Source organism: Amphiura filiformis, chromosome 18, assembly GCF_039555335.1.
Source record: "Amphiura filiformis chromosome 18, Afil_fr2py, whole genome shotgun sequence".
NCBI lineage: Eukaryota > Metazoa > Echinodermata > Ophiuroidea > Amphilepidida > Amphiuridae > Amphiura > Amphiura filiformis.
Window position 1 is genome coordinate 31,228,763 of NC_092645.1, and position 120,447 is coordinate 31,349,209.

Below are 120,447 nucleotides of genomic sequence, written 5' to 3' on the forward strand. Positions count from 1 at the left end.
CTATTGTTATATAACATTACTCGATAGATTTTGCGGATCCTTATATTGCATTTCGATGTGTCAGTCATGTCCATAATCACTGGAAACTGATGGGTACCAATCATTTTGATACACCCTGTATTTATGTATTGTATCGTTATGACCGAGACGTAATACCGTAAACAGAGAGGGCGAAGTTACTGATTTTGCGGTGAGAGGTTTATTTTTGGATTCTATTTGGCAATATGTCATGAATACGACGATATACATTTGAAGGAACACTCTGTCAATCACAACATTATGCCTATCTGTTAGCAAGCACTAATCAGGTGGTTTTATTTAAAACAAACTCATATTGACCATAAAAGGGAATAAAAACAGCCGGCTCTCAACACGCGATATTCAAAACTCCCCTGCCGAAATTGTCTAGGGCAATGAGGTCATCGTTACTTGTGCTCAGTTGTTGTCAGCCTTTCATTGTATTACTGGGACGTCATTGCAGAGACGGCTGTTTTTATTTGTATAAAAGGTCAATATTAGTTTGTTTTAAATAAATCCTCATGATTCGTGCTTGATAATTAGTTTTGTAACATTAAGGCATAATGTTGTGATTACCGGAGTGTTCCTTCCTTTAATTAATCTTATTTTATATAAATTAATCAATTACATTTACTTGCTATTGTTGCAAAAATATGAAAGGGATTTAACCTGGATATCTTTGTTACCCCTTGAAAGGTGTGTTAAAATCCGTTATTAACGCCTTCATGGATACCCTACCTTCCTTGTTATTCGCATATTTATTCGTATATAATTATGTTATTCGTATATTCCTATCCACATTCAAAAAGGTTGAATCGAGGCAATCTACAAGTCTATGCCGACATTGAAAATAATGCCATTGGTGACGGTGCAATACCGCCTAAGATAATTGCCACATCCCAAAAACCAGACATTGTTTTATTTTGGCGTACAGACAAGCGAGTTATTAGAGAGCTTGCGAAATGACGTTACTTTAACTTTAACTTTAACGTCTAGAGGATTATAGAGGATTATGTATTCAAAACCACCTTGGATTATAGAGGATTATGTATTCAAAACCACCTTGGTTTTGAATACATAATCCTCTATAATCCTCTAGACGTTAAAGTTAAAGTTAAAGTAACGTCATTTCGCAAGCTCTCTATTCTCTTTGAAATATCGGTACCGTTTGAGCCTACCGTAGGTAAAGCCCATGGTATCAAACATGACCGATACGTTTCCGACATTACCGACGCCGAGGATGATTGCTTGCTAATTGTCGTCTAAGTCGGGTCTAGAGGCTTGATTGACACCGACAATAAAAATAGGCTGACCCGTTTGTCAAAACAACTTTCTCATGTCATCCTATTCAATATTTAACTCCAGACATGAGCCAAAACGGAATATCCAAGAAGTCATTGAACTGTATTCTTCCCGTCATGATGTATTTATCCATTGTTTTTTGTATTTTGCTGTTTGTAGTTGTGTTTTCCCTTGCCTGGGATTGGTATAGATCTCAGTTAATCTTGCGGTTGTATGTTTCTCTTCTTTTAAAGATAATTGAATACAATGTGGAAGAATTACTTAAAGATCAACAATGGGACTGGTCGATTCTAAAACCTGGGTAATTCCTTGTAAAATGTATGCTTTAAATTGATTAAAATTGGTATACTTATGATTAATTTATTTATTATCGATCGGTCGATCAAATTATTTGTTTCATTTATTTATAATGTTGTAATATATAATGGTAAAGTAGATATAAAAACAAATAAAATGTGTTTTTTTTGGGTCGACTCAAGGAGTATGGTCAGTCGGTCGCAGAAAACCAAACCATTTTGTCTTTGGTACAACTTGGAGTAGTGGATATACTGAAGTTCTGACTCACTTTGCTGGGTGCACACCAGTTAATAGTCCCACTGACTTTCTGTACAAACAAGGTCCGTAAAAACTTCATTTTCTTGACACGATAGCGACTCGTCTATTCAAAACTTACACTTTCTGCAAGTAATGTAACACATTTTGAAAACTTAGCCAAATCTTCATAAAAAGTCAGATCCTGCTTATATTTCATAGAAAATCTAAACCTAGGCCTAAATGAGGATTCAATATGAATCTGGGCCTAATATGTATGTATTACATTAAGTGCCATGCCACTTTCTCATGTTTCGAAACATTGACCTCCAAAAGGGTATAAGAGAATTTCTATTTACTGGTGTGCACTCTAAATGTTAGTGTAGTGCGCTTACCACATGCACCATTAACAATTCAACACAAGCCATATCTGTAGTTACCCTCTATTTCGGGTTTACACAGACGTATGCACACTCCTGACCAATAATGATCATATCGTTAGGAATAGAATCTGTATAATATTTACACATGTCTAAAACTTAAACACCTTACATAAACTAAGCTGCTCTTTACATGAGCCTGGTGCATAGTAAAGCCATAATGTACGATCTTTTAAATTGAGTTTGGTCAATTCAAACCTGATTGTTTGGCATATTTGTAACGTTTACACGTGTCTCAACTTATACCTATTTGGATTCAGCTAAATTCGTGTTTGTAGGACTAAAAGGACCAAAATCGTTAATCAAGGGTAACAAAATACAATTCATAATTTTTAAGGCGAAGACTTTGCCTCTCCTACGCGCTGGATGACCAATGGGGACCAATACTGCGTTCACGCTAGTACGTATACTATAATTGAACACCGAAATAAAAAGACTAGTTTGCGTATGGCGTCCTGTCAACTGGACCAAAAAAGCAACCAATCACGTTGCGCCTTTGCCCTGACATTACTTTCAACAAAGGAAAATTAACTTTAGTGAATATCCTTTATACATATTAACACATCATCTATATTTAAAATACACCTTCTGCCACTGATCTGACCACTTCAATGTCTTGCATGCAAAAACTTGACAACAGATAAAAGCTGATTAAGCTCTCAAATCATTTTGATGATCTATACCAATACTGATATTATTTTCTTCAAGGTAAATAATTCATATCATTTACACAACAGCTATATATTACACGAATGCTGCTCTTTCACAGATCATGGTCATGGCATATTCCAATACTCATGTTATTTTCTTCAGGGTAAATAGTCCATGTTCTTTATATTTACAAAGCAGCCATTAAACCAATACACGGTTTGCCACTGATTGGACATTTCAGCATTCGATCCAATTACCTTTGTTACCTTACATATCCAGTTTTATATAACTCATACAAAGATTCTTATCATTTGATTAAGTATATTCTTGCTATTTATAGAAAAAGACTAATGCACTCCGCGCCCGGGCAATAGTCTTTTTTCCATTGCACTCACTCGCAGCTACCATGGCAACGCTGACAGACGCGTGCGTATATCGCGCACGAAGACTACCCCGACTCGCCAATTATAGGTATGGGTGTCGCTTCTAAAGTTTGTAATATTTGTTTTAATTTATTTTTAAAAGAATTTTTTTATCGGTTATATAAAACGGAAAGTAAAATGGAAAGAATATTTTCATTCGGTGAAATATGCACTGTTCCATTCAATATTTCACCTCGTGAAAATATTCTTACCATTGTACTTATAAATATTCAATATTTGTATACTATATCTAGAGTTGACTGCAGCCAAGTATTTTAAAAAAAAAATGATCCCGATTGACCCTTGTGTACTATTTAACCCAAAATTGTCACTGGCTCTCCTGATTCACCGTTGGTGGTCATATCACTAATTTAGGGTAGATTTGCAAGATTGCAGCAAAATGGCCTGGAATAACATCCGCGTACAATGTAGAAGGATTTTGGCCTTTGGGTCAGTGCTTCATGTGGTCAAGTGTGGTCGAGCTTAACGCAAACGTCTAGCACTATAATTTTTATAGTAGCATTTTAAAGAAAGGACAAACAGGTAAGAACAGCACGAAGACAGAATATCAGACGGCTAAAGCCGACTGATATAACGCAAGAAGACCCTTAGCCATGCGAAACTAGAGCTGCTGTTCGTCAAGAGGCACAAATTATACCAGGCGGCAATTCAAACAGCAATTCAAATTCTCTTTTTTATCAGCTATAAAGCGACTGTTTGATTCAAATGTTTGATTCAAATGTCAAGTTTTAGTCATAAAAGAAAAATTACAATCCATATATTATTGTTTAAATCTGTGTCTCTAAAAAGCTCAAATAGTCCTATAATAGGCCCTTGTTTATGATTTTGCAACTAGCACCATTTTATTTGCATCGTTTGCTAGGTAACTTCATTTAATGGTGTAGACGCCAATGGTTTTCTATCCAAATCTTGGAAGCCAAAGAGGGTAATTTAGCCATATGACCTCTGTATGACTTTTGAATCATGGTCAATATAAACAATGCATTTACATTAATCCAGCAATTCTTTTGACCAATGTTGGTAACCATATTGACTGAATAAGCCCTACTGAAACGTGCTTAACTTTTGACTCTAATCTGTGTGCCATCTAATATAAACAAGAAAGAAAGAAGAAACTGCGCAAAAACAAAACACAGCCGTCCCGTAGGCATCGACTGTGTAGGAAACTGCCCAAACACACAACAGAGCCGCGCCACTGTCACCCGCTTTGTTTGAAAGAAAGACGAAAGTGTGCAAAACCAAAGCACAACCGTGCCGTAGGCACCGTTTTCCTGTTGGTAATAACTCCGCGAAGAATTGCCTAAACTCACCACTCGACCCACTCTCGTAGTTGCAGAGTAAACTTGTTTTTACAACTTCTTGAACACGGTTTGCTTTGAAGGGATCTCCCGGTGGATTGGCCTTGGTTGCCTTGAGACTACTGTCACGTGCAAACCTTAGTACCATCTGTACACCAAGACATTTCTGAGCTGAATCAAACTTTTGAAGCTTTCTTGCCATTTCATCGGGGTTTATGTCCGCTAAATGAGACAGGTATTCACCGGCACACTTTTCTTGAGCTGATTTGTTTCCTTCCTTCCAAACGCGGCAACACAGCTGAGCAATGAGTGGGGTCGATGTAATCTGAAACAAGTTATTGTTTTTGATATAATCACACAGCCTTTTTCCGGACTCTGGGGATTCTTGAAAAGTGTTCATGATGTATTCTCTCACGTGGTTTTTGTAGAAACCTTCAACGTCAAATTTGGCATAAACGTTAGTCAAATACCTGTTTCCTAATGTGTCAACAACATTACCACCACCAGCCTGATTACTACCAAGAATCTTTCCGCGACTGAACTCGTCATAAGAATCCAACAAGATCATGGCGCTATCCGGATTTTGTTCCAAGAAATACCTTATAGATTCTTTGGATAGTTTGGTGTCTATTGGCAGTAATTGGTGACGAATGGCTTCTTCCAGACTTGAAGTATACTGCATCAGCCTCATATCCAATGCAAAGAGAAGAGGAAGATCTTTCAGTGGAGAGTCCCTACTCTCCAATGCCCAATCATAAGCAATCTTTGCCAAAAGGGTACTTTTTCCAGAACCTCCTCTTCCGAGAAGCAACATCCTCCTTGGTAACATACCATTGACCTGTCTGGTAAATATGTCGTGGTGGGAGTTCAGTGGCATTTTAATAAACGCACAAGGCTTTGCCATCGTGTAGAAAATGGATAAATTGACGTAAGTCTCATCCATATCCAAACATGTTTCTGAGTCTCCCGGATGCTTGGGAATCTTGCACATAACTTGAAGGTAATGTTCTTTGAGCTGACGCTTACATACCCCGATGTCGAAACTAGCTGGTTGATTTGTACCTGCAAACAAATAGTCATTTAATTAATGTATTATTTTTATCCGAAAGGATCCATCGTTTAATAATATGAATTATTTTCTGTTTTTGTATGAGAGTCAAAGGAGTGCAAGCGTTTCTTATAGATTTCTAATTCTCTAAAGCCGTTAAAATCAGAGTAATTAAAACAAAAGTGAATGCTCATTTTACTTGATTCTTTGAATTGCATGCAAAATTATATATCTGAAGAAAATAGAAATCTTACCACGAATGTCCTCAGCGTTCCTCTCTTGCTCCTTCAACTTTTCCTCGATTAACTCTAGCAACAGCTCTTTTATAGCTTTGCCGAGGAGCGGACTTAAGGCTTGTTGCTTCATACTTGCACTAACTGGCGATGTCTGAATCTGTGTAATGTAAATAAAAGTGTTGATGTAAGTACTTACGAGAGTGGAAGTGATTTGCACAAACCTTCTTTTTATGAATGGTCAAGGTTACAACTCCAGGCAATTGAGTGAACACACTTAATGTTTTCGCTCATTTTCTCATTCTTATAGAGTTTAACATTTTGGTGAAGTTTATCGATTCTAAGCTCTGAACATGTCTAGGTGCCAGTATAATTATAGTCTGCGTTTTTTGGTCGCGACAAACATTCTGTTGTCATTTTGTCGGGAAAACATACTTGTTTCAAACACACGCAAAACGTAGAAGTACAGGTTGTATCAAAATGATTGGTACCCATCAAATTTGATGTTTATTGCAAAGACCGCCTCTTCAACATTGCCTCTGCAACATTGGATACTCTTGAAATATAAAGAATGTATAGTTTATGATTTGTTATACAATTTATCTACAAATTATTTAGATCTTGTTGAATTTGATGTGACAGACTCATCCATTATCAATGAAATTGATGGGTATCAATCATTTTGATACAGATTGTACACTGCCTTTACGACATGACACGATCGGTGTAACTTAGGAATAGTACACGCAACCCACACCATAATTTGAACCTTACTCACAGCACCTAATCCTCATCCATCTACCCTAATGGCACTTCCCTGATCTATCCACTTATTATTCCAATGCTATAAAGGCAACTGTAAATCTAAATCCTGATTCTTAACCCTAACTCAACTAGACTGGCCCCAGTCTGGGTTCGGTTCCATCTCTGGATAATGTAACAATAAATAATTACATAATGCTCTATGAAAAAAAAAAGTCCTGTAACCCCCCCCACCCTTATTTTCCTCAATGCCAAAAACCCATTCCTCTTCATCCACAAATCGACGCCACTGATTACACACACAATCAACCATGCAGCAATATAGAAATATAGTCGTATTATAAGTGAACGCGAAAGTCCATTGAGCGCTGATTCCTCGACTGGTCCAATCTGTTGGAGATCTCCCTTCCAAATAATCGTTCAACGAAGCACGGTGATTCCGATGTCAATTACGAAAGCCCCGCCCCAGTTTCAATTCAAATATGTTAGCACAAAGCTATGCCGCGGGATGTGACGCAAGATCGGATGGGACACTTGTCAACAACTGAGAGGTATTGAGCTCAACTGGCACGCGTCTGTTATACCCATGGTACGCGCAATAATAAAAGGCAATCACTCGACTCGGACTTAGGCCTATTGTCCATATTGCGTATATTATCGCGTGCGGTTTGCAAATGTTTGCACATGGGAAGCCTCTTCAAATATCCCCGCGCTGCCAAGCTGCGTTGATTGGTCGGATACAATATCGTTGTTTTAGTCGCTTACACAAACGTTAATGTAGTGAGAACACGGACGTGTTATGTAGAAAGTGCGCCTGACCCAGGATCGGTAAAAGTGAACTCCCACAAAATGCTCGGAGCTGGAAGGCAAATTGCTTACAGACTGGGAGGGTCCATGTATTGGGTTGATTTTTAATGCTATGTAATCTCCATTACCAGTCGTTCTCCATGGACCCGAGGGGGTGTCTATAACTCAACTAAATACCACAAAATACCACGAGGATAACCACTGCGTGCATGCATGATTCCCAGGTGATGCGATGACGCAATCACCCTAAGTGCTATATGCATTACCAACCTCCTCCAGAGCCATCCTATTGTATCCACCATACAATATTTAAGACGAAATGAGGAAAAACCAGCTCAATGAACTAACAAACTCATGCGAGTGTGCCTCACGTACCTTTTTTATATCGAGTTGCATCAGATCTATTATATCTTGCGTGAAATAGCGAGGAGCGAAACAAGCAATAAGGGCATGGATGTCACCAAAGTATTGCGCAGTGTCAGTATCATCTAATTCCATATTGTCCTTGATTTGTGTGTGACAAAGTTCATTTCGTACCTTGAAAACCTATAACATAAAATAAATATTTAAAATTGAGTTAGATGCTACACCTCACAAATATTCATTAGCTAGCTAGCTATCAGAAACGACATGGACTGTTGCCCACGTAATAGTTTTGAGCATGGTGAAGTTGGCCGGAGATTGGAAATTTGACATTCGTTATTCTACTGAATATCAACATTTAAACAATTTTGTGCATAAATCTCGAATGTAAAACATGGTGTAAAGTTACTCTAGGACTGGCAGGACACATGATCGATACAGAAAAATAATTTTAAGAACAAACTTCAGCCTAATATTGAGGGCTTGGACAGCAACGTGTGCATAATATTTTACTGGGACATCAGACATATCAAATTGCATTCTGAATACGAAGAATGTCCTGCTGATATCAAATAATTTTGATTTTTTTTTCAGATATATTCGATAATAATACAAATTTTATGGCAAATTTTTAAAATTTTAATTGATATTTTTTATTTTTGATATTTAACAGTCCTCGATGTAAACTTAATTAATCTAATGATATGTAATTATTTCTGTATCTAGGCTATTCACATGACTTCACATGACATGAAGAAAAGTATTTAAAGTCAAAATGTGCCAACATTTACGTACTTTCCTCTGTTGAAACCCACCAATTATTAAAAAACGGACCCCAACAAGTTATTGGCCACATACCCGTTTACCACTAAATAAGGAGGACCCTCTGGCGAGATTAACAGTTAATTTAGTTTGGCCTTAATATTTATTGCTCGGTCCGAATATTTTATGTTAACATTGCCATACCTTTTGAAGTTGATCATAGAATTGTTGGTTCCCTTGATGAAGCGGTGTAAAGTGCATTGCCAACATTAGTAAGCATGCAGCATCCAGGTCATCTAAACAGCCGTATACTTGACTATAAGGTAGCCTAAGTACGAAAGGTTTGGCGACCTCCATTGGATCCTTACAGAATAACGTCGGATTAACGTTATTCCACTTCATAGACACGATGTTGGATTGTGGGAAATACGCATTCTCTATTGCTGTTTTCCAAGCTACACAACTCTGGCAGAACCCCTTCTTTGGGTTTTCCCTTGTGAGGACATGACTGTGTACATGTACCCAGGTTCTGTAGATTTCTTTGATGCCAGTCTTCTAGTACTGTCTTGAGGGTGGTCAGAAGGACAGCAGAACAGACCATCTGGACAGCTCGATGTAATCTTATTAAATTATCCATGATTTATGTTACTTGGCATCCACGTGTTCTGCAATATAGAAAGGGGTACAACTTTCAGTTCAGGAATGACCTAAAGCAACAAAACGCCACGCCATTGATATCAGTGGGTAGTCGCTTGATACACTGCACGATTTAGGGAATGGAAAAAGTGATGTGTTTCCAAACACAGCACGAAAACACAGCAGAATAATAGAAAACACAGCACTATAATAGAAAACATAAGAATGAAAAAAATTCCGTGCGTTGTTTGCAAACACAGCACCCAAACACAGCACTACAACAGAAAACATAAATCTCTAAGTTCTCATGTTTTATATTACAGTGCTGTGTTTGAGTGCTGTGTTTGCAAACACAGCATGGAAGGGAACACAGCAGGGAATCAGCACTCAAACAGCACTATAATATAAAACATAAGAATGAAAAAAATTCCATGCTGTGTTAGGAAACACAGCACTCAAACACAGCACTATAATATAAAACATAAGAATGAAATAATTCCGTGCTTTGTTTGCAAACACAGCACTCAAACACAGCACTATAATAGAAAACATAAGAATGAAAAAAATGCCTGCTGTGTTTGGAAACACAGAACTCAAACACAGCATTGTAGGGTCAGAGCCGAAAATGTTCATCACTCAACCTAAAATTTAGGAATAATTGTCAGAGGAGTGAATTTCTCTTCTGGTTTAATAGACTACTTACCAAAGGTTATGAATCGGCAAAAAAATTATAAAATTTGCCTGTCAATTTCGGACTGCAAGCAATAAAATACACACGTAGCGCACTCTCGGTGTGGCGGGACGGAATTGTTAAATTTGATGTTACTACGTATCTAAAAAAGATAGGATTTTTTGTTTATGGTATTATAAAGGTCTTCTGTATAGACAATTTCAGCACTAAAAAAAATGTCACTGGACTTAAAAATAAAGAATTAAATTAAAATATGTGTAAAATTCCGTCCCGCCACATTTTGAGGTGAATTTTTTACGTTCCGGAAGGGACGAAAAACAAAATTTTAGTCAAAACTTTCCAAAATATCAACTATTATGGTAATAAACATTCCCGAGTACACAAAAATTGAATTCATCAACTCTCCTAGACTCAGAACCATTCTTACTTATTCTTTTTCAGGCCTTTTGTAGTAGGATGCCAGCAATAATTCTATTTTCAGGGTCTATGGTGTAAAACACGGCCCGCCACATTTTGAGATGATTTTTCTGGCCCTATAATATAGGCCTAAAACATAAGAATGAAAAATCCATGCTGTGTTTGCAAACACAGCACTCCAACACAGCACTCTAATAGAAAACATAAAAATGAAAAAAAAATTGCCTGCTGTGTTTGCATACACAGCACTGAAACACAGCACTATAATATAAAACATAAATCTCTAAATTCTTGTGTTTTATATTACAGTGCTATGTTTGAGTGCTGTGTTTCCAAACACAACAGGGAAACAGCACTCAAACAGCACTATAATAAAAAAAAAAACATAAGAATGAAAAAAAATCCCTGCTGTATTAGGAAACACAGCACTCAAACACAGCACTATAATAAAAAACATAAGAATGAAAAAATCTGTGCTTTGTTTGGAAACACAGCACTCAAACACAGCACTATAATAAAAAACATAAGAATGAAAAAAATGCCTGCTGTGTTTGCAAACACAGCAGTATAAAAATAAAACATAAGAATGCCAAATCCATGCTATGTTTGCAAACATAGCACAGCACAGCACTATAATAGAAAACATAACTCTCTAAATTCTAATGTTTTATATTACAGTGCTGTGTTTGAGTGCTGTGTTTGTAAACAAAGCACAGCATTTGTTCATTCTTATGTTTTATATTATAGTGCTGTGTTTGAGTGTTGTGTTTCCAAACACAGCAGGGAATCAGTACTCAAACAGCACTATAATATAATACTAAAGAATGAAAAAAAAATTCCCTGCTTTGCAAACACAGCATTCAAACAGAGTACTATAATAACATAAGATTGAAAAAATGCCTGTTGTGTTTGGAAACACAGCACTCAAACACAGCACTATGATATAACATAAAACATAAAAATGAAAAAATCCATGCTGTGTTTGCAAACACAGCACTCAAACACAGCACTACACCAGGCACAAAAAGAAACTCGTCAGTTATATTCATCCTTGCTGTTCAATAACTTGATAGTTATTGAACAGCAAGGATGAATATAACTGACGAGTTTCTTTTTGTGCCTGGTGTATAATAGAAAACATACATCTCTACATTCTTATGTTTTATATTATAGTGCTGTGTTTAAGTGCTGTGTTTGCAAACAAAGCACGGAATTTCTTCATTCTTATGTTTTATATTATAGTGCTGTTGAATGTTGTTTTTAAAAACGCAGCAGGGAATCAGCACTCAAACACAGCACTATAATATAAAACATAAGAATGAAAAAAATCCATGCTGTGTTTGAAAACACAGCACTCAAACACATCACTATAATATAAAACATACGAACGAAAAGGACGAGATTTGCTGTGTTTTAGTGATGTGTTCGTAAACACAGCAAATATTTCTGTCCCTAAATCGTGCAGCACATGAGTCGCTTTGTGCTCCTTCGCTTTAGTGACTTCTACGCGTATGTACAACATACACCAAAGTGCATTCAGGGTTGCAGATTGCACGGATAAAAATATCTGAGAGCAGTCGCTACGTGGACACTACAGTTATCTCTGGCGTCTGAGGTATGTGATTCTAACCATGGTGGTGTGACCAACACTTAAATAGAGAGCTTGCGATGTGCAGTTCAAAAGCACAAACTTCAACTTCTCAAGGATTATAGAGGATTATCGATTCAAAACCACTATGCCACGAAAGTCTCTAGAAATCGAAGTAAACGCGAAAATCTACAGTGAGCAGTAAATTATGCACGAAAATAGGTCAATGTAAGAACAATAGTTTTAATATTTCCTCATGCAGAAGACCAACTAGAGATAATTTGCGCTCACAGAGCGCAGACAATCACAAGGCATGTAACCCTTTAATGGCCGTTTGACCTGACCTTTGACCTTAATGTTTTCTGGGTCACGAGGTTTGTTGTCACCGAAATTAAGTCCCCATATCCCTTACAGACAATGAAATTACGGTATAAGATTTGACCCCAGATAACCTTTGACCTGACCCTGCAAAGTGTTTAACATATTCCCCCTGGTCATTAAGTTTGTTGTCACCGAGTTTGAACCTCGTACCCCTTACAGATGTCCAAAAATGCATTTCTAAAATTTGACCTTTGACCTGACCCCTACAAAATGTTCCCCTGGTCATGAGATTTGTTGTCACTGAGTTTGAGCCCCATATCCCTTACAGATGTCCAGAAAAGGAAATTGTAAGATTTGACCCAAGATAACCTTTGACCTGACCCCTGCAAAGTGTTCCAAAATATTCCCCTGGTCATTAAGTTTGTTGTCACAGAGTTTGAGTCCCGTACCCATTACAGATGTACAGATGACCTTTGACCTGACCCCTGTAAAATGTTCCCCTGGTCATGAGATTTGTTGTCATTGAGTTTGAGCCCCATACCCCTTACGGATGTTGAGATAATGCAATTGTAAGATTTTACCCCCTTAATGACCTTTGACCCTAATTCTTTGTACAACTTTTAGACACTGGCTAAAGGCGATGCAGGTATGCAAGTGACGACATTGTGTTATGTAATTTGTGGAAGAAGAAGCATTTTTAGTGAAAATCACATTTTGGTCATAATGACCTTTGGATGACCTTTGACCCCTGAGTTGGTCATGTAACATTTGTGCCCCACCTAATGGTCCTTGTGACCAAATATGGTCACATTGGCTTAAAGCATATGGCTACGATGGCTCGTTAAAAGTTTGACAGAAAGAAAGAAAGAAAGAAAGAAAGAAAGAAAGAAAGAAAGAAAGAAAGAAAGAAAGAAAGAAAGAAAGAAAGAAAGAAAGAAAGAAAAAGAAAGAAAGAAAGAAAAAGAAAGAAAGAAAGAAAGAAAGAAAGAAAGAAAGAAAGAAAGAAAGAAAAAGAAAGAAGAAGAACTGACCAAAAACAGAACACTCGCGATTGTAATAATTATTTAGAAATCTCCTTTGGTTTGGGTACAAAACACGCCATATAATTGTTGAATATTAGTGGTTGAATTAGGTTAAAATATTTTTTGTTCCAAACGTCAAGCTTGGTATATACTTTTGTGTGTGATCATGACGTAAAGAAAAAAGTTTACGTAATGAAGTTTTATGAAAACTTTAACGGCAAGGGGATTTAAGTTCACGTAAAATTGGCTTGTTTTTCTGCAGCTAGCATTGTATGATACTTCTGAGAGATGCTTATATTTTTTCATATGTTGCCTCTCGTAAGAAATGGGTAGAGAGGAGGAGAGGGAAGGCATTGGAAGGTGCAGTGGCGGTAGCCAAGAGGGTGGGCAGCTCCAATATGAGATATATTATCCTCCTGCTTAACCCTCCTCCTGGCCGCAGTGCGGATATTTCTCGTTTTAGGCATTTTTGCCCCGTTTTTACCAATAATGTTTTCCATTGAAAGTCGCCTCCTAAAAGAAAAACACTGACAACGCAATATACATTTTATGTAATGTTTGTAATGAATGGATGAAAAATAAACTGAAACTAGAACTCATAATTACCACAAGGCTGATAACGGTTAACAAACAAGCAGTTTTAAGATCTAAAAGTCAAGGTTCGGTTATGTTTACCTTTGTCGATATATAGAACACCTAGCTATAGCTACAATGCCTAATCGTTAAGACAATACCATTGGTTGATTTTTGCAGGTCAATTGCATTATATCTATTACGTGATATAACATATTACTGAAATGCTACTTTCATTCATCGACCTGTTTTGTCAAGACTTCAAGGTCTTATTGCATGTTCTTGCTACTGATACGATGCAACCCAGTACTACTTGCCACGCAGGGGGAGTGGATGTAAAATAAATGGTATTCGATAATGATAATGGAGTTATACAAATAAAACGGTTATCATACATAATTTGTGATTGCAAGTCAAACATAATTTTTATTTTTAAATATAATACATGTCAGTATATTAATCGTTATAGTCCAAGAGATAGCAAGAATTTCTTTGACAAAAATGACCAGGTGTCTTGTTACAATAGTTTTATGCATACCATTTATTAACAACACCCTCGATTATCACATTTTTGGGGTCTAATGAAAGATATTGAAATTAGCTGTCAAACAAAATCAATACAAATGAGATTTAACAATGTTTCGACCCCAATTTTGAGCCAAAAACGTCATAACATTTTTACCCATATTTTGCAAATTAACCTGACATAAATCTTATAATTTCCTGAAAGGTGTGGGTGTATTACTTATTAATAAACATTCTTACTCAAAAACTGGCCCATTATGTTCACAAAAAGATGACTAAAAACAATGTGTGTGGGTAAAGTCGTTTTGGGGCAAGGACTTTTAAAGTGCAATGACCTCTTAAAGGTATTTTTGGAAACCTTATCTATCGAGGTTTTAAAATCTGCTTGCCTGCACATTGGCCAGTGGTGGGTGAGCCACCGATGGTGCCTTTTTTTCAAAATGGCCGCCAAAATCACAAAAATCACCATAACTTGGTCATTGAAGCTCCTAGCAGCATAATTCTGATGTCTACACCCATGATTTCAGGGTCAATGATTCCAACAGTATCCGTACAATGGCAAAAGGACCTACATTTCCAAGATGACTGCCAAAATTTGAAAATGGCCGACACTGAAAATTAAAATTGTCTATTTCTGTTCTAGAACCTCCTAGAAGCATGGTTTTATTGTCTATACCTATGTTTTCAGTCAGTGTCAAGGTATCCATTATAAATATCCCTGGATCAATTGTAAGATGGCAACACAAATCTTAAAATACACCCATACTTTTCAGGAAATCATAAGTGTAATGTCAGGCCAATTTGGAAAATATGGGTAAAAATGCTAAATTTTGACGCTTTTGCAACATAACTCAAGTACCACAGGACTTTTTGGAGTTTCTGGCATTGGGTATTTTTTACCCGTAACAATAATCTTCCAAAGTAGAAATGGTTCAAAAACTTTGGCGTCGTACTCTTTATAACTACATCAAATTCTCAAAAAGTCAAATGATGACATATTCTAGTTTTTGTGGTAAACGACTGATAAAGAAGAATAAACAGATGCACCGCGGACTATATTTACACGAAACAAAACGCTATTGTTCTGTGATATTTTTCGCTGGGTACAAACTATATTTAAAACCATGCTAAATCTTATTTACTGTCCAAAGTGTAATATTTTAATAACTCATTAATTCAAAAAGTTACACCAATGTTACAGTAAATCCGATTGTTTGACAATAAACAAACATTCTTGTGTTATTTCACGCGGTATTTCATAGCCAAAATTAGTGTAAAATCATAGCTAATCATACTGATATCCAGAATCTTTCGTCACTGCTACAGCCATACATGGCTGTCACTGTCGCACTACTTTTTGTGATTCACTTTCAAAATATACCCTAGCATTTTCCTGGATACCCTACATACAAATTCTGGATCCCATTCGCCAAAAAATCAAGTTTTTCACAATTCTTTTATTCTTTCCGGACCACAGCATACATTCATATTAATAAATACTCCACTTTCACACGTCGTTATATCGGGAACGTCCCCGTGGCGAAGTGGTTAAGGCCACGGACTTCTAATCCACTTATGAAGTTTTGTCCAAGTTCGAAACTTCCCACCATCTTTTTTTAAATGTTTTATTAACCAATTTATTGTCATAAATCAAGAATAACACCATTTCGAACATCCATTGCTATTGTGATATTATATTTTTTTTCATCAAACAAACAGGTTTGATTTTTTTATTCACATTTAGGCCTAGGCCTAGGGCCTACTTTCACCATCCAGATGCTTTCACCATGCCTGACTATCATGATATCTTCGTCATTCAAAACACATTTATCAGTGGCTCTGTTCACAGCTCAGACTGAAAATATATTTGGAATAAATATTATAAATTGTCACAAATTAAAATCACAAACAGCGAAAGATCGCCAACAACTGCCGCTGAATATTGTTATCCAACTAGATTTCCCCACAGGGCTATAAAGAACCACAAACCGCGAAATTTGAATATATACTAGATTGCCCTGCAGGGCTATAAAGAATCACACACCACGAAATATGGATATCCAACAAGCTTAAACTATAAATTAGCTCCCGGATCCCGATAGAGGGCAGGGCTTGATAAGGGAAATTAAAATCACAAACCGCGACAGATCGCCGACAACCGCCGCTTAATAGGGATATCCAACTAGATTGCCCCGCAGGGCTACAAAGAACCACAAACCGCGCAATTTGGATATCCAACCAGATTTCCCACAGGCCTATCGATTATAAAGAACCACAGCGAAATATGGATATCCAACAAATTAAGACCACAAACCGTGAAAGATCAACAACAACTGCCGCTCAATATTGATATCCAACTAGATTGCCCGCAGGGCTATAAAGAACCACAAACCGCGGAATTTCGATATGCAACTATTGCCCCACACGGCTTCAAAGAACCACAAGCCACGAAATATGGATATCCAACAAGCTAGATTATAAAGAACCACAAACCGCGAAATATGGATATCCAACAAATTAAGACCACAAACCGCGAAAGATAACAACAACTGCAGCTCAATATTGATATCCAACTAGATTGCCCCGCAGGGCTATAAAGAACCACAAACAGCAAAATTTGGATATGCAACTAGATTGCCCCACATGGCTACAAAGAACCAGAAACCACGAAATATGGATATCCAACAAGCTTAAACTATAAATTAGCTCCCGATAGAGGGCAGGGCTTGATGAAAACCACAAACCACGAAAGATCGGCGACAACCGCCGCTTAATAGGAATATCGAACTAGGTTGCCCCGCAGGGCTACAAAGAACCACAAACATTAAAACACGATTATATTGCCTACTCGGGGCATTTAGACGCTTCCGTAGTATATGCTTAAATATAATGCGCATTTACCAGTTCCGACTTGAAGTAGGCCTAAATCGGACTTACTCTCTGTGTCTCTCTGGCATTGTCAACATTGGGTGTGTGTTGTTCGTATTTACATTTTTTTACATATTTACGTTGCCTTGAATAACTAAAGTATATTAAAATGTATATTGATCATTGTGTACGCCTCTTAACATTACAGTCACGTGTGACAAGCAAGTTTTAAAAATAAACGACTGATAAAGTTTTGTTTAATTATTTATTGTCATGAATCCAGAATTGCAACTTCAAACATCTATTTTTCGTTTTATTTGTTTTATGGAGCACATCCTAACCTGATGACTTTCCAAGCTTGGAGCTGCTTGGCTACATTCATAAAAAGAAAAGAAATCTACCAAAAAAACGTTGACAACGTAAAGAAATCAGCAAGTTTTAAAAACCCACCTCGGCTCACTTTTTGAAACTTGGTCCCATTTTAAACACCAACAGCAAATCAGTGTTTTTATTTTATTTCAACAGAACACAGCGTTTCCAACAAGATTACAAGCCTACGTGTTATTTGTTTAATTCAATCATTAATCATGATTATTATAAAACAAAACACAATAGGATATTGGCTTACCGTCCAAGAACAAGATAATAACCTTTCAGGTCGTTCCAGAAAGCTTACACATTAATATCGCATCTGCACATTGAAGATACATAACACTTCTGGAAATGTTTTAAATTTATATAAATATGATACAGTTTATATCAGTACCTTTTTACAAATGGGACCAAGTTTCAAAAAAGTGAGCCGAGGTGGGTTTTTTAAACTTGCTGATTTCTTTACGTTGTCAACGTTTTTTTGGTAGATAGGCTTTTACGACGGGAATTCATAACAATTAGTGGGTTTTTAGCGGGTTCGCCGTCGGACAAGTTTAGAACTGTCAAGCTTTCGTCAGGAGTAGCTCTGACTTCTTCAGGACAAAGTACCTAAGAATGAGACATGTAGACCGCCCCTTGTCTACTGATGACTCTGAAAAGAGCCGTTTGCTGAAGACTGCCCCTTGTCAACAGAAACTAGCAGATCTCGCCTATCTGCTGATTTTGTAAGTTTTGGTGGCTCTGAAAAGAGCCGTTCAATGAAGACTGCCCCTTGTCTACAGAGAACTAGCAGATCTCGCCTATCTGCTGAATTTGTAAGTTTTGGTGGCTCTGAAAACAGCCGTTTGCTAATATAAAGGTTTTGGTGGCTCTGAAAAGAGCCATTTGCTGAAGACTGCCCCTTGTCTACAGAAACAAGCAGATCTCGCCTATCTGCTGAATTTGTAAGTTTTGGTGGCTCTGAAAAGAGCCGTTTGCTGAAGACTGCCCCTTTTTAAAATAAAGTTTCTAAAGCAAGTATAGTACTAGTATAGACATGCTCACAGGCTACTACAGAATAACCACAAGCATTCAAAATCCCCGTGTTTTGTATGCTGCATGAATTCCTGCATCATGAGGGCCGATCGTTCGATCGTGCGTGTCTAACAATCCCGAATTTTGAATGCTTGTGGTTATTCTGTAGTAGCCTGTGAGCATGTCTATACTAGTACTATACTTGCTTTAGAAACTTTATTTTAACATGATTGAGAAAGTAATATCAACCTTGATTTGTTTTTCAAGGCAAAAAATTAGATAAAGAAATGGAGCTCAGAAAAACTGGCATTATGATAAAGGAGAGAAAAAATCAGAACCGTTCGGATTCGAACCAGCGCGCACTGATGCTTACATGTCGTTCAGCTCACCACCACACGCCACAACAAACTCATGGCGGATCTGCCGGCGAATTGAACATGTAATGATTTTATTCTCTGGTAAATGTCTCACGGCCACAAAAAATTGGATATAAAATACAGAATTAAACCTTCATATAAATGAGAGCGCACACTCTAAATTTTGCAACGGTTGATGTGTTTGTATACAAATGGCTGAACCAATTAATTTGTGTTTTTAGGTGTAGGCCCTATGTAAACCAAAGGTTCTTCTTCACGGATGCAGGTTTGCAAATGATAACCTTAATATCAGGCACTAAAAACGGTGGATCCGTTCGTATACAAATGGCTAAACCAATTGATAAGAAAAAGGTGTTGGTTGGAGTGTTTCAGGTGTTTGTAAGCAAACGGTTCTTCTTCACGGACAGGTTTGCAACAGATAATCTATATAATCCGTTTGTATACAATGAACCAATTGATTTGAAAAAAGTGTCACGACCCCCGAAGGGGGGAGTGCATTAGACGCATCAACCTCAGCTATCATTGATTTACATGTACATATCTCTTCCCTAGTAAAGTGGCACAATTATGCTTTTACCCTTTCGTTGTTAACTAAACATATCTCGAGATTAAAACAAACAAATTAAACAGAACAAACGGTTTTTTCTAATTGCCACTGAGGGCGTTTTTTACTTGCACAATATTTTGAGACAGGCAGTGTGTATCATTTTAAAGACATGTCTGAAGAAACAATCAAAATCGAAAATAATGCAAAATCTCTCATTTTCACGGCCATTTTCGCGGAAGGCTGCGCGCAATTTTTTCAAAATAAGAAACCCTATATGAAGCAGAAAACGTCATACGACCCATTCCATGTCAACTCCAGGGATGTGCACCGCAGCACCGCTTCATTTTTTTCTGTGTGGTGGTAGATATTGATGAGAAAGTAAAATCCTGAAAATTTGAGCTTCATACTCTATTAAGTTTTCCCGTGGCATCAATTTGAAATTTAGGGGGGTCAGCGTAAAATATGAGTCTCAACGTAAAAGACGACGTTTGGAGGTCCATAAATGTATAAAGGGAACCCTTTACAACTTTGAAAAGTATGTATCCCGGGGTACTTTTTTGTGTAGAATTCAAATCTGGCATCAGATAACTGTCTCCTTTACTTTAAAAGATATAGGGCCCTCAAAATGCAACTTCGTCCATCCAGGACCAACTTTGGGGGGTCAGAACTCCAAAAGTAAAAATAATTTTTTTGCCAGTCAGAGCCCTTTAGTAGGACATTACTCTTATCCAATATTGAGCCTATTAGAATACTTTTAGCTGAGATATTACCCATACCCATGCATTTTGACCCCCCCTGAAAACCAATGTCAGACAATTTGACCCACCATCAACTTCAGGTATGTTGAAAATATGTCCTTGGACAACATTTCTGAGAGATATTGGCTTGGGGTCTCGATGGCTTCAACACATTAGTTAGGTTTGCCTTCTCCATAGAGTTGTACATTAAGTCATTATACATTCGAAATCAAAAATGTGTACAACAAGTTGTAAAGGGTTCCCTTTATACATTTATGGACCTCCAAACGTCGTCTTTCACGTTGAGACTCATATTTTACGCTGACCCCCCTAAATTTCAAATTGATGCCACGGGAAAACTTAATAGAGTATGAAGCTCAAATTTTCAGGATTTTACTTTCTCATCAATATCTACCACCACACAGAAAAAGAAAAAAATTGAAGAGGTGCTGGGGTGCACATCCCTGGAGTTGACATGGAATGGGTCATATATAGTCTCTTTAAAAAAATACCCGGTAAACGTACAGCCTATACACGCAGGGTCCATTATGATGCACACCTGTAACATTCTCATCTTTACCCCCCCTTCCTCCAACACCACCCATCGCCCCCCGCCACCACCAACAAAGCTGACTACTATATGCCCCTGATGTTTTGTGCAACTATAGGCCAAACCAGGAAACATGTTGGTATTAAATAACGTAATAATAGCGTTTTTTTAGTGCTATAGGCCCTATAGTAAACAAAAAAATGACTTGAATCATAAGGTTAAAACCTACCTTTTAAACTAGTGAAAAACCTCGCAACAACGTTGTATAATTATGTTCAAAGCCGAGGTTAAAATATATGTAAGGTAGTATATGTAAAACAATCATGGCGTACTGAAACAGTAAAGCTATCTTTATGCATATAGCGCGATAATGCCCCGAAACACGGGGAATTCCATGCAATATTAGCTGCATGTGACAAATAACATACTTCCGCAATACAGAACCTGACCTATAATGTATCTAAAAAGGTTATAGGCAGGTCCATCCGAGGAAAAAACTACTACTTTTTCCTATCAACAACATACTTTTCATGTATGTTCCTTTTGATGAAAGAAGTAAAATAGGCCCAGGGGCCACCTCAATTTTTTCCTTAAATCCAAGATGGCGGCCAAAAGCCCAAAAATGCGCTAAAATTCCTAAAAACTCATGTATACAGTCTCAGAATGTTATGGAACTATTTCATTTTACCATCAACTTATATACAGATATCGGTTAATATATGTACACAACAAAAATATGTAATTCGCTGCATGGACTCGCCGTTCACCCATCAATATGACTACATTCCGAAAATAAAGGTTGGATTGAGTAATCAGTCTTCTTGATTATAATGTGCTTGTAATTATCAGTAAACTGTACATTGCGAAAAAATATATTTCAAGTAAAATACCATGCTTTTAAGGGATTGCGGGAGTCATATTATTTCAGTTTCAACTATTTAATTAAAAAGCTGTAGTGTAAATATTGGTAAAAGATAAAATACAGAAAAGGTAAAGTTTGGACCTATGAATGAGTCCAGGACCGAATTCTTTTTAAACTTCTGCTTTATGTTTTCAAGTGCTCTAAGGGCCGTGCCCCTAATTATCTTTGTGAACTTCTTTCAGCATATGCTCCCGGATAGAATTGAGATCTTCTTCCGATACGACTCTGCTTAGTCAGCCTAGGGCACATAGAAAATCTGGTCTAAATACCTTCTCTGTCTCTGGCCCGAGGGAATGGAACAAACTCCCTAAAGCCACCAGGAGTCTCCTTCAATTCCATTTTTCAGAAAGAAACTGAAAACTAACCTTTCTTCTTTCTTGTTCCTTCTGTGTTTCTTTTTTATTCCATCCTTTCTCTCCTTGTTCAGCGCTTTGATAAATTTTAAAGGCGCTTTATAAATATCTTTATGTTCTTCCTGTTCATTTTCATGTTGTTTGTAATTTATTCATGTAATGATTTATAATGCCGCTTTGGTGGCCCAAATGTATTTGTTCATTATTGAATAAAAAATTCGTATATGTACTCACATATATGAGTTAAACGAGATTTGCTCAAAACTAGCCATCGAGTTGGTTAAATCAAACAACGAAAACTTTGCATATGCCATAAAGGCAGGTGAAACTATAATGGTTTGTCACAAAGTAATTTATCATTTTATCATAAAGAAACTGACTGAAACTGAACTAAGCAACTGGAAAAATCTTGAATCACAGGGAAGACTTGCGGACCTCGAGAAAGCAGATTATGCATGTTCGATGGAGCATTTAAAGAATTGTGATTTAAGTGTCGACCTGATTAAGTTTATCACCAAAGCTAGACTCCAAATCGCTGAATCAAATTCAGTGCTCCATGTAATGTTTCCTCAGGTCAGCAAGTCGTGCCCTCTTTGCAGAAATCCATATGATACAATTTCACATGTAGCAAACGGCTGCATGCAATTTCGTTACAATTACATTTTCAAGACACAACCGGATCATCAATATCATTGAAAAGGAAATTAAAAAATACAACAGGTGTGATATCTACTGTGAAAAGCTCATCTCGGGTGCCCTGATCACGAATGACGATGATGAAATTGAATTCGCAAACATCTTTCAGGACATTCAAGCAAGAAAACCAGACTTATTTCTCATTGATCACGAAAACATGAAGTGTTTCATTTTGGAAGTAACTTGTCCTTTCGATGCTTTCATTGAGGAAAGTTACAACACAAAGTTCCAAAAGTATACTCCTCTTTGTAACTTGCTCAAATTGTGCGGATTTGATTGCAAAATCCTTGTCTTCGTGATTGGGTCACTCGGCCATATTCATCACCGTTTCCGAAGTGGGTTGAAGAAACTTGGCTTCCCTAAACGTGTTTCCAAGGCAGTTGCCAAGTATGCTTCTGTCAGTTCCATGATTGGAACCAACATCATTTGGAGACTGCGAAATAGGCTCACCAAAATCAATTAATTCTTCCTGTTCATTTTCATGTTGTTTGTAATTTATTCATGTAATGATTTATAATGCCGCTTTGGTGGCCCAAATGTATTTGTTCATTATTGAATAAAAAATTCGTATATGTATGTATGTATATGTAATGAGAAGTTGACAGGAAGTTGAAGGAGTTAGATTGATATGGGCATAGTGGGCGTAAGCGCGAATATGTTGAAGGTTAGGTCAAGGTCATCCGAGGTGAATTGAGTATAGATTGTCAGATTGTGGATCACAATTCCGCGCCAATATTGTTAAAGGTCATTTGAGGTCAACTAAGTATATGTGACCGTCCACCACAAACCAGCCGTAAAGTCGGCCCCGGTCAATTTTGTTTTATTTCGTGTTTAGAAAATATACGTAGACTTTAAAATGGTATATCATTTGACTTCAAACGATATCCAGGGTAATGGTTTGTTGAACTTAACTCCTTCAACAAAATGGTACCTTCGGTTCTACGTGTGTCTCTTTTTCCACAATGCTGGTAATAAATATCAAACAGTCATAATTGGCGGTCCATTTCAAATCATCCCCAAGTCAACGAGGTTCAGGAATGTCCACAGTCCTCTCATTGTTAATTGTTGGTTATACATACCTATACAAAATACAATGCTTTGTAACCCACCACTTGAACAGGATTTAGCCAAATCAAACAAAGGCTAGAGCTATTTAAGAATTCTATAGACAAAAATAAGAAGCAAAATTTTAAATAAATGCCATTACTCTATTGATAACCAACTACAATGGCGGCTGACTTTGGGCTCAGTGGATCATTTATTTTTCTTGATATGATATGGAAAGTAATGCCACCTGCAAGAAAAAAGAATATGGGATATTGTGTTCATTCATTTCATTCTGCTGCGAAGTTGGTGACTAACAATTTTCTCCATGTACTACGATTTGAAGCCAAAGGGGTTATAGCCTCTGGCAGTAAAAAGTTGTTAATGTTCTCCAACAGATTTTGTATATAGTACAAGTAGGATGTTCTAAGCCTTCCAGGTGTTAGGTGTTAGGGTTACACATTAGAATAGGTTTAAGATCAGACTAGAATAATAAGATCAGGGTGGTGATGATGGTATATCAGTTACAGAACAACGCCAAATATGGAAGTAAGACAACATTAAAACGACTAGTTTGCGTCTGACTTTAGGTCAAAGGCATGGCGTGATTGGTTTCAGATCTGCGCAGTACGGCATTTTCGGTCTGGTTGACAGGACGTCATACGCAAACTAGTCTTTTTAATTCGGTTTCGAATTATAGAGTTGGGTTTCCTCTTGAATTTGAATAAAGCTTTAGAAAATTGACATATTCATATGCAATTAAATAATTCAAAAAGTTTATCTGCCACAGTGAAGGATAGAGCTCATACCTTGGTTAACCTTGTGGATTCCTGGTCCAATCAAACTGACCAAATGTGGGATATAAATAAGATTAACTGTGTGAGATTCGTACCTAAAGGCGTGGGGTATGGGCGAACTTGAAGTACAGGTATCTGGAGAGGGAAGAAACGAGTTACCCCAAATCACAGCGGCAGGTAGTGACTGGGCCGCTGAGTGCGAATATGTATTTATTTTGGAAGGTTCGTGTTTGTTTCAAATTTTGGGGCGTTTTTCCAAAATTTGATATTTTTGGTGATATTTCAAAAAAACGACATGCCAAAGACAACTCTTTAGGCACATACTGTTTTTTATTGTTATTGCAGTTATTTTCCACATACCTACGTTACCATTCGCTTTGGTGATTTACCAATATTATATAATATTTTGTGACTGCAATTTTAGTACAGTTCTCTATGTCAGCTATTTGGAGCCCGCTGGATTTGCGTGCCAAATTAGCTACAAGTAAGACCATGGTTTTAATGGAATCCCTGGTATCACAAACATGAGTATTGCCATCATTTTTATTCTCCTAGGTTGCTCAGAAGCTGAGATATGGGACAAATGATAATGAAAAATGGCGGCAATTTTGAAATTCAAGATGGCAGCCAAACCAAATTAGCTACAATTAAGACAATGGTTTTAATGGAATCCCTGGTATCACAAACATGAGTATTGCCATCATTTTTATTCTCCTAGGTTGCTCAGAAGCTGAGATATGGGACAAATGATAATGAAAAATGGCGGCAATTTTGAAATTCAAGATGGCAGCCAAACCAAATTAGCTACAATTAAGACAATGGTTTTAATGGAATCCCTGGTATCACAAACATGGGTATTGCCATCATTTTTATTCTCCTATGTTGCTCAGAAGCTGAGATATGGGACAGATGATAATGAATAATGACGGCCATTTTGAAATTCAAGATGGCAGCCAAACCAAATTAGCTACAAGTAAGACCATGGTTTTAATGGAATCCCTGGTATCACAAACATGGGTATTGCCATCATTTTTATTCTCCTATGTTGCTCAGAAGCTGAGATATGGGACAAATGATAATGAAAAATGGCGGCCATTTTGAAATTCAAGATGACAGCCAAACCAAATTAGCTACAAGTAAGACAATGGTTTTAATGGAATCCCTGGTATCACAAACATGGGTATTGCCACCATTTTTTTCTTCTATGTTGCTCAGAAGGTGAGATATAGGACAAAATATAATGAAAATGGCGGCCATTTTGAAAATCAAAATGGCGACCGAAGACGCCATTGAAAAAATGGTACTTTATTTTTTTGAAATCAGCACCCCAAAATTGACCAAGTTAGCCAATAAAATCCATTTTGGCACGCAAATCCAGCGAGAATACATATGAAACTGTACTATTTGGCGTTTTCAATGCCTTTTAAGCTTATCATGAAATTAAGGCAAATATGTGGTCACGCTCCTTTTAGAATTTTTATTACCTGATCGTCGGCTTTTGCAGGCAACAGAATGCAAATTGGCTCACGATAGATGTCGTATTCCTCTATGTGGGTCACTAGATGATAAAATTACTCTGAATTCATTGTAACATTCTCGGGTTCGATTCCCAGCTCTGCCTGTACTTTTTTTTTAATGTTGAGAAACAAAGGCAATTTCTAAACTGCAAACTTACTTGGCGCGCGATCTGAGCTGGTCCTTTTTTGATGGCTGTGTCTCTTACAGGCACACTCCCTCTGGAATCCAAACCATGTTCCCGCCCATTATACATCCCTTAATTAGATTTACATTATTCATGCTACTAGTAACGAGACAAATATCAAGTACGCCAACACTAAATAACTTGATTCTTTACATTCTTTATTGCACTATACCGCATCTGTATATAAACAAGTTATTTCGTCATGAAGACACATTACAAATCTTACAACTTAAATTATTCAGTATGTACAATATCATTCAGAACTTAAAAATTGTAAAATATTTTACACAATCAACTAACGTCTTTTTACAAGTAATTGCCTTTAAAAAATATTTTCCCCGTTGAATTGCATTTTGATGTATTTTAGAAATGTCGCAGAAAAGTCTCAAAATAACAACACTTAAGTGGCATGTTTGTGCATTATGTTATACTCACGTATATTAACATGATTAAGACGAGTCGGAGAGTATGACCTAGCGGTGTATGCACTCGAATGTTGAGACAGAAAAAGCTGACACACAAAAAGAACGGGTTCTACAAAATAGATTCCAAGGCTTGATTCCGCCCCATGTGCATAATTTTTCTAGGGAGGAACTTTTGATGTATTATTGGTCTTAACTCTAGGCCTATGGAAATATAAATGTAATATTAACTGGGTTCCTAGACACATTTCCTATAATATCAGTGTATAATTATACTAATAGTAAGAAATATATGGCTCATTTCACCCCACTGGCCTTAATAAATCTATTTGTATTGCTTTCTCAAAAACAACCGTACGATCCAGAAAAAAAAGTTCATAGTTCTGGATCATTCATACAGTAGTTACAGGTCTACATTGATATCAAACTTAAATAGATATTTTACAATAACATTTTGACAAAATTTTAAAAATGTTCGTGTAAATTTTTCATATCAAACGACGTTTTCAAGACCTAACATTTAAAATGTTTTAAAAACGTTTTGACCAAAATCAAGCCATGTTTTAACACATTTATAACGTTATTGAAGAGTGTGGGAAGTTGGACGCATTCCGTTATTCCAGTTGAAATCAATACACCCGAGGGGTGAGATTTCAAATGGAGTCACTCACCATGCTCACTCAGGGTAACTCCGTTTGAAATTCGCACTCCCTATGGAAGGTTAAGGGCATGGGTGTATGGATTTCAACTATATTAATGACCACGCTCCGGTGGTAAAACGTACATGCCAATACACTTTGTACTAATTATACTGACCCTTTAGCTCTATATGACTTGCTGCCACAAAATGAGCGTAAAGTCGCAAGTTGGTAGTTTCGAGACGCCTTGGCTGCTGCGTTGGTGTTCTTTGTTTGCCGCGCACCTGTTCAAGCCAGTGGTATGCCTGTATGTCCTCCGTGATCAATGGGCACAATTAACCATTCACGAAAGACATGAATGGGGCACAATGTGGCATTCACGAAGGACATACTACTGGCTTGCTCAGGTGCATGGCAAACAAAGAACATCAACTCAATCAGCCAGGATGTCTCGAAACTACCAACTTGCGACTTTTACGCTCATTTCGTGTTAGCAGTTCGCATATACGTCGTAGTCTATGATACATTCAACAAAATGGTATCTATTATTATTAGGATGGTATAAAACTGAATAATTATATTTTCTCAAGTATACAGAGACCTCTTGGATCTATATTCTGAATACTGTAACCTGATTCTAGTACCAATATATGTGGTCAAATAAACGCTATACATTTGGAATGTACAAGACTACATCTAAAATATGTCAGGAATTCAAGAATCCAAATATTAAAACATAGCACATACTTCATTAATATACATTTAATCAACAATGTCACTGTTGTGAGAGAAGCCTCATAATGAATTAAAATAGTCCCTGTACATATTTAAGAAATATTTTATAATGAAACAGATTATTGTACAATATTTACAAAACAGCTTAATTCCACAAGTTTATCGACACCACAAATTGTGTTATTCCATTTAAAATCCACACTATCCCTGTAAAGATTTTGGAAATAGCTTCCACAGGGGGAGTAGGAATTTCAAATGGAATGAACACATTATGCAGCTCCATTTGAATTTCTTATGCCCTCTGAACAAGATTCAACCTGTATCTTCCACTGACTGAGGATGAGTTTCAAATGGATCTGCAATTATTGCTTCTGAAATACATACTCCTCCTGTGGAAGATATCCTGTCCAAAATCTTTCACAGGGGTAATGTGGATTTTAAATGGAATAGAGCATTACTTCATTCATGTCCCAAAGATCACAATATCTGCCACAATTCCTCAATATTTAAAGCACAATTATAACATATCTATATTATTTTACATAAAATGCAAAAACTTTTAATTTCTAGCTGAACAAATGAGGTAAAACGAGTAAAAATCGCATTTCATTCCAGCGCCAATATTGTCGATGCGTGTCAGTCAGTCGATCGTTAATAAGACCGATCGGCGTAATATGTTTGCTCGCGTGAATCTAGGGGATATTTATAACATCCCGAAGATTCACGCTTGCACATCTATGATTTTGTCACAATACAACACTTAAGGCCCCTATTTTTGCAGGGTAAGTTAGTTCATTAAAGTACATTACAATCATGTAAAAACAGAATTTTGAGACAAAAATTGAGGGCGTCCTCCTCATTAAATAGTATAATATTGCTGCTATTGAATATTGATATTTATGGTGTTACTAGCCGAATTGGTTATTCCATTTAAAATCCACACTAAGATTTTGGTAAATTATCTTCCCTCTGTGTTATGGCTTTACCTTTATCTTAATGAAAGACAAAGATAAAGACAATTTATTGCGTCTGACGTCACCTGTCAATCAAACTCGAGCACGGTTTGTTTACAAGTGTCGTGATGATGACTTGCTGAACGCGGATTTATAACCGGGCGACTTATTGTTAATTTTGCACCTTTCGACATGCAAACCATCTCAAAAGTTAGGTCTTTATAGTAGGAAACTTTCTTTGGTGAAGGCACCATGTCGACAATGCCTAGAAAAGCTGCTTTTTGCCTTGTAAAAGTACGTAATTTTTCGCCATTTACTGCTATTCCTTTTCTCCGATCAGCACCAGATAGATCGGTCTTCCTTTTACGCGCTGATTAACCTGTGTAAACCAATCAAGGATCGTAATTGACAGTGACATCATACGCGATAAATTGTTTTTATCTCTGTCTTTAATTATAGAGTGAGTATTTCAAATGGAAGTTACTCAATTGTCTATTCTACTCGAAACTTATACTCCGTCTGTGGAAGACTTTAGCTAAATCTTCCACAGGGGTAGTGTGGATTTTAAATGGAATAGCCCATTATTGCTTTGCTAAATACTATATTATGACTTAAAAATTGTCGGGACAAACTTGCAAGCCTGAAACAGATATTATTCGTTACAGAAACGATTTGAAGTATTTCATACAAAACCAATCTTTGAAATTTCACAAAAGAATTCAAAGTGTGCAATAATGGATTAACGCTTTATGTGAAGCAAGATGACGTAATCGGTTACTATAGTAACACTAATAAAACATGTTTATTTTTGAATTGGTAAAAATAAAAGATGACATTCTGTTGTAAGAATGTTTTGTTTTCATTGCTTTTGAAACTTCTACAAAACATAAGAAAGGTTTTACAATCAAATTCAACATTAACTAGAACGTGAATAAAAGTATTGTTAAATGTAGATTAGATTTCCCAATAAAAACATCAAAATGTTTTGTGTTCAGTTTTATAGTCGAAAAATAACACATTCGTGTAGCAAAACATCGCTCGAACAGAAATAGAGATTTATAAAAGCTTATGGATATGCTTTATGTTATAGTTATGTCGAAATTAGTACCCGAGACCATTGTGATAATCTACAGTTAATGCTGAAACTCTTTGTCGAGAATCGGTAAATTTACAGAAGCATGAAAAGGTTAATTAATCTTTTACATTTTAGCAATATTCCGACAGTTTCTCCTTGCATTCTCCTTGTAAAAACAGGTGAGCAGAAAGTAGTAAAATTACTCAACCAATGCTCTATCTGTTTTCAATTTGTCATAACCCTTGATCGAGCATTAACCTTGTTTTCTACTGTACTTTGCAGTAATAACATTACAAGCGACACTGAATGAAGATGCCATTCTGTTTAACTCTCGCATTGCAATTAAATTTATCCGTGGCGTTACCTTGTGTTTAACTACACTTCTCTTTAAACATAAAAGAAAAATCACTTGGCTGGAAAACCTTCAATGAGAATTTGACTTTTTAAACAACGACACAAAACGTTTTTTCTATGTTCACATTTGGCAAACCCATTTAAATCCACGCTCTCCCTGTGAACGATTTTTTAAATATCCTTCACAAGCGGAGCATGAATTTCAAATAGAATTAGCACATTAGCAAACTCCAATTGAAACTCATCCTCCCTCTGTGGCAGATTCGGATTTAGGCTAGGTCAATGAAATTCAAATGCAGCTGCCTAATGTGTTTATTTTATTTCTGAAATTCATACTCCCCCTGTGGAAGATATTTTCATAATCTTCTTCGGGGGTAGTGTGGATTTCAACTGGAATAGCCCATAACAGTCAAACGACACAATACCCTATTATGTTTACTTTCAATATCAACAAAAGCATGTATTATAGGGCCGATTGTTATAGAGCCGAATTTACTGAAGCCATCAATTGCATCATAATGTCAATATGTGACCTGCTGCCACGAAATGAGCATAAAGTCGCAAGTTGGTAGTTTCATAACGCCCTGCCTAATGCGTTGGTGTAGTCTCACCATGGGACATTCTCGAAGGACGTACTACTGACTTGCACAGGTGCGCGGCAAACAAAGAACATCAGTCAGCCAGGATGTCTCGAAACTGCCAACTTGCGACATTGTGCTCATTTCATGGTAGTAGTAGCATGTCACATGCGTTAAGATTTGTTGGTTCTATAGAGAGTTTTGGTACTAAATCCAAGTTTGCATAAGTTCACATACAGGACATTGAAGAAAGCATTCTCATTAGGAAATGAATTTGGAGAAAACCTTCTGTTAATAAAATACTATGCTGAGCCACCAGCCTGGGTGACTCACGCTCCAGTAATTTCAGATGATTGAGCTCAGTAATACATCAAATAATACTCAATATTATCCAGAATTTGAAATCAAAATGTCATGTGAATCTGCTTAAGGCACTCTACATTTTTCACTCTTACATTTGACATTTTTTTACCCAGAACCATACATTTTATTATTTCTTTCTTTTCAGAAAGGTGTCATATTCATTGCTTTTTTTTTCGTGTTACGTAGTAGTATGAGCGTCGTTCCATAGAATTGCCGTATTGAAAATAACACAATTTGTTCATCAATGTTTTTAAAATGCTGCCCTCTGGTTCATAGTCACTTCCAATTGATGTGATATTTCTGCCCTCTATAGGCTTAGTTTGTATATGGCAATATTCTTCATAATTCACATACAATATCACGAGAGGGAAGCATAACAAAATCACAATAATTTTGCAGCAACCCTTCTTTGATTCGCTATTATTCTCCCCCAATTAAGTGTCATCTTCACGTTTATATTACGCTCTGATTATAATTATACACATAAACATCCAGCACTAGGCAGTATAGACGAATCCAACGAGCCAAGTCATGGTCAGGATTTGGTCGGCCATATTTGGGACTCCGCATGCACCAAACAGGTGTTGTGAGTGCCCAATTGGGTGGATTAAACCCACTTAAAATTCGATGTTAGATTCTTTTGTGCTGTAAACTGTCACCATTCTTTTGTCTACGTGTAACACGGGTGATAGAATGCAGTTTAAATACCCTTCAAGGCCGCATCATTTCACATTATAGGTGAGATAGTTGGGTCCCCGTCGCGGCTATGGCCGCCATTGAGGTGCAGGAATGCGTGAAATTGGATTCGTCTATATTGCCTACCTGTTAGATAAACCAATTACTAAATTAGTGGACGATTCTTCTCCCGAGGTCCTCCACCAATGATCCAACTTGACGATTGCGCTACACTTGACAGAACAATATCCATAATAAAAAAATACGGAGATAAAATTCAAGGTAGCTTTTACGCGTCCAACGTCGAGTCTTAGGGGCAATTTAGCCCCAGAAAAACCTCAAGATTCACACCAATACCTATCTTCGTCTTCATATTCACGCTAGTGACTTAACCCCGTGAGAACTACCTGCCGATTAATCAAAATGAACATTGTGTCCAATTTTGAACCAATCAAGGAGGGTATTAATAAGATCATCTGTAAATGCAATTTTGACCATAAATATTCATAATTGGCAATTGAAATGAGTATTTCAAGTTATCAACCAATCAGAAATGCTGTTAGATGAGTGTAACAGCTAGTGTCCAGGTGGTTAACAAATATGGCAACACTGGTTCCCAGTTCTTCCTGTTATCATCTATTGGTACTGAATTTCTGAGGCGTGATAGAAATCATCCAAGAATGAGTGGAGGAATTCAAAGGTTGGTCTCTTCTCTGGCATGGCGTCCCAGCATTGTTTCATGATGTCATACAGTTGCTCCGGACATTCTGGTGGTTTCGGCATCCTGTAACCACGTGACACCTGGTCAAGTACCTCCTTGTTGACCATACCTGTAAAAGTGTTTTAAAAAATGTTAGTTTTGTTAGCATTTGATAAAAGTGTGTCGTATCACGTCCTCAGTAAGTAGTGAACCCATCATACAATATGTTCCGCTTATTATCAAAGACAGAGATAAAAAGATTTTATCGCGTCTGACGTCATCTGTCAATCAAACTTGAACACTGTTTGTTTACAAGTGTCGTGATGATGACTTGCTGAACGCGGCGGTATAACCGGGCGCCTTATAGTTAATTGTGCATCTTCAAACATGCAAACCATCTCAAAAGTTAGGTCTTTGTAGTAGGAAACTTTCTTTCGCGAAGGAGAGCGTGAAGGAGAGCGTGAAGGAGAGCAGAGGAGAGCGTGGCCTAGCGGTTAAGGCGTTGGACTGTGAATCCAAGGGTCAAGGGTTCGAATCCCGTGTCCGCCTGAGCTCGGCTGGCTCTGTGTGTCCTTGAGCAAGACACTTCACTCTACTTGCTTAGTGCTTCGGAGGTCACTTTAAGCTGTCGGTCCCGTGTACGTGCATATTGTTTCACATTAATATGTAGTGTGCACGTTAAAGAACGTCACAGGCTATTCGAAAAGAGCAGGGGATCATCCCGGTACTGTTGACTGAACTTCAAAAATACATTCATCTACTAGGTTCCAGAGTAAAAAATAAGTACAGCTTGTCTGTACGCAGTGCGATAATACTCATACATATGAGGGAGGCACTTATAAGGAAGAAGAAGAAGGCACCATGTCAACAAAGCCTAGAAAAGCTGCTTTTTGCCTTGTAAAAGTACGTAATTTTTCACCATTTGCTGCTATTCCTTTTCTCTGATCGGCAGCAGATAAATCGGCCTTCCTTTTACGCGCTATTAACCTGTGTAAACCAATCAAGGATCATAATTGACAGTGAGATCAGACGCAATAATATATTTTTTATATCTGTCTTTGATAATAGTCATCTTAATTTGATTCATTTCTGCTTCTGCATTTCGTTGCATTAAGCCAAAAAAAATATGTTTGTTTCATGTAGCAGGTCAAAAAGTCAAATGCGAAATGCGGGTTTTTTTTTTTTAATACATGTCTTCAAATGACAAAAATACCTTTTTTTGCTGCAAATTGGAATGGGAATTTACAGTGGGTCTCTCCGACACAAAAAAAAAAAAAATATTTATGATCCCCTTTCACCTGCAGATTAAAAACGGTATTTAAAAAAAATGTGTGATGTTTTCTCCAGTAGTTTTTCACTACGCTCGTTTGGTGTGTAATGTGTGAATATAGACTTTAGTAGTGTTTTATATAATCTTTTGCAATTTTTCCGGTTTTGGGGTGTTTTTTTTCTTTGAAAAGTGAAAAAAAAATTCTAATGCGCAAAATAAGCCGTCAAAAACGTAATGCGCGCGCTACAGGAAACAAAACTTTTTTTGGCCTTGCATCTAAGCAATTAAAAGACAGAGTTTCACCTCCACAAATGAGGGCTTCACATTTGTGATGCGATCAAGCAAAATCAGTCGGAACTCGGAAATATTAAATTTTCAGTTTCTTATAGGTTTGTAAAAATCAGTTACAAAGCTGTATTTTGCAGAAAACCCCATTGAAATTGAACAAACAGTTCCAAAGATATGAGCAATTAAAGAGTTTCCAAAACAAGAGGAAACAAAAGGAAATATTTCCTTTGTTAGGCTATATCTCAAAATCAATATTTCCGAGTTCCGACTGATTTAGCTTGATCGCATCACATTTGTACAGGCTAATCAATATGGGAGTTGTACCGACCAAACTTAGCATACAATGGGTTATTCCGTTTAAAACCCACACTACCCCTGTGGAAGATTTTGGAAATATCTTCCACAGGGGGAGTATGAATTTCAAATGGAATAAACACATTGGGCAGCTCCATTTAAAGCTATTTGAATCTCATACACCCTCTGAGAAAGAGTCAACCTGAATCTTCCACTGAGGAAGGGCGAGTTTCAAATGAAGCTGTTAATGCGTTCATTCCATTTGAAATTCATACTCCCCCTGTGAAAGATATTTCCAAAACTTTCAACAGGGGTAGTGTGGAATTTAAATGGAAAACAGGAACTAAAAGTAACTACGAACAACTTAAAGGAATATTGTGTGATTCTGACATCCACTTCTTATGATATGTTTGAGTATATCTACCGAAAAAAGTTTCTTCCCAAAATTGCAGTTGATTCCGATTTTGCGAGTGTTTGCATGACCATTGCTTTATCATGTCCATAAGCCACTCACCGCCACTGTTCTGTAATTCGTTCTGTTACCAGAACATATGCAGATTTAAGATAGACCAAAGGTATATGGCTCTTCAATCAATAACACGCGGTTGTTTGATGTGATTATTTAATAGGTTTTCAAACAAAACATAATACCGTAAACGTTCGCCTAATGGCGCTATGGGCTCCCTTGACATAAGTGGAATTTTAGGCACAACCTAAATGGCCTCCTGCAAAAAATCCCCACCAGTAAATAAGGGCACGGAACCTTAATTCTTGTTGGGATTTCAGAGGAGGGAGCTCTCTATTTGCACATGAAATTTACCCCAAGGAAAGGAGCCCATGTGCGCCATTAGGCGAACGTTTACGGTATGTAACTACATTTTAGGCTTAAACAGCTAAAAGCGGTATCATGCTAATAAAAGGTATGCAGATGCTTCTGAGTCATTTTCAACATTAATTTCCCCTATTTACAAAATTATTCACTTCCACAGCTGTTTAAAAACTTTTTTTATCTTATCAATTTATGACAAGATTGGTGGCGCTATTTAGTTATTTGAAATTACTCTTTCAAGCTTTTAAGGTTATTAATTATTTTAAACTGTTGTGATTTGGTAGTTCACAGCATCTTACGAATGGTAGTGAGCTTTGGCAAAATTGCATTGCTCAATTCATAGCGAGCGTGTAGAAGAATTAAAATATCACAGATATACTTTTATAGGTGCTGCGGTTCTTGAGTTACGTTGTGAATAGGGCTGAAACAACAACACTTTTGTAAAACGTAAATAACTAATTAAAAACAATAAATTAAGCAAGTTTGCAGAGTGCACGATTTGTAGAATGAACTTTTGCAAAACATCAAGGTGTTAATTTTCAATAATATATTGATCTAGATAATGAAAATCCATTTTTAGGTTGCTTCGACCAACAATACCTCGTCTACCCTTAATACAAGCTTTTCCTTTTATTTTTGATGCAATATGATTATACAAATTTCTTTGTTGCTTGTTTCATTTATTCCATCTGTTTTAATGGTAGTATTGTTTACCTACCCTTGCAAATTGGGAAATATGATTTAGGATAAATAGCACCACCTATAGTTTGCATTTAGTTAATAATGGAGCCAATTCGCTGGCGAAGTGACATCATAATCAGATTAACTACCATAGCAATAGATGAATATAATTTTGAATAGATCGCTCTGCACTACAGCAGGTTGCACTCATCACCTGTCTTCAATCATTTAATAGATTGAATACAATACCGCTCTTTTCAAAGAGACTAATCTTACACTACAGGTGCAAGTGATTAGCATTTCTTTGACATCTATGGTTCAATGCATCGGTGCCGCATGAACGTTGTAGTGTGAGGCGATATAGTCAAAATTGTATTCATCTATTGCTATGGTAGTTAATCCAATTAACTACGTCACTTCGCCAGCGTATTCTACATGCATCAAACAACGGTCACTACCTTTCTCCCGCTCAAATGCACTTTCCGTTTTCGGAGTAGATCGATACTATCTATCTATGAATATGTATATTATAATTATTACCTGGATATGGTACACGCCCCTTTGTAATGACTTCATAGATGAGGATTCCAAATGACCACACATCCGATTTGATGGTGAATTTACCAAAGTTGATAGCCTCTGGTGCAGTCCACTTGATTGGCATCTTGGCTCCTTAAAAAAGCAAAGCAAAAATGATAGTTATTGTAGACTTGGCATTTCCTACCGTTGCACTATTGGACACAATATTATGAAGTATCGCGATGTTGGTTATTCTGTCGTACGGAGTATAGCATCTCCATACATTTTAATGTTCTTACTATGCACTGAAACCCCATAGTTGTATACCTGGTCGCACAAAAGGTCATTATTAACCTTGTAGCATTGACTATTGTCTTGCACAGCCTCAAACCAAGTCCGTGTTGTTATAGTGACTGCGCGGTGATGTTAGGTATCAAACAATATACTGCGTCGAAGACCAAGAAATGAAAATGCCAGTAACTTCGAAATATTTCAAAACTAGTGATTGGTATTCTTTCTAAGCCACGAGGACAAAATATCTAGTCAATCGTGATGTATTTATTATCATGGAAGAGGAAAATAATTTATGCATATGGAGAGTTGAGAGTAAAGGCTTTCTGGTTCTCAACACTCGATAATCATGGCTTTCAGTAACACAAAAAATTAAAACTCGTGAATTAAATGATTCTACGAAACATTTATTAAAAACAAGAGATATTTTGCACAGTTTGATACCTTTCGAGACAGTTTGATGCCTTTCAGGGCTGGATTTACCATTGGGCCAGATGGGCCTAGGGCCCCCAAGCGCGCACTGCCCTTATACATAGCAAAATTCACTTTAATTTATAGTTTCATTTTAATTTCTTATTGCAACATCCTCACTGAGCACGTCGAACTACTCAGTAAAACAAACTAACGATGTGCGCATGGGCATACCGTATTAGGGTTGAATCGCAAAGGTCTTGGGATTTTCCGAAATGGGATTTTCCAGTTGAAATCCATACACCCCCTTTGGAAAATATGGCCTTAGGCATAATCATGTTAATCGTCCACACAGGGAGTGCGAATTTCAAATAGAGTTATCTGAATGGGTGATTCCATTTGCAATCTACAATCCCTGTGTGCGAGATTTGGTGTATGGATTTCAACTGAAATAATCCAATGACCTATGGATAAACTTTAGTCGCATACTTTCTTACCTTCTTTCGCGATGTAGATGTCTTCAATTATCCTTGACAGTCCAAAGTCAGCTACTTTACAGTTCCTGTGATCCCCAACTAATATATTTCTGGCTGCTAAATCTCTGTGTACAAACCTCTGTGACTCCAGATATGCCATGCCATCCGCTACCTGAAATATAAAACATAATATGAATATGAATGAAATCACAACAATTGGAAAAGAGCTACATCCGTCCGTATGCTGAAGACTGTGCTCAATGTCCACTTGATGAAACACATTTCAAATGCTAGAGTAGATGAAGATCTTAAAAAAAAACTACCTTACGATCATGAAAAGAAATATCAAGATTTGGGTTTATCCTTAGTGTAAGAGAGCACGAAATACTAAATAGGATTAGGGTTAGGGTTAGGAATTAGGGTTAGGGTAATGGTTAGGGTTGGGGTAGGGTTAGGGTTAGGATTAGAGTTGGGATTTATTTGGTATTCTCTTACATACACGGAGGATACAATAAGATTTGCAGTACTTTGTTCCAGGAGTGAGGACCCAATGTCCAAACTGTACAACAGGATACCTAAGCATGGGAAAATGAAACTTGGAACACCCGCCCTTCCTACATTGACATCCTCACGGAACATACCAGACTGGATGCAGCAGATTTTAAGACAGCGATGCAGAATGCAAACCTTAGGAAACCCATTGTGATTCAGGGAACCACCCGCCATAATCAAGCAGACTAAAATAATAAAACCTGTGGCCGAACTTTTGGAATGACCCACGTAAAGCTAACGAAATGGCGAAAGTAAGACACATTTCAAAATGTCTGGATTTTTTTCTTTTTTACCCGAAAGTGATTTTGCCATTTCTGAGTTGTTTGTGTCAAATCTCAATACCACCATGAAGAACTTGTTTTGCAAATGACCTTCATTCGTAACAATAGACAATTATAAACGGCAATAACAAGAAACCTGTCGTTATTTGTGATGTAATCAAGCAAAAATCAGTCGGAAGTCGAAAATATTGAATTTGAGATATAGTCAAACCAAGGAAATAATTTCTTCTCTTTCCTATTGTTTTGAAAACACTTCAACTGCTCATATCTTTGGAAGAATTTTTCCAATTTCAGTGGGGTTTTCAGCAAAATGTAGCTTTGCAAATGCTTTATACGCCAAAGTAGACAAATTTAAAATTTAATATTCCCGACTTCAGACTGATTTTGTTTGATCACACCACACATTTGGTAACAACATGCAATTAGTGACAAATACAATTAGTGACTAAATCCGAGTTAATCAATTCAATTTATAAATACCTAATTAGCATCAACATGTGTTCTTTAAAATGATGATAGTTTGACTAGTTTAAAAACCCACAGTTCATATTGCAATACAATATTTTATATAGGCCTAATGATTATAAAATTGCCCTATCTGACCAATACTCATACCCCAAAAATGCTAACCTGCGGCAAGTTTACGTTTTCCATTGTTTCCGTACTTTTTACAGAATTCTTTCTTTTTTTATCTAATACGTTTGTTCTCCTTTTTATCTTTACAAAATAACTAGTTTGATAAAATAATATAAATTCTTGTCTGGTTATATTGACACGCCTTTGAAATGTCAATCAAGCACAACAAAGTCTATTTCAAGTGCCTCAATACCGAGATTGGGATGGCTCTGTAAATTGTGTGAATTGAGGGCTAGACCGTAGCACCGAATAGGACCGGTACGTCTGTGGCGTAGCGTCATAGGGGCACGGGGAAAATCGCCGGAAAACGGCTTGTGCCCCCCAATCAGACCCGGTGGCCCCTATCATGGTCGGTGCCCCCATGTGATGACCCACGCTACGCCACTGGGTACTGACAAAATGCATATAATCACATTGTAATGCCGTGCCTTCCGTCGTTTAATACATCTGACCATTGGCGACCACTTCTGCGTACCTCCTTGTACCACTCTGTCTCCACTTCGTCTAGTTTAACAAAAAGGCCCGTGGCCGTACACGTAAGTAAAACCTGGTAATTCTCTCTCTGACGACTTCTTATCCTTTTCCCGTATACTTTAACTTTAACGTACAGAGGGCTCCCACTACCTTTGAAGAATGTGACCCAGTTACACATCGTCAGAGATAACCCTTTCTCAAAAGCTGTCTTGTGATGTTGAGTTCTGTAAGATTATTTTTCCCTTCCTAATGATGTTTAACATTTTCTCCAGAACCACACCTCAGCTGTCATGGTACTGTTTTCATAACAATACGGCAATAATTATGATTCTATAAAAGGAAGCCTGCATTGATCATAGGCAATCCATTGCCAACTAGCTTTGGAAAATTAGAATATTATAGCCTTTAATAAAGAGAAAAGAAAGCAAAATAAAATCTATAATTTAATCCTAGATCCAATTATTAGCAGAAAACTCATTTTTCTAAAACACTACATACAGGAGCTTTATCTCATATTTACAAAATCACCGGGCAAAATCATAATTTCTTTATGTAAAATCAACCATAATCAACCGGGCTGATGCCCTTAAAAGCGTATCATTAATTTTTCGTTTCGTAAACATCTAGAAGAAGGTCACGTGTTGCGACTCAGATGGCAATCAACCGCTCATTAGGAGACTGCAAATACACCTATCACTTGTATATAGGCGCTGCATCTACTGGTATCTTCCTCAGTTGCCAACGGATATTCCATGAAACAAGCAACGCTCGAATTGCTACAATCTATATAATACTTCTACAAGCAGAGTTCTTACATTTCTGTGTTGAACAATGATCAGACCATTGTTCAAGTATTGAGGCAATGAAAAGCCTGCAAAGAACCCGGCTATGTTTCGTTACCAGCAACTCTTGATTATTCAGACATTGTAAGATATTTTAACAGCGTCAGTTCAGGACAATGGAACCCTTCGTCAATTCAACGCTTCCAGTCACCCTTCCTTCCATCGACACTCCACCATCTAAAGATGTTGTCACCAAACTCACTATGATGTGGTATATTACCATCGTTGCCATCGGATTGCCTTGTAACATTCTCACCATTGCCGTCTTCGGAAGCTCAACCCGTACGAAGCCCGCTCAGCTCATCGTCTTCTGTCTCGCTATTGTCGACCTCTTGGGTTGTCTATTTCTACCTTTACGCTTTAAATTGTTCCACTACTCGTACACATTTTCATTCATTGCGTGTCAAATATCCAAAACGGTATGTGATACTTTGCTGTATATGGGTCCCCTGTTTATTACCTTGTCGGCGTATGAGAGGTACCACGCGGTGAAAAACATCAACGATGCAGCGGGCATGACCAAAATCAAAACTTTGAAAATGATCGGCGCCTGTATTGCAAGCAGTGCGATATTATCAATTACCCCCATCATGATACAATATATCGAACACAATGGTACTGACAATCAATGTGAAGTTAGAGCCACCTCTCTTACTCAGAGGTTGATTGTCAAAATACCATTTTGTTTGTGTATTTTTATAATAGTGTTCTTACACGCTAAGATCGTGACGATATTGAAACGACGCACGGGGGTTAATGTCAACGGAACATCGGTGATGCCCTTGCAACAGCGTGGAGAACAGAGAAAAGTGGATGAAACTATACCAACGAGTGTTCATACACCTGCTAAGGCATCCTCCCATCTACCAACTGTAGTTCCCAAACATGGGTGGCAAAATAGCGACGATTTTGCAGATTGCGTAATTCCACAAATCATGACGGAGACACCACATGAGCCACTACATCCCACTACTAGTGCATATCGACCACGAGACAGTCCCATTCCACATACCGATCACTGGTGGGAAAGAGTGCTTGAAGAGATTCGAGAGCAAGACAAGAATGAGACTACGTGCCAAGGGGGTCAATGTAGGTTGTCACTAGCATCGATCAATTTCATGGCAAATGAGGCAACAACAAACACGCCCAGTATTCCGGAAAATGGAATCGAATCTGAAGTCCCCCAGCATCATGGGGCAAACTACTCGAATACCACGAGTACCCTTTGGGCACTCGAAGAAGACGAGAGATTGCAGCTCACTATTAGCTCTCTACGACGAAAAAATAGCTTACTGCACGTCGAGTCTGCACGTGTACCTCATAATAAGAGTGTGATTCAAGCACAAGTGCATCAAGAACGCCAACCTGGGCAGACGTCTCCAGAACTGACACCAGTTCCTCAAGAACAAACTGTGACAGGGCAGACATCTCCAGGACTGACATCAATACCTGAAGAACAAAGTGTACTTCAAAAGCAAGTACAGCAAGGGATAGTGCCTCGAACAAATGAAGATCAGCATTGCAACGAGGACATTGAAATGGTACGTCAAGGACAATCTGCTATCAGAATTCCAACACCTCACAACTATGTAAGCGTTCATCAAGCTCGCAATCTACCAGAAGATAGCTGGCAACAAATACCTGGTGTAGTTATCACTGAAAATGACAAAAAGCTTCACCAGCCAGATTCGGCAGAACCCACAACGCAAGATGCTCCGAAATTGCGCCGCTCAATCTCAAGTATGATGTCGCAACTTAGCCATGAAGATCAGGAAATCGAAAGAAGACAAGTATATGTTAAAGTCAAAACGGTCTTGTGCGTCGCCAGCGTCATGTGTATTCTGACATATTGGATGTACTCCATTTCAGTATTTTTTGGCGATGAATTTGTACACTTTTTTCACGATTTTATAATTATAAACCACGCTTGTAACCCGTTGCTTTATAGTTTAGTGAATGAAGGGTTTAGGGTGGAATGTGCAGTTTTGTTTGGTAAGTTACGTCATTTTGTACGCAGCTTCTGAAACAGTTACTTTAATGAAAGACAGAGATAAAAAGAATTTATCGCGTCTGACATCATCTGTCAATCAAACTCGAGCACGATTTGTTTACAAGTATCGTGATGATGACTTGCTGAACGCGGCGGTATAACCGGGCGCCTTATTGTTAATTTTGCACCTTCAAACTTACAAACCATCTGAAAAGTTAGGTCTTTAGTAGGAAACTTTCTTTCGCGAAGGCACCATGTCAACAATGCCTAGAAAAGTTGCTTTTTGCCTTGTAAAAGTACGTACTTTTTCGCCATTTCTGCTATTCCTTTTCTCCGATTGGCACTAGATAAATCGGCCTTCCTTTTACGCGCTTTTAACCTGTGTAAACCAATCAAGGATCGTAATTGACAGTGACATCTGACGCGATAAATTATATTTATCTCGGTCTTTCATTATAGTGACAGTACAAATCAGTTAGCTTTCTCTTTATAGCCTTTACTGTTATTACAATGCAAGTTGATGTCTTACTGGTGAGTAGAAGAAAGCTAACATCTCCTAAGGGAGGACAGTTTTTATGGTCTACTTAGCTCAGCAATGCTTTGCTGTCTTCGATAATGGTTCATGTACGCTTGAGCGTTCGATAGGAACAAACGAACAGTATACAAGTTTGCTGATATCTATCGGAGCGTTCAGCAGAGCAGCAGGATTATAAACACGGTCGATGGTAAAACCAAAATCAATTTCCTTTGTGTTCAGTAAGTACATAACGACCCACTCATCAACTACTCAAGTGGTCATTAAATATGCATGTCTCGGGTCGTGTCTGTGGTCAATAGAAAGTAAATAATGTGTGTAAGTTTATGTTTACATAAAGTGGTGTAATTAGGTTTCAAGGGGTTGTTAATTCAAGCATGGTCGTAAAATTTATTCGATCGATATTTTGGTCAATGCGTTGTATCGGAGCAGAGTTGTCAATTGAGCGGAGCCTAAAAGAGTTTGCTACAGGCTTTAATGGGTTTGGGCTTTGATAAAAGCCAGGTACCTCTCCGATACAATGCGCTATCGAAGACAGCAAACCATTGCTGAGCTCAGTAGACCATAAAAACTGTCCTCCCTAATGATAACCTACAGCAATGTTACCATACAATGAGCTGCCACAACTTTTGACATCGTACCAGGATATTGCGAAATATAACTATACAGGTTCACAATTAATGGCGATGGTCGCAGCATGAAGACGTTACAGAAACTGTTATGTCGCGTATTCAAATGCAACTTCTAAACTATATCAACTCTTTCTGTCATGCGAGCGGGTGTAACCCTGGCTACAGATTAAGATTTGACTCCTCTCATCGATGAGCTACTTTGCCTTCATGTGAAGGAAAGGATCACACTGGACAAGACTTTTTAACTTGCCTACAAGACACTAAACAGAACTTACACAGCGCACCTACACTTTAGAGCCAGTTGCCTATTAAGATATTCAGACAATTAAAAATAATCCAACAATTCATCTTCATCTACAGTAAGCCAACAAATTAAGGTACCAGTTATGTTCACCCCATGTATATCCTAAACCAATGGCTGCATCTTTTAGCTCGAATTTAAGACCTCATTCGTTGATATTGTTCAAGAAATAAAGACACGACGATCCAAAAAGCCAAGGAAGATGGCCATTTAAAAGTTGCAGTTTTCTCCATTCCATGCCCTATTGATTTGTACAGAAAGCATTCGCAAACAAGAGAACTAGGACCGTGCTTCCATTGATTAGCATGCGAAAACTAGTGCTTTCATTGGTTAGAACACGAAAGTGCAACTTTTGATTTCGTTTCATCATTAGGTTTAGATCACCATTTCTTTAATTCTCAACCAATTTCAACAAATAAGGTCTTAAATCAGAGCTGAAGAGTACAAGTATTGGTTGCTTGTTTTTGCTTTTTTTGACATATTTGTCTTTATTTAGGGTATAATACAGGGGTGAACACAACTGGTACCTTAATTCTTTGGCTTACTGAATTTCGTATGCTCATCTTTGTATAGCTGATTTGCTGTTATAATTCCCATTCTTAATCTTTTATGTAAATTGCTTTATTCAGAAATGCTAAGATGCAATTAGAAATGCTAAAAGATACAATAAGACCATTTAACGGTCAAATATAAAAAAGAAAATGATATTTTCTTTTTTTACTGTGGGTGTTAAATTTTGTTTCTCTTGACTAGCTCGATATTATTTATGTTACTTTAAGCAGTGTTGTGTTTTTCGTGCATTTTTTGTGTGTTAAGGATACAATATATATGATTTACCGACAAATGACTCATTTCGGAATGCAATCATGCATTATGAAAATAAGAATAGTTTCCACGGCTTGGTGGGACTTCATTGCATTATCATGTGAAATTAACAAAAGATGTTTCAAAAGTATATGGCCTCATTCTTTCTCTGGAGTTTTTTGCAACAATGGTTCACTGCACAATCAGCATTGACCTAAAAAGGGGCGAGAGGCGCCATATTTACGGATTCAGGCTAACTGCAAAATTGATATAAAACATTTGTTTTTTGATCGATTACAAAAATTATTTTTGTTATTGATTGAAATAGTGTCTGTCAATCATTACACTACAATTTTTACTCCAAGAATTCTTTGATTTCCTCAAATATTTTTATAACGATAGAGTAAATCCCCTGGCCCACTGTAATTACGCACAAAAGATCGCGCCAACTTACACAGCCGACCTACACTTTAGACCCATTTGCCTATTAAAATACTCAGACAATTAAAAATAATCCAAAATTCATATTCATCTATTTCGTATGCTCATCTTTGTATTATACAATTATTACTGATTTGCTGTCGTCATAATTCCTATTCTTTTAATTCTTTGCTGTAAATTGATTTATTTAGAAGTGCAAAGATTCAATTATAAATGCTAAAAAGATACTATTAGACCTTTTTACGGTCAAATATCAGAAGAAAATAATATTTTCTTTTTTGACTGCGGGTGTTAACTTTGGTTTCCCTTGACTAGCTCGATATGTTGTGTTGTATTTTTCATGCATTTTGTGTGTAATTTTGTTCAGTTTTATGGACAGGATTTTAAGATATGACCTTGTGAAAAATTATAAGTTCCTTTTTAGGCCAGTTTATATTCACTCGTTTTAGAGTGTCTTTTTACTCTTTTCCCACACAATTCCCACTCTTTACTTCACTGCATTGGAATCATCACTGAGAGGCACCATTTTAGAGTGGAATTCTTTCTTTTTCACTCTTTTATATTTATAGAGTACAGCTATCTTATTTCGATATCATACTGATAAATATATAAATGAAAAACAAATTGCAGATTTAATCGTACAGGGTGTCCCATAAAAAATTATCGAGTAAATAAAATTGAACGTAAGTCGAGAAATAGGCATCAGAATCAAACAATTTAAAATGTAGCACATAGCTTATTTTGTTGTGCATCACATACAAACATTTTATTTGATTCGGTTGACTGGTTGCGAAGAAATGAACGATTACATAATGTGTGCATCAATTCAGTTCATCCCAAGTTTGATCAACAGACACTTTTTTCATACTCGCTCACCGCTGCCTAAAGTGTGTGTATCTCATTCAATTTAGTCCATATTTAAATCGGACGGTGTTATGTCATTCATGCTTTCACTGAAGATGAATAACAGTTTATCCGTAAAACTTTGATTTCTGCAATTGGAAGCCTTCCAACTTCAATTCTTTATGTTGTGCAAATATGTTATATTTTAACTTTCCAACCAACATTTGAGACAAGAATAACAATGATCAAGTGCTTACAGCCTTACGTGTGATTTTTGATACCATGCAACATCATTACTGTTTAAGTTTTAAAAGATTTAAACTTTGCATTACAATTTCTTGGAAATATATCTAAAAACATTAATGTGTGTGAGAAATTTTTAAGCCAGCTGGAATTCTTTATGCAATAATTCTTTATGCAACATTAACGAAAAATATATATTTACAAGTACCGAGCATCATCTTATATGCAAGCTTTCATTTTCAATATCATGCAGGTTTTCAAATTTGAACAAAACCTAATTAAATGTTTTGCAAGAAACAGATTGTTTAAAAACCGAGGATTTCACAGAAGAAAATATGGAGTCCATTGACAGTTAACAACTAGTGTGCATTATGCTGAATGATCTTTCTTTCAAACTTGGAATGAAGTGAATTGATACATGCGTTATGTAATCGCTCATTTCTTCGCGATCAGTCAACCGATTCCAACGTAATTGGCGTATAAGATGCAGAATACGATGGGCTACACGATGATGTTTAGATTTTTGGATTCTGATGTCTATTTCTCGACTTACATTCAAATTTGTTCGCCCGGTAATTTTTTTTTTCAGGGACACCCTGTATATAAACTGTGTATATAGTAACATTTAAAAAATATTGTTGCATATCCAAAATCAGCTTAAAATATATCGTTATATTTTTTATACAATACCATTTCTTTCACAAAGTGCATTAAATAGGAAACAATCCCATCTCAATCAATATCCAACCATTATGATGAAAATGTTTCAATAATATTTACTTTGTTTAACTTAGTACTAACCCAGCAAATAACGCACAATGTGTTTTGGGGGTTTTTTTTCAAAAAAGGTATCAATGCCTGGTTATATGAAGGGTTTTATAACACATTCATAAAACATTGTTGAAAACGTAATGCAAAACGCTGCAGAATATTCTTTAAATGTTGACGAAATTTTTTGCAAAAATGTAACATTTTAAAAACGTATTCATGCTCTTTAAGGGGTGGGGTATGAACATATCGAATTGCATTCTGAATACGAAGAACGTCCTTTTTTGAAATTCGCAATGTAATACACATTTTATGGCAAATTATTAAAAATCGATATTTTGATATTTAACAGTACTTGAAGTAAACTTTATAAATCTTATACTTAAAGTGTATGTAGGTGAGATGATGAAAAGCCGACGATCAATTGAAAATTTTGACTTTTCGTATTGAAGATATGTTTTTTTCCCATAACACCAAAAAAAATTAGGTCTTTTGGGGAAAAAAATCTATAACTGCAATATGAAAGGTCAAAATTTTCAATTGATCGTCGGCTTTTCCTCCCAGCTACATACACTTTAAGAATATGTCATTAGATTTATAAAATTTACTTCGAGGACGGTTATATTAATAATTTGTCATAAAATTTGTATTATATCGTAATTTCAAAAATGAAAATTATTTGATATCAGAAAGACATTCTTCGTATTCAGAATGCAATTCGATATGTCTGATGTGCTCTCATGTCCCACAAAAATACTGTCGACACGCTCAAAACGCTCATTCCAGATCCCTTAACTTGACATTTAAATGTTATTAAAATGTTTTCAATAAACGTTTTAAGAACATTCTCGTGTTTGTTGGGAACTTGAGGAATGCCAAAATGCAACCCAATTTCTAGTTTCAACAATCACATTGTTTTTTGAAGAGAAACAAAAGGTCTTGTCTGTTCCAAATTATAATTTATTTTCCATTATATATCGTGAAAGAGTCCAGTCATGTAAAATTACTTTGGATAAATCTGTGTCGTTGTTCCCTTTTATTTTAATTCGGGTAATTAGGAAAAAAGAACGGCATGACATCTGTTTGCCTTATTACCATGGTAACAAGTATGATACATGATTTGTGCACAACTAATTAATTAGTTGTGGAAGCATTAGGCTAAATAGCTCATTATAGATACAAAATTTGACAACATGTCCGTGTAAACATTTTGTAATCAGCTAATCCATCTGATTATTTGTCACAAGCAGTTTTATATTAACACACTATGGAGAAACAGCACATTGAAAATAATAAAAGGTGATTTTTCTTTGCGTGGGTCTTGTTTTGATTCTTGTTCTTTTTGTGTAGGTTTGTATTTGCTTATTGAAGGATATTTATCTTTTTTCAGAAAAAAACATGGATTGACATTGACCTGATACATGTCATAATACTAAATTTTTGGAAAACATACAAGTAAGTTAACCCCTTGAACACTACCTGCCGATCTAACATTGCCTCTGATTGGTCAATTACATGATATCTTCACTTTAATCACCAATCAGAATGGAGCTATGCAAATAATTCACCCCAATTTATTTGCGTGGTGAAATTAATATTCTAACAATGTTGCTGATTGGTCCAATTGATAATGAAAACTTCTTTTTGGCTAATCGGCAGGTAGTTCTCATGGGGTTAAACAAGTTGTAGTTGCTCACGATTTCTATTACCTACAAATATGTTTATCTACACCAATCCGCTATTTCTGCAACACATGTATTGGTCCTACCGTATTGCAACGTCCCTAAAATAGAGGCATCGGCGGCGGAACCGGGGCAGTGGCCCTCCACTTTTTCAACCTGGGTCTGGCCCCTCCACTTTAATCAAATCCATAACATGTCTGGGTGAACATAAATAATCAAATCTCTATTCTAGACCCTTGTCATGCTTTAAAAATGCACCAAATGGCTCCAATTATACCTTTATTTTGAACTTTTTAGAGGTTTTTGTTTATGAAAATAGAAAATATTAATTCGCAGTCTATTCGATTGTACATTTAGTAATTATGATAATAAATGTAGAGTCGATCAGGATCAATTTTCTATATTTTCAAATCGATTAGGCTTTTCCCCTATGACACTACGCCATTGAAGGTGTCTGTAGTTTCTCAATAAAATTGTGTAGGCTCATTATCAAAGACAGAAATAAAAAGATTTTATCGCGTCTGACGTCATCTGTCAATCAAACTCAAGCACGGTTTGTTTACAAATGTCGTGATGATAACTTGCTGAAGCGGTATAACCGGGAGCCTTATTGTTAATTTTGCACCACAGAAAACTTTCTTTCGCAAAGGTGCCATGTCAACAATGCCTAGAAATGTTGCTTTTTGCCTTGTAAAAGTATGTAATTTTTCGCCATTTACTGCTATTCCTTTTCTCCGATCGGCACCACATAAATCAGCCTTCCTTTTACGCGCTATTAACCAATCAAGGATCGTAATCGACAGTTACGTCAGACGCGATAAAAATTTTTTATATCTGTCTTTGCTAATATATAACTCAGATGCTTGTTTGTGTCAGGAGAATCAATTGCAACAATGCCTAATTAGTTTCAGTTGATTAGTCCTTTAATTAGCCTACATTCAGAAATTACAAATTATTCTATCTAAGCCAAAAGAGTGATCTTTTATTGAAAAATTATTAAACTGCATAATTGGTTTCAGTTGATTAGGCCTAGTTCCTTTCATGATTACCCCACATTCATTACAAATTATTCTTCCCACGCTGAAAGAGTGCTCTTCCATTGAAAAATAATTATATTGAATTACAACTCTTAAGTATGCATATTTAGATTGAATAGATGTTGAATAATCTAAATGTAACATCAGATTTATGTAAAAAACCGTTTTGGGGGAAAATCACAGAAAGCGTGATTTTGACCCAACATTATTTGTATAGCAGTAATAGCACAGAAAAAAATATTTCAGTAAAATGTTTGTTTCTTATTAGGTTTTCAAAATTTTCATGTGATGATTTAATAATCCATTTCTTGGAAGAGTTGAATTTGAGCATTTTCAACCATTATATTAATTATTAAAAAGTCAAAATTATTGGTCAAAATTTTAAAAATAATAATAATATATATATAAATGGGTTCATAAATAATGAAGAATTTTTTGTCATGCTGTCGAAACCAATTTGGGTCAAAATTTTGTTTTTATGATTTTCTCCAATACTGAACAGTTGAATTCATCCCCATTCTAAATAATTATGATCAACAATTTAGCAGTAATGAGGCCCAAAAGTGTCCATAATTGCAGTGTTCATAAGTGGTATAATTTTAAAAGACATAATTAAAAAGACTAATTTGCGTCTGACGTCATCTGTCAATCAAACTCGATCACGCTTTGTCATGTTTGTAGTTTACAAGTGCGTACTTTTTAGGCTACAATTGTCCTTAAATTTGGCCCAATTTCAGCATTACAACTGCAACGTCCCGGTAAAGTTGGTTTGGTAGCGGGTTTTTTTTTTATAGCTGGACGACTTTCCAATTTTGCCACTGACCTTGGAAATTTTGTCCACTGATAAACTAGACACTTTAAGTTACAGCGCGCAAACACCAATCTTGTCTGAATTTTACACACTGGCTGGCTTTATTGTGGCATATTATCATATAAGACTCGCACTAGTCACGCTAATCAGTCAAAGCAATATCCCGTCTCTATGTATCCGATTAAGCATCCATCCCTTTCCCCCTCCCCAACCACTTAGGAAATACCCCGCATTTCCCCTTCCTAACCCACAAGCCATACTACATATCTTGCTGATACCCGCGCTTCACAATGCGAACTTGTGCATTAAGGGGAAATAATCCCATTCTGACACTTGGAACATACAAACGGAAGTCGGGTGTAGACTGGTGTGAAAAACGCATGCGTGATGACCTTTCATTGGATTACATTTTGTTTGGTTTGCAAAGTTTGTTTTAAGTTCTGTACAGCTGGCTTGAGGTCAGACTTTACTTAAGATAGCATGTAAGATATAGCTGCTATAGTAGTCTATTTTGCTACTGTTTTTGTTGATCATGGTATAGTTTTGTTAAAGCGAGAGAATAGAATAATAATTTATACGATGAAAATAATTTTAACTTTTCATTTTGATATTAGCTTATTTACATATTCAAATATGATGCAAAAACAAGTTCATTTTATAGTTGTTTGTTTCAAAGTAAGAAGAAACATTCCATCTGATTGGTTAAATCTCAAAATAATTTGCATTTTTGCATCAATGAGTTTTTCATCCCTTAAAGGAGTATTTCGTGATCCTATCATCCTCTTTTTATGACATATCCACGAAAAAAGCATATTCCCAAAATTCCAGTTGATTCCGATATTGCGTTTGCGAGTTATGCATGATTATGTGTATTACAATGCTCCATAGACAATACGTTGTAATTTCGTTCTGGTGCACCAGAACGAAATTCAAATTTCGCGATATCTTTGTTAAACGAATTAATCTGCAAGAAGTATTTTGTACATAAACAGAGGTTTCCAGTGATATAAAAATCTCAACTTTTTTTGAGAAAAGTGGGGGGATGAGGCTGTGGATCACGAAATGCCCTTTTAATACATTCCTCCATCATTTTCAATTATACTTATTTCATTGACCAATGAACTGCATCGTTCTTTACAAAGTAAGAAGACACCGACCATTTAATTGGTCAAATCTCACAGTAATTTGAATATTGCATGCATCTTACCTGTGCAGTGATATCAATAAGTTCTTGTTCCCTTAGATTTCTTCCTTCGCCTTCGTGTAAATAATCTAATAAGCAACCATGTGTCATTAATTCTGTTACTATGTATATAGGCTCCTAGTAAGAAAAAAAAACCGAAATAAAAATAAATGGAATGCTGAAAGAAGTTACATTATAATTGTAGTTATTTATACCGTGTAGATTGATTCGTAAAAGGAATCCAAATAAATTGAACATCAGACAATTTGTGTTCGGTTCGGGGGCACTCCAACTTTGGAGGTGACGCGTATGTAGGGCTGTTAAGCCCCCCTTTTTCGGCATCGCTGTCACCCAAAGACCCCATATTATTTTACGAACACATGCTCTGTCACCCGAAGACCCCTTATTTCTCCATTTGATCTGTCACCCAAAGACCCTTACAAGTTCAATTTGAACAGCAAATTTCATTTATCACTGCACTGATTTTGTTACTTATTTTGAAAAACAAAGAAATTTTAAGCCATTTAGAACTAGAAATTCGATTTTCGAGGTTTCTGTGGCGCTGTTTTGGTTCTCACCCAAAGATTCCATTTAAAAAAAGGTCATGTTCTCACCCAATGACCCCATATTTTTTTACATTTTGCTCTCACCGAATGCCAAAAATCATGCTCTCACCCAATGACCCCATATTTTTTACATTTTGCTCTCACCGAATGCCCCTTAGTGCGAAAGTGCCAGCCCTACACCTATATCCATTTCAAATTGAAGTGCCCCCTCCCGGGTGTTCGGTCAACTCATTCACTTTCTTTTTCTGGTAATTATAATGAACTGTGCTTGTACAGTTGTAAACCTTTGCAGATTGTGTAGGCCCTAATGTGTACCTCAAAACATGTGCCAATTAATCCAGAGCAAAAAATAAAAAAAAATATAAGGGCTCTCTTTATTCATAATAGTGGAAAGCAGAATAATACTGATTAATAATAATGAGTTTTATCCCATCTTATCATCTACATACAGTGATACACTTTTCCCTACAATATGCTAGTAGAAGGCAAAATTATTACCGGTACTGTACAAAAATATCCCAAAATTTTTTTGATTAAAAAAATATTATCCTGTTTTGCCAGATGAAACATTAAATCCTAATCCTTTAGTTATTCCTAGAGTAAAATTTTAATATTTGGTAAATTTTTTTGGAAATAAGGGCCAAAAACATGCATTTTTAGAGCGTTTTTAATCGACCTTTTTCGTATTCTGTGACAATCAAGCTGCATCCTATATCGAGTTCCATCATTTCACATGAAGGATATCAAGGTACATGGAACAGCAAACAACCATGTACCTTGATGCAAGTTTATCAAGTTTACTCACCCCCACTGAACAGCTACTTTTACATTGCTGTTCCATGTACCTTGATACAGGTTTATCAAGTTTACTCACCCCCGCTGAACTCACTGTACTCACCCCTTCAGAGCATACAGCAAGCAGTGCTACTAGTTTAGGATGCCTCATCTTCTTCATAATATTGGCCTCCTGAAGAAAAGCTGTTGGATCCATAGCACCTTCTTTTAACGTTTTAACAGCTACTTTGACCTTACTGTTCCATGTACCTTAAATAAGGGCGTAAAACACAGATAAAACATAAGGTAAATTTAATTATGTTTAATAAGTTCATCCAGATAAACTCAATTTGTTTGAAAGGTCTCCAATAATACTCAAGTACAGAGAGTGCAAAGAATATCAAGTGATATAAACACTTGTGTAAAATAAACATCTCAAAAAAGTACCTAACCCCTTTATTCAAAAAAGGGGTTATTGTATTACAAATCTGTAAAATGCGTTGGATATGATAGCCCAGAAAACAATAAAACACCGGTCAATTTAATGTACAAATTTACATACAAATTTTTACAATACAAAAACAAACAGATATCATTACACATATTTCCTTCCATTACACTGAATACAAAATCAATACAATTTACTGCAACTTTCAAATCTTGGGTTACATTGATTTAAATGTACGCTGTGACGTCAATATTTAGTCAATTGCTGCAAATGAGGTGTCAAAATGTGCAGAAATAAATTCTGCTTCCAAACCATTTAGAGATTTGTAATATATACAATCACCAGTTTTTGAATAATGGTCATTATTTAAGGGGGGTTAGTTACTTTTTTTGAGATGTTTATTAAAACTGTGGGGGATGCAATCCAGTGAATAAATGTACCGGTACTATTTATTTGCACCATGCAAGAAAAATAGCACAATCAATATATAAAACAAGTCAAAAACATCAGCAGGCCTACCCATTCTGTGATCCCAGCGCAAGCGTAAAAATATTTAGAATTATTTATAAATTGCTTAAAAGTAAAGGATAAGTCATTCAAATTGTCATGTGGTATTTTTAAATTATAAATTTGGCAAAAACGAATGAAACAGCAGTATAAAGTTGAGGCCCCCATTCAAATACATGTAGCTAATTTATAATACTGTTAGTATATAAATTATAAATTCATGTAAAATGCCTTATTTTGAATTAAATACAGGGCTATGTTAGCACATCTATGACAATGACAAAGGAACCAAAATATGAATTTTGATGATTTTCAAGATCATCCGGATGAGCAAATCACCGAATATGTATTGGTCATTATCACGTTGAATGGTCAGTCGGTAAGTCAAACGAGTAACAGGAAAGTTACCAAATATTATATTATTGCTATTTACTAATTGTTCGAAAAAGCGGTCTTATACTCATGTAAGCATCACAAAATGTTTATATCCCTAACTCTAACTCTAACTCTAACCCTAACCTTTACTTAAACCCTAACCCTAATCCTAACCCTAAGCTCTAACCCTAAACCCTAAAACCAAATCTTAGAATTCGTGATAATGTTTACCTGAAGGTAGCACCGAAAAAGCTCACACAGAACCCATTTTCCCACCCAAGCTAACCATCAATTAAAATGAACGCACGAGTCTTTTTCCAAGTTGCATTCAGTCAGCACAAGAAGTAGGATAGCCGTGAATGAATCATAACTATATAGGAAAGGTGAGGGTCGGTTTCAAAAATCAAGATGACCACAATGACAGCAAGGATGTTTTCTTTAAGTTTGAGATATTGGTGACGGCATGCAGACTAAGTTATGGGCAGATAGAAGGTACAAAACTTGGATCCCTGTTGGCCCCTATTGGTTTTGTGCACATGATAATATCCTTATTCAATATTTCATCACGGGTGAGTACAGTGAAAATGAGGGCTTTCTTCGGTAAACGTTTATCATTAGAGAAAACCTGATAATTACAAACACTCGCTGAGCAGCAAGACATTCCTTCTAAGCTTTTAATCCGATGAGCTGATTATCTATTTGTTTTCATGAATTGGAAGACATTCTTTGATGTATTACTGAGCTCAATCATCTGAAATTATTGGAGCGTGAGCCACCCAGGCTGGTGGCTCAGCATAGTATTTTATTAACAGAAGGTTTTCTCCAAATTCGTTTCCTAATGTGTTGACGGAAAGTAAAACTTACGATATTGCATGATGTGTACAAATCAATAGTTTGCAAATTTTGAATTTGTACTTTCCATCAGTTTTAGTTTCATAGGTTATTTCTGGCATCATTTGCCGTCACCAATATCTCAAATTAAAGAAAACATCCTTGTGGTCATTATGGTCACCTTGATTTTCGAAATCAACCCTCACTTTGGCTATAGACGAATCCAACGAGCCAAGTGATGGTCAGAATTCAGTCGGCCATTACTGGGTCCCGTCTGCACCAAACTGGTTGTGTTACTGCCCAATTGGGTGGATTTAAAAATCCGCTTAAAAATCGATGTTGAATTGTATTGTGTTGTAAACTTTCATCTTTCTTTTGTCTACGTGTAATACGGGTGATGGAATGCAGTTTAATATCCCTGCCATGCAAGGCCACATCATTTCACATTTCAGGTGGAATAGACCTAAAAGGGGACCCAGTTATGGCTGCCATTGAGATGTAGGAATGCGTGAAAATGGATTCGTCTATAAGGTAATATTTCATGAACTGTTACCCTATTTATTGTGCTGACAGTATAATGAGGCATGTTGTGATATGGGTCGCCATGTTAGTGCCAACAGTATTCGCCCTAGAAGTGACGTAATAATTAGATAATTACCATAGCAATAGACGAATACAATTTTTGACAATCTCGCCCTGTACTACAACGTTCACGAGGTACCTATACATTGAACCATATCATGCTGATCACTCGCACCTGTAAGATTAGTATCTTTGAAAAGAGCAGTATTGTATATAATCCATGATTGCAGACATGCACGGTTGATGAGTACAACTTGCCTGTAGTGCAGGGCGATATAGTCAAAATTGTATTCATATATTGCTATGGTAGTTAATCTGATTTATTACGTCACTTCTACAGCGAATAGACGACAATGAGAACCTTGTATGTTATGAATAAGGAGTTGGAAGTTGAAATTACCACGAAAGCAGAAAGGAAACCCAATACGAATTCGCCCAATTGATGTAAAAAATAACTGAATGTTCTTGAGAATTTTAATCCTTTGACTCCAAATCTGTTTATTTCGATAAAATATCAGTTTCAAATCTGCAAGCATCCTGTTCAATCCAAGGTCTACAATGACGTCGTTAGGCCTTCATTAGTGATTACAAGCAAATAACTTCATGTCATGTTATAAATGAATTACTGTAATTAATGTGGGGAAATTAATAGCCTACTTTCTTCCACAAATGGACTATTCCAGTTAAATTCAGCACTACCCCTGCGGATGATTTAGCTAAAGCTTTCGATAGAGGGAGTATGAGTTTCAAATAGAGTAGCAAATTGAGGTAACTTCTAACTGAAATAATCACTCCACTCGTGGAAAATATATGTAAAGCCATGATAAAGGGGGAGTATTGGTTTCAAAATGATGAATCTTGACCCTGACCAACTACATCTGAAACACATATTCCCCCTGTGGATGATATTTCGAAAATCTTGGATTTCTTTTTAACCTTTGCAAGACACGTGACAATATTTCTGAAGCACACTTTCAAAATGGATTAAGGCACATTACATCAAGAGTTTAGGTGGTAAAGCACAAAATATGAGGGTTCTGGGGCATGTTTAGGGATTAAGATTTCTTGTTTGCCAAAGTTCTGTAAAAAGGCGCGATCATGGGATGTTCATTTTGTGTTTTTTCAAGTAAAATTTACATATTAATTATTTACATTGAATGTATGAAAAATCTTTGAGTGATAGCGTTGTAAATTAACACACAATACAATGAAATGTGTCTTCGTAAAACTGACGTTGAGTATGAAGCTGAAAATTTTTGCGCGCTGCTCGCAAAATGATCCCGACAAAATTTAGCAGAACTAATGCTTGCTGGCAACCCCCCACCCACGCCACTGTTGCATATTGAAGCAAATACAAAGAGGAGGCGGTCAACAAATAATATCATTAATAAAAGGAAAACTTAGCTTATGAAACACGTCGTATAATTATTATATCGTAATCATGGTATTTGTGCTGAAATATCTTGATTAATATAATAAACATAATGCATTAATTAAAACAATATTAATCCATTACCCCACCCAAGTTATCGACGTCATTATAGGAAATTAAAACAGTTTTATGTAAAAGTGCTAGCAACAGCTGTCGCTGATTATTTCTATTGTTTTCTTATTGTTATATATGGAACCTGATTTAAATCCTATGTTGCACAACGTGACAGTAGAAACTGTATAACTGAATCAAACTTATATTTGCCCAAGGTAAACACTCTAGCTTCGATTTATTTTATTTTTAATTTCGCAAATGAAACCGCTCAATAAAACAGGATCTAGTCAGATTCAAAATCTTTAATACAGAAGCACCAAAACATATCCCAAGGTTTGCTCATTGCATCCAATAAGCTATTCCATTTAAAATCCACACTACCACTGTGGAAGGTTTAGCTAAAGTCTTCCACAGAGGGAGTATGAGTTTCAAATAGAATAGACAATTGGGTAACTTCCATTTGAAATACTCACTCCAGCTGTGAAAAATTTATGTAAAGAAAAAAATAAAGAGGGAGTATGAGCTTCAAAATGGTTAACCCTGACCAATTACCATGATTACATTTGAAAAAACATATTCCCCCTGTGGAAGACATTTCCAAAATCGTCCACAGGGGTAGTGTGGATTTTAAATCTTATTGGATGAAATGAGCAAACCAATAGGATGTGTTTTGATGCTTCTGTAGAAAATGATTTCTAATTACTATAACCAGTTTTCATTTGCGAAATTAAAAAAAAGTTTTAAATCGAAGCTAGTGTGTTTTACTTTGGACAAAAGTAAGTTTGATTCAATTATACAGTTTCTACTTTCACGTTGTGCAACATAGAATTTAAATCAGGTTACATATATAACAATAAGTAAACAAACAATACAATAGCACTTTTATATAAAAAGTCTATAAATTAAATTTAGTCATTGAAATGAAATATTTACCATTAAAAATAAAAATGTTGAAAATTAGCTTGGGATGCTAAAGAAACAATGTATGGCATTTCAAATTAATTAATTTATGTCTACGCCTTTCACAAAAAGGATTCAAGAACCCCAGGTCCAAAAACTTTTATTCCAAACATTGGAATGCATGAATGTATCAAATTTATAATTCTACAAATATTGTATTTACGTTTTTGCAACTTCATCCACACCTGACGTAGTTTAGAACCACACCCAAATTTTGAAGTATCACTTAGGAAGACCCTCTCAGGAAAAGATGGATTTTTACTATCATATTATCCCATGGTAATAATAATTGCAGTCGACATGGCGGTATTTTAAGGCGACGCTGAATATATTGTTGTTTTGGTGTGTGGTTTTTTTGTATTAAAGTCATTATTTAGTGATAATTTGGAAAGTTAAGAAATTTATTTTTGATTGAGACACTGTCTCCAAGAGGTATGACTCCTCCAACCCACTGGGGCGGAGTTTACTTGACGTACAGGTCAAACTACTAAATATACATGATACATGTTAAGCACTTGCATCTTGTATATTTCACAGTAAACGTAGATTTAAAGAAAATTTAAAATAATTGTGTTGAATAATGAGAGTAAGTTTAGAATATTGGTTGTCACTCCTGCCATAATTTCTAACCCTAACACAACAATATTAGGAATATATTTTGAATTATTGTCTAATCTCTTAAACTTAACCATAACCATAATACACTGTAATAGAACAGCGTTATAACCCCAACACTGGGGTAAATTGTACCCAACATTGGGGTATTTTCAGTAGTTTACCCAATGTTGGGAAAAATATTACCCAATATAATTTTAAAAAACCTTACCCAATCCACGAGGGTTGTTCACATGGCACCCAGCGGTTGGGTAAAATGGTATTTTTACCCAACTTTGGGTAAAATTTTACCCAAGTTGGGTAGTTTTACCCAACCGCTGCAGGGGTGTCATATGAACAACCCTCATGGGATGGGTAAGGTTTTTTTTATATATTGGGTAATATTTTTCCCAACATTGGGTAAATTACTGAAAATAACCCGATTTTGGGTAACATTTACCCAATGTTGGGTAAAAAAACTTACCAAAACGGCTTCTTACCCAGCGTTCTTAATCCTAACCAACATGACCCAACCACAATCCTTACCCTAACAATTATCTCCTACCCTAACATTACGAGTTATACAATTTATATCACCAAACCTTAATTCCAACCATAATACCTTAACCATAATCATCACTCTAAATCCAAACCCAACACCCAAGGTGGCGGCAGAATTAGGTCGTTCTACATATATAATCTCTCAAGCTATTCCTTTTCCTTTCATCGCCATCTGTCTTAAGGAGATATGTGGGCGTATCTATCCAATCCACACTATGGACCACAATAGCCTCATCCCAATGGCATAGTCCAATAACCTCAATTATATAAATCATAGTCCAAAATTTGACCTCAAGTTGCAGAGTATGAGTTTTTGTACCCAAATTTTCAAAGGTCATTTAATGAATGTACAAATATATATTGGGGTTTAAGAACTGTGCCCCTGATAGATGAGCATGTTGTGGATCCTATCCTAGTGCCACCTGCCATACCATCTTTGGTATTAACGTTTATGGAAACGCCCAAGAAAGGATTACGATTTGACCTCAAAAAGGTCATGATTATCTGTCTTGATTTCCTAATTAAAACACAACTTACCATTGGCCAAGCTACAGAAATGCACATAAATAGTCATATATAGATTCTTATAGTTGTCTTAATTTAAAGCTTCTTTTATTCGTTATTTTATTTGCGACTGTTAAAGAATTTCTGTTTACTATTCAAGTACATCGTCACTCCAAACGCCATTTTAACAGATCTCGGACATTCTTTCAAAAATACAGGTTTTCATGATTTCTGGTCCTCATAAGTTGAAATCTATAATGGAAGAAGCTGGAAGACATGACCTTAATCTCCCACACAAGGGGTATAGATTTTACATAGAGTCACCCAAAGTAAAGTCGCCAAGTTCATTCAATGAATTTGCACCCACACGATTTACACACCGTAAAATATACATCAGGTAGTTTTTGCAGAAATGTGCCAGAGTCAAAAGTGCCATATTCAAAATTTTATACTCTGCTCTTGTGAAATTAAAACACAAAAAAATCGGCGTGCCTCTAATTGTCAAAACAAAAGACGAAATAAGGTTATTATGTCATTTTTTGTTAACCCACAGGCCCACTTATTGTCGATGTCTACTTCGATATCATATTGTGGAGTTGTTTAAGACGTCTTTAAACAAAGTAATCAAGCTTACCTTCCCATACTTCTCCAAACTGCCCATTGCCAAGTTTTCGTTCTAATTTTATGGACCTTCTCGGTATTTCCCAGACATCTTTGCTTATTTCAAACATGGCGGGTTTCTGTCTCGGACATGGATTCATTAGCCGACAAACTAGGCCATCAGCTTGAGCTACAAAATAAAGACACAATTAGACAAGTTTACCACATGAAAATTATTCATCACATTGTAAAGAAAACAACAAGAAAGAGCGAGTGACAGTAAAAGGTTTCACTAAGTAAATTATTAAATTAACAAAAGAAAACCTCTAAATATTTGTGACATAGTCTGATCCAATCAGAGCAATGGTAAAAATTGTATGAGATACGGGCATGGAGCAAATACAATACAATACAGTACAATACAATACAATACAATACAATACAGTACAATACAATACAATACAATACAATACAATGCAATGCAATGCAATACAATACAATACAATACAATAAAATGCAATGCAATGCAATACATTACAATACAATGCAATTCAATACAATACTGATTACAAATCGCAAAATAGTTAATGTACCAGTTATTTTCACACCTGTATATCCTAAACAAAGACATATTACGTCATAATCAGAACCAACAGCAAATAGCCGCATTTTTAGCTCGGATTTAAGACCTCATTCGTTGAAATCGGTCAAGAAATAAAGACACGATGATCCAAAATGCCAAGGATGGTGAAAATTCAAAAGTTGCAGATTCCTCCATTGGATGCCCTATTGATATGTTCACAAAACGTTCTCTAACAATAGAACTATGGCGCTGTGCTCTCAATTGATTAGAACATTAAAGTGCAAGTTTTGATTTTATTCCTTTCTTGAATTTTTGATCACTTTTTCATTAATTATCAACCAATTTCAACAACGAGGTCTTAAATCAGAGGGTAGGGGTAATGACTGCTGGTCTTTATTTTGACATATTTGTCTTTGTTTACGATAACTAAACAGTGGTGAAAATAACTGGTACCTTCATTATTTTGGGTCTGTAGAATAGAATAGAATAGAATAGAATAGAATAGAATAGAATAGAATAGAATAGAATAGAATAGCATAGCATAGCATAGCATAGCATAGCATAGCATAGCATAGCATAGCATAGCATAGCATAGAATAGAATAGAATAGAATAGCATAGTATACAAATATTAACTGTCTATGAGTTTGATGGTCGAACTATAATCACGAGGTGAAAGATGGATTGTTCCATTCCACGAGCCGGAACAATACATCTTTCACCGAGTGATTATATTTCGACCATTACACGAATTTAAGACAGTTAATATTTGTTTTATATCACTCATGCATAAATTCTATTACTAAAATACTATTTAAGGTAGGAAATACATTTTTTCATCAACATAACACCATGTTTTGCCGTGATATACTTCACATTTTGGGGTCCACCCCATAACTAAATCGGCGAGTCTAAGAGTCAGCGCACAGCTTGGCGCAGGCGCACTACGGCAGAGCACATGATGGTAAAGACTATCACACGGAGAGGGTGATAGTAAAAATGATAAATGGTAATCAACCAATGAACTGTCTAGAATTTATGTATGAGTGATATAACATAGCATAGCATAGCATAGAATATAATAGAATAGAATGCAATACAACACAATACAACACAATACAATACAATACAATATATAAGACATATGGCATTGTAAAATCTCACAACTTTGTTATCACGTATGTAAGGCTTACATCATATGTGACGTGTCATGTCAAAAGCAGTTTTCCCCAATGAAATCGGACATTCCTAAGCGAAGATATTTAGTTCGTAAGCTATGGTATTATAAAATTGGAAATTGAGATATCGGCCTTTAAAAATATTATTGACAATGTTGAGAGTAGGAAGTACCTTGAAAAAATTCAAGATGCCAGTTAAATTCCGGTCTGAAACTATCAGACAATATTTTTAACATTAATAACATCACAAATTCGCAACAAACCCAAATTGTTAAAAAATCACCCGGGCAGATTTTTGGCTCTTTCTCCATTTACGATCCTGCCCAAAAGTGTCTGCTTTTGACATGACACGTCACATATTAGCTCATTTTCAAAATTGCTTCTATTATCAATGGTCTAGTTGGATCTGCTCATGCCACATTTGTCAAATTGAAAGAAGCAATATGGAATAATTAAGCAATGGTCATGCTGATTGACCTTACTGTAACATTTTTTGTTGTTGTCTTATAGTGAAAGTATAGTATGCTTAAATACGTAGTAAACAGGTAATAACTTATAATTTATTAATTAATAAAAAAAAAAGTAAATGTTTTGGACGCACTCATAAATACTGAATAGAAGATTGTCTGAAAGGTTAGGTTAACCTTAACGGAGCCCTTGGTTCTTTTGCTATCGGAAGGCAAAGAAGACGTGATAAAGGAGAGAAGAAGAGGTCACTTTGTACCCCCGGGTTCGAATCTCGGATCCCTCCTATGCAAAGCAGAAGATCAGCGACCGGTAGCCACAGGGATTTCGCTGGCCCGGCCAGCGATTTCGTGGGTACATATGACTTTAAAAGCTGATTACGTCATGGCATCACGTGGAATGCGCAGTTGTTTTCTTAGTGAGATTTAATGCGTTTCAGTTGTGCTAGGGTTAACATGTGCCTAAATGTAGGAACATATGTTCATTTTTTTCCAAGGCCATTTCAAGTTCATCAGAGGTCATTTTAAGGCCACGGCTGGATTTCGTAGTCTTTTAGGTCGGCAACACATCTGATTTTTGTTTGCATTATTTTGCTTTGCTTTGCTCTGCTGAAACTTTGTTTTCTTTTGTATTAAATTAGGGAGCCGATTTTCTTCTACAGATTTCTCATTTGGTATTTTGAATTTTAGACTATTGTCAACGTGTTTTAATTACACAGCTTAGTAATTACATTCGTTGAATAAGACAGATAAACATATCTTACATGTATAGTGGTTTACCAGATCCTGTAATGTTTGGAATGTGATCCTTGTGCTGATATAATATCCTCCATTATCTAAGGCTCTGATGCGGTAATGTTTCACATTAAAACCTCTTTGGTCATCGTGGTCCAACACTGATAAAGAATATGCACCTGAAACGTGAAAAAAATGTATATTTTGAATTATTGTCTAATATTTTAGCTAATAAAGGAACATACACTAGGATCCACAACATGCTCATCTATCAAGGCACCGTTCTTTAACCCCAATACATCTGCACATTCATTAAATGAACTTCGAAAATTTGTGTACAAAAACTCATACTCTGAAACTTGAGGTCAAATTTTGCATTATGATTGTTTAATTGAGGTTATTGAATTATGCCATTGGGATGAAGCCACTGTGATCCATAGTGATGGATTCACCCTGTATCTTGTCAGCACACTTCAACTGAGATGACATTGATATACAGGTATGTTAAGATGAATGCCTGGCAAAAACCATCCAGTTTAATCATGCATATGGGCGTAAATGACATTCCTTATATTAAGCCTTGTATCTCCTATATAGAACCCATACCTCTTGTGTGTCAGCTTCAGTTGTCTCAACATGTTAGTGCAAGCACCTCTAGGCCTTCGACTCGCCTGAAAAGGATCAGGCTTTTCTGTTTGTTTTCGTATCTTTCTAAAGAATTTCTTTCTAACTGCCCCATAAAATATGCTCCTATTCCAACACTCCTTACCTGGACTTGTCTCACTACCTCTGATTAAGAATGTTCCTCTTGAATTTCCTGGTAACTGTAACTGCTTTTCTGCTTCTTTCCTTGTCATTTTCTCAAAGAACCAGCTGATCGCATCCGAGAGTCAGTTGACGAAAGTTTCAAGGGAATAGGGTAAAGACGAGGAGAGAATGGGGAAGTAAAGAAGACGCGTCTTATAGGAATGAGTTATACTACAATGACATTGACTCGCATAGTGAATTAGTCAAATTCAATTAGTGAGGTGTATGATGGATTATTACTTCGCACTAGCACAATGGTCAAAACCCATTCGACGAATACATCGACGGTTAATTAGGACTAACACTCTGTGCTTTAGGGCTTCAAAGTTTTCGTCAAATATCATCCTGACCATTGCACTAGTACATCTATCATGCACCTCGTAATATTGAACTCACTAATGATGCAACTAAATATTATTTCCTTAACTTGAATCATAAGTGTAGTTAATAAGACATGTAAAACAATTAGGTATCATCTTTAATATTTTGCTGTACAGGAACTCTAGGAATGGTTAGATAATGAATATTTCTACACGTAGGTTCTTTTAAGTACATTTACAGTGCTAAAAATGTGTAAATCCTTCAGGAATTCTTCAAACATGTATTTGCACCTTAGAGAGTAAAAGATTAACTAAGCATACGAAGAGTTTGGTTCCAAAAGGCGCTAACTCCAAAGGATACTTTTTTGGTTAAAAATAATGGCAAATCTCTTTAACCTCCCACGTGCGAATAAGAAAATAATTAACATAAAAGATTTTTTTTTGTTCCAAAAGGAGCTAAATCCAATATGTAGCCATTTAAAAACTTTGTAATAGAGAATCTTTAGAGATAAAAAGATTTTGAAAATAATTTGAAAATAAGCTAGTGTTACAAACATGTCCATTCCAATCGTTAAATGTCATTTGAACTTTAAAATGTTACAATATGCAAGAAAATGTACACACGGAATTAGCGCCTTTTGGAAACGAACTCTTCATAAATTATACTCACACCAGTTGATATTGCTTACCTATCATTGTCTATTAAAAATAAACCGAACGCATATAGTGTCTGCTTGTTTATTTGTTTTGGTGTTTGTTTGTTTGTCTGCTTTCCCATTATCCAAAATATGGTCACATGTTATTAAGAATACGTTGTGCAAATATGAATCGACCTGTTCGAATTGATTATCCATCATAAACTTATGTTGCTTTCGTAAAGCAATCAATAACGATACAAGCTATTCAGCAAACGCACATACCTCAACATTCTTGAATGAGCACACTGTTGCGCTAATAATGACATCCGCTATCTGTCGCCTCAAAAAAAAAAATTTACTAAGTATAATACTTTCATTTATCTACTTGTTTCAAAATATGTCTGAGAAACAAAACTCACTCCTCTGCTTGCAGTAAATCAGCAGGTTCAATATAATTCCTAGGTACATATCCTTCTCTCTTCGTTGACATGGATGTAGCCAACCACCAATTCGGATCACTGAAAGAAAGAAAAAGTTACAATTACGTAAATTGGTTTAAATTTAGGGTTGCCTACCATAAAAATGAGACGTTAATAAACTACAATACGTAGGTACTGACATTTAAAAACAATGATGCAAGATTTTTGCCAAATTTAGATTTGGAAACTTAATATAATTAATAAGAAAGAACGAACAATTTACCAACCCAAAGTGTTACAATTAAACAAGACAACAAACACAAATCCCGCCCGGCACACAACCCAATTTGAAAAAAGCAAGGGAATGTGCCGGCATGGGATTCGAACCCACGACCCACGACGGACGCCTTATCCATTAGGCCACAGCTCCCACCGATAAACGGTGCTTAAAACTGGATACTAATGTAGACAGTCGAGGTACACAATACACACAAACAGATATTACGCATATACACAAGTACAGGAGATCCTTACTGATGCTTAAATCGTTTCCCCAGTATAATATAAGTAAAGTAGGCAAATCTTATAATATCATTTTTAAGCATAATTATATACTAAATCTTTTTTTTCAAATCGAGGGCTTAGAGCAAGAACTAGCTATGTCACAATTACATGTTACTCATTTCGGCAACAAATGGATGGTTAATCCATGCCCTCCATAATAAATGCAAGTTACTTCGGGGGTATATGCATGGTCACTTAAACAGTTAGCATGGTTAGTTAGATGCAAGTCAGCAAGTGACCATCTACATTGTACATACCCCCAAAGTCACTTACATTATATTATGCAGGGCAGAATTAACCGTCCATTTGTTGCCGAAATGAGTAACATGTAATTGTGGACATAGCTGGTTCTTGCCCTAAGCCCTCAAAATGTTCTTTTCACATTTGTTTTATTGCAAGATTCAGCGGGCCTGAGGCAGGGGCGTAGCCAGCTTTCTTGGTCAGGGGGGGCAAAATAAAATTTTGGGGGCACAGACGAAAAAAATTGCAGTTGCATCATACAATACATGTCTTCGAGCTTCCCGAAAAGGGCCTTATTGGGATGAAGTGTGCGCGTAGCGCGAAAAAAAATGGTATTTTACACTATTTTCGTCCATTATCCGGCTAAAAAAGGGCTTTATTGTTACAATGTGCGCGCGTAGCGCGGAAAAATTTTGTATTTTACACTATTTTGGCCCTGAATTTTGCTAGAAAAGGGCTCCTTGCCCTTTTCTTTTCCTTTGCCCTCCTGATTTTCTCTTTCATTTTTTGTCAGAGGGGCACTTTTTCTTTCATTTTTTGTCAGGGGGGGCACTCTGCCCCACCTGCCCCCCCCCCCCCGCTGGCTACGCTACTGGCCTGAGGAATCGGATAGCAACATTTGCACAGTATTTTGGGGAACCTAAGAGCACATCAGACACATCGAATTGCATTTTGAATACGAGGAATGTCCTTCTGAATAATTCTGATATTAAATCATTTTGATTTTATCTCCCGAAATTAGAGGAATAATACGATACATACAATTTACTTCAAGGACAGTTAAATTTCAAAAATATGATTTTTAATCATTTGAGATCAAATGTATATTATAACGTGAATTTCAAAAATCAAAATTATTTGTTATCAGAGGAACATTCCTCGTATTCAAAATTCGAAATACGGCTATTTGAGCCCTTAAAAACAAACAAAAATATTGGAATAAAATTCTAACTTGGCAAAATTGCCTGATAATGCACGTTGTTGTTTGAATTGAATTTCACGAACAAGTTGTTTCTTTGTTCACATAATTATTATACATTAAAGTCTCGATCCGAGTATCGTAATGTATAACCTATATCGAAATTAGGTTCATAAACCTACCTGAACATAAATTATGATAAATCTATACTATATCTAATCAGCTTTATATCCTGGCGTGATTGAAAGTCGCCAAACTATATTACCTTTTATATTATCACTTTCAATTTCCCCTAAAACTACTATTCTTCTCTTTCAAATATTTTCTCTTCACGGAAATTGCAACTATTATCATGTAGGCTATACGTTTATGTCACCTTTTGAATGTTTTAGACTTTTTTGTTTTAGATTATTTTGGACAATTAAGTTGAATTTCTTTGTATTTTGTTGCTTTTTATTATGGAAATAAAGATTCATTAATTCATTCATAAGACAATTGTGTTATTCGTGGAAATCTTGGAATAAGGAGTGAGTGTGGGAAGAAATAATGAATCAATTCAATCAAACGCCAATTCAATCAGACATAATAGTGCTTTTTAATCTCACATGTTTTAAGGTGGTACTACACCCCTGACCAATTGGGTGTCTATTTTTGCATTTTTCTCAAATATTATAGCACATTGGTGACAAGTAAGATATGTATATTATAAGGGCAAGGACTACAACTACTGCACTGAAAATGTTATTTCAGCACAGACAACAGTTGTGGAGTTACAGTCAAAAATGAAGGAAAACCAATATTTGATCAATAAATCAATAACTACTTGTCTTGAGTCACTGAAATTCCAGTGTAGTAACTGGATTCCTTGTATTGCCCCTATAATATGCATAACTTTTGATACCAGTGTTTTATTAGTTTTTGAGAAAAATGCAAAAAGTTTTTATTTTCATTGGTGATAATTTTTTTTTTTTTTTTTCAATTTTATAATTTTGATATATTCTTACCTCTTATTTGTGATTATAAGTATTTCTCCTTTCCTGAAAGTTAAATCATCTGCTGTTCTGGCTTCATAATCGTATAATGCTTTATATCGTTCTCCTGAAAATAATGAAACAATAGAAATCATTGTAAAAGTTCTGCCTTTGTTTCCAAAAATAAAGTAAGTACGCTTTAATTTATTTTGTTCAGTGTCTTCTTCAGTTTATTTTGTTCAGTGTTTTCTTCAAAAAAAATAAAATAAAATAAAATAAAGCGTAGTGATTTATAGTGCGCTACGCACAGGCACAACGCCTAGTTGATCCACAAGCCTCAGCACACTTAACAGGTTGTCGCTGACCACTACGGCCCCACATCATTCCATAAACCATTTAACAACAACTCAGGGACTTTGCAGCTTCAAGAGCGCACACCCTAGACATTCCACAAATAACCTTCGCAACCAGGATCAGCTCCCCGGGTTTCGTACGGGTTACAACGAGACAATAAGCAGTGAGTTCCTTGTCCAGGGGAATTTCAAGCTAACTCAATTTTTCCACGAGAGCAAACTAGGCACCGTCAGGGTTCGAACCCGCAACCACTCGCACCATAGTCGAACGCCTTATCGATTGAGCTAACTTGACTGCTTCAAAGATTACATCCAGCCATTTTCTTGATTCTAAGTTGTAGCACACCATTCTAACATGATATTATATTAAGTGTTGACAAACAACTTACGTAAACAACTATATATTTTCCAATAACCATTTTGGTAACATCTTAAAAACATTATATACATACAAAACGTTTTGAAAATGTTTACATGTCCTTTATATAACTTGATATTTAATGTTATTGAAACTTTTGACCAAACAAAAACAGTTTAAAACATTTTAAAACCATTTTGTGTTTTATCTGAATTCCATTTCAACGTTGATCATAATTTATGAGTCTATATTTTAAATCTAAATGATTGGTACCCATCACATTCTAACGTTTTCCTTGCATTACTTGCATTTCCCTCGGATTTGAAATTAAAATGTCCAGAATTATGCAAACACAAAGTCCATTCATTTAATGCAATTTCATTGGAAGAATAATTATGAAGATATTTTCTGTTTGAGGTGCATGTTTGTGTGTTTATTTGTTTGTATGTTTTTTAGCATCAAGAGAATACATGGATATTTTGATATCATTCTCTTTTATACTTTTAAGGAATCGGTTATTAACGTTTGCACAGTATTTTTTGTGGGATCTGACACCAGACATATCGAATTTCATTCTGAATACGACGAATGACCTTCTGATATCAAATAATTTAGTTTTTTTTTATTTCGCGATATAATACAAATGTTATGACAAATTATTGAAATTAAAAATTTTTATTTTATTTTGATATTTAACGGTCCTCGAAGTAAACTTATAAATAAATCTAATGTTATGCACTTAAAGTGTATGTAGCTGGGATGAAAAGCTTACGAGCAATTTGAAATTTTGACCTTTCATATTGAATATTATACATTCTTTCCCAAAAAAGACTTAAATTTTTTGGTGTTTTTTGGAAATAATTACATATCTTCAATACGAATAAAATTTTCATTTGATCGTCGAATTTTCATCCCAGCTACATACACTTTAAGTACATATCATTAGGTTTAAAAATTCAAAGAACAGACCTTCCAGAATAGGTAGTCGTTACTCTGAGTTTCATGCCTAAAAAAGGCAATCGTCAGACGACACGATGAAATGCTTTGGGTGGACTACCATCTCTTAGGAATGTGAAAGAATATACATTCCATGGTGTCAACACAGCCAAAGTCTATTCAGAGTCAGTCTGTCTATCGGAGATAGTCAGAAAGTGCTCAACCGCAAAGCAGGAGCGTATTAACAACATTTTACTCAAGTTAGACTATCTTTTGAATAAAGTGCTCAATCCCAAAAGGGAGAGCGTATAAAAATTCAAAGAACAGACCTTCCAGAATAGGTAGTCGTTACTCTGAGTTTCATGCCTAAAAAGGCAATCGTAAGACGACACGATGAAATGCTTTGGGTGGACTACCATCTCTTAGGAATGTGAAAGAATATACATTCCATGGTGTCAACACAGCCAAAGTCTATTCAGAGTCAGTCTGTCTATCGGAGATAGTCAGAAAGTGCTCAACCGCAAAGCAGGAGCGTATTAACAACATTTTAGAAATCTTTTGAATAAAGTGCTCAATCCCAAAGGGAGAGCGTATAAAAATTCAAAGAACAGACCTTCCAGAATAGGTAGTCGTTACTCTGAGTTCATACGCTCCTGCTTTGCGGTTGAGCACTTTCTGACTATCTCCGATAGATAGACTGACTCTGAATAGACTTTGGCTGTGTTGACACCATGGAATGTATATTCTTTCACATTCCTAAGAGATGGTAGTCCACCCAAAGCATTTCATCGTGTCGTCTGACGATTGCCTTTTAGGCATGAAACTCAGAGTAACGACTACCTATTCTGGAAGGTCTGTTCTTTGAATTTTTATACGCTCTCCCTTTTGGGATTGAGCACTTTATTCAAAAGATAGTTTAACTTGAGTAAAATGTTGTTATCATCAGGTTTATAAAGTTTACTTCGAGGTCTGTTAAATATCAAAAATATCAATTTTTAATCATTTGCCATAAAATATGTATTATATCGCGAATTTAGTGTCTTTGAAAAGAGCTGTATTGTTTTCAATCATTGATTGTACACATACGCAGCGTGATGAGTGCAGCTTGCTTATAGCACAAGTCAATGTATTAAAAAAGTGTAGACCGGTTGATATGGTAATTAATCCGGTTACATCACTTCTGTTAGGCGAATGTGCGTCTGGCATGTCTGGACACAATTGGAATTACTTAATTTTTAAAGGAAGTCTCCGGCAATCACAACATTATGCCTTATATGTAAGAAAAAATAATTATCAAGCACGAATCACGTGGTTTTATTTTAAACAAAAACGAATAAAAACATCCGTCTCTCAGCACGCGATATTCAAAATTCCCGGGCGCCGAAATTGTCGAGTGCAATGACGTCTCGGTAACACAATGAAGGCTGACGACAATGGAGCACAAATAACCATTACATGATTACGGCATTGCACTTGCACGCGGGAATTTTGAATATCGCGTGTTGAGAGCCGATTGTTTTTATTCGTTTTTATAGTCAATATTAGTTTGTTTTAAATACAGCCATGTGATTCATGCTTGATAATTATTTTTCCAACATATAAGGCATAATGTTATGATTACCGGAGACTCCCTTTTTAACAAGACATTTGTTATGCAATATAAAAGATTTTAACCGACCCACCGCATTTGTTTTACCACAGCTCGACCTTAATTCCCTCAGCCATCCTTTTCAGGTCATGTGCACTTTATAGAACCTATACTTCAAAAGTTACAAATCGCTTTACATTTACGCGTGTATGTTGATGTAATAAGTGTATGTAACTAGGCTTATTAATAATGTGGTGTGACAACATGTTTGACGTTTCATAATGACCTGTTTGGATCGCTTGGTTGAATCATCAAAAATGAGAAAAAAATCGCATTCTTAAAAACAAATTATGTTAATTTGCTAGAACTGATCGCGTCAACTATTAACATAACTAAATTATTACACTTTAATTTACAAAAGCAAACTTAAGGGATCGGATAGCGACGTTTGCACAGTATTTTTTGTGAGACATGAGAGCACATCCGACACACCAAATTCCATTCTGAATATGAGGAATGTCATTCTGATATCTAATAATTTGAGGTCTTTGAGGGAAAATGTATATCTTCAATACAAAAGGTGAAAATTTTCAAATGATGGGCGGTTTTTCTACATGCCATTAGATTCATAAAGTTTACCTCGGGGACTGTTAGATGATTAAAATGTTAATTTTTAACAATGTGCCATCAAATTTGTATTATATATCGCGAATTTAAAAAAAATCTAAATTATTTGATATCAGATGGTCATTCCTCGTATTCTGTCTATACTACAACTTGGTGTACCTGATGTGCTCTCAGTCCCACAACAAATACTGTACAAACGACGCTATCCGATCCTTTAAAGATGACAAAAGTACTGAATCATACTGCAGTTACTGTCCGTTTTCCTATACACAATACACAGTGCTCTTTCCCATTGACGCGTGACCTTTACAAATAGCCCTACGTTAACAGTATGGGGATATGACTAGTTAACGTCGCTGTGTGAAAAATAACCGGCCAATATAAAAAGTACTCTTCTAAAGTTCTAGAAAATATAGTTTTTAACATGTCCTAAATTTTAGCTAATTTAGATGTTTGGAAATATTCGTACTTTGGTGTTTTAGTTAATGTTATAGGTAATAGTACATTGCCTAGTTAACGTCGCTGTGTGAAAAATAACCGGCCAATATTAAAAGTACTCTTCTAAAATTCTAGACAATATAGTTTTGTAACATGTCCTAAATTTTTAGCTAATTTAGGTGTTTGGAGAGGGTCGTACTTTTGTGTTTTAGGAAGGACATGTAAACGACAGATAACACCAAAAATATGAAGAAATTATTTCCAAACCGTGTTAAGTCAAAAATCATTATGTTGCTCATTTTCAAGAATGCTGGTTTACAAAAAGCACGCCATTGTCTGATTTCGTGAACAAAGCCACACATAACATTGTTTCCTTTCGTTTCCTTTATAATCGGTTACCCAACTGAAGCTATGAATACCAGCTTTATTGCGATATCGCACATGAAAACAGTCACTTGTGCACAACCAGAGAAGATCCGATTTAATCAGTTGAGCTGTTTCAATGAGTGTTATCTTGGTTTAATAGCTTTTAATGGGGTTAAGTCCTGCAAAGGTCGAGATGAATTCTACTGTAGACATGACTGCATCATGTTCCTTTATACATTAAACAAGAGTAAAGCTCTCAAAATGACATTCAGATATGCCTAAACATTTCGATGGCTGAGAACCAGAAAGCCAAAGTTACGGCTTTCAGGTTCTCAGCCCTCGTTTTCATGCAATGGTGACGTTAATAGGATATCATAGAAACTGTTCTCAGGTATGACTTTTTAAAGTAAACATGACATATACCAACTATCATATGCTAGAAATGTCATTGGTCAGTTTTTTCCTTCACATACATTTTGAATTTCAGAAATGTGTTACTTCAATCAAACGATATGGTAATTTACTACAGCTTTCAATTTTCATGTCAAAACACGAGGCGTTTGATTGTCGTGCAATACTTCATGTACTTGGTGTACATCTCAAACATATCAAAAAAAGTAACTAACCCCCCTTAAATAATGACCATTTTTCAAAACCGGGTGACTGTATTTCAAATCTGTAAAATGTGTTGGAAGCAGAATTTATTTCTGCACATTTTGACACCTCATTTGTAGCAATTGACTAAATATTGACGTCACAGCATACATTTAAATCAATGTAGCCCAAGATTTGAAAGTTGCAGTAAGTGTATTGCAGTAATGCATTCAGTGTAATGGAAGGAAATCTGTGTGATGATATCTGAGTGTTTTATATTATAAAATTTGTATGTAAGTGCAACTTTCAAATCTGGACCTCACTACATTAAATTGACCGGTGTTTTATTGTTTTCTGGGCTATCGTGTCAAATGAGGTGTCAAAGTGCGCAGAAATAAATTCTGCTTCCAACGCATTTTACAGATTTGTTATACAATAGCCCCTTTACTCGGTGTCTCATTATACTAGTACGTGATATAGCACACATAATGGTCGATCTAAAACAACAAAACTGGTTCTAGGACAATTTCAGTTGCAATACTTGGATATGAAAGAATTTTTTATAATATTATGGTGCTAAATCAAGCCGTGAGAACTTGATTAAAATTCTACTTTTCATGAAACATTGAAATCACTTTCAGGTACTACATTAGTATCGTATGACATCCCAGCAAAAACAAAACGTTGTACAGAAAACATTTATATGGTGGGTTATATAAAATACAGGTCGATCCTTCATGTAATTATTTCGTGTAAGCTAATCCTAACCCTAATCCTAACCCTAACCCTAATCCTAACCCTAACCATAACCATAATCCTAACCATAAACTATCCCTAACTCTAACCCTAATTTTGTGTATAATTACATGAAGTAGTAACCAAAATACATTTAAATACAAACATTCATAAAATATTTTTGAACATTTGGTGCAAAATATTCTAATATAATGTTTTACCAAAATATTTTACAAAAAAGTTTGCCAAAAAATATTTTGCAATAACATTTTAACAGCATTGTTATTGTGGTGGTTTTTTGTTTGTTTTTATACAAAATGTTTTTAGAATGTTTCATGACCTTTTCATAACCCGACATTTAAATGTTATTAAAACATTTGACCTAAACCAAAAAGCGTTTATAACACGTTTATAACGTTTTAAAAACATTTTTATATTTGCTGGGTAATTATTTGTATATATTATGTGTGTACAAATTATGCAGAGGTCATAATAAAATTTTGAATATTCGTGTGAAACTTGGTCTTCGGGCCATTTTTTCCAGATGATCTTTTTTGCAAACTAAAAGTGGAACATTCATAAAATTTTCACATACAATAAGGCACCGTTCACAAACACTTGTTAGGGGGTGGGGCTGATGTAAAAAGGGGAGGGGGCCTGACAAAAATTGACCACAAATTTTCCTGGAAAAGTGAGTTTATATGCTTTTCTATGGGGTTAACCCATAATTTTCATGTCAAAAAGAGGGGCCCTAAAATTGTTGAGGTTTTTAAAGGAGGGCCCGCAAAATTTTCGCGATGATTTTTTTGCATCAGCCCCCCCCAACAAGTGTTTGTGAACGGTCCCTAATCAAACGTAGGTTATTCTGTAATGTATATAAATATTGCCAAGTAATTTAGCAACGTTTGCACAGTATTATTTTGTGGGACATGACGCACCAAATTACATTCTGAATACGAAGAATGCCCTTCTGATACAAGCTGTATCAAAATGATTGGTACCCATCAGTTTTCATCGATAATGGATGAGCCTGACACATCAAAATTCAACATAAGATCCAAATAATTTGTAAATTAATTGCAAAAAAGAGTCATAAACTATACATTCTGGATATTTCAAATGTATCCAAAAGTGTATTTGGAAGAGGTAGGCTTTTTAATTAACATCAAAATAATTATTGATGGGTACCAATCATTTTGATACACCCTGTATCAAATAACTTTGATTGTGTTACATTCGCGATATAATACAAATTTTATGGCAAATTATTAAAAATTGATATTTTTGATAACAGTCCTCGAAGTAAACTTTATAAATCTAATGATATGCATATACTTAAAGTATATGAATCTGTAAGGAAAAGCCAACCATCATTTGACAATTTTCCAAAAAGACCTAAAATATACCAAAGTATTTACGAACACTCCCTTAATTCAAAACATTATGTGTTGTATTTTTCTGATATAGGGTCTGACTTTAAAACTCAGCATACCACCTTTCAAAGGCTGCCAATATTTGACACTTGAAACTCACGTGTTGGGCGAGGCGCCTTGTTAATGAAGTGCCAATTAATTAGTTCTTTAGTACAATATCCTTTTATTATTAGAATAATTTGAAGGTGTAATTTATAATTGAATTGGACAATTATTGGGCCAATATCAATACCGTGTTGAGAGCTATTGACAACCATTACACACACAGCCCACACATTTTTCGACACGAAGTATCTGGGTCTTTTTTAAAACTTGATGGTGTTAATTATGCATAATCCCCAGCAAACACAAAACAAAATGAAGTTGGAGAAAACCTTCTAATAATTACAAACACCCGCTGAGCAGCAAGACCTTCCCTCTAAGCTTTTAATCCGATAAGCTGATTATCTATTTGTTTTCATGAATTGGAAGTCATTCTTTGATGTATTACTGAGCTCAATCATCTGAAATTACTGGAGCGTGAGCCACCCAAGCTGGTGGCTCAGCATACTATTTTATTAACAGAAGGTTTTCTCCAAATTCATTTCCTAATGTTAAACGTTTTGAAAGAGTTATAATGGTTTTTTTTTTTGGTAAAAACAATTTAAAACAATAAATGTCGAGTTATATAAACATGATAAAGGTCACGAAAACGTTTTGAAATCGTTTTGTATGAAACGCACTTTTAAAATGTTATCAAAATGTTATTGTAACATATTTTGTGCAAACATTTTTGGCAAATATTTCGTCAACACTTAAATAACACCATGTCAGAACATTTTGCAGTAAGTTCTCAAAAATGTTTTTAAATGTTATAAAAACGTTTTATACCCTTTATAATACCCTTTATATAACCCGTCGTGTAAACGTTTTCTGGTAACGTTTTCTAAACTTGTGCGAATAAGGTTTAAAACTTCTTGTGTTTGTTGGGTCATTGCTAATGTTTTAAAAATTATTCTGATTTTGCAAATTTCATTCGTCCAGATTCAATCCCGATTCGGAACAATTAAATCCATTTATTAATATTACTCAAATTTTGATCATGTCTGAAGCAGATTATTTTACATATGTATGTATAGAAACTCTTTGATGTTTCGTTCCTAATTTATACAAACATAAATGAGGTCAATGTCAAGTCTATACTTCCGTCTATTCTTAACAGCAAAATGCTTTTGCTATTTTAACTTTTCAGCCATGACAACCGTTAGTCTATTTAACTCTCTCCACTTGGGTGTCGACTGCAGACGACAAGTTCAAATTTTATTTTTAAAATTCAAAAATTTCAGAATTGGCCATTCTCATGATCATATTTGGAATCAGCATGAAAGATGCATTAAAACGAATACAAACAAGCCTAGTATTGGTTCAGTGGTTCTTGAGATGGCTCCTAATATTTTGAGAAAATATCTCAATACGTGGACTTCCCATGTTGAAGCCTATGGCTAGCACGCAGAGCATTTAAAAGATTTTCCTGTTTTAGGATGTAACAGCCAGTGGAAGCAATTAAGTTAGTGGTAACTAATTTACTTATTGGTCATAACAATGTAAGCAAAAGACTTTTAATTTAAAATTCATTTTTAAAACACCTAGAGCTGAAAAGATGATTCTATCCAAAACAAATTTCTACCACATACTGATGAGTATATATATGGATATGGGATGAGAACTACCTGCCGATTGGCCAGAAAGAAGTTTTCATTATCAATCGGCAAGATTGTTAGAATAATTTTACCACGCAAAAAAAAATGGGGTGAATTATTTGCAAAGCTCCATTCTGGTGATTAAAGTGAAGATATGATGTAATTGACCAATCAGAGGCAATGTTAGATCGGCAGGTAGTGCTCAGGGGTTAATTACCGGGGTTAATTAAGGAGCTCCTTTCATTTACTATCAAGAAATAAACCTGAACTGAGCTGAACTGAACTTAAAGACGTGGTAGGCCCTACTCAAACTTGCCTGAATATAATGGCTTCCAGTAAGTCATCATGATTATCTTGACATTACCAAACTACTGAAACGCAACCGAAATTGTGTATCTGGAATAAAGTTACTAGATATATTTTGTATCATATCCTGTTTATAACATTAACCATAACATAAAACCTTAACGGAAGATAATTTGTATTCTGTAGGTCTATAGAACCAATTTTAAAAATAATGCTTTTTCATTATGAAAAAGGTTATCTGCTAACATAGCCCAATCCCAATTCTTTAGTTGAACCTAACTGGCAATAAAAGTGAAATTTTGCGGAACTTTTTGGGGGAAAGCCGCATAAAGACCTGTTATTAGCATTAGAAATCTTTAGTACAGCTTGATTGTCACTCACTGGATAATATTTCCAAATAATTGGTCAAATATTAAAATTGTACTTTTATTGGCAATTAGACCAACTAGAGATATGTTTTATTTGGCAAAACAGGATAATATCTCATATATTGTTTATTGTTTCCCCCCCCCCCCTGCTATATTTATCTGGAATCGGGAGTAGGCCCCATTCAGTAAATTTGCAAACACGGAGGTTTAACCGTCTCCTTTTGCTTGTGCTGTATTAACATTTAACCATATTTCAGATTATTACATCATATGTCAAATCTTCATATACTGCACATGTTGGCGAAAAAATGATCACCTTCTCCTGAAATTGAAGGAGAAAGGCTAGGATACTGTATTTCCGATAAGACCTCGCACTGATTAGCACAAGTAAAATCTCTAAGTCATGTATCAATATTAAAATGGCGTCACTTAATAAGGTTAGCAACTATTTTAAACTGTTGCGATTTGGTAGTTCACAGCATCTTGCGAATGGTAGTTAGCTTTGGCAAAGATTGCATTGATCATTTCAAAGCGAGTGTGTAGAAAATTCAAATATCACAGATATATTTTTGTAGGTCCTGTGGTTTTTGAGTTATGTTGTAAAGAAGGCTGAAACAACTACACTTTTGTAAAACGTACATAACTCATTACCAACAATAAATGAAGCAAGTTTTCATAGTATATGATTTGTAAAATGAACTTTTGTTAAATAATATATTGATTTAGATAATGAAAATAGATTTTTTGGCTGCTTCGACCAACAATACCTCGTCTACCCTTAACACCCGACCTTACTCACTCTCCTTGCAAAAATGCAATTCATTTTTTTTTTGTTCTTGATGCAGACAAGCAAATAAATATATGAAAAATATATAACCCTTAAACTATTATGCACTCACAGAGAATATGAATTTCTTCTTGACATTAGTATAAGAATTTATTGTTTTCTGTTGAAATATTATCTCAAAAAAAAGCCCTAAGAGCCGGTCGAGGTGTTCGAGTCAGGCACTATCTATTAAGGTCGATTCACAGAAAAATTGTGTCCTTTGCAAACCCGGAAATATCGAGGACGATTTTAATCTTGTTCTCATCTGCAATGTTTTCACCAGCTTTCGTTTCCTCATGACACGTCTGACCTGTCAAAAATTGTATATTTTTCTATAACAATTCTTAGGACTGCGAACACTTTGGATTATGTATAGTACAATTTTTTCACAATTTTTTATACTTTTTCAATTTTTTCCGCCTTTTTTCTTTTACCGCTCCGTCTTCCTCCACCGCCCCTTCCTTCTGCCGCCCGTCTTCTTCCTCCGCCCCTTCCTTCTGCCGCCCGTTCTTTTTTCGCCGCCCCTTCATTTTGGCCGCCCCTGCTTTTACCCCGGGGGGGCTCGCGCCCCAAAGCCCCCCCCTCAAATACGCGCATGAGGAGTAGGTTTATTTCAGCTTGAAAGCATGGATAGTCTTGCAAATTATAGAGAGATTGCGATTTCCAAACGTATGTATCGAACGCCCGTGCAATCTATTCAATATCCCGTCACAGGAGAGTGATTTTGAATAGATTGCACGTACGTTCGATACGTACGTTTGGAAATCGCAATCTCTCTAATGAGCTAACTTTCCTCTGAGCCATCCAATGTGTCATGAATAATTCATTTAGAAGGACTACAAATCTACTGGTCAGTTTATATTCTCATTTCTAGCTGTGGCTTAAATATGTTGTTTTGGTATTTCTGATGTTATGTTATGGTTATATTATGGGCAACCGGCCTGAATGTATTTCACATGATAAAATGATACTTGGATCAGTCATTACTCGTTGACTGCCGATAAAACGCCCAATAAAGACCGGACCGCGCCGGCCAGTTAAAGTACATGCCCTATCACACCACTCCACACCATACATAAATTCTCCCAGTCACATTTCCCAAATATGAAATTAAAAAAAGTCAAATTTTAATTTACTTCTTTTAAAGTTTGGCAGAGGCGGGGTTCGAACTCACGGCGCAACGCTTAGTACTCTATGAGCCTAGCGCCTTAGACCACTCGGCCACTTTGTCTTGTTGTTATTCATTTGAAACTTATTTAAAAATATAATCGCAACTTCAACATAGGCCTACCACGTGACAAGCAAAGACAGAAAACGTATTATATTTTGGAATTTTTTCATTAATGTGTATTATAATAGAGCTACCATTATTTATATTGTTGAATTCTCAAGCGCATCATTTCGAATTGGGTTTTTATTCCTAAAGCCCGATACTGACTCCACCTGTACATTTTAATTTCATCGCGGGATGCTGAGATGTTTGAAAAGCATCGCAGCATCGCATACCGCTGCGAAGTGGAGTCAGGATCGGGCTTAATTCGAACCACCAGCATCCATGGTTCGATGTAGAGAGTCTTTCCTATTCAGAGGAAATATTGCAATTACACACCTTATTGCCTTTTAACAATAACCAATGACACTAGCACGTAATTCCAGTCAAGCACCAATCTTTAATCATATTGTTGAAGAGGATAATAAGCTTATACTTATGTATAGCATTCGTAAAAAAGCTTAAGTCTTTGTTTGCTTTGGTTAAATCCTGTTCAAGTGGTGGGTTAACCAACAATTAACAATGAGAGGACATTCCTGAACCTCGTTCAGTTGGCGATGATTTGAAGTGACCGCCAATTATGACCATTTGATATTTAATACCAGCAATGTGGAAAAAAGAAATAATGTAGTGCCAAAATAATGTACCCTTTACGGAAGGAGCAAAGTTTAACAAGTTACAACTCCGCTTCTGCAGTACGAATGTCAGCGGCGAATGTCAGGTTATTATTTCCCAGTCTTGAAAAAAAATTGCAGACAGAGGTGGGAATCGATCTCGGTACCTCCCGGTTAAAAAGCACTGTGCAAAACCACTAAGCCAACTAAATATCTGTCGTGAGATGCTTGACATTAATCTTTGATATTGCTGAATGGAACAAATCGCGGAATTAAATCAGTAATAAAAGAAGTAGATTCTTATTTAGCGGCCAAATTGGATAAAAGGGGAAAAATTTGTCCCTGCTCTAAAGAAAATATAGGTTAGAAAATTATCAAATAAATTTAAATAAAAAATTGAGACTTTATATTTATTTATTTCACAAGACGACATTATCACAGACAAAAACTGTATACGCTAAAAACTCGACCCTCATTACTAGATGATGGCATAGCTCAGTGTTAGAGCATCAGACTGGTAATGTCAATATCGTTGGTTCGAATCCGCCTGCCAGCAATGGTTATTATGATTTTAATGCTACGCTACAATTTGTTCAATTTTTTTTCATTTATTTATTTATTTATTTATTTATTTATTTATTTATTTATTTATTTATTTAAATAATTTGATATATTTGAAAGGGGTATTTGAGCAATTTTAAATTTTTACCCCCGTATAATCCTATGGGGTCATTTTGAACCCACCCCATCCCAAATTGCCAAAACCTATGAGTTTAAATCATACATAATGATCTGGACTGATATTCATAAAACCACGCTAGGCCTAGTTGATAGCTAAAATTGACTTTAGCAAGCTGCTAAGCCTAGCTGATTGCTAATTCTTATTCATAAAACCCAGTTAGAGTTAGCAACATTCTAAAATTTTGCCAAAACTTAGAGTTGATCTGGGGCAGCGCTAAGTCACTAGTTGACAACTAGTCAGTCTGCATTTGGACACCGTACTGACAACATGGCTCGTAGAATCATGGAGCTTGTTGAACTTCGTCGTCAAATAAGGAAAGAACGCGTCTTCCGAGACAGGAGAAGTCCATTGGACTTCTTTGACGATGACAAGCTTTATTCGTGATATAGATTTACCCGTGGATACATCATGTACATTGCTGACTTACTCGCCCCAGACATTGAACATGATACTGCAAGAAACCATGCTCTGCTACCATATCAGCAATTACTTATTGCCTTGCAATATTACTCTACTGGAACTTTCCATTGTGTAGTTGGAGATCCCCTACAAGTGTCTCAGCCTACGGCAAACAGAGCCATCCATCGCGTCACTAATGCATTATGTAGAAGACTAGGTGACTTTGTTAAGTTCCCCGATCAGAATAACATTGATGAGATTAAGGATGGCTTCTATAATATGAGACGCTTCCCTGGAGTCATCGGGTGTGTGGACGGGACACACATCTGGATAGAGCGCCCTCATGAGAATGAAGTAGACTATGTAAACAGAAAAGGTTACTCGTCCATCAATGTGCAAGTAATATGTGATCACAGAGGAAAACTGACCAACATTGTTGCTAGGTGGCCAGGGTCTGCTCATGATAGCAGAATCCTGAGAAGCAGCCAAGTCTGGGACAATATGGAGGCGCATATGGTTGACGGATATATCCTTGGAGATAGCGGATATCCCTGTCGCAACTGGCTGATGACACCGCTCCTGAATGCACATACTGCTCATGAACGACGCTACAATGCAGCTCACAAAGGCACTCGAGTATTGGTGGAGCAGACCATTGGGAGATGGAAACGTCGGTTCCATCTAATGCATGTGCAGAGTCGCATGAGAGATCCGGAATCCACTTGCAAAGTAATAGCAGCAACAGCGGTCTTGCACAACATTGCAGTAGACAGAAATGAGCCACTGCAGGCTGACAGGCAACCTGAAGACCTCAACCTGCACCACTGGACTACGATGGTGCACTCAATGGACCAAGAGCAAGGGCAGCGCTTATTGCCAACAGGTTTTAAAGCAGCTTTACAATTCAAAGCAAAATCCATGAAAGTTACATTAACCAACCAACTTGTTCAGAGTATCTTTTTTAATTTAATATGTTGATTTTCAAAAATAAGTATCATTGTAAAAGTACAGCAGACGTGCATCCACGAAAACTCCAAAGTCCATGTCTTGATTGACATCTGAATCAAAACTATTCCAAGGATCATCTTCACTACATCACATTGAAATTTCAATGCCCATTTTAAAACTAAAGTGATAGAAAACATGTGGGCATATATGTTGCCGCTGCATGGTTACGGTACCCTTCCAACGGTTTATAAGTTAAAAAGGTTTGACCAGATGAGTCTTGGCTTGCACCAGGTGTGTTATCCAATTGTCGCTGTAATAGAGCAATTTCCAGCTTTAGTTTCTGTTGTTTCAGCAGCAGCTTCTCCTGTTTGAGTAGTGCATTTGAACGTTCTATGTCAATGAGAGCACCAAAGGATTGTTGCTGCTTGGCCTTCTTCTCTGCTGCAGTCTCATCCTTGGGTGGTGCAGAGGTTGATGGTTGGTCACTTTTCAGATCGTCAGCATCATCTTCTTCATCATCTATTAAATAGAACAGACAAGCAAACATTATGTATTATTACAATTTACACAGGGGAAATGTAAAATACACCTATTACTTGAAAAAATATATCAAATTTGCATGTTAATATTTGTATGTCATGTACAATAAAGTAAAATATTTAAAACCCAACAATTTTAGTAGTCCATATTCTCTCCAGAAACCATTCGAAGTGTTCTTTTCTGTGAATGTATATAATAACCATAGATGTGTTGATCACATTCAGTCAGGTGATTTTAAAATGACCACAAAATAATTTTTGATGATATGAAGAAGTTATTTACTCACCTAAGTAGTCATCGCGAGCCATTGATGTTTCCTCATCTGTCTCCTCTTCTTTACTTTTCTTAGACAGGCCTCCTGATTCCATACCATCGAGTCCCTTGAATCCAGGGGTGTCTGCACAGAGATCTATAATCTTCTGTGCAGCAGGACTTTGGATCCTTCGGGGGCTTCCCTCCACCCGTTGCCGTTTTGGCTTACTTTTGAGAGAGGAGTGCTTCTCTTCCTTCGGTTTTCAACTTGCTGAGTTTCTCCTTCAAATTTGTGAGCGACCTCTCAACAGCAAATCGCGATTGGTGTTGCCTGAGGATGTCATCCCATGCCTCTCTCTTCTTTCGATTTGTGTTCGCATCTTTGTGCTTTGCATCAATTATTGACTTAAATTCTTCATATTTATCGCTAAGAAATAGAGCTTCAACTTCCGAGAAGTTGTTCTTTCTCGGACGCTTATTTGAAGGCTTACTCATGGTGGACATTTTGTTATGATTTGCCGTAACAACCTTGTAGGCCTATATAGCTTACAAAATACACATGTAATTTTATTAACGAAATCTCAATGAAGACCATCAGCAATGAGTCATTACATTTTGATCATTTTGACTGTGGTTCAGAGCTCAAGTATAATAGACATGTATTATATAAGCCTATTGTATTAGATGTTACACAACTGTTGAAGGCCATAGCACCAAAAACACCCAAATAAGTTATCAGCTAAATATTTCTAGTTGATAGCTAGTTAGCAAAGTGTTTAGCAAGGTTTTATGAATAAGAAATTAGTTGATTGCTACGTAGCTATCAACTAGTGGATTTAGCATCTTGCTAAGGCACTAGTTGGTTGCTAATTTAGCAAGGCTTTATGAATAGTACGTCAATCTTTGGTCACTGCATTTATTTGTGAATGGGTAGGCACTGCAGCTTGATTCACCATCCACAACATGATAATGTGTGCACATGCTACATTATATACACTTGTAGGCCTATGTTGTTGTTGGTGAATAAGTAATGGGCCTTGCAATTAAGCCTCAAGCTTTTAATCCGATATGCAGATTATCTATTTGTTTTCATGAATTGGAAGACATTCTTTGATGTATTACTGAGCTCAATGATCTGAAATTACTGGAGTGTGAGGTCAGCATAGTATTTTATTAACAGAAAGTATAGAGGCCCTGCATGAAATTATCGATTGGCTCTAAACAAAGGATTTGAGCCGGTGTCCTTCACCGTAGTTATGGCGGAGTGCAGTCCATTCAATCAAATGTTGTCATCAACCTATTTGATTGCAATCATGCTTTTGTTGAATGCATTTGAGTAGTCCGCCATATTTACGGGATGATATGTCACATGCAAGGCCTCTATTCTCCAAATTCATTTCCTAATGTATGTGAGAATGATACAATAATGACATGATGAACATAGTCATTGATGCATCAGTTTTAAAATAGACTAGGCGGTTACCATATTTGGCGGTTCTCGCCTGGGCGCGATTACCAGGCTGATGGTGACATGCCCATATGACAGTTTTTACTAATTTGACCTCAGATGACCCTGGCGACCCCAAAATGACCTTCCAAAATTTGGCTCTAAATGTTAACTGTACCCACCAAGTTTCATGCCCATATGACAGTTTTTAGTAATTTGACCTCAGATGACCCCTGGATGACCTTGGATGACCCCAAAATGATCTAAACTTATAACTCTAAATGTTGACTGTACCCACCAAGTTTCATGCCCATATATGAGTTTTTACTAATTTGACCTCAGATGACCTGTGGTGACCTTGGATGACCCCAAAATGACCTTCAAAAATGTTGTTTTAAATGTTGACTGTACCTACCGAGTTTGAGCCTCGTACGACCTAGTTTCATGACCATATGACAGTTTTAAGTCATTTTACCTCAAATGACCCCTGGGAGGGGGCCCCGGGGTCGGATGACTTAACGAACATGAACATTTTCTTGCCAGGACAGAACTACACCCACCCACCGAGTTTGAGTCCCATAGGACCTAGTTTCATGCCCATATGACAGTTTTAGTCATTTGACCTCAAATGACCCCTTGGAGGGGGCCCGGGGTCGGATGACTTAACGAACATAAACTTCTTCTTGCCAGGACAGAACTACACCCACCCACCGAGTTTGAGCCCCGTACGACCTACGACGGCCTCACATTAGCAGTCACAGACAAAACCTAAATCTACAGAATATATCCATTACTCGTCTCGAAAGAGCTCAAAATAAATAACTTAGAACATTTTCTTGATGTCCTTTAACATGTTTCCATAGTTAACCATCGTTAGCCATGGATATCTATGCTGTAGAACTGACCGGTGACAAAGTCCGATTTATTGGGACGTCTATCGACCATCAACGAGTAATGAATAAGATGAAATTATGTCTTACTTGAAACAGAATGATTGAAAATTACTGAAATACCCTCGTATGTAATAATGTTGTACTCCATGTGAGGAATGAGTAATGTGAAGGTATATCTAACCAAGTTGTTAAGTTTCACCAAGTTGTCAAATTGTTCTGGTTCGCAAAATGACCACCCTACAATCCCTGTCAAAATAGTGTTAGAACACTTTAACATGGGTACTTAATGCCCACTGATTAATGTTGGCAAGTGTGGGTTTTGGGGGGTTTTTTTTGGGGGGGGGGTGTTTTTGTTTTTGTTTTGGTTATGTACCCCTAGAGACATCCAACATTAATTCGTGGGGAGGTGGAAACGGTTCACACTAAAGAACGCGAAATTTTAGTGTCAAGTATAACGGAAATAAGGTTTAAATCAGTCCTACTTTTACACTTAAGTATTCCAACAAATTTTGACCGGGATTGTAGTTTAATAATCGCATTGGTCAGACAAGAACCCCCTGTGGAATTTTGATATTGGATTAACAACTTCCTGTCACTTGACCCAATTAAGGCTTTTTCAGTTGAAATCCATTCACCCTCTATAGAAGACTTGACCTTAACCTCCCACACAGGGAGTGTAGATTTTAAATGGAGTGACCCATTTAGGTAACCCCATTTGAAATTCACACTCCCTGTGTGGAAGAGTAAGGTTATGCCTTCCATAAGGGGTGTCTGGATATCAACTGGAACAGCACAATGACTGAGAGCATAATATGATATCTAATTTTGTTGAGGGTAAAATGGACAATTTGACTTGTCGGCAGGAGTGACCTTCTTTTCTTTCATATTCACCTTGAATTACAGGTTTTAACATTTTGTGGCCATGATCACTTTAACCTATATAATCACATCAGGACATGAGTGTGTTTCTGTATGCCTAACCAAAAAACTATACCATGTAAAGGGTGTCTACATTTAAACATGTGTCTGACATGTCGGGACTGACCTCTTTTTCAAATTTTGATCAATCGTGCGATAAAATCACAAAATCTTGCAATAAATGTCAAATAGTGGGCGATTTGCATCATAGAACATCATATGACAATTATACATGCATGATGATCATATCTGCCAGAGGAAATAGAAATAAATAGCAGAATAATTATGAAATATGTGTCTTGGTGTAGAAATACCATGAAAATACATACTAAACTCGCGTACCTGTACTGGCGTTTCTTAATGCTATATAAACTTCGTATCGTGTATAGCACTCCGTCAATTACCATTACAGTTATTGTTAGTCGTACCGTAATAACATTAATGGCACTTAACGAAACGCTATACGAGTATCGTATTTATTATAGCAAAGAGAGACATCAATACACCGAATAATTCGATCTTAGTGAGGCAATATGAGTTTGCTATTGTGCGCGTCCATAAAGGATTCTACATACAAATTTGCTGAATGATTTCAAAGAACCTGATATTTTGTGGATAACCCGTACTTTTCTTAAACTACTTCTAACTGTTATGCAAAATCTAACTTTTTCTATTCAATGATATCACCATTCTAAACCTACTTCGAAATCTACTAAACCTTTTTGTCATTTATTTAGGAAAAACATACAGCACAGATATTCCAGTAACCTGTTTTGTCATTTATTAGAAGAAAAATCTTATGGCACAGACATTCAAGTAACATTTTTGTCATTTATTAGAAAAAGAACATATACCACAGACATTCAAGTAACGTTGGCCGTTTCCGCAGCCTTTCGTCAAGTTGTATTTTTGTATGCAGGATGTGAATCAGAATTTCCATTTTTAACTTTCTATTATATTACCATGATAACTGGAATCATTTCAAGTAAACACTATTCAGGGCAAACGCAATATTGGGTCATACTGTTAAATTATAAATATCTCAAAAAAAGTAACTAACCCCCCTTAAATAATGGCCATTATTCAAAGAGGGATATTGTATTACAAATCTGTAAAATGCGTTGGAAGCAGAATTTATTTCTGCGCATTTTGACACCTCATTTGATACGATAGCCCAGAAAACAATAAAACACCAGTCAATTTAATGAAGTGAGGTTTAGATTTGAAAGTTACACTTATATACAAATTTTTACAATACAAAAACACTCAGATATCATTACACAGATTTCCTCCCATTACACTGAATACAAAATCAATACAATTTACTGCAACTTTCAAATCTTGGGTTACATAGATTTAAATGTACGCTGTGACGTCAATATTTAGTCAATTGTTGCAAATGAGGTGTCAAAATGTGCAGAAATAAATTCTGCTTCCAACGCATTTTACAGATTTGTAATACAATCACCCATTATTGAATAATGGCCATTATTTAAGGGGGGTTAGTTACTTTTTTTTGAGATGTTTATATTAAAATACTTCCCAAGCTGCATGAAATAACAAACGTACTGGAATATAATGTGTAGATATCTAAGCGTATTAACGCTAAACAACACAAAATCCTCTATTTATCTGTTTAGAATTTAGTATTGAATAATGAGGTATTTGGTTTATCTTTTGGCAGACTTTGACAACTTTTTACTGCCAGATGCCATTACCACTTTGGCTTCTTAGTACATGGAGAAATTTTATAGTCGCCTATGAAATGAATGAAATGAACTGATTAGTCTATATAGATTTCATATTTATAATAAGGTTCTAAAAATAGTTCTATTTGTTTTACAAAGAAATGTTTAATGGGTTGAAGGACCTTTTTGGTTCGGTTCTTTGCCAAGGAACCGTTTTAAAGGGTTCTCTACAGAACGTAAAAAGCTCCCAAACCAAAAGTGGTTCTTTGCATAATAATTTTAAAAAAAAGATGATAGAACCTTTTATGGTTCGTATTAGAACCATCTTGGCCAAAAGTGGTTCTTTGCAAAATAAAAATTTTTAAAAAAAAGATGATAGAACCTTTTATGGTTCGTATTAGAACCATCTTGGCGGGGAATGGTTCTTTTTGAACCATTTAGGAAGATGCGGATGGGGGATAATTTTGGGAGATGGTTCCGCAGTACAGGGCAAAAAAGGTTCTAAGTCGCACCTTTTTTGTAGCGTCAAGTGTCTGGCTTTGGATGATTGCATCACACGTCTTAATTACTTTGATTGACCTACCTGGTTTGATTGATCCTGAACTCTGTAATGGCGATGCCGTCATGGGATCCCCACCCATGCCTGGGGTACCAATCATCGTGAATCCACCTGTCGAATCAGTCGTCGTCGTCGCCAAATCATCGCTACCTCCTAACGTCATAGAATTTGCCTTCTGCTTTCCTTTCTTCAATTTCTTATTATCCTTCCGCTTAACCAATCCAGATTTGACAGAATTCACCCCAGACATGGTTCCCGATGCACCTGGATGATCTGGTCCACAATCTGCGCCATCAGCAGTGTTGTTGTGACTCTCTTTATTCCCCATGTTGGCACCGAAGAACAGGCCTGCACGTCTCCAAAGAGAAAATCCACGGGGAGCTGGAGATTTAGGTCGTATCATGATGACAAAAAAAAATTAGGTTAGTATCCAAGTTTATAATAAAATTAAAAGTGATCAATGACTTTGTCCTGAATTCCAGGACACAGAATGGAGTCCAACAGGATTAGATGTTGTTGGGGTATAACAGCTGCTAATGTACTACGGCGCACGCATGTTGCTATAAGTGAATGGTTCACATAGAATTTAACTTCACTCAATCGCCTTCACAAAGTTGCCTTCAACAAGTGCAAGCAAAATAAGTTCTTGCTGAAAACTTTTTACAACTCAGAGGCGACAAATTCTGCTTTCCCATAATTCACTGTGGTCTGTCAATATGACAGTGCGGCGACCGCGCCCTATCATGGACATGGTGTACCACTATGTTAGCATTTTAACTCAGAAAAAATGACGTCTACCGCCAAGTTAGGATTGCGGTTAAGGTTGAGGTTAAGCTTTTAGGGTTAGAGTTTGGGTTGGCATGGTTGTGGTGGACTATATTCTGCCATTTCATTACTTTTATAAAGTTGTCAGACCATTTTGTGAATTTCATTTTTGAAATATGTTTTAACAAACTAAAATCTATTGAAAATAGAACGTGATTAATGTAACATGATGTAATGTGTTTTCAATTATTTTATCGGATTAATTTTATGCGCCAAAATATTCGACTTTGGTTTTTAGCATGGAATTGGCAATAATAAAATACGTCAAAATTGCTCTTCAGATAATAAGCAACACGTTCATAGACCTGCCGATCTAACATTGCCACTGATTGGTCAATTACATGATATCTTCACTTTAATCACCAATCAGAATGGAGCTTTGCAAATAATTCACCCCATTTTTTTGGCGTGGTGAAATTATTCTAACAATGTTGCTGATTGGGCTTAGTGATAATGAAAACTTCTTTTTGGTCAATCGGCAGGTAGTACTCATGGGGTTAATTAAGAAGATACCAAATAGGATTTGCTGTTTTTCAGCGAATAAAAGATCTTTCCCTTTACGGTACCACACTCTAAATTTTGCAACGGATAATGTACTTGTGAACAAATGGTTGAACCGTTTGTTGCACTGTCTCGCTGCTACGTACTTTGAATAAACCTGTGTTCATACAGTGCCTATGACAATATAAATGCAATAAAAAATGGAAAAGGGTTCGTAATTGGAAAAAGTAATTTCTTGGCTATTTATATTGCACTAACACATAGTTGTCCCGAAAATACATGGTGTAAAAGAGCAAAGACTTGTCTTCTAACAATTACAAGCCCTTTACCAAAAGACTAAAATGATTTAATGGTAATTATATCATATACCGAAGTGATGACGTCACAAAAAACTTTTGTTGCATTTCAGCGTTTTGAATACCATGTATCGGTGGAGCATGATGAAAAACATCACAGTCAAATTTGGTGGGAATCGGATCATGAGGGCCGAGATATAGCCGCATGAATACCTAATTAGCCCCATTGAAATCAGTGTAAATTTGGTTCCAAACAATTATGAACCAGGCCAATTTACCCTGATTTCAATGGGGCTAATTAGGTATTCATGCGGCCATATCTCGGTCCCTCATGATCCGATTCCCACCAAATTTGGACTGTGGATGTTTTTCATCATGTTCTACTGAAATATGGTCATGAAAATGCTGAAATGCAAAAATACAATCAAAGTACGTAGCATCAAGAGACTGCAACAAACGGTTCAACCATTTGTTCACAACTACACATTAACCGTTGCAAAATTTAGAGTGCAGTCAGTACCAGTACCCATGGTACCAGAAACGCTTAGGGGATTTGTATATCAACCATTCTCGCAATGCCTTATGGGTAGGGATTCTATATACAACTTTGCTTGCAACTGTTACCCTTGTCTGGTTAAACCTTAATACTTTGCCTACTAACACTGTTATAATAGGTTTCACTAAGATACAAAAACATCGGTTCAAATATTTCATCTCAAATTCCAACCCCAATATCTCAAGATCTACTTAACCAATACTAGGCATATATGTAGGGACAGTCATTCGAATGTATTTATTACGTAATCGCAACTTTGTTCATGAAGAAATGGAAGTTTGGTTAACTTTTTGTGCTCTTTAATTTGAAGTGTCATCCGAGTGGTGAAGGGTAAAAGCCTCAAACCTTCCTAAGAGACCTTTCGTCGGATAAGATACTGTATTATCCAATTATATGAGGGGTCGAATGTACATGCAACTCACATGGTTAAGGGGGTTGAAAGTTAATGAATTTTCATTATTATATTAGATAGTTTAATATAATTTTGGAAATGATAATAATGTTATGTCAGGAACTCTGTACCTTAGTTCTTGCTTAAATATTATTATAATTAAATATCTATAATTTAGAAAATGACAGCCATACAGATTGGTATGTATCACTTGTATTTGTTCGTTTGTTGCTTAATATTTATAAGTATCATCGCGTTCACAATTATAATATTTTGGTTATTTCGTCATTTTGAGGGGGCTGAAAGTTAACGAATTTTCATTTATTTATATTAAATAGTTTAACATAATTTCGAAAATGATAATAATGTTATAGTGATCTTTGTAAGGAACTTAAGTTCCTGCTTAAGTAATAATCATACATTTATAATATAGAAAATGGCAGCCATATAGATTGGTTTGTAGCACTTGCATTTGTTCATTTGTTGCTTAATATTTTTGTAAGTAACATGTCGCATTCATTCACAATAATATTTCGAAACGTTTATTACCACTGCGTCTGTATGTAGTCGATTTGAGTCAAACTTTCGACGCGTCGTAATCTTTTTGTCTATCGTAAGTTCAAACCCGTCGTAATACCTATTTACGACGCGCTTATGACTTACGATGGGACTTAATAGCCCTTACAATCTGACACTTACAGTGCGTCGTAAATGTTGCTGAACATGGTGAAATGTTTCAGTACTTACAACATAGGAATGGGTAGAATTGACAGCATTTTCTAAACAAGACACGTACCTAAGACATAAGGTTAGTGTTATATTTAGCCAAGTCATTTCTTATTGGCCTACTTCAATGGTGCGTTCAGGAGGCTCTAAAAACCAGGAAATCACTTTGATCTGAGTCTTCTTTGCCACACTTCAGCTACGGTCATGCCATGATGACTTGTCTTGTAAACAGTGCAGAGTTACGAAGAGGAATCTTAAGGCTTACCTCGTTTTCTCACTGTACTGTTTAATATTATGATATTGAAATTAACTGTTATTTCATAATATCATTTTTTACAACGACTTCAAATGTCTAGGCCCTAAACAAAATAAAATCATGAAGGTTTAAAAGATGATTTGCAATAGAAAATGACGTCGGTGTGGCAGCGATTTTTTTCCAGGATTTTATTTCTAGTAATGCAGAGAATGTCATATTTTCAGTATAACTTAAGAGAAAAAAAATTTCAATCAAAATGGTATACGATGCCAAACAATTTTGAGGCTATTGACAATGACACAAATGATCAAAATTTTGAAAATTTCAATGCACTGATTGTGAATTGCGGATTTGTGGATCGTGGTGTAGGGCTACTGTCCCAGCAAACACAAAAACGTTTTAAAAACGTTATAAATAAGTTATATTTTGGCTTTTGGTTTAGGTAAAAACGTTTTAATAACATTAAAATGTCGGGTTATATAAAGGTCATGAAAACGTTTTATATGAAAACACAATACAACAATATTTTTTAAATGTTTTTAAAAATGTTATTTTAAATTATTTCGCAAACGTTTTTTTCCAAATATTTTGTCAACACTTAAATAACATTATGTTAAAATATTTGCACTCAGCAAACACAGAAATGTTCTTAAAATATTTTATTCAAAACGTTTTAATAACATTTAAATGTCGGGTTATATAAAGGTCATGAAAACGTTTTTAAAACGTTATTGCAAATATTTTGGGTAAACATTTTTCGCAGAATATTTTTCAACCCCAAAATAACATTCTGTTTAGAATGTTTTGTATCAAGTTTTCAAAAATGTTTTTGGAATGTTATTAAAACGTTTTTATACCCTTTATATAACCCGACACTTAAACGTTTTCTGTAAAACATTTTGTGTTTGTTGGGCAGTAGATTATCAATAAATGTTTTTAAATGTTATGAAAACGTTTTATACCCTTAATATACCCTTTATATAACCCGAAATTTAAACATTTTTGACAACCTTTTATAACCTTTTGCGAATGATGTCGAAAACGTTTTGTGTTTGCTGGGGTATTTATTTTTGCCATACGTTTATTTTTGAGCGAACACTAAGATGAAGCTGCTGTTATTCCTGCCTATAATAATATGAGTTACCATAAAGGATTCCCGTGCTTGTTTTAACAGTAAACTTCTAAATGGTATTCTGATGTGACAGCCAACCAATAGGAAACAATCTATTTTAAACAACACGCGAGCCCTTCCTGTATTGAAGACACCCATTGTCAAATTCAGTAAGGAGTTCTTGTAAGGTGGTAAAAGGGGACAGTATTATTTTATGTATATATTGAAGGCGGCCACTAGAAACTATTTGTAGATTGTAGTCATTATTTACTAAGACGACGAAAAACACCTTTCAAGTAGGGTCGGTCGGTCGGGCTTTTTGGGTTTTTGGGTTGTTGTTTTTTTTTGGGGGGGGGGGGGTGTTTTTTGTTTTGTTTTGTTTTGTTGGGTTTTTTTGTGTGTTTTTTTCTTTCTTTTTTTATGGAGGCTTAAATTACCTTAAATTTTCACCAAAAGATGAAAAATCTGAAAAAATCTGATTTTTTTGCAAACATATTTTCTAAAAATGTTCAGCCCAAATTAATCAATTTTGACCAAAAAACGGCTGATTTTTCATGAATTTAGCCAAATTAGAAAAAAAATCACAAAAATGCGTAGAACATGGTTTTATTTTCGGCGCCTAAGGGTTTCATCTTTTCTTTTTTTCCCTTTTCTTTTTCTATTAACACACGTACCATGGCAAAAAACAATCTGAGACTATTGACACAAATGAGATGAAATATTATTATTATTTTTTTACAAATTTGATGAACAGATTTTGCATTGTGGCCTTCCCAAAAAAAAGTTGTTGTTTTTTCCATTGTAATGGTCTCGTTATTTCCCGGTTATTTTATTTTAATATAAAGTTACACTATACTTAATTTAACAGAAAGCATCTAGACGGTAGTCTGATGTGACAGCCAACCAATAGGAAACAATCTATTTTAAACAACACACAAGCTCTTCCTGTATTGAAGACACCCATTGTCAAATTCAGTAAGGAGTTCTTGTAACGTGGTCAAAAGGGGACAGTATTATTTATGTAGGAATTGAAGTCGGCCACTAGAAACTATTTGTAGATTGTAGTCATATTTTACTAAGGCGACGAAAAACACCTTTCAAGTAGGGTCGGGCGGTCGGGCTTTTTTTTTTTTTTTTAAACGGCTGATTTTTCATGAATTTAGCCACATTAGAAAAAATTCTGGGTCGGTCGGGCCCGTAGAACATGGTTTTATATTCGGCGCCTAAGGGATTCATCTTTTCTTTTTCTTTTTTGTTTCTTTTCTTTTTCTATTTATTTTTTTTTGCAAATTTAATGAACAGATTTTGCATTGTGGTCTTCCAAAAAAAATGTTTTTTTCCACTTGTTAATGGTCACGTTATTTCCCGGTTATTTTCTGTTAATATAAAGTAACACTATACTTCATTTAACAGAAAGCATCTAGACGGTAGTCTGATGTGACAGCCATCCAATAGGAAACAATCTATTTTAAACAACACACGAGCTCTTCCTGTATTGAAGACACCCATTGTCAAGTAAGATTTCTTGTCACGTGGTCAAAAGGGGGCAGTATTATTTTCTAAGGAATTGAAAGCGGTCATTATAAACTATTATGAATAATTTACTAATGGATTCATCTTTTTTTCAATCAATTTACAATGCCAAAAAAAGCGGGGAGGGCAATATTACTTCATTATATATTGACAGTGTCCATTATAAATAATTTACTCTTTTTGATACCGATCGCAGGCAAAAAGGGGGGCGTATTATTTTTATGTATTGAATGAAGATAGGCTACCTATTATCAAATTATGCACGGATCTCGGCTACATGGTAAAAGGAGACAGTATTCGTGTATTAAAGGCACCCATCGTAATTTTATTCTGGAAAACCCGTATATAAAAACGGATTATATTGTACCATTCTGTCAACGTATCGCATGTTCTTTTTTGTCGTAATTTTTACCATAACATGTTTGATTTTGACCTTAACCATGTTAATACTTTAAATGAATCTGCTAAACAGGAAGAGGTTTATCAAATGCAAGGGTTGATCAAATTTTAAGTTTGAATAATTAAATTGTGCCAATTGTAAGTCAAAGTCAATGTAAGGTGTTGATCTGAAGATAATACATCTACACATTCTAAATTAATGGTTAAGTTCTTTCATATAAGCCACAAAGTACACTTTTTTGGACCGAAACTATAAATGAAGACCTGAGCGCAAGAAGACCGTAAGTCCACTTGGCCCCTCAACATGTAGGCCTATACACTAAAGTTACGTGTAGTTTCTTAGGGTTTTATAATGTTTCATACATGTTCCAGGGTGAAAACATCATGAAAGGTTGTGAAAGATTTGTTTTGACCCCTGAACATGTATAAAACATTACCAAACTATACGCAACTTTATACATGTTGAGGGGCCAAGTGGACTTACGGTCTTCTTGCGCTCAGGTCTTCAAATTGAGATCCCCAATTAACTTACTAATAAAACGCGGGGTAAATTTGACTAAAGACCTTCAATTCAAGGTCATTAGTTTTACCCAGCGTTAGCTAAATATGAATAACTCAAAAGTTGGTCAATATTGTGTGTTATTTTCAATTGAATGTTCTTAACCGACACTTGAGTTATTCGTAGTGGACCCAACGCTGGATAAAACCAATAGCCTTGTATTGAAGGTCTTTGGTCAAACTATATACCCCGCGTTTTATTAGTGAGTCAATTGGGAGCTTAGTTTGTGGTAGAAATTTATAGATTCGGTCTAAAAAATAATATATATACGATGCGGCTTACATGAAAGAACTTAACATGAATTTAGAATGTGTAGCGGTATCATGTTCAGATTAACACCTTACTTTGACTTTAACTTACAATAGGCATTCAAAGTTGAAATTGAATTAACTCTCGCGTGTGAGAAAACCTCTTCCGATTGAGTAAATTCAATTAAAATATTAACATGGTTAAGGTCGAAATCAAGCATGTTATTTTAAAAAAATTAGCTATAATGACCAAAAGGAACATGCAATAATATAATCTATTAGAGTTTGCATGAAAAAATTGAAGCCATGATTATGTCACATCTATAACTCTGATATTCCACATAATCATGGTTGCATAATTCCATTCCAACCTTAATTTCCGTCTTGTTGCAGCTGTCTTTAAGGTTATACGATGTATTGTTGGTCGAAGCAGCAAAAAAGAAGTAGTTCACAGCATCTTGCGAAAGGTAGTGAGCTTTAGCAAAATTGCATTGCTCAATTCATAGCGAGCGTGTAGAAGAATTCAAATATCACAGATATACTTTTGTAGGTCCTGTGGTTCTTGAGTTATGTTGTAAAGACGGCTGAAACAACATCACTTTTGTAAAACGTACATAACTCATTAACAACAATAAATTAAGCAAGTTTTCAAAGTATATGATTTGTTGAATGAACTTTTTCAAAACCCCAAAGTGTTATTTTTCAATAATATGTTGATTCAGATAATGAAAATCGTGTTTTTTTGGCTGCTTCGACCAACAATACCTCGTATACCCTTAAGAGCAATGTTGAGTAGTTGTTAAGAACATGAACACTTTAATGCACCTAGAATTTTAACGTTAACATTTTAAGCCAAAACGGACGAAGGTTGCCAGACAACAGATGTTATTAATGTTTGTAGCTCCTTTAAGGATATTGACTCAACATTTTTACAAAATATGACTATCTCAATTTTTAACATAACATAACAATAAAATGTTACATAGGGCACCAGAGTTATTGGTCTAACGTGTAAATATCAAAATTCTCTTTACGGTCATGTTTATCAAACTTTTTTCCTGTTTCTTAAACTTGTCTATTTACCAAAATTGTTCTTTTTCTTTGAGTGCTCTGCTGCGTGCCTAATCCCGCAATTTTTCGGCAAAATGTTTTTGTTTTGTGAATGCTGCGGTAGTAACCTATTGTAAATTGCGTCTTACTTATCATTGGGTCTTGCACTATTAAACAGGGATGAAAGCCCACGTTTGAAAAACCTGAAAAACCGCGTGAAAATAATCAGAATGGCCCTAAAACGGGCTGAAAATGAAAATGAAAGAAATTGCGTAAATCTGGACAACAAAGAAGCATGAATTCAGGCAAAAGCCTGAATCCCTGATTAAACATGAATGAATCAGAAGAAAACATTGAAGAAGGAAAGACATATTGCCAAACAGGTGTGAGACACAATGGGTACACGCCCAACCAGTAGTTATGGTAAGTATCAGAGATCAATTTGATTTAACAATCCTGTCACCAAACGCAATTTTCCAGTATTAGATTGTTTTAGCGTCTCTTAAAAGTTTTAATTTTGATACATTTAACTTCTCCAGACATCCAATCTCAAAATCAAGTTTACCGGCCTGGGACCAGTCCTCTCTGTCAGCATTGGGCAATATATGCTTGATTGTTCTTTTGAAATTCATTGCTAAAACTACATTCTAAATTTTGTAACGGGTAATGTAGTTGTGAACAAATGGTTGAACCGTTTGTTGCACTCTCTTGATGTTACGTACTTTGAATAAACCTGCAGTGCTTATCAAATTAGTCTTTTGGTAAAGACAATTTCTTTGCTCTCTATACAAATTACACCATGTATTTTCGGGACAACTATGTGTTAGTGCACATAACATCAATACAGTGCAACAAACGGTTCAATCATTTTGTCACAACAACATTATCCGTTGCAAAATTTAGAGTTTAAGCATTATTATTGTGATTGAGATTGTGATAAACATGTTTAAGAGACTGGGATCCTTGTTATCTGAAGTATTTATTAAGTATCTTTTAAGTATACTACTTGAATAGCACCTTCTACTGCAAATTGGCCCTACTGTAGCTGCAACCCAATATCAAAAAGTGTCACTTTCTTTGAGACAAATGTATTTAAAAACAATATAACACCGCTTCAATAGCCTAATTACCCACATGATCATCTATTTTAAAAAGGTCTCACGCTCTTTGAGACAAAGGTATAAGCAAATATCATTCAAACAATTGTTTATACTAGCTTATACTTACCAGGTTGAAGTCAAAGTATATATCCTTGGCCTTTCGCTTTCTTTTCCGAGTATCAACTACGTAACGACACCAATCTACATTGATATAATAGCAAACATCATTTTTATCGGTGTAAATCACGCAATACCCATGTCAAAACCAATTCACAATTTTACATCTTTCTGTGTAAAACAAATAGCATATACTCATACAAGACTATTCCTCTCTTGTACCGTACAATGGTAAACAATATAGTATTATATAATGGTATTCCTCTTCTGGACCGTAAAATACTGCAACAATGCGCTATATAACCCAAATCCGAAGTTGGTAAAAGTGCCACAGACAAATTAACGAAGCTGTAAAGCCTATTCCATTAAGAAGCTGTCGTCAAAATGTTCTTCAGCGTGTTAAAACTTCCTTCAATTCCTGTAATTCAATCACACAACATAGCAATCACGTGTAAGCCGCTCATCTTAACACATTCCTTTATGAACAAAAATTTCCAACAAACTGTCCCTGAACAAGGTGTGGCTTTGGAGATTTCAAAGAGCTTTCGACGAATCTAGCTGGTTCTTCTTAGTAGGCCTATTCCGTGTAAACCGTAGCCTTCAAAGTTGCGTTTCGTCTTTTTAAAAAAATGTGTTGCAGATATGGTATCCACGTTGCAGCTTAGCAAAGACTCCGTGCCTAAATTAGGCCTCGTGTGACTAAAAACAGCTTGGTCCAGCTTGAATTAAAATATATCAGATTATATTTTAATAACAAACTTCCACCTCGATCTTATAAACATTAATAAACATTGGCATAATGCGTAGCTACTTCATCGCAACTGTTGTGGACTTATATCTGTCATAAAAACGTGCTAAGCCATGTCCATTGGAATGAAATTCGTGTTTGAAATCCATATAAGGTTACGATAAATGAGAATAACTTTGTAAAAGTGAATTGTTACGTACTCAAGCGGACAAAAATAATTAAATCAGACATTGAAAGATCTGTTTCGCTTCCTTAGGTATAGGCTTACGCTTCAACTCGTGACCAGACTGAAGTCATAATACCATACATATAATTTCTCGGTATTGAGTAGATCTATCTGAAGAACCGCTAAACCAAGACTAGGCATGATCGTACTAATTTGAATGCAATTTTCATGTTGACTCCGAATATGTTCGTGGTTAAGAGAAAAGTTCCCGGGGAAAAGTTTCATTTTTACTATTTATATTTTGTTCGATGTGTGGCGAGTGGTAATGTCAGAATATGAAAGGTTATAACATGGTTGTTAACATAAATATTATTACACAACTTAACACCTTTCGATTGGTTGATAAGTTAGAACGGAACAGCTCTCATTATTGAATCATAATCACCCTATAAAATCAGGCTATATCCAAATTGTTCCGGACGCAGTTCATTACTAACCCTTATACTAATTATGGTAGGCTGATAAGCCGTTGACTTCTGGTGACGAGTTGCAACACAATTATGTTCCCAAAATCCGTTATTCACAGCGATAATGTGAACTTGATATGGAGGTATGAGAATACGGAAATTATCCAGGGTCATGTTAAGTATGGAAGGGATTTCAGTGAAAGTTCAGTTTAGTTTAGGTTGAGTTTTAAAAAGTCAATCAGTCAGTGACAGACTCACACATATGTCCAAGGGAATCATGGATATAGTCCTGGACCTGGCTGCAAATTGGCTTACAACTCATCCGCCAGAGATTTTGAAAGTTGATTTGTGTTGGTGGACCACTCATTTTTAAGAATCACACAGGTGGATTTTTCAAAGCCCTTGCGAAAACGGAAATCCAAGATGGCCGGCAACGGCCATATTGAAAATATAAAATGTCAGCCTCTAACCACTGGAGTATGTGTAATACCTCTTTTTATGGGTTTTGGCATGTGGGGAATCCATTTATGACATCATTTTAATGATTAGAGGTCAAGGTCACGTGATAAGATCAAGTTGAATATCAAAATTCAAGATGGCCGCCAGTAACTACATAAAAATCTTCATTTTCAACCATTCGCCATAGAAGAATGCATAGTACCCCTTTTTTGGGGTTTAGGTGCGGAGAAAAAATATTTCTTACGTCATAATGGGTGGTCAAGGAATCCGCAAAATAACTAAAAGTTCCCGTTTGTACACATTAGTCAGAGATAGAATTAAATGTTTTGCAACCCCGGGTCATCTTTTATTTCAACTTTAGTACTTCTTTTCAACAAGATTATGAATGTTTTGAGTCATCCAGTAGTATAAAATACACAATATGAATCAAATTCTGGCCTCGCACTACCAATGATTTTCAGTAACGTTGCGACCCATTCACCGGGTCTTCATCAGACTGCGCAGAGACTTGACTGATGGTTTGGTCATGTGATGGTAATCGGCGAGGAAGTGCTATCACACGCCTGGGACCCCACCGTGAAACTACTTCCTCGCCGATTACCATCACGAGTACCAAGCCATCAGTCAAGTCACTGCGCAGTCTGATGAAGACCCGGTGAACGGGTCGCAACATTACTGGGAAAAAATTGTTGGTGAGTCCAGAATTTGATTCATATTATTGTCTACTCTTTTAAACCTTAATCCTTCTTATTTGGATCACAATACCAGAGGCCCAGTATTAAGCAGTCAATCAAAGTCCCCAGATACATAATCTACCATTTAATCGTGCGATCGTATACCTACGATATTGAGCAATACATTGAATAAATCCAATATAGTTTGATATTCATTGACGTCACAATAATATTATACCATGTGTGTCGGAAATATTTTTGATAGTATTGCTTAATTGTACATTCTGTATCTAGGGTCATTGATATTGATCAATGTGATTGATCGTGCATTGGTCACTTTATAAATTGTTACAGCATACAATAATAGGTTCAGATTTACAGGTGTATTCAGAGCATCTTTTCCAATGAAACTACTCTTTGTCTGAGACCTGCATGCAAATGCTGCTTGAGTGTGCCTGCTGCAGTGCTCGAGTCAAGAGTAGCTGGGTTGAATATAGCACTCTGCATACATGTTGCACATTGTAACCTTTTTTCTAATTCTGAATGGTTGAGATTCCCAGACAAGAAAGGTAATTTTGGGACTTGGCTCTTACTCATTTATTTTCGCAGGCGGGCTCATTGACCCTTTTGTGGCAGTAGATTACACACTTAACATCTGCTACTTTGCAGGAACAGCTACACAGACTAAGAATTTCGGCAGGTATTGGTTTCAGACACGTAAGGGGCATGTGTACTCTCGTTGTTGATCCAACCAAAGTGTATGGGGTCAAGCTGAATAGTATCATCCAGCAAGGTGGCATCATTCCGTACCACATAGAATGCCCTCTTCAAATTATCCTGAATGACACAGGATGTTGGTGGCAGGTCCTCTAGCCTAACAATTGAATTCCTATGGACTTCAAGTCTCAAGATGTCAAATGTAGCTGCTGGAGTTTTACTTCTTGCACCAACCCACACAAGAACAAGGTATGCTTCTGCTTGCTGCATGTCTGCTTCTGAGGGAACAGCCGATTCTCCAAAATTGAAGAGGAACCTTACTGGACTATGTACGATTGCTGCATGCTTCGTTCCTATCTTGCTGAATGCATCATCCCCTGTCAAGACATGGGCCTTGATGAGAACCTGACACAATTTGTCTCCTAGCTTGAGATGCAGCAGATGAAGTGGGATCATGCGTCTCTTCTCTCCTGTCGCAAACTGAACCCAAAGCTCCTGCAAGCCATTCTCCTTGAACAAGCCAATGTAGCGAAGAAGAAGGATAATAGTATCTGTGTCATTAGACACAACAACGACTCGCTCGCATCCACTTTCAACTGCCCAATGCATGTGAGGTATTATACGGCAGTCTGCCTCCTCTTGCCAGTTGTCGAGGATTGTTAGATCATTCGCAACTGATCCATTCAACTTCATTCTTGCAGATAACAGCTCTTCATTCACCGCCATTCCACTCAGAACTATGTCCTCTAGATCTCGTTCTGCTACCTCTCTTGCTAGCAGTTGTAGATTCTGTTTGTTCTGACTAAATGCCCAGAACTTGTCCAGCTGCAATGGAATAGGCACAAACTCATTAATGGCGGCCAAATCAACAGCGCTATTCTCACCAGTTCTACGGAACCGCTCTCCCTCCTTAATGATCTGCTCTCTGTAGCTGTCAAGTACTATGTGAGTCACTGCCAGTGATGTACAAACTCGGTGGGCACTCTGGAATACTTCTTAAATGACTCCACAAAGTTTGCATACGAAGATCGGAGATTGGAGAATTGTCGTATTTTCGACATACATGTAAAGTCAATCACAACATGTGTTGTTTGATTATTATCCCTCTTGAATTGGTAGTCTCCAGGAGTGAGATTACTTTCAAGCTCAGCAACCAATTGCGCTTGGTCAGGCTTTGTTGTAAATTGCCCCCCCAAATATCGGGCTAGACTGCAGGAGGTTGTGTGCATATAGCTCTTCTGGAGCAAGTCCACGTAGTGTAGCAATCTCTGCCTCCCTCTGTGCAGATGCGATATCCTTCTTAGAAACATTGGTCTTAGTTGTTTCATTGCTGGGTTTACCCTGTGAGTTGAAGGCTGGCAGATTCACCCTGCATATTTTGTCACTCAGCTTCTTGGATCTGTGTACGTAACGCTCATCACGAAAGTTCAGATATGCTGCGTCACCATTCTATAGCTGTAAAGTGGTACAGCAGCTTCCCGCACTATGAAGGGGTTTTCCCGTGCCTTTACGAAGTCTAGAAGCCGTGCCACATTTTGGTCGAAGATAAGACCCTTGCGTCCACCAATCTCATGCTGTATGGATGTTTCCAAATGATCCATGAGTCGAGCAGTGGTGAGTAACTGGAGAAGATTGCTGATTGCAAGAATCTCATGAAATAGAAGTCCAAACTCGGCCACAACAGCAGAATCTCCAGAGCTTCCAACAATCACATGTCCACCTGGTCCCTGTGAGAATCTGTTCTGGGACTGTTCCAGCTTTAAGTCCCCTGCCACATCAGTGAATACGGCATCAGCTCGGTCCTTCACAACAAAATACCCCATACAGAACCGGCGGTAGAGGGTGGGGTAGGTGACCTCCAGAACCTGAATCCTCTCCAAATACCATGATGCATACCGCAGTTAGTTTATGGCATCAAACTCACGTAGGATCCCCATGGAAGCTTCAACTGTACCAACATGCAACGGCCAGTTGTCATCTCGGTCTGCAACAATCAGCTGCTTGATGAGAGAAACGATCTTGCGAAAATTCATGAAATACTTGCATAATTCTGATTTCTCCTGACACTCTAGGGCAAATGCTTCAAATTGTTGACGGAGAGCAGCAGCAGCAACAGATACCTGCTCAAACTTGGTGACGCATTCCTGACGCTTCTTGATTTGCAACATATTCTTGAGCTCAATAGTTGACTTGACAATGGGAACAGATGCATGGTCATTTGACTGCCAGAACGCACTCCACATGAGCGAGTCAAGGACCTCTGAAACGATAAGCATTCCTTTCAAAGACCTGACATATAGTGACCACCAGATAGAACCGTAGAAACAGTGTTCGGCCCAAACACTTCACTTTCAATACCACTGCCAATGAGGTACTTTCCTGCACATCGCAGGAAGACTTTGGCAAAGTGGAACATTCCCAACATGGGAAATAGGTCATCAAAAGTGCCTGGTTCATTCATGACTATATCAACTACAGTGTGATACACACCCTCATCAGAAACTATAGCCATCGCTTCTTGATTCAACTGCTCTCGGCATGCCTGAAAGTTGGTCAGTGCCTTACGGACTGTGGCATATTCTGTCACTGGAGATGGGATAACAGGAAGAAACCCAACTCTCATCAGTGGAACATTGGCCGTTGTAATCAGGGCATGGGTACCACCCCAAACTACATGGTTAAACTACATGTACCTAGTTAGCTTCTCTGTACGCTCCTGTGTGCGCTATCTTGTGCTGTATTAGATTTATTGACTTTATCTTGACCTTAACTCTTGAAAAGAATGTCAGAGATAAAACAAAAAACAAGGTATTACAAAAGTGGTGGGAAATCGCAATTTTCCATATGGCTACTGGCGGCCATCTTAGATTTGGACCTTGAACTTGATCCTATCACGTGACATTGACCTCCAATCATAAAAATGATGCCAGAAATGGATTCCTCGCATGCAAAAACCCCTAAAATGAGGTATTACACATACTCCTGTGGTTAGAGGCTGAAAATTTATATTTTTAATATGGCATGCCGGCGGCCATATTGGATTTCCATTTTCGCAAGGGCTTTGAAAAATCCACCTGTGTGATTCTTAAAAGTGAGTGATCCACCAACACAAATCAACTTTCAAAATCTCTGGCGGATGAGTTGTAAGCCAGGTTGTAGCCAGGTCCTGGACTAATATGTATTCAATAATCATGATACTATTCATGCTAAATAAGCTCATTAAATGTCAATGTAAATAAGGTAAAGGCATCAGTCTTTATTTCGAACACAAGTTAAAGCCATAATGTGTGATTTGCTCCACAGTGACGCCCTCAATTTTTCTCGAATTTCTACTTTTTGCGGGATTGTAATGCCCAATGCCAAATGGTGTACTAAAATACCTCGTGAAAGGCTAAGCCTGAAGTGCTCTAATTACAGTAAAAGTTTTTATAGTACCGGAGATCTCCGGTTTTATTCCGAGTTCACCGATCGAGTGGTGGCTAAACATATCCCGTGCATGTGTATTATTGAATCAGTGACGTATAAACTGTGTGCAAATCGCAATTCGTCTTACGTCTTGACGTATAAACTATGTGTAGGCCTATATCACCATTCCTATTACGTCTTGCTTGTTCGTCCCAGCTTCGTGAAGCTACTACGATCGGCGAACTAATACACGCATTGTAGGCGCTGGAATGAAATAGCAATTTTCTTCGTTTTACCTCATTTGTTTGGCTCGAAATTAAAAGGGGACGATGTGATCAATGGAAACTAACAATCAAATAGGAATCTATTCTTTATGCAAATCACATATTATGGCTTTAAAAGATGAGCAGAAAAAAAGTGCGGGATACATTAATTTAATCTATTTACATTGAAATTTAATCCTATACTCATCATGCCTAAATACAGCAGTTTTCAGCACTTTTGTGCCTCGCATTTGGAAACCTTACATTTGGAATAATACCAGGAAGCAGCAACACTGCGTATTGTCATGGAATATTTGTCATCACACCCATTTCCGCTCTGTTGTCTGCATTTTGATTATATGATATCGTCTAATTTCATTGTACCTTATATTTTGTGCCAGGAGCATGTTTAGACCTACAATTCGACACTTTTCATATGCCTTCGATACGAATTTGCTATTGAACGACTAGATGTGTTTGTAAACACACAATGCATGATGTGTGCCCAATGTATGTAATGTAGCATCACCCTGCTTATATTAGGCCTCCGATTGGTTATGTTATTTATTAACTCAATCAGATAGATTTTATAATTCATTTCCGTCGTATGTGCACTTTTCCAGAAATTTGATAAGTAGGCCTATTAGTGATATAGGAGTGTACATCATCTATTTGAGTATTGGCTAGGAACTTACAGTGGCGATTTTTTTTATTAGGCCTATACCGGCTGTATCAAACTGATTGTTATTGGAAAGCCTGCTTCTTCCATATGGACATAAGTTGACTGTTTATATCAATAAATTATGTCAAATTCAGATTTTATTTTCTATAACGAATCAAAACACTGTAAAATATATAGTTCAATAAAATGGAAGGATAGCCATAACATAGCCGCAATTATTTCAAACTGTTGCAATTAATGACATCCCCTCATGAACATGCAGATAATGACGTCATCTCATGAATATGCAAATTTATGACGCATATCATGAATATGCAAATTTAGTGACGTCATCTCATGAATATGCAAATTTAATGACGTCACCACATGAATATGCAAATTTATGACGTCACCTCATGAATATGCAAATTTAATGACGTCACCTCAAGAATATGCAAATTTATGACGTCATATCATGAATATGCAAATTTATGACATCACCTCATGAATATTCAAATGTATGACATCACCTCATGAATATTCAAATTTAGTGACGTCACCCCATGAATATGTAAATATAGTGCCGTCACCTCATGAATATGCAAATTTATGACATCACCTCATAAATATGCAAATTCAAATTTAGTGACGTCACCTCATGAATATGCAAATTTAGTGACGTCACCCCATGAATATGCAAATGTAGTGACGTCACCCGATGAATATGCAAATATAGTGACGTCACCCGATGAATATGCAAATATAGTGACGTCACCTCATGAATATGCAAATATAGTGACGTCACCTCATGAATATGCAAATTTAGTGACGTCACCCGATGAATATGCAAATTTAGTGACGTCACCCGATGAATATGCAACTATAGTGACGTCACCTCATGAATATGCAAATATAGTGACGTCACCTCATAAATATGCAAATTTAGTGACGTCACCTCATAAATATGCATATATAGTGACGTCACCTCATGAATATGCACATTTAGTGACGTCACCTCATGAATATGCTAATTTAGTGACGTCACCTCATGAATATGCATATTAATGACGTCACCTCATGAATGTGCATATTAATGACGTCACCTCATGAATATGCATATTAATGACGTCACCTCATGGATATTCAAATTTAATGACGTCACCTCATGAATATGCGAATTTAGTGACGTCACCTCATGAATATGCATATAACGACGTCACCTCATGGATATGCAAATTTAGTGACGTCACCTCATTGATATGCAAATTTAGTGATGTCACCTCATGAATATGCATATTGATGACGTTTGGAAAGAAAAGAAACGAGACTAAAAGAAAAACACAAGACGCAATAAAACAGTCATTGTTGGCAGTTGGTTGAAAATAATATATATAATACAATGTAATATAATGTAAAATATTTTCAACCAACATGCTTTAAATAGTTTTATTTTTCATTTAATCTAATTTAATTTAATCATTTATATTGTATTCATTTATATCTACCCTAGGAAAGTTGAAATTGAAATTGACACACCCATTAATGACCTTAATCTTCCACACAGTGTGTGAATGTCAAATGGGGTTACCTGTATGGGTGACTCCATTAGCTTCCATTTGAATGAAATCTACGCCCCCCTGTGTGTGAGATTATACGGTGTGTATGAATTTCAATTAGAATAGCATAGTATGTACAACAACGAATTTAGTAACCACGGTAATGTGTAATTTCTATTCTATTTAAAATTGACTGAAATTCAAATTCTTCTTTTAGAATAGTTTGCAATACCTACAGTTTTTGTTACGTGGTTATTTTTTATTTTGCCACATAATGATGGTGCCTACATCTGGGTTCTAGAAAATAATTTGAAATGCGATATCGGGCAATACACGTAGGCCTACATCATGAGAATAACTGGCCCTATATCGTTGATTGGCTAACATAAATTCTTATGGTCAAAGAAATCTTTAAATAATAGGGCCTACGACAAATTAAATGTAATTGGTAAAATTCTGGCAATATTTGCCATGCATGTAGCACATTCCCCAAAATGTTGGAATTTTTGAAAAATATGTCTAAACAAAATTTCTTAGGGGTCGGTCACCCACCTTTGCACAGAATTTTTTTTTTAATTCAAATTTTAGAAACACTTACATTTAAATATTGATATTTGTATTGATTTATATTTTTCCCAAATTACTAAAACAGTTTACACCATAAATTGTTGTTTACTTTGCTGTAAATAATATTGTTATGAAATTCCTTAACTATCGCAGCTTGAAAAACAATAAAATACAAAAGAAATGATTTATATAGTAATAACATAAGAATGAGCTGCTATTTCTAGTACTTTTCCGTGACTTATCATCTTGTATTGGCAATAACTTTAGATATGAATGTCCGATTGTAACCAAACAAAGACCAAATTAAAGCTACCAATAGTACAATTTACCTCTGACAAAATCTCCATTTTTACAAGGGTTTGGGACAACTTGTGAGAAACAGGCCATGGAAGTTTGGTTGGAACGCTTGCTATTAGGCCTAGGCCTACTGCCCGTATTTCCTGAGTGACTTGCATAGCTGTCTTTTGGTCTTGGCTTCCTTGACCTATATGGCGATAGTCCTCCATGAGTCTTGAGTTCTTGATAACAGGTCTTTGGATTAAAAATTGACAGATCTGCGGGCTTATAATATTCATTCTGGGTCGTCCTATTTCTAATCCTCACGAATTATCCAAATACTACTCCAAAGAGGTCTTTCGAAAATCAACGCAGAATCCGAGAATTCCTTTCTCACGAAGTAAGGGCTAAGAGTAAAATTGTACAATTGTGTTTGGGAGTGGCCTTCTATCTTTTCTCTTTTTCCTAGCTATTTTCTTCCATTTCTTGCTTTGTTTATCAAAGCTATCTAGGCCAGCATGCATATATTAGCCTACACTGGCTATCCAGGCTTGTGCATTTGTATGAACTTGGAACGGTCCATGGTTTTCCATGGATTAGCATGTGTTCCTCACGGACCAACCTGGGTAAACAAACAAACAAACAAACACCTAGCACCTGTAAGAAATTGACATTTTGGTGCAACAGAGTGCCACGAGTCCCCGACGACACCTCGGAGGCGAAGCGGCATGAGATTTCAATGACAGAGATAATCATTTGCCCCCCCCCCATTTCTGTCTTTGTCTGCCACTATCTGCATTCAGCTTATTTTTTTTTTAGTAAAGATGTAAATTTCTTGAGGAATGAGGGATGTTATGAGTTTCATCTACGAGTTATTTTATATTGGCGTTAGTTTTTTCTTAACATGGAGAGTTGAGTGAAACTTTGGTTGAACCATAGAGCATTATATTGGATGGCTTTGAGTGTAACACGAGAATATACTGCATGAGTCTATAACACTTTCGACAGCATGGAAAACCATTTCAAAATACATTTTAATTTTCAAAGTAACATTTTCATTATTCGCTAAATTAAATGTAAACATTTACAATAAGTTAGGCTTCAATACTCAAAGTTCGAGTATTTAGATGAAACCCTTTTACAGCTGGCAGGAAGGTAGCTGAATGTCTAAAGGTCCGTTCATACTACCACCGCATTTGCGATGCGTTGATTTGCGATGCCGATATATCGATTACTTTTTGCCGCAACTCAACGTAACTCGTCGCAAGTTAAAATGTATTTAACTTTATTGCGATATCGCAATGCCCTAGACATTCCACAAAATCATACCAGGATGAGCTCTCTGAGTTTCGTACGGGATACAAGAAGACAATTAGCAGTAAGTTCCTTGTCCAGGGGAATTTCAAGCTAAGCCAACACCTACAATCAACGAAAAAAGTCTTGAAACGCTTGCGTGTAAATAACGGACAACTGTCACCCCCTCTCCCCCCGTGCAATGTTGAGAAATACCAAAGTCTTCAGCGGTTTCCCAATGTGTTCCAACATTGATTGATGGGGAGAGGGAAGGTAAATCATTGTTGTAGATGTCATGCTTGTTCCCAGGCAAAATATACGTCATTTCCATGATCATATGAAATTCTGCACGGAATTTCGACAGAGTGTACCAAGCGTTCCAAGGACTTTTTCGTAGATTGTCTCTGCCGAATGCAAAATATTTCATCTAAATTTCGTTTTTTGTCTCATAACTCAAAAATGGAATGTCGTATGAGCTTCTCATTGCACACGATTTGAGAGTGGATTATATGCTTTGGAATCATAACAAAATTGTTGATAAAGAAATTGGTTTCTTTAGGAAGTGGTGACTAGAATCACCCCTATGCTAAAATACACACATTTCGCAATTATAGCTCTAAACTGCTCTAAAATGTCGTTTTTGTCCCATAACTCAAAAACAGAATGTTGTATGATCTTCATATTTCACAGGATTTGGAGGTAGACCATGTACTTAGGAATCATAATACAATTGTTGATAAAGAAATTGGTTGGTTCATGGAGTGGACACTGAAACACCCCATACCCTAACATACACGCATTTAATGAAATTTTTATGCTATATCTCAAAACCGAGAAATCGTATCGCGGCTCTAAGGTGCATGATTCCGAGTTGTTTAATTTATTTTTGAAATTAATATTCAAAGTTCACCTTCATAGCACTTGTCAGATAGGTGAACGAACGTTACAAAACAGAAAAATGAGTTTTAATTAAATATTAAAACCGCATGTACGTTAAGATTGTAAGGAAGTCAATAATAAACTACGACTATCTTCAGTAGATAGCATTAACTTGTTTTTGACATGATGCAACAACTATCTTCAGCAGATTTGTGCTTCACATTTTTGTGTATGGGGTGTGTGTATAATGTGGGGTGTGTGCGTGCGAGGTGTTGGGCGTGGGATGTATGTAAGGTAGGGCGGAGGGAGTTTGTAGGACTATTATAAGATCACATTTAAATCGGAAAGTATTTCATTTGGGGCTTTTGGGAAAGAAAGAAAGAAATAATTTAATTAATTAATCAAACATAGAGAAAGAAAGGAAGAAAGAAAGACAGAAAAAATAAATCAAAAATGTATACTTCATGTATTTATACTAAACAAATATTTTCACCGGGTTCACCGTCGCAAATAATAAATGAAACAGAAAAAGTAATACCGCCTGGGAATCGAACCCAGGACCTCATGTTTACAAGACCTATGCCTTAACCACTCGGCCACGTGAGCTTCGTGATTAAGCTGCTTGCAATTTGAACATATAAGCGGTCACTTCAACCTTTTTCCACGTTCATGTTTTTATTTATGTCAAATGTCTTTCGTTCATTCATTCATTCATTCATTCATTCATTCATTTTTCTTTCCTTCTTTCTTTCCTTTTTCTTTCTTTCCTTTTTTCTTTCTTTCTTTCTTTCTTTCTTTCTTTCTTTATTTTTAATACAAATAAAGAAAAAAAAGAAGCATTGAAAATAATGAATGCATAATTTAGCGATGATTCACGCAATTAAAACACGAATAGTCAAAGGGTGTAAAGTGTAAACCCATAATGGTAATCTGTAATGGTAAACTGCTGCATTAAATAGCGTGCATACTGAGCAGTTTGCCCTGCATTGATATTAATATATACGTATAGATATTTATTTCAATTCAAAATGGCAAACTGTTAACAAATGTCATAAATGCGATCAATTTGTCATTCCTTTTGTATTCAAACATTCTCAATTGGTGTAGCCAAGGTAAACGAACGTCAGGCTCCATGAGATACGGCCTAAAAAACATAAAATGTGGATTTTGGACCATTTTGTCATTATGGTAAACTGATCCACTTTGCCATTTGCACTATGCAGCTTTACACTTTCCCCGATACCTGACTACTATAAAAGACCAAAACTGATTACTTCGATTGCGAAATGGCAGCGTGGTGCAACGGCTTAGTCCTTCGACTGGTAATCTTTTGACTATTCATTGATGCGAATGGTTCGAGTCCCCGTGGTGGTCGAATTTTTTTCTTTAAGTGTATTCAATTGTTGTTTTCTTTTTTCTTTTTTTTCTCACCGCAAAAGCGTATCTTATTATAAATAATATTCAGAAATGAGTTGTTTCAAATTGTTACATCACAATCTTTCTGATTCGTTCGGATAAGCCTATACTCAGCAAACGCAAGTTTTACAGAAAACATTTACATGTTGGATTATATTATAAAGGGTACAGAACGTTTTAATAAAATTCAAAAACATTTTGGAAAACATGCTGCAAAACATTGTAATATTTTTTTAAAACTATATTTGTAGTGTTTTTGAATTATAAGACAAACACGAGATTTTAGTCATAATTACGAAATGTGTGTAATTTAGCATAGGAGGTGTTTTCAGTGACCATTCCCTAAATAATCCAACATCTTTATCAATAATTTTATTGTGATTCAAAGGGATATTATATACTCCCAAATCGCGTGCAATATGACGCTCATACAACATTTTGTTTTTAAGTTATGGGACAAAATGACATTTTAGAGCAGTTTAGAGCCATAATTACGACACGTGTGTTGTTTAGCATAGGGGGTGGTTTCAGTGACCACTCCCTAAATAAACCAATTTCTTTATTAACAATTTTGTTATGATTTCAAAGCATATAATCCACTCTCAAATCGTGTGCAATATGAAGCTCATACGACATTCAGTTTTTGAGTTATGACACAAAAACGAAATTTAGATGAAATATTTTGCATTCGGTAGAGACAATCAACGAAAAAAGTCTTGAAACGCTTGCGTGTAAATAACGGAAAACTGTCACCCCTCTCCCCGTGCAATGTTGAGAAATACCAAAGTCTTCAGCGGTTTCCCAATGTGTTCCAACATTGATTGATGGGGAGAGGGAAGGGTAAATCATTGTTGTAGATGTCATGCTTGTTCCCAGGCAAAATATACGTCATTTCCATGATCATATGAAATTCTGCACGGAATTTCGACAGAGTGTACCAAGCGTTCCAAGGACTTTTTTCGTAGATTGTCTCTGCCGAATGCAAAATATTTCATCTAAATTTCGTTTTTGTCTCATAACTCAAAAATGGAATGTCGTATGAGCTTCTCATTGCACACGATTTGAGAGTGGATTATATGCTTTGGAATCATAACAAAATTGTTGATAAAGAAATTGGTTTCTTTAGGAAGTGGTCACTGGAATCACCCCTATGCTAAAATACACACATTTCGCAATTATAGCTCTAAACTGCTCTAAAATGTCGTTTTTGTCCCATAACTCAAAAACAGAATGTTGTATGATCTTCATATTTCACAGGATTTGGAGGTAGACCATGTACTTAGGAATCATAATACAATTGTTGATAAAGAAATTGGTTGGTTCATGGAGTGGACACTGAAACACCCCATACCCTAACATACACGCATTTAATGAAATTTTTATGCTATATCTCAAAACCGAGAAATCGTATCGCGGCTCTAAGGTGCATGATTCCGAGTTGTTTAATTTATTTTTGAAATTAATATTCAAAGTTCACCTTCATAGCACTTGTCAGATAGGTGAACGAACGTTACAAAACAGAAAAATGAGTTTTAATTAAATATTAAAACCGCATGTACGTTAAGATTGTAAGGAAGTCAATAATAAACTACGACTATCTTCAGTAGATAGCATTAACTTGTTTTTGACATGATGCAACAACTATCTTCAGCAGATTTGTGCTTCACATTTTTGTGTATGGGGTGTGTGTATAATGTGGGGGTGTGTGCGTGCGAGGTGTTGGGCGTGGGATGTATGTGAGGTAGGGCGGAGGAGTTTGTAGGACTATTATAAGATCACATTTAAATCGGAAAGTATTTCATTTGGGGGCTTTTGGGAAAGAAAGAAAGAAATAATTTAATTAATTAATCAAACATAGAGAAAGAAAGGAAGAAAGAAAGACAGAAAAAATAAATCAAAAATGTATACTTCATGTATTTATACTAAACAAATATTTTCACCGGGTTCACCGTCGCAAATAATAAATGAAACAGAAAAGTAATACCGCCTGGGAATCGAACCCAGGACCTCATGTTTACAAGACCTATGCCTTAACCACTCGGCCACGTGAGCTTCGTGATTAAGCTGCTTGCAATTTGAACATATAAGCGGTCACTTCAACCTTTTTCCACGTTCATGTTTTTATTTATGTCAAATGTCTTTCGTTCATTCATTCATTCATTCATTCATTCATTCATTTTTTTTTTTTTTTTCTTTCTTTTTTCTTTCTTTCCTTTTTTTCTTTCTTTCTTTCTTTCTTTCTTTCTTTCTTTCTTTTTTTATTTTTAATACAAATAAAGAAAAAAAAGAAGCATTGAAAATAATGAATGCATAATTTAGCGATGATTCACGCAATTAAAACACGAATAGTCAAAGGGTGTAAAGTGTAAACCCATAATGGTAATCTGTAATGGTAAACTGCTGCATTAAATAGCGTGCATACTGAGCAGTTTGCCCTGCATTGATATTAATATATACGTATAGATATTTATTTCAATTCAAAATGGCAAACTGTTAACAAATGTCATAAATGCGATCAATTTGTCATTCCTTTTGTATTCAAACATTCTCAATTGGTGTAGCCAAGGTAAACGAACGTCAGGCTCCATGAGATACGGCCTAAAAAACATAAAATGTGGATTTTGGACCATTTTGTCATTATGGTAAACTGATCCACTTTGCCATTTGCACTATGCAGCTTTACACTTTCCCCGATACCTGACTACTATAAAAGACCAAAACTGATTACTTCGATTGCGAAATGGCAGCGTGGTGCAACGGCTTAGTCCTTCGACTGGTAATCTTTTGACTATTCATTGATGCGAATGGTTCGAGTCCCCGTGGTGGTCGAATTTTTTCTTTAAGTGTATTCAATTGTTGTTTTCTTTTTTCTTTTTTTTCTCACCGCAAAAGCGTATCTTATTATAAATAATATTCAGAAATGAGTTGTTTCAAATTGTTACATCACAATCTTTCTGATTCGTTCGGATAAGCCTATACTCAGCAAACGCAAGTTTTACAGAAAACATTTACATGTTGGATTATATTATAAAGGGTACAGAACGTTTTAATAAAATTCAAAAACATTTTGGAAAACATGCTGCAAAACATTGTAATATTTTTTAAAACTATATTTGTAGTGTTTTTGAATTATAAGACAAACACGAGATTTTAGTCATAATTACGAAATGTGTGTAATTTAGCATAGGAGGTGTTTTCAGTGACCATTCCTAAATAATCCAACATCTTTATCAATAATTTTATTGTGATTCAAAGGGATATTATATACTCCCAAATCGCGTGCAATATGACGCTCATACAACATTTTGTTTTTAAGTTATGGGACAAAAATGACATTTTAGAGCAGTTTAGAGCCATAATTACGACACGTGTGTTGTTTAGCATAGGGGGTGGTTTCAGTGACCACTCCCTAAATAAACCAATTTCTTTATTAACAATTTTGTTATGATTTCAAAGCATATAATCCACTCTCAAATCGTGTGAAATATGAAGCTCATACGACATTCCGTTTTTGAGTTATGACACAAAAACGAAATTTAGATGAAATATTTTGCATACGGTAGAAAAAAAAAAAAAAAAAAGTCTTGAAACGCTTGCGTGTAAATAACGGAAAACTGTCACCCCTCTCCCCGTGCAATGTTGAGAAATACCAAAGTCTTCAGCGGTTTCCCAATGTGTTCCAACATTGATTGATGGGGAGAGGGAAGGTAAATCATTGTTGTAGATGTCATGCTTGTTCCCAGGCAAAATATACGTCATTTCCATGATCATATGAAATTCTGCACGGAATTTCGACAGAGTGTACCAAGCGTTCCAAGGACTTTTTTCGTAGATTGTAGGTTTCATTATCATTGAGGTATAGGACTTTTTATTTTTTTGGAGGAGAGCAGATAGGGCAACTACTTGATTATATTTCTACATGTTCATACTACATACTCTGAAAATTTTAGAAAATTCGCACGAGTCCGTTTTTTTTAAATCACATTTTGTTCCTAAAATGGGGTTATAGCGCCCTCAACGGGCACTCTCTCCATAGGGCTACATGTAAAGACCAGTTATAGACAAATGGCCCTAAAATAAAACGGACTCGTGCGAATTTCCTCAAATTTTGCATATGATGTAAATGTCCGCCCCAGACCAAGGTGCCAACTATAGGCAAGTGAACTCTCAAAACGTATAGTGATTCTATCTTGGAAATATTGAGGACATCACAAACGAACAAAATCAGCAATGTTTATCAAAAAAAAAATATGAATCAAAACGCGATTATTGAAAAAAAAACATTGTTTGGCAAAACCTTATTTTGCAGAATCTTTCATCGGCTAGGGAATATAAATTGTTGAACTTTTAAACAAATCACAAACAAAAGAGTACAAACAGAAGAAATCATAAGGTTTAAGAACCAGTTTATTTATCATCAATATCATCATAGTATATCACATAAAATATCACAAGCAGTATCAAAAGGTACAATTTGTTCAAAAAAATATTATTATATTACAATTTCCAAAGCTAATCAAATACAAAATATTGATTGTTTTTCAAAAGTGTGTACAATGTAGAAATTCTATATTTTTCATACTTACACTTAGCTCTAATGACCCTTTTTTCCTTATTATCAAATTTTAGAAACACTGAACCGCTGTGCCCTACCTGGACTATACCCTATCATGCACTCTTAAAAATAGTAGGTCTTGTCTTTCCTGTATGTATATAGAACCTTCTGGTTTTGCAGAACCTTTTCAGGTCTAAAGTAGTTCTTTCTAGCCTTTCCATATATCTTTTTGGTTTTTTGTAGAACCATGTAAGGTTCTATATACAAGACAGACTCACCACCCTTTTAGAATTATCTGAGAGTATGGAGGTGCAACACCACAGTGACCTAAGAATATAGTAGTTAAGGTCAAGGGCCAAAAGTTCATGGAGGTATACAGTGACCTAAGATTATGCTAGATTTAATAATGAATTGAAGAAATAAAGGGCCTATATATTCTCTGTTTACTCAATATGCCTACCAGTTCTACTTGAGTTAAGAGGCGTGTTGAGGCATCAGCCCATAAGCAAACTATATATATGGGCCAAAACCTATAGGCCTAAAATGATACCTCTCACTTAAGTGGAACTGGAGGGATGTACCGGTATTTGTAAACAGATAACAGCAGAGCTAATTACTTACACTAATTCTCATATTCATATTTAGCATCTTTTTGCAAAAATATGTTATCATACTTTTCCTTCCCATTTCTAACATTTGGCTACATTTCTTTTAATTTTGTGTTAACCCAAGCTAACCAACTGTTAACCCCATGAGAATTACCTGCCAATTGGCCAAAAAGAACATTGTTAGAATAATTTCAGAATTATTTGCAAAGCTCCATTCTGATTGGTGATTAAAGTGAAAGTATCACGTGATTGACCAATCAGAGCGGGAATCAGAGGCAATGTTAGATAGGCAGGTACAGTGCTCAGGGGTTAAAACAGACAATTCTGAGTAACCCATCCCTCCAAACTGATTACCACTATAGTTGAAGCATGTTATCTTTGTTTTTATCTTTAATGGGCCCTATATTTTACACACCAAAAATATAACAACATTTGTTTGAATTGAGAAAGTATAACTACGATACAACATTTTTGCCACAAAAGAATCACATGATTCAAAAATTATGTACAAATCACGTCCATCTAGAACAAAGTCTAAATTGGACTATTTGTTTGATTGTTCAAGTAGGAATGCATAATTACATAATATAAACAACAAAGAAAGGCACAATTGGTTTACAGACAATGGCTGTTCCAGTTGAAATCCCTACACCCCCTATGGAAGACACAACCTTAACTTCCACAGAGGGTTACTTTCATAGGGTTACCTGAATGGGTGACTCCATTTGAAATTCACACTGCTCTTGTAGGATATTAAGGTCGTGTCTTCCATAGGGGTGTAAGGATTACAACTGGAATGCCCATGAACCATACATGTACAAAAAGCATCCCTGCATGCATTCTTACAAATTATTGTTTCTAAAAATTTTGTCATCCAAATCTGATATATTTGACTGACTAGAGAGGTTTGTTGATCAATGTCAAATATTATTTGGGAATGCGTGTAGTTGCCTGTTGCATTGAGGAGTTACAAAAGATGAACTCCACCCCCCCTCTTAGGGTGAGGAGTTGATTAATCTCCCTTTAAAACCAATAGTTGATACAGAAGAAATGAGTAGCATGATTTGGTTTCTACAACAAAATTTTTACAAGCAGAAGAAAAATGTTTAACCCCTTAAAACTGAGCATACAACTGGAACTAATTACAGGACTGTTCATACATCAAATTGTGATCCAGTTTGATTTGCATTAATGTAGTCCAGATCCACTTCAAAGTAATGCATAAGAAGAGTAAAGTACATTTTTTGGGCAGGTGTCTCAGGCTGATTCTGATCTAATTTTGGCACCAAAAATTCACAATGATGTACAACAATATGGATTTAATACACATTCTAGATTTGGACTGAAGTGGTCCAAACAAATCTGGATCTGAAACGAGCATGTAGATAGCTCTGGTGTTTATTCATGTTCTTAAATATGCTGACGTCCTCTCCTACATACAGTGGTAGCAGCAGATCCCCCCCCCCAAAAAAAAATTATTGCCTACAAGTGGCCATGAGCAATGAGGACAATTTGTTTACCCAAAAGTGGAAATTCCATGTGTTTTTTTACTAGAAAAAAGGCCTAAGATTAGAGGTGACCACTCCCCCTCTGCTGGTACCACCAGTGCCTACAAGACAAACTCAAACATAGATTTCCACCAAAACATTTCAATCAAACAAAAACGTGAACACTATTGCACCAAAGTACATTCATTTTGTTAGCAATATTTGTAAATTAATTGGCAAGCTTTTTTCTTATTACATAATATTTTGTTTTTCATTAAGCATTTCAAATTTCCTAGCGTAAATGCAATAGTATTTTAGTATTAAACGTACATACAGATTATTTGTACAGAGATAAATTAGTAGGCAATTCACATCTACATTTGCCCATGCACAGGATTCCTGTTAACTTCAGGTATGATTGTGTGTGAACTTTTTCTTAACGTTCACCTTATATACATATGCATTTGTAGTACCAAACATTATGCATTGGGCTATTTGTTGAAAGCCACAGATCCCATCTGGAAGACATGACCTTAATCTCCCACACAGGGGTGTAGATTTCAAATGGAGCCACCCATTCAGGTAACCCGATTTAAAATTCACACTCCCTGTGTGGGAGATTAAGGTCATGTCTTTCACAGGTGGTGTAGGGATTTTAACAAGAATAGCCCATTTTACGTAGATCTGGACAGAAGCATACATCTGATACACAAGGGCAAATGACTAATTTGAGGTAAGTTTGGCCTCCGTAAAGTGCTTGGGTTGGCCCAAAAGAGGGCCATAATGACCACAACTTTATCCAAAATGAGGACCACAATGACCACAACTTTGGCCAAAGAGAGGGCCATGATGACCACAACTTTGGCCAAAAAGAGTGCCATGATGACCACAACTTTGGCCAAAAAGAGTGCCACGATGACCACAACTTTGGCCAAAAAGAGTGCCATGATGACCACAACTTTGGCCAAAAAGAGTGCCATGATGATCACAACATTGGCCAAAAATTGTGCCATAATGACCACAACTTCGGCCAAAAGAGGGCCATAATGACCACAACTTTGGT

At 36.2% G+C, this 120,447-nt stretch overlaps 1 protein-coding gene and 1 non-coding gene across 4 annotated transcripts; one reads left to right on the forward strand and one right to left on the reverse strand.

Annotated features, from left to right (window-relative positions):
- Window positions 1-31,550: 31,550 nt before the first annotated feature.
- On the reverse strand, window positions 31,551-100,068 carry LOC140140117 (tyrosine-protein kinase Yes-like). 3 transcript variants are annotated; one of them, XM_072161950.1, is made up of 12 exons: window positions 99,198-100,068; window positions 89,544-89,900; window positions 68,676-68,769; window positions 65,949-66,047; window positions 64,534-64,637; window positions 63,794-63,943; window positions 60,840-60,995; window positions 53,458-53,627; window positions 52,042-52,155; window positions 37,984-38,134; window positions 36,806-36,937; window positions 31,551-33,033 (listed from the first exon to the last, which is right to left on the reverse strand). In XM_072161950.1, the coding sequence occupies exons 2-12, from the start codon at window positions 89,845-89,847 to the stop codon at window positions 32,840-32,842; spliced, it is 1,668 nt and encodes a 555-aa protein (XP_072018051.1). In that variant the 5' UTR covers window positions 89,848-89,900; window positions 99,198-100,068; the 3' UTR covers window positions 31,551-32,839. The 3 variants fall into 3 exon arrangements, with proteins under 3 accessions (XP_072018051.1, XP_072018050.1, XP_072018049.1); XM_072161949.1 differs by lacking the exon at window positions 99,198-100,068 and having other exon boundaries at window positions 53,482-53,627; window positions 89,544-90,159; XM_072161948.1 differs by lacking the exon at window positions 99,198-100,068 and having other exon boundaries at window positions 89,544-90,159.
- Trnah-gug (transfer RNA histidin (anticodon GUG)) lies at window positions 33,380-33,459 on the forward strand. The gene has a single exon. It is a non-coding gene; the product is annotated as a tRNA-His (tRNA).
- Window positions 100,069-120,447: the final 20,379 nt, after the last annotated feature.

What these genes read in the sequence shown, in the direction of transcription:
- LOC140140117 (XM_072161948.1), bottom strand. Translation starts at nt 89,922, where the DNA reads ATGATACGACCTAAATCTCCAGCTCCCCGTGGATTTTCTCTTTGGAGA. An exon ending in TTCAGGATCAATCAAACCAG is followed by an intron (nt 68,770 to 89,543) that starts GTAGGTCAATCA and finishes CATTATTTTCAG; the next exon opens with GAGAACGATATAAAGCATTA. An exon ending in GGGGCGTGTACCATATCCAG is followed by an intron (nt 33,034 to 36,805) that starts GTAATAATTATA and finishes ACACTTTTACAG; the next exon opens with GTATGGTCAACAAGGAGGTA.